The 132,023-nt window shown below is 65.0% G+C and overlaps 11 protein-coding genes across 31 annotated transcripts; 5 read left to right on the top strand and 6 right to left on the bottom strand.

Moving 5' to 3' along the window:
* Positions 1-7,111: 7,111 nt before the first annotated feature.
* Positions 7,112-25,071, top strand: TRAF2 (TNF receptor associated factor 2). Its single transcript, XM_005652719.2, has 11 exons — positions 7,112-7,183; positions 14,254-14,470; positions 14,834-14,912; positions 15,112-15,210; positions 18,728-18,889; positions 19,471-19,545; positions 20,961-21,035; positions 21,741-22,079; positions 22,537-22,714; positions 22,877-23,025; positions 23,909-25,071. The coding sequence occupies exons 2-11, from the start codon at positions 14,283-14,285 to the stop codon at positions 24,125-24,127; spliced, it is 1,563 nt and encodes a 520-aa protein (XP_005652776.1). The 5' UTR covers positions 7,112-7,183; positions 14,254-14,282; the 3' UTR covers positions 24,128-25,071.
* Positions 25,072-32,528: 7,457 nt separating this feature from the next.
* FBXW5 (F-box and WD repeat domain containing 5) lies at positions 32,529-36,176 on the bottom strand. Its single transcript, XM_021081035.1, is given in 10 exon segments — positions 32,529-33,261; positions 33,351-33,563; positions 33,631-33,778; positions 33,955-34,032; positions 34,035-34,380; positions 34,457-34,605; positions 34,744-34,918; positions 35,193-35,350; positions 35,510-35,725; positions 36,155-36,176. Coding segments are annotated over 9 exon segments (1,704 nt in total). The 5' UTR covers positions 35,703-35,725; positions 36,155-36,176; the 3' UTR covers positions 32,529-33,017.
* Positions 36,177-37,015: 839 nt separating this feature from the next.
* Positions 37,016-38,872, top strand: C8G (complement C8 gamma chain). 5 transcript variants are annotated; one of them, XM_013989048.2, is made up of 7 exons: positions 37,045-37,595; positions 37,680-37,816; positions 37,954-38,024; positions 38,096-38,203; positions 38,388-38,513; positions 38,588-38,626; positions 38,708-38,872. In XM_013989048.2, exons 1-7 carry the CDS (start codon positions 37,458-37,460, stop codon positions 38,719-38,721), a joined length of 633 nt encoding a protein of 210 aa, XP_013844502.1. In that variant the 5' UTR covers positions 37,045-37,457; the 3' UTR covers positions 38,722-38,872.
* A 2,429-nt stretch (positions 38,873-41,301) lies between these two features.
* On the top strand, positions 41,302-46,389 carry LCN12 (lipocalin 12; the record flags this gene model as incomplete). Its single annotated transcript, XM_021081249.1, has 7 exons — positions 41,302-41,451; positions 41,788-41,883; positions 43,577-43,713; positions 45,069-45,148; positions 45,220-45,336; positions 45,471-45,572; positions 46,272-46,389. Coding segments are annotated over 7 exons (711 nt in total), but the record flags the coding sequence as incomplete, so codon positions are not given.
* Positions 46,390-62,368: 15,979 nt separating this feature from the next.
* On the top strand, positions 62,369-65,174 carry PTGDS (prostaglandin D2 synthase). The gene is given in 7 exon segments (NM_214228.1): positions 62,369-62,527; positions 63,132-63,271; positions 63,378-63,454; positions 63,812-63,928; positions 64,057-64,158; positions 64,779-64,804; positions 65,073-65,174. Coding segments are annotated over 6 exon segments (570 nt in total). The 5' UTR covers positions 62,369-62,419; the 3' UTR covers positions 65,073-65,174.
* Positions 65,175-75,574: 10,400 nt separating this feature from the next.
* CLIC3 (chloride intracellular channel 3) lies at positions 75,575-80,134 on the bottom strand. Its single transcript, XM_021081244.1, has 6 exons — positions 80,032-80,134; positions 79,154-79,263; positions 78,946-79,071; positions 78,746-78,852; positions 78,492-78,667; positions 75,575-78,415 (listed from the first exon to the last, which is right to left on the bottom strand). The coding sequence occupies exons 1-6, from the start codon at positions 80,065-80,067 to the stop codon at positions 78,257-78,259; spliced, it is 714 nt and encodes a 237-aa protein (XP_020936903.1). The 5' UTR covers positions 80,068-80,134; the 3' UTR covers positions 75,575-78,256.
* Positions 76,075-77,622, top strand: CUNH9orf142 (chromosome unknown C9orf142 homolog). 13 transcript variants are annotated; one of them, XM_021081237.1, is made up of 7 exons: positions 76,075-76,259; positions 76,337-76,397; positions 76,639-76,688; positions 76,768-76,958; positions 77,051-77,122; positions 77,257-77,341; positions 77,420-77,622. In XM_021081237.1, the coding sequence occupies exons 1-7, from the start codon at positions 76,132-76,134 to the stop codon at positions 77,457-77,459; spliced, it is 627 nt and encodes a 208-aa protein (XP_020936896.1). In that variant the 5' UTR covers positions 76,075-76,131; the 3' UTR covers positions 77,460-77,622. The 13 variants fall into 13 exon arrangements, with proteins under 13 accessions (XP_020936896.1, XP_020936900.1, XP_020936897.1 ...); XM_021081233.1 differs by having other exon boundaries at positions 76,098-76,259; positions 76,337-76,475; XM_021081234.1 differs by having other exon boundaries at positions 76,107-76,259; positions 76,337-76,475; positions 77,424-77,622.
* Positions 80,135-83,352: 3,218 nt separating the features above from the next.
* ABCA2 (ATP binding cassette subfamily A member 2) lies at positions 83,353-102,761 on the bottom strand. The gene is given in 51 exon segments (XM_021081228.1): positions 83,353-84,069; positions 84,446-84,652; positions 84,724-84,861; positions 84,991-85,093; positions 85,198-85,290; positions 85,372-85,475; positions 85,850-85,984; positions 86,058-86,199; positions 86,271-86,449; positions 86,563-86,680; positions 86,812-86,944; positions 87,055-87,178; positions 87,261-87,408; positions 87,491-87,606; positions 87,711-87,885; positions 87,963-88,023; positions 88,100-88,211; positions 88,309-88,414; positions 88,499-88,712; positions 88,800-89,119; positions 89,223-89,325; positions 89,621-89,740; positions 89,743-89,826; positions 89,914-90,150; positions 90,399-90,519; positions 90,768-90,952; positions 91,045-91,227; positions 91,311-91,451; positions 91,454-91,506; positions 91,626-91,838; positions 91,924-92,104; positions 92,203-92,367; positions 92,459-92,663; positions 92,740-92,890; positions 92,990-93,180; positions 93,356-93,470; positions 93,556-93,658; positions 93,726-93,899; positions 94,035-94,131; positions 94,200-94,367; positions 94,471-94,599; positions 95,416-95,575; positions 95,783-96,150; positions 96,533-96,751; positions 96,992-97,102; positions 97,241-97,368; positions 97,529-97,692; positions 97,773-97,884; positions 98,594-98,596; positions 98,897-98,990; positions 102,619-102,761. Coding segments are annotated over 51 exon segments (7,308 nt in total). The 5' UTR covers positions 102,685-102,761; the 3' UTR covers positions 83,353-84,033.
* FUT7 (fucosyltransferase 7) lies at positions 98,897-109,116 on the bottom strand. Of its 2 annotated transcripts, none has more exons than XM_021081229.1 (4): positions 106,816-109,116; positions 106,278-106,417; positions 104,025-106,191; positions 98,897-98,990 (listed from the first exon to the last, which is right to left on the bottom strand). In XM_021081229.1, exons 2-3 carry the CDS (start codon positions 106,288-106,290, stop codon positions 105,176-105,178), a joined length of 1,029 nt encoding a protein of 342 aa, XP_020936888.1. In that variant the 5' UTR covers positions 106,291-106,417; positions 106,816-109,116; the 3' UTR covers positions 98,897-98,990; positions 104,025-105,175. The 2 variants fall into 2 exon arrangements, with proteins under 2 accessions (XP_020936888.1, XP_020936889.1); XM_021081230.1 differs by having other exon boundaries at positions 107,020-109,116.
* Positions 109,117-111,705: 2,589 nt separating this feature from the next.
* NPDC1 (neural proliferation, differentiation and control 1) lies at positions 111,706-117,176 on the bottom strand. 3 transcript variants are annotated; one of them, XM_021081227.1, is made up of 9 exons: positions 116,859-117,171; positions 114,143-114,289; positions 112,909-113,053; positions 112,658-112,827; positions 112,522-112,588; positions 112,356-112,440; positions 112,185-112,264; positions 111,959-112,055; positions 111,707-111,859 (listed from the first exon to the last, which is right to left on the bottom strand). In XM_021081227.1, the coding sequence occupies exons 1-9, from the start codon at positions 116,968-116,970 to the stop codon at positions 111,791-111,793; spliced, it is 972 nt and encodes a 323-aa protein (XP_020936886.1). In that variant the 5' UTR covers positions 116,971-117,171; the 3' UTR covers positions 111,707-111,790. The 3 variants fall into 3 exon arrangements, 2 of the variants coding, with proteins under 2 accessions (XP_020936886.1, XP_020936885.1); XM_021081226.1 differs by lacking the exon at positions 112,658-112,827 and having other exon boundaries at positions 112,185-112,267; positions 112,919-113,053; positions 116,859-117,176; XR_002340979.1 differs by lacking the exon at positions 116,859-117,171 and having other exon boundaries at positions 111,706-111,859; positions 111,959-112,264; positions 112,522-113,053; positions 114,143-116,797.
* A 1,517-nt stretch (positions 117,177-118,693) lies between these two features.
* On the bottom strand, positions 118,694-124,459 carry ENTPD2 (ectonucleoside triphosphate diphosphohydrolase 2). 2 transcript variants are annotated; one of them, XM_021081224.1, is made up of 9 exons: positions 124,236-124,459; positions 122,773-122,890; positions 122,022-122,172; positions 121,670-121,829; positions 121,353-121,580; positions 120,642-120,896; positions 120,430-120,549; positions 119,384-119,518; positions 118,694-119,287 (listed from the first exon to the last, which is right to left on the bottom strand). In XM_021081224.1, the coding sequence occupies exons 1-9, from the start codon at positions 124,350-124,352 to the stop codon at positions 119,084-119,086; spliced, it is 1,488 nt and encodes a 495-aa protein (XP_020936883.1). In that variant the 5' UTR covers positions 124,353-124,459; the 3' UTR covers positions 118,694-119,083. The 2 variants fall into 2 exon arrangements, with proteins under 2 accessions (XP_020936883.1, XP_020936884.1); XM_021081225.1 differs by having other exon boundaries at positions 121,353-121,502.
* Between the last annotated feature and the right edge of the window lie 7,564 nt (positions 124,460-132,023).

Genomic DNA, 132,023 nt, shown 5'->3' with positions numbered 1-132,023 from the left:
CCATGGTGGTTGTTCCAATTTCCATTCCCACCAACAGTGCAGGAAGGTGCCCTTTTCTCCACACCCCCTCCAGCATTTGTTATTTGTGGACTTATTAATGATGGCCATTCTGACTGGTGTGAGGTGGTACCATGTGCTTGTTGGCCATCTGTGTATCTTCTTTGGAGAAATGCCTATCAGGCCTTTTGCCTATTTTTCAATTGGGTTGTTTCTCTTAGAGTTTTAAAGGCCTGCTCCATTGTCTTCTAGTTTCCATATTACACCTGAGAAGTCCCATGTCTTTCTTGTTGTCCATGCTGACACCTGCCTGGCTTTGAGTGCCCTCGTGCCGCTCCCCCCCCCCACAGTCTCTGTCTCTCCCTCCCTCTCCCTGCCCCCACTCCTGCCTGGAAGTTTGAGGATCTTCTACTTGCCCCCCTTTCTCTGCCACATCAGGGTAACAGCCTTGGTGTGGTTTCCTACCATGTCCTCTGCACTCTAGAAGCCCTGAACTTGGATAATAGGGCCCTCCGTTTGGGAACGTTTTCTTGTGCTATTTCCTCAAGCATCTCCTCCCTTCCTTTCTCGTTTCCACTGTTTGGAATTCCTATCAATAAAATCTTAGAATCCCTCCTGGGGCTGTGAATGTCCTTATCTTTTTAATGGAAGTACAGTGAATTTACAATGTTGTATTAATTTCTGCTGTGTAGGAGTTCTCTTCTGGTGCAGCAGCTTAAGGATCTTGATTTGTCACTCCTGTGGCTCACGCTGCTGCTGTGGCTTGAGTTTGAACCCTGGCCCTGGAACTTGCAAATGCTGCGGGTGCTGCCAAAAAATTTTTCTTCCATCTGTACAGCAAACTGATTCAGTTAAACATATATACACACTCTTTTTAATATATTCTTTGCCATTATGTTTTATCATAGGACATTGAATATAGTTCTCTGTGTACAGAGAGGCCCTTGCTGTTTATTCTCTCCGTGTGTGATACCTTACTGCCTGCTGACTCCAACCTCCCACGCTGTCCCTCCCCCAACCCGCTCCCACTTGGCAACCACAAGTCTGTTCCCCTTGTCTGTGAGGAAAGACCACTGTTTCTGTTTCATAGATAGATTCATTTGGGTTATATATTTTTTCTTTTTTCTTCTTTTTTTTTTTTTGTGGCTGCATGTGAGGCATGTGGAAATTCCTGGGGCAGGGGTTGAACCCACACCACAGCAGTGACCTGAGCTGCTACAGTGATGATGCTGGATCCTTAGCCTGCTGCACCACAAGGGAACTCCTGTGTGTGTGTGTGTGTGTGTTATAGTTTATTTTATTTATTGTCTTTTTTTTAGGGCCACACCCACGGCATATGGAGGTTCCCAGGCTAGGGATCAAACTGGAGCTGGAGCCACTGGCCCACACCACAGCCACAGCAACACAGGATCTGAGCCAAGCCTGCAACCTACACTGCAGCTCATGGCAACACAGATTTGTTTCTGCTGAGCCACAATGGGAACTCCTGTGTGTCATATTTTGGATTCCACATGTAAGTAATATCATATGGTATTTGTACTTCTCTTTCTGACCTACTTCACTTAGTGTGATAATCGCTAGATCCATCCATGTTGCTGCAAATGGCCTTATTTCGTTATTTTTTCTGGCTGAGTAGTATTCCCTCGCACACATGTACCACATCTTCTGTATCATTTCTGCTTGTAACTCCTTTTCTTTCTGCTCCACTTTTGGAAGATTTCCTCAACTTAGAAGCCTTTCACTGAAAGGGCCTCTGGGTGTGAGCAGAGCCACTGCAGCTATGGTGACTCTCTCCTTCTGCCACCAAGGGGCAGATCGTACATGACACAGCCAACCAAAGGTTCGTTGAGCACTTGCAACCACTGTCAGTGATACAGAGCCTCCTCCTCCTCCGGATGTCCCCTGTTGGCTGCCGGCAGCGGCCCAGCCTGTGTGGAACTCCCCCCTCAAACTGCAAATCCCTTGCAGAAGTCGGCAGCACGCTGTGTTTTGGGGGGGAATGTTGGGTGCAGTGTGTCCTTCCGACCCTGGCGGGACTCCGCGCCCCTGGCTTAAACAGCAACGCAGGGGACACTGGCACAGCGGCCACTTACTCCGGCTCTGTCGTTCTATGTGGCCACCAGGAGTCTTCATCTGAATTGACGGTTTTCCTGCTGTGATGTCTAAAAGGCGCCAGGATTGGCTTTGGCTGGACACTGACAGAGTCCCACGCTCTGGGATGCACCAGGAAGTGAAGGACCCTCCTCTTTATAAACACGTGGTTAGAGTTGGTTTACAATGTTGTGCCCATCCCTGCTGTCCTTTTTTCCCCCTGGCCACACTCGCAGCATGTAGAAGTTCCCAGCTGCTCTGGCCAGGGCTCAAACCTGTGCCAGAGCAGCAACCTGAGCCACACCAGTGCCAGTGCCAGATCGTGAACCCCCTGAGTCACCAGAGAACTCCACCAAAATTTATTAAGCTTGATAAGAATCTTTCTTTGGTCACGTATGAGGGAAAATAGATGGACAGATACAGCTGGGCTGTGTTGAACATGACAAGAAGAAGAAAGATCAGTTGAGACCAAAGCATTTTTACATTTTGCAGCTATTAGGACTCAAACTAGAAACCGGGAGTTCCCTCGTGGCCCAGGGTATTAAGGATCCAACATTGTCGCTGCTGTGGCTCCGGCTACAAGTGTGGCATGGGTGCAGCCCCTGGCTTGAGAACTTGCACGTGCTCTGAGTGCGGCCGAAAAAAACCACCACCGGAAACTGGTCTCTAAGGTTATTCATTACTGTGAGCAATAGAGGTTGAAGCAAGGATGCCCCTTGTTTTTGAAAAAATTCGTTACTGTCGCGAAAATTCTGATCCATCCTTTTCCCTTTTTCTATCCTTTACTGAAAGTATCTATTTTTACCCGCGCGATTGTGTACGTGAGGTTCAGCAAAAGGACATTTTCACAACTCGCTTTTCTTTTAGGCCGTGGTCGTCATGGAATATGCTCGGTCCTGTGGCGAAGGGGATTTAAGGGGTCCATCAGGCGTCCTCAGCGAGGGCTCGAAGACCAGGTGAGCAGGAGGCTAGGGCAGCCTGTGGTCCAGGAGGGCAAGCGGCCAGCCTGGGCAGGAGGAGGCTGGCCAGCACCCTGCTCCAGCACCCTGGCCGCGATGTCAGCTGCAGAGGAAGGACTGTGTAGACTAAGCCTGGTGCGGGGCTCCTGCGCCTGGCCAGGGGAGGGCCGGGATGGGGGCCAGCTGGAGAGGGTGGGGCTGCCGGGGATGGGCCTGGAGTCTGGGGAAGCAAAAAGGGATGGTTGACAGGTGGCAGCAGCAGGGTCAGAGGCCGCAGCTGGGTCCTGGGCAGGTGGGGCCCCGCTGCGGGAGGGTGGCCATGCAGAGAGCAACGCCTGCTGCCCTGGGGTGCAGGGAGCCTTCCGGACACAGAGCTGTGGACCTTGGCCAGTTGAGTCACTTGCTGGGTCGAGGGTGAGCAGGGCCCTCTTAGGGTTTGTGAGTCCAAAGCAAGGCGGCGGCGCAAAGTCCCCACGGAGACCAGGTGCGCAGCTGTCTCGGCAGGACCTCGGCCCGGAGTCGCGGGCCAGGGCGGCAGTCCCGGACGCGGCCGGCAGGGGGCGCCTGAGGACCCGCCAGGCTCCGCATTGGGGTGGAGGGAACCGCGGCCCCCTGCCCGGGAGCAGCACCCGGGGGACGACACAAGCACGCAAACGGGGCGTGGGCGAGGGGACGCACCTAACGCGGGGCCACCCGGAGAGAGACCTTCTCCACTCAATCTTGAGACCCTAAAACCTGCAGAGGGCGCAGGCTGTGCCCAGCGCCTGGGGGGCAGGGAGCGGGTCTGGTGGAGGGACTGGCGGTTGGGGTTGCAAAGGCCCTGGGGCCAGGTCAGCTGGCGATGGGAGGCGGGACGCCAGGGCGGCCCGGGCACCTGTAATCCTGCTGGTGAGATTGTCCCCCAGGCCTTCCGCTCTGGGTGTGGGGTGGCATCTGTTTTCTGACATTGGCTGAAGTGAGGCGGCTGTTTAGCGGGGAAGCTTGGCAGAGCTTGTCTCAGGGCGGGGGCATCTGAGCTGATCTTCTCCCTCTTCTTGGTATTTTTCTGTGTTTTCCAGAGCCTCCAAAGTGACTTTCTGTTGCTTAAAACCCAAACGTTCTTGAATCGGTGGATTAAGACCTGTGGGTGGCGCACAGCGAACAAGCCCCGCTCCCTCGCCCCCCGGTTTGGTTACCTTCCTCTGCATCCTTCCTAAGGCTCCAGGGGATACCGAGGGACGTGGAAACCATTCCTCCCAGCCTCCCTTGCTTACGGAGCCTGCAGCGCTGTGCACCTGCCACGCTCTCGCCACCTTCTGTGGTCTCTGTTAGGGCCACGCGTGGCTGGCTGAGGCCAGCTCTGGTCCCAGAGCGCTGGCTGCTGTGAGGTCAACCTAGAGGCCTCGCCAGCATCGCGTCGTCTTTCTCCTTTTCTTGGGGGTGGCCCTGCTGTGCTCTTCCAGGAGGGGGAGCGGGGGAGCCCCTTGTGGCTGGCGTGGGTCCAGGGGAATTCTGGGCCGAGCTGGAGGCCGGCCTTTCTGGAAATGTGTCCATCAGGTGACTGTGCAGTAAGTGTGAAACTGGCTTCTTTCAGAAGCCGCAGGCCAGTTGACCTTCAAATGTCTGAAAAACGAGAAAAGAGGCAGGGCCGAGCTCTCAGGGCAGGAAGTAGATCGTATTGGGAGGCTGGCTCTGCCCAGTGCCAGCCTGTGCCCTACGGGCTGCGCCGGGCACAGGAGGGCCCTCTGTGGGCGCCTGCATCAGCCTCCCTGCCTCCTGGCCCGTGTGCTGGTCTCCCAAAGGCCTGAGTGAGTAAAGGGAGGAAGGGACCAGTCACGCCAGATGGGTGTGGAGGTGGCACCAGTGGTGGGGTGCAGATGAGGGCAGGCCGGAGGAAGGAGAGTAAAGGCGTGGGGTGGGTAGGTGCCAGTGGTGTGCCTGGTTTTCTTTGCTCTGTCCTTGGGCTGGGGGCAGCATGGGTGGCAGCGACAGCATCCGCTGCAGGCGTAGGGAGCAGCTAATGGGGCCTCTCCCGCCTGGCCGAGTCATGAGCAGCCCGCGTCCACATGGATCCAGATCTGTAGGCAGGCCTGTGCCTCTGTCTGGGGGGCACTGCGGCACAGGATAGAGGCCCCAGCCCCCAGGGAGCCGCAGGCAGATGATGCAGGCCCCTCCAGGGTCTCCTGGGGGCTGTCCCTGCCAGGCCACCTCCCAGCTCCTCTCCGCATGGCTGCCTCAGCAGGCTGAGTTTTGCTTTCTTTTTGGCAGGAAGGAACCTGCGTGGGAATCCCCTGAGTTGCCCTGCAACCAGTGAGTCATCCTTTTCCAGCCCGCCAGGACGGAGGTGTCACCCTGCTGAGCTGGCGGCCGGGTGGCCACTCTTCAGTCAGCAGCCCTTCCTTGCCAAGCTCCCTGTCCCCAGCGCTCCGCCCCCAAAATGTGTGCATGACAATCCTCTGAAAGCGGCAGTCCCTAACGCGAGAGCGTTTTCATGCTGGGAGATCGGCAGGTACTTCCAGGCTGGATCAGCCCCAGCAGTGCCAAGGGCTGTAGGCAGCCGCCTTCCTGGGAAGCAAGACTTTGTCCGGGAAACCTCCTCTGGACGCAGGGTGGGGCCCCGAGCCCAGGGCTTCTGCGTTGTCCCCAATGCGGGAAGGGGGAGTGGGCTCTGACCCTCCCGGGGGAGTCACCGCAGAAGGCGACTTCCTCATTTTACCCTGAAGAAAGAGGGGTGCAGTGCTGCAGGTGAAGCTCCCCTCGGCAGCAGGAACCCTGCGGAGGCGTCACAGGACGGCCCCGGCCTCCCAGCGCCGGGAGGAGATCCGTTTAGGTCCGTTAGAGCTGGCTTAGCTGTGGGGTTAGAGAGAAACCCCATGGAACTTGCGGGGGGAGGACTGGGAGACGTTTCCGCAGCTGCTTGTGGCAAACTCAGCCTCCAAGTTCATGGAGCTTGTGTTGGAGGCAGGGTGGCCTCACGGCTGGGTCCCAGGCCTGTGGCGTTTGGGGAATTCCAACTCCAAGCCCAGTGATGATTTATGCAGTGAGATGTGTGCACTTCTGGACTCAGCATAGACAGTTTAAATCACAGAACTTCAAAGCCTGCCTGGTTTCTCTACTCTGTCCTTGAACAGTTTGCACGGTTTCTCCTGATCCCCCGGGAGCAAGGGTGCCCTTGTGCTGTGTGACCTGGGTAAGGAATGGTGCCTCTCTGAGCCTTTCCTTTTCTGAAAAGTGGGGAGTTCTGTCCCCATGTGCAGATGCTGGTATCCGATGCTGTTCTCAGATATGGAGAAAGCCCGTGTTCCCCATTAGAGGATCCAGATGGTCCTAGCTGCCCTTTAGCGATAAAGAAACGGCCCGGCCCCGGGTCACACACAGCGGCAGTGGTGGGGTCAACACTCGGCTCTCTCCGTGCTGCCTCTTTTTTTCCCGCCAAGCCCACCCCGTTTCTAAATGTTTCCACCTGTGTATTTCCACGGGCCGTGGTTTCCACGTTTTCAGTTTTGTTTGGTGTAAAATTCACATAGTATAAAATTCACCGTTTCAACTAGAAACGTACAACTCGGTGTCGTTTGGTGACTTCGGGCAATCAGCAGCAGTATCTCGTTCTAGAACATTTCACTACCTGGAAAATAGCCCTCGCACGCCTTCAGACCCTTTAGGTTTGTACTTTTTGTCATAATCTTAACCCACACTGAGGCTGACCCTCCTCCGAGGCGAGCGAGAGTCCGGGCCAAGCCGGCGAGAGAGCCCCGCACACGGAGCCGCGCCTACTCTGGCGGACTTCACTGAGCGCCAGCCAGGGGCGGCTTAAATACCAGAGCGGCGGCAGCCCCGCCCAATCGGCGCCTGCTGCGGCTCCCTGCTCGCTTCTGGTAGGTTCTTGCCTTAGTCCGTCAGTGTGCGGGCCCGGGAGGGGCGGGGGAGAAAGCTGACCAATCGAGGCCCGCTACGGCTCTCTGCAGGCACTTGGTAGGCTTTTGTGTCGATCTGTCAGGCAGGGGGCGGGGGAGAGAGCTGGCCAATCGGCGCCCGCTGCGGCTCCCTGCGCGCTCCTGGTAGGCCCCCGCAGCAGTCCGTCAGGCAGGCCCGGGGGCGGGTCGGCGGCCGCGGCGGCTACGGGCGGGCAGGCGGTTCCGGGCGCGCGGCGACCGTTGGTGAGTCTGAACGCTGGGGTTTGGTCCGAGTCGGGTCGGGTCGGGGTCGCGGTGGGGTTGGGGTTAGGGGTCGAGGGGCGGAGGCGGGGGCGGCGGGGCGCGCGGCACCGGGAGACGGGGCGGGAGGCACCGAGCCGCCGCCCGCGGGCCTGAGGGGATTTCTCGGAGCCGGAAACTGAAAGTCGGCGCGGGGCCGGCGCAGGAAAGTTCGCGAACGCCCGGGGCGTCCACGGCGGGCGGTCCGGGTCCCTGCGGGGTCCCCGCCCCGCTGCCCGCGAGTCTCGGCCGCAGCTCGCGGTGCCGCGCCTCTTCCTGCCCGCGAGGGCTTCCGGACCCGCTCGGGGCTCGGACCCCGGGGGTCGCCGCTTGTCCCTCTGCTGCCCGGGCTCCCTCCCCGCCGCGCTCGGGGACTCGCCGCCGCCCCGACGTCCCGGGTCCGCGGCGTGGACGTCGGGGTGCCTGCCCCGGCCTTCGGGTCGGCCTCCTGCGACCGGCTTTCGCGGCGGGGACCGCCGCTCCTGGTGTCCGTGGGAGCCTGGCGCGTGGCCCATGGTGACCCCGACCCCCGGGGACGATGTGGACGGAGCAGCCAGGTCCTTGGGCGCTGGGACCCAGAGAGGAGGCAGCCGCCGGGAGGAACGGAGCGTGGCCGGGCCGCCGCGAAAAACCCGTGTGCCCGGGGCCAGAGGCGCGTCGTGACCCCGGACCGTGGCGAGCTCAGGACAGCTGCGCTGTGGCAGCAGCCTCGGGGCCGGCCTTGAATCTGGCCGAGCAGGGGGCGTGCCAGGCAGAGGCGCAGCAGGGCCAGGTCCCTGGTGAGGTGGCAGTGATTAGCAACTCGTTGCTGGCTTTAGGCAGAGGTCAGGTCACAACCCACCCAGCGTCGCTGGTTGAGTTTTGTCTTGTTCTAAACAGCTTGATTGCAGCCTGCCTTACGCACCATGCAGTTCACTGGGGCTTGAGTCGCAAAGAAGCAAGATCTTAAGAATTGCTTTTCTTGGAGCTTCTCTGGGAGTGGCAGCTGTCCCTGCTGGGAGCAGTAGTGCCCTGGCACGCCTGAGCGTCCTGGCCTCCCCCCCACCCCAGCCCCCACGCCGAAGGGCAGAGCCCAGACAGACACCCAGGCTGTGCCGTGAGCCCTTCTGGTGTCCCCCTGTGTCCCTGACCTCTGCCACCTGAGGCCGCCTTGTGCTCTGGCCCTGGCCCCTTGACTTTGTCCCGAGGCCTGCCTGTCTCCCTGGCCCTGTGTGTGGTCCGTGGCCGCAGAGGGGCACCTCCCACGTGTGCGTCTCTGGCTGGCTCACTGTGGGGAGCCACCAGTGTCTTTCTTCCCGGGACCTGCAGGAATGAGTTGCTTCAACAGTGGTGGTCACCCGTGGACTAGAAGGCCAGCTTTACGGCTGCCACTTGCTGCTGGAGAAAGTGTTTTCTCCAGGAAGAAAAGGGCTTCCGACGTTGTTTTTCAGAGTTGGGTTTGGGCCCCTTTCTGGCAGTGGACATGCCAGCAGGCTCAGCGCACCATTAGGGGCTGGCTGCTGCCTGGCAGGTGGGGTTCCATAGCATGCGCACAGGCAAGGGGCGGAAGGTCCGGAGAAGAAAATCCAGAAAACGTTACCGCCAGGCTCCACAGGTCCCGCGGAGGGCAGGGTGCACACCTACCTGTCCTCGAGTTCAGACCTGTGCCTGATGCCCAGCCTCCCGGGGTCCTGGCCTGCTCCTGCACGGACACGGGTGAGGACTGCCCCTGATGCCCGCGCTGTGCCTGTCACTGTCTCCAGGAGGGGCTGGGCCCTGGGGGGAGGGGCGGAGGCAGGCACAGCAGAGGCTGACCCCTGGGTCTGAGCTGAGGGCTGAGCCCGCGTTCCCTGCAGGGCACAGCAGGCCATGGAGGTGGCATTTGGGGCAGGTGTTCTTGTAGCCTGGTTGTGATCTAGGGGGTGACTGCATAGCTGGGGTGGGGGCAGGGGTGAGTAGAGGGAGTGACTGCAGTGCAGGGTCCAGGATTGGGGGGCCCCCGCTTTGGAGTGGGGTGGGGCACAGCTGGGCCAGTGGTGCAGCGTGGAGAGAAGACTCGGCTAAGGGGTATGGGGCCGGGAGGTGGGGGCAGGAGGGTGCTCAGGCACCCCTCCCCCTGGGCACAGGCCTGTGTCCCTTCTCCCTGCCACCAAGCCCGAGATGCCCGGTACCCACAGGGGAGCAGGTGAGACACTGACCCTAGCCATCGCAGGCAGGGGGCTGGCACAGCACAGGTTCGGCAAGGGTTGCTAGGGAAGGGCTCGCCAGAGCAGGGACCCCAGGTGAGGTTAGGGAGGGCGGAGCAGCCCAGAAGCCTTGGGGTCTGAGGAAGGAGCTGGGCCCCAGGAGGCTCCTGTGGGGCGTCAGGTCCCAGTGGACAGTGGCCTGGTGGTAGCAGTGTGGTCAGCTTCGGGCTGTTTGTAGAAGGGAGAGCCCGTGGCTTTACCACTGTGTTGGGTGTGAGCTGATGAGGCTGGGCCCTCGAAGGGGCAGGATTACGGCATCGTAATTAGCTTTCCTGAGGCTGGCCTTGCGTTTCAGAAGAGGAACGGTGCACTGACTGCACGGGCAGCTGTGAGCGGGCGCTGCCAGGACGGGGACAGCGGCAACATTTGCTTGCAGTGCTTTGGTACAGACAGTTGTTGGTCATGAGTTGGTGCCAGACTCTTTGGCATCACACTGAGCTTGGAAAAAAGGTGGGCCTGAGTCCTAACTGTCCTGTGCGGGGGATCTCTGGTCCCGGGGCCTCAGGCGCGCTGCGGGGCTGTGCGGACGCGGGCTCTGGACGCTGCTGAAGGAGGCTTGTTGCACCAGCGGCTGAGACCTGGGAGGCGCCCAGGGAAGCCGGACCTGGAAGCAGGAGCGGCTGCCAGTGGGAACGTGGATTTGGGGAGTTCGTCCCTGTGTCTGGGGCACTCCCGGCTGAGCCTGTGTCTCGCCGGTGACACGGTGGCCCCCCCAGCAGCTGAGTGCTCCAGAGTCTGATGTGACGTCGGTCTGGCAGCTCTTACCCTCTGGGAGTTATCCACTGCCGCCCACTCAGGTTGAGGGCGGTGGGGTCCTGCTGCTCGGCACCCAGGCAGGACCAGGACTTGGGAAGGGACTGCATCCAGACCCCCCCTGCAGGGAAGGAAATAGCAGAAGAGCATTGGGGTGCTAGATGCCCCCCACTCTCCTGGGGGTGGGCTGCAGCCCCACCTGGAGGGGACTTGTGTGTAAAAACCTGTTTTTGAGGTTGCTCTGCCGTGGTTAATATCATGAGACAGGGTCATTCTGGGAAAGCGTGCGTGCCTGGACCATAATTAGGGATGTCACCCCCTTTTTGACTCTCGGGGAATAGACACTGTCTTTTTCTTTCCAAAATGAGCTGCTTGTACCCCACATGCCCAGATCCTGAGTGCCCAGCTAGATGCACTGCATCCCCTCGGGCAGTCGCTCTGGAGGCCCCTCACGGGCACCGTCGGCACTCCTGCATGGCAGTGTCGCGGTGTCTCTCAGTGCACCTGTCTGGGGGTTTCCACACCAAGCGATTCTCCGTGGACGCTGACCGCTGTCCTGCCGTTTGACTCCATTCTGACACTGGCCACCTGGAGTTGGCGCCGACTCCTCTTGTTAGGGGCTTGGTCCCACAGACGCCCCCCGCCACTGCCCACTTTAGGTGGCCTCTCCAGTGGAAAGCGGGGCCTCCCAAACTTTTTTTTGTGTGTGTGTGTGTTTTTGCCTTTTTTCTTGGGCCGCTCCTGCGGCATATGGAGGTTCCCAGGCTAGGGATGGAATCAGAGCTGTAGCCGCCCGCCTCCGCCAGAGCCACAGCAACGCGGGATCCGAGCCGCGTCTGCGACCCACACCACATCTCACGGCAACGCCGGATTCTTAACCCACTGCGCAAGGCCAGGGATCGAACCTGCAACCTCATGGTTCCTAGTCAGATTCATTAACCACTGAGCCACGACGGGAACTCCCCAACTTCTGACCTCAGGCTGGTTATAAATCGAGGGTTCCTGTGACCCCTTCTTGGGTTTAACCTGCTTAGAAGGCCTCCCAGAGCTCAGAGGACCACGAGGGCCAGCAGGTGGCAGAGAAGCCCAGGGCCGTGTGCCCTCCCAGCGGAAGCTCCAGACCCGTCCAGGGGTTTCGTTGGACTCCGTCCAGAAGGCTGATTCCGCCACGGCGACGAGATCAGCCTGCTTCTGAGCAGCTGCGGGTGCCCCTCTTCCCGTTCCCCACCACCCGAAGCCCCAGAGGGGTCAGCGCTTTGGGCCAGGAGCCGAGAAGACCAGACTTCCGTCATCAGGGGTTGGTTCTGCCAGTGTTCTGGCAGAAATGCCGTTTTAACCAAATGTAAATGGATGGATGAGGTCGTGCCCTCGGCCTGGAGCCTCTTGCGGGAGCGAGTTCAGGGCGAGCTCCGGGCCGGCTCTGCGGCTTCGGGTTCATGTCCGGTGGGTTCATGTCCGGTGCGTCATCTGGATGGAGGCCGTTCTTGGTTTTGCCACCGCGCCTGAGGGCTGGGTTTGCAAAACAGACCTAAAGCTTGGAGGGGCCAGTCGGAGACGCGTGACATTCAACCCTTGAGGTGTGCGGCCCCAAGTGCCCAGGCCCCGTGCAATTTCAGGGGCTGGACCGGTGCGCCCAGGGGGCCGCGAGAGGGCCAGGCGGCAGGATGGCGGTCAGGGCCGAGGTCGGCTCGAGGCATTCGAGCCCTTACGTCTTCCTTCACTTCTTAAGGGTTCTGGCGTATTTGTAAACGCCTCTTGAGGCAATTGGCTGAGGGCTGAAGCCCTGAGGCCTCTCCAGCGGCCCCAGGGCTGCTTCTGGAGCAGGAATGTGCTGCCTGCTCACCTCCCCCCCCGGGGGGGGGGCCTTTTCCCCTCTTATCGCCCGAAAAGGAGCCTGTTTTGTGCTCTTTTACTTCCGGCGGGGTGGAGGGTCACAAGGGGGCTCAGTCTGCTGCGGAAGCTGTGGCCAGTCCCCCAGGACAGGGCCCTGCAGGCTGGCCGTGCTGGGGCGGAGGAGGCAGTCTCCCCGTCGGGCGCTGGAAGCGTTGTTTGACGTTGTTCGGAGACAGTGTTGCTCCAGGTTCATTTTCTATGTTGCCTTCTGGTCCCACCCCCATGAAACATGGCCTCACCTTTGCCTTTGACCTTTCGTTTTATTTAATGTAATGAATAAGATTTTCAAGCTAAAAAAGAAGGTGTTTTTTTTTGTTACTACTGATATTTAAAAATAAAAGCTTCTCTGTCTCATACAGTTTAGAGCTGTGATCTTTATTTTTACTTTTTATTTATTTATTCTTTATTCTTTTTACAGCCGCATCCGCGGCAAATAACATTTGCCAATTTGGTATCTGACCAACTTTCGAAGGGTGCAGCGTTACCTTCTTGTTATGTTATTTCAAAGATGTTTTATCCACAGCATGTTATTGCAGTATCTCCCGAGATAGCGTGTTAAAATATGGCTACTAGGTAGTGTGAGCGCTGTTGAGCTGGGGTTTTCCATACACCATCTGATTCATCCTCACGACAGCTTTCTTTCCTTTTTTTTTTCCTGCGTTTTAGAGCTGTACCTGCAGCGTATGGCGGTTCCCAGGCTAGGAGTCTAATTGGAGCTACAACTGCTAGCCTGTATCACAGCCACAGCAACACAGGATCTGAGCTTCGTCTGCGACCTTCACCGCAGGTCATGGCAACGCCGGATCCTTAACCCACTGCGTGAGGCCAGGGATCGAACCCGCGTCCTCATGGATCCTAGTCGGGTTCGTTACTGCTGAGCCTCAGAGGGAACTCCCTAGAGCCGTGACCTGTAAACCATTATGGGTCGTGACATCAGTTCAGCAGTGTGATCACAGAAAGAGGTGAGACAGGAACGAGGTGCCCCTGGCACAGGAGGGCGTGCCTGCATCCTGGCCCACGCCGCCCTGGCCGTGCCGGGGGCCCACCTGGAGCTTCCAGGACTCTGTCCTTCTGGTGCTTGCAGCCTGCATCGTGTGGGTTGCGAGAACACAAGCCTGGTTGTCCAGTGTCTGACCGGATGGTGGTCCAGGGGCTGGGCAGGCGTGTGAGAGGCGGAGGTGTGCCCTCTCGTGTCCCCAGGGCTGCATCCCTCTGTGGGGTGGTTGGAGGCCAGATGTGGGTTATAAAACGCCCCGTGAGCTGTTCGGAGGCCTCCGATACGGCCTCACACTGCGACCCTCGGCCGATGGAGAGCCCCCCAGTGTTCCCTCAGGCTCAGACCAGCTCGGGACAGCACGTGCAACCTCCTGCACGTGGCTGCTGCCCAAGCAGACGAGTGGAGTGTGTTCTGGGGGCGTGTGGGGGCAGGGAGAGCTCTTTGGGTGTTTGCCCACGGGGCTGGGGTGGCCTGCTGGGTCTCAGGTCTGGCTGTTTCCTGTTGGGGGCTCCTGGGCACTCGCCCTTTTTCTAGGCTTAGTGGGTTCCGTTTCCCTCGCTTCTTGAGATTGTGGGCGCTGCCCAGGACTCTGAGCTGTGCGGCCCTCCCCGCATGGCCCATCCCACTTGCTTTGTATTGCGGGCCTGGCCAGGGCCTGGTGGCCAGCAGAGCGTGGCTCTGAAGCAAGAGGGACGTGGGCGCAGGGATGGGAGCGGAGCAGCGGCACCAAGCGGGCCACACCCCTGGTCTCCGCAGGGCTGTGTGGCCCCCTCCTGGGCCTGCCTGGTATGTGACTCCTGCTGGGCGGGTCTGTAAGACCTGTCGTGAGCGTCGTCTGGTGCGCTAAGACCACACGCGCTGCAGGATGGCAGGGGGACAGCCAGGCGCAGGGATGGCAGGTGTGATCGCGACACAGTCACGGCAAGCTGGCCCGGGAGCAGAGGCCAGGGTGCGGGCCTTGGGGACAGCCCGCCAGGCTCAGGGCTGCAGTGGGCGTGCGGGTGCCGCCACCTTGGCCGAGCTGTGGCTCTCAGGTCTGCAGCAGGTGGGGCTAGCCTGTCCCCAGGCTCCAGAGGGCACTGAGAGCCCGCGCTCCCTTTCCTGAGCCCCTCGTCCTGAGTGCGCAGACCCTGGTGGCCGCCGTGACGCCCTGTGCTCTTCCTTAGGGCTTGGCCTTGGCGGGGCCGTGGCGCCCATGGCTGCAGCCAGCGTGACCCCTCCCGGCTCCCTGGACTTGCTGCAGCCTGGCTTCTCCAAGACGCTGCTGGGGACCAAGCTGGAGGACAAGTACCTGTGCTCGGCCTGCAGGAACGTTCTCCGCAGGCCCTTCCAGGCCCAGTGCGGCCACCGCTACTGCTCCTACTGCCTGAGCAACATCCTGAGGTAGGGGGCCCGAGGCGTTCCCACGAAATGCCGCCTGCCAGCGGGGCGCAGCCCCGGGCCGGACCCAAGGGCACGTAGATCTGGGGCTGAGAGAACGCGCCTGCTTAGACCTTTACCATGGAAACTGCCGGAGGCCCCCGCTCCCCCGAAGGGCCTGCCAGGGAGTGTGGTCCCCGTGGGGTTCGGAGGTGGGGGCGGTGGCCCATCAGCAGGCAGACGGTGGCACCGGGTCCCAGGTGCTTGACGGCACCGGGCACCTTCAGCTGCCGGGGCTCCGGGCCCTTGCTGCCCGCCCGCTGAGGTCCGAGAGCCCAGCTACCCTCCGCGGCCGGTTTCACAACGGACACCCCCCAACCCCCCCAGCTCCGGGCCCCAGAACTGTGCGGCCTGCGTTCACGAGGGCATTTATGAAGAAGGCGTTTCTATCCTGGAGAGCAGCTCGGTAAGCGAGGTGTCTGCGCTGGCGGTGCTGCCATGGGCGGACCGTGCTGGCCTTTCCTGCGGGAGCAGCCGGGACCACCCAAGTCTGGGACCGTCTCTGGAGGGGCGCCGGGTCCTGAGCCGCCTGCCTGAGGGCTCGCAGCGGGGGGCACGGGGTGGGCTGCGGGCCGGAGCTTTACCGCAGGGCCCTCTCTCCCCAGGCTTTCCCGGACAATGCCGCCCGCAGGGAGGTGGAGAGCCTGCCGGCCGTCTGTCCCAGTGACGGCTGCACCTGGAAGGGGACCCTGAAAGAGTACGAGGTGGGCCGCCCTGCCTGGCCTCCGGGCCCCCAGAGCAGCTCCGAGCCCGTCCAGTGTCCCTGGAAGCGGCCGAGGCTGCTGCCTGGGATGGGGCTGGCCCTCTGCCTTGCCCCGCGCGCCCTCTCGCCGGCGGGGTTTGTTGTCTTCACACACGGGCTTCCCTCCTTTGAGTGGTGTTGATGCGGGAGCTGCAGCAGTGGCTGGCATGTCTGTTCTGCGGGCACCGGAAGGCGTCTGGCCAGCGATGAGGGCCCTGGCTGGCATGCGCGTCCTGCCACCTGTCCATCTGCCAGGGGGTGTTGGCCGCCTCCCTGTGTTGGCACTTAGGGGTCTCCGAGTGACAGGCCCCGCGGCTGCACCCCCAGGGCCGGAGCTCGTGGCCGCCGCATGGCTCTCTGGGAGCGGGCCATCCGCTCCTGCCCCTAGACGAGCCACCGCGCTTTAAAAGCCCACCTTCCTACATGGCTTGAGTGCAAGCGTCCCCAGCAGCTGAGGGCGGGTAAGCAACACAGGGGCTGGTCAGGCCGTGGAACGGTGCCCAGCTAGGAAGAGAAGGGCACGCGGACCCACAGCAGGCGCGGGCCTTGAGGCGTTGCTCCGTCGTCTGTGGTCAGAGTGCCAGCCCAGCCCCGAGGCCCGGAGCCAGGGGGGGCCAGGGCTGCGGGCCTTGCTCAGTGGGCCCTCAAGGTGGGGAGGCCTCGGGGTGTCCAGCGCAGCCCTGGTTGGCGAGGCTGTGGGACCCAGGCTCTCCTACGCGCGGGGGGGTGGGGTGGGGGGCGCCGGGCTGTGACTGAGTGCCAACGCCAGGGGAGGGCCCATCGGTTCTGGAACTGGGTTCCTGGGTTCCTGGGCTCCTGGCAGGCTTCTCTCTTCCTGCTCCCGGCCCCGGGCACCGAGTCCACTTTCGGGGTCTCAGGCTCTCAGCGGGGCTTTGCTAGAAGAACAGCTTGGCCGTGTCCGGGCCGAGCCTCTGCTCGGTGGCCGTGGAGCTGTGCTTTCCTCCTCCAGGCACCGGGGCCCTGGAAGGGGAGCTCGGGCCTTCTCCGCGCCCTTCCTGGAAGGAAGTGAGACTTCTGGTCCCCGGACAGAGCCCCCCCATGGCTCAGGGGCCCCTGTGCCACTCGGCCGCACCCCGGGCCCTGCTCAGCCGAGGAGGTGGCGCTGCTTCTGCTGCTGCTGCTGCTCGGGGCTGCCCGGAGAGCAGACCTCGGGGCAGGCGCTCTCTCGGGAGGGCGAGGCTCTGGGGGTCGGCGGGTGCCAGAATGGGGGGCTCTGCCGTCGTGCCTGTGAGGGTGTGGAAGACCCTTGGGGGCCGGTGGGATGACCCCCCAGCTCTGCGTCCTCGGGGTGCCTTCCTCCTCCAGGCTGGTAGGCGCGGGTGGCCGCTTCGTGGGCCTCTGGCTCCGGGCCAGGGAGCGCAGCCAGCCCACAGGCTCCGGCCGCGGCCTGGCAGGCATGCAGGCTGGAAAGTCCCTGGCTGCGCCCTGCCGCCTCAGGAAAGTCCCCGGCCCGGCCTGGCCTCGCCGTCGGGCCGGCCGCGGGGGCGGGAGGCCGCGGGGGCGGGAGGCGGGCGCTGCTCTGGGGCTCTGAGCGCCGCCTTTGATGTGCGGATAAGCCTCCCGCCGGATCCAGCCTCAGCTGGGACCGGCCTCCATGCTGCGCCGACACGGGTGCCCTTCAGGCTGCTCTGAACCGCTGGGGTTGAGCTGCTGCCCGCCTGCCAGGATGGGGGGTTCTGTTCCGCCTTCGAGTAAGTGTCTCTTTTGCAGGGACAGCCCATGTTTTATTTTCTAAGAACCCAGTGCTTGAAAGCTCCAGTTCAGTTAGAAGAAGTTGCGGCCTGCCTGCCGGGTACACTTGGCAGCCTGGGGGCCATGGAGGGACCGGGAGGAAGGGCCGTGGCTGCAGAGGAGAGAGGACAGGTCTTGGGAGCTGTAGCCGGAAGGGGAGCAGTGTCGGGCCTGCCCCGGGCCCCCACACCTCCCAGGGCATCCAGGGCTGGACCGCTCAGACTCACAGCGGGAGCTCTGCCTGAGTGGCTCCTGGTTCCTCTGCAGCGGTGCCGCCTGGCGGGCGTGGGAGCTGACGGAGCTCATCACGGCCCCAGGAGCAGGTTGGCGCATCTGCTCTGGGTATGGCCCCGGGGATGCCGGGACCCAGGCTCCTGGGCGAGGCCCGGGGTGTGGGGCCGGTGGTCAGGGCCGGCCCGCGGGCTTCACTTCGCGGGTGTGTCCAGGGGGCCCGGGGGGGGGGGGCTCCCTGCAGGGCTTTGCTTTTGCTTTAATCCTGTTCCAGCGCCCTCGGGGCTGTGGGGTCTGCTTCGCTGTGAGGTGCCTGGCTCCTCTCTGGCTCAGTTTGATTGTTATTTGCGCAGCGCGGCCGGGTAGACGCGAGCCCTGGGGGTTCAGGAAAGGGGCGCTTGGGCTGAGTGCTGGAGGAGGTTGGCTCCGGGGTGCTGGGCCGCGTGCCCTGTGGGGACCTCTGAGGACGGAGCGGCTGCTGGGGGGCTGCTCCCTGCGCGGGGCGGACGCGAGCCCTCGCGAGTCTCCACGCCCCTCCGCTCTGCTCTGCGCGGCTGGCGGCCGGTCTGTGTCCCCGGCCAGGACGTCCGCAGCAGCGCCCCCGGTGCTCCGGGGGGCTGCGTGGGGGCCCCCAGGGAGGTCTTCCGGGAACGCGGCATTCCATCTGCCGAGCGTCCCCGAGGTCAGAGGTCAGGACTGTGGGTGCGCCGGGCGCCATACACGCCGCGCCCACAGGTCACCTGTCGCTTCTGCTCAGCCTCCAAGCGGTGAGCTTGGCCCCAGCAGCCGAGCCCGCTGCATGGGCTGGACAGCGTGTTGGCGGGTCCTGGGCCGAGGCCCCGTGGAGACAGCACGGGTGTGGCCTGCCCTCCGGGTTGCTGCCTCCGCGGCCTGCAGGGGCCCAGCCTGAGCCTTTGCGGGGCTGCTGACCCCGCGGCGTGAGGTGCTTTATGCGGCACGTGCACCTAGAAGCGGTCAAGTTCACGTGTGTGACCGCATTTGAAAAACACACGGCGAACAAACCGCCCTCGCCTCTTCTCTGGTTCCTGCTGCGCCCTCTGCTCCCTTCGCTGCGTCAGCCCGCCCCCTCGGCTCCTGCTTGGCGCCCGGCCGCCCAGGTCACCCCTTTTAGGCTGCCGCGTCCCGCCTCCCCCCTCGGTCTCTGGCCCAGTCACCGACACTGTCCGTGTCGCTCTGCGCAGTGAGGTGGCAGCAGCGGGGCAGGTGGCAGCGGGGTCTGACCTGGGCACCATGGTCGTGGCCCGGAGGAGACAGCCATGCCCGCCCTCCTCGCGCTGCAGCCTTTCTCTGGGACACGCCCGGCCCCTCTGGACGCTTCTGGAACCCATCCCGGAGGGCCCCGGCGGGGCCCCTGCCTGCCCAGGCTTGTTCCCCACGGGGGCCTCGGCCTGGGTGGCAGGGCCGGTGCTCCGGAGTCTCCCCCTGCAGCCCGAGGCCCAGCCGAGAGTGACCCGCTTTGCTCCCTGTGTTGCCAGAGCTGCCACGAAGGACACTGCCCGTTCGTGCTGACCGAGTGCCCGGCGTGTAAAGGCCTGGTCCGCCTGGGCGAGAAGGAGCGCCACCTGGGGCAGGAGTGCCCGGAGCGCAGCCTCAGCTGCCGCCACTGCCGGGCGCCCTGCTGCTCGGCCAACATGAAGGTGAGGCGCGGGCGGCCCCAGCCCCGAGCGCCAGGCCGCCTCTGCCTGAGACACCGTGTCGCTCCCTCTGAAAACGCTGCAGACGGCGCATTGGGGGAGGGGGGGCGCCTTCGCGGCTGCAGCGCTGTCGCGTCACTGGCACGTCGGGGGCTTGGCCTGGTTCCTGAGACCGCAAGTGAGCGCGGTGCCCGCGTGCCGCCCGTCGGCGGGTGGCGTCATGTGGGTTTGCGAGATGGGGGCCCGGACGGCGCTGCTCCCCTGCTGTCTGTGCGGCTCCGGCTGCGGCCATTGCCTGCGGCAGCCTGTTTTCTGTGTGGTTCACGTGTCGGAGAAGCTGGCTTTTCCGCACTCGGCCGACCAGGGCTGTGGGTATTTCTGACGTCCGTTCCGAAAGCCTGAGCTCTAGAGGCAGAGCTGCCCCCCACCCCAGCCCCGCATCTCCCGGGGCGCCCCGCCGGGCCTGCTGCGTCAGGCGGGGATGGCCTTACTGCGGGGCCCTCAGCCCCGAGAAGGACCCCGTGTCAGCGCCGCCTCGGGGCCGCGGGAGCCTCGGAGGCCTGACGCTGACCTGTTCCTTCCAGGCTCACCTCCAGGTCTGCCCCAAGTTCCCTCTGACCTGCGACGGCTGCGGCAAGAAGAAGATCTCCCGCGAGAAGGTAAGTGGCGCCTGGCGCCGTGCGGACGGACGGACGGGACAGGCGCGAGGGGCGCCGGTGAGGGCCTGGCTCTCGGGGACTGTGTTTGGAAGGGTGGCCCGTGGCCCGATTTCCGGTTAAACCCCCAGTGACAGAGGTGGCGGGGCCGGGGTGGGTCACGGGCGCTGCCTCCTCCTGCCCCGAGCTCGCCTGGCGCTGGCTGAGTGGGGACCCGGCTGTTGGCGTTGCCCTCGTGTGTGCTGGTGACTCTGCTCTGAGGACTCCGTGGCCTGTCTGCTCTCCCGCTGGCGGGACACGTCCGTCCTGGGGCTGCTGGCCTTAGTTCTCTGGGGACCGGTTCTCTCTCCAGCTCCTTGTGCCCCTGGAGGCCGAGCAGCCTGTTGGCAGCGAGGCAGCTGCAGCTGCTCTCCTCCTCTCTCGAGCTGAATTCGAAGGCCGCTCCTTGACCACAAGTTGTCTTGGAGGCTCGTCCAGGGGTGGGGGCTCCAGAGTGCGAGCTGGCAGGAGGGCCAGTGCTGTCGCGGGTGGCACCGGGCTGGTTCTCGTGGCACCGCTCGGCTTGTGTGCGGACCAGAGCGTTCTGGCCTCAATTCCCCCCAAGCCTCCTCCTGTCCGCATCGTGTCCCTGTCCCGTGCCCTGCAGGGCCCTCGGCCTCCGCTCTCTTCTCCGTGCCCTTGGTGCGTCAGGGACGACGGCTGTCACAGTCACTTGTCTTTTCGTTTTACTTAATGGTGTTGCTGGTTTGTTTTTGTTGGGGGCCACCGTTCAGGGCTTTTTCATTGATTCTGGCTTTTGATCCCGCTGTGGGACTGATAACCGCTCCCAGGCACAGGGAACCCGGTGTTCCTGCAGGGACGGGTCTCATTTTCTCACGTGGTGGGTCCCCGGCGGGTGGAGGCTGGTGGCTGCTCCTCCTGAACCAGCCCCCCCGGGACAGCGTCAGTCTGTCTGTCTGCGCTGGCTGAGGTGCTGCCAGTCCCGGGCGTCTGAGTGGCCCTGGCCGGTGTCTGATGCTGGAGCCACCGGGTCAGGCTGCTGCTCCTCATTCCTGACTCGGTTTAGAACCCCCGCTGCTGGCGCCAGGGCCCCAGGGCCTCAGACTGGCCCTGAGGGCAGAGGGGCGTGGAGGCCCACACCCGGGACGGGGTCTCCGCAGGTGTTCCGAAAGGGCCCTTGCGTCTGAGGCCCTCGGCCTGCACCCACCTCGGCTTTCAGCCCAGCTTGAACACACGTGTGTGCGCGTTGGCAGGTGTGCGCATATCACGGCCTTGGGGGGCGGGTGGTTGGGTTGTGTCGGGCCTGAGGGTGAAGAGGCGGGGGCGGCCAGGGACCCTTGCTGGGACTCTGACCTGGCGGGTGCGGGAGGGCCGGGCGGCTGAGCGGAGGAGTAACGGTTTTGAGGCCAGGCCTTTAGTTTCAGGACCACGTCAGGACGTGTGGCAGGTGCCGCGTCCCGTGCAGGTTCCACGCGGTCGGCTGTCCCGAGATGGTGAGTCTGCGCTGGGGCTGGGGCTGCGCCAGCTTCACTCCTCCAGGCCGGCCCTTGGGTGTCCCGGTTCTGTCTGCTTGTCCTCTGGGGCATCTCTGGTGCCAGGCCCCGCCCAGGGCCTTGACCTCCCAGAGGTCTAATGGCGCCCCCGCTGCCCCGTCTCCCACTTTGCCCCAAAAGCGCACCTTGTTCTGCCTGTGAATGGGTCCCGGACCCCCGCCTCCCCGCCTCCCCCTGTGGCTTGTATGGCGTTGCCCTGGTCATCTCTGTCCTCGTCCTTCTGCCTGGTCACTGGCCTGGCTGGCATCCAGCGCACTGACTTTCCCCAGACCCCGGCCTTCCTCCTATGTGCACGCCAGCTCCTGGGCAGCTCTGTCTGCGGGCCCCTCCCTGCCCAGCTGGTTCTGTGCCCGAGGGCCAGGCGTGCACAGCCTGGGAGCAGAGGGCCTGGCCTCAGGGAGACGGGCACACCAGCCCTCTGCTCTCGCAAGCCCCCAGCACCATGTCTGGTGGGGCCCCTCTGGCGCTGTTGTCCCTTGGTGACTTGACACACTTGGTCTTGGTATTTTGCTTGTTTTTTCTGACACGGTGAACGGAGGCAGCACCTTCTGTCCCTCGGGCTCTGTTTGACCTGCTTCTGGCTTGGTTCCTGCCCGGGCTTGGGGGCCCCAGGGCAGGGCTGAGCGCGGCCTCTTGCCCCGGCAGGTGGAGAGTGAGAAGCAGCAGGAGCACGAGGCGCAGCGGCTCCGGGAACACCTGGGCCTGCTGCTGGGCGTCTTCCTGGAGGCCAGGCCCTCCCCCGGCGGCGGCCAGCCCTTCCTCGGCCAGAGCGAGGGGTCCTGGGAGGGGGGCGGGCCAGGCCTGGGGCCCTCCAAGGCCGCCGAGCTGCTGCAGAGGTGCGAGGCCCTGGAGCGCAAGACGGCGACCTTCGAGAACATCGTCTGCGTGCTGAACCGGGAGGTGGAGCGCGTGGCCATGACCGCCGAGGCCTGCGGCCGGCAGCACCGGCTGGACCAGGACAGGATCGAAGCCCTGAGCAACAAGGTTCGTGCCCCGGAGGCGAGGGGCACTTGCCCGCGCTGCCCAGGCCGTGTCCGGCAAGGGGTCGCGAGCCAGAAGATTGGGCGGTGCCTGGCTCTCCGGCAGGCTCCCCGCTTCCGTGTGCGCCCCGTTCCCCCGGGGCCCCCACTCGGGGCTCAGAGAGGCCGCCCGGCGGAGCCGCTCCTCTCCAGCCGGGGGTGGAGGTCGCCGGGGGCGCGTGCCTTGTGTCTGCAGGGTCCCTTGAGCGCCTTTCCTCCTGGGGAGGGGTCTCGTGGGTGCGGAGCCCGTGTCAGAGCGCCTGCGGCCCTGGGAGAGGGGTCCCCCTGGGCTCTGGAGGTCGTTTTACCAGTGCGCCCCTGTGCGACGGCAGGCGGTCTCCGGTCTCCGTGGAGGCAGGGGTGGGCGAGCCCCCAGCGCTGTGCCCCGCGGGCGCGTCCTCACAGGCCCCGCCCGTCCCCAGGTGCAGCAGCTGGAGAGGAGCATCGGCCTGAAGGACCTGGCCGTGGCCGACCTGGAGCAGAAGGTCCAGGAGCTGCAGGCCTCCACCTTCGATGGCGTCTTCATCTGGAAGATCTCCGACTTCGCCAGGAAGCGCCAGGAGGCCGTGGCCGGCCGCGCGCCCGCCATCTTCTCCCCAGGTGCCCCCTGGGGCGCGCCCCCTCCCCGGCCCCGAGCTGCTGCTGGCCCGGGGCCCCTTGTCCGCAGGGCTGCCATCTGCAGCCCCTCTCCCCTGGCCCGGGGTTGGGTGGGGCCGGGGCCGCCTCGCGCTCCCGCCCGGCTCACCGGCGCCTGCCCCGCAGCCTTCTACACGAGCAGGTACGGCTACAAGATGTGTCTGCGCGCCTACCTGAACGGGGACGGCACGGGCCGCGGGACGCACCTGTCTCTCTTCTTCGTGCTGATGAAGGGCCCCAACGACGCCCTCCTGCGGTGGCCCTTCAACCAGAAGGTGCGGGGGCGCCCAGGGGCCCCGGGGGTGCGGGCGTCCCGCGGTGGGGTCCCGGGCAGCATCCCCTAGACCGCCCCATGGTCAGGCCACCAGCTTCATGGCCGCTCAGGACCCGCAGCTAGACGTGCTTCCTTGAAGCAGTTCCCTGGCGGTTTAAAGGACTTGGCATTGCCATTGCTGTGGCACGGGTTCCGTCCCTGGCCCCAGAACTGCTGCATGCTTCAGACGCGGCAAAAAACCCTGCCGCCTCGGAGAAGACGGGCGGTTAAGGGGCCTTCGTCTGAGGCTGCAGCCTGGTCCTTTGGAAGCCAGAACGGAGTTTGGGGGAAGAATTGGAGGTTGGGGACCGGGTCAGGACAGACGGTGTGACGATGCCGGGCAGTGCCGTGGCGCTCACAGCGGTGGAGGTGGCGTCACAGAGCCTGGGGCAGGGCGTGCTTCTCCCGCAAAGTGCCGTTGCTGGGGGTGGGGAGGTTCTTTGCTGAGAAAACGTCCGTTAGCCGAGTGTTATCACGAAAAAGCAGAAACGGAGTTTCTTTCGTGGCTCAGAAGTAATGAACCCACCTGGCATCCATGAGGACGCGGGTTCCATCCCTGGCCTCGCTCTGTGGGTTAAGGATCCAGCGTTGCCCTGAGCTGGGGTGTAGGTCGCAGACGTGGCTGGATCCCACATTGCTGTGGCTGTGGTGCAGGCTGGCAGCTGCAGCTCCGATTGGACCCCTAGGCTGGGGTGCCGTGGGGGCGGCCCTAACAAATCGGAAAAAGAGCAGAAATGGATGCAGGGCTGTGCTCCCGGGCTTCAGCCTCAGGTTCCCGGCGTCGGGCCGGGAACGCGGGCCAGCAGACCCCGGGCTGCGGCTCAGCAGCCCCGGCCTCTCCCCAGGTGACCCTGATGCTGCTGGACCAGAACAACCGGGAGCACGTGATCGATGCCTTCAGACCCGACGTGAGCTCGTCCTCCTTCCAGAGGCCGGTGGGGGACATGAACATCGCCAGCGGCTGCCCGCTCTTCTGCCCCGTCTCCAGGATGGAGGCCAGGAGCTCCTACGTGCGCGACGACGCCATCTTCATCAAGGCCATCGTGGACCTGACGGGGCTCTAGCCGCTTCCGCCGGGAGCCGCCACGCTCCTCCTCCTGGGAGAGGGCTCAGCCCGAGGCCACCCGCGGGCCCGCGTGCACCCCAGGCGGGCAGCCAGCCCGGAGCGGAGCTCGGGGCCTGCGGCAGCGGGAGGCGGGCCCCGAGAGAAGGGCCTGCGCCGGGCCTGGCTGCCGGGCCGGGGAGCCCCTGTGGGCCGGGCCGGCCAGGCCAGTGGGCCTGGGGGTGGGGAGGGCACCCCTTGTCCTCCACCCTGCGGCGCGTGAGGGGAGCACGTCCAGCCGCATCACGAGGCGCGTCGGCCTCCCCGTCAGGCACAGAGCGGTGCTTGTCAGACCCTCAAATCTCCAGGGCGAGTGGTGTCTGCTTGGCCCTGGCCTTGCAGCTGGAGTGGCCTCTTGCCCTCCGGGCCTGGCCGTGTGTGACCCCCGCTCCTTGAGCAGTGCCGGCCCCCCGACACGCCGAGCTCGCTCCTGCAGCTGCGGGCTGCCGCCACCTCTCTTCTGGAGTAGCGTCTGCCGGGCGGCTCCTTCTCGGCCCCTGCCCCTGAGAGCAGGGCCGCGTGGGGTCCCCATCCTGGCTGGGCCCCAGGTCTGGAAGAATGGCCGTTGGCTTCGTCTCTGTCTGGGGCTCTGACCAGGGCGTTGTCCCTGGGCCCGGCACCTGTCCAACGGCAGCAGCGCCCTGGACCCTGAGCCTTGGCTCACACGGCTCAGGGGACCTCGGCTGGCTGGGCGGGGCCGTGCTGGCGCCCCTTTGGGCCACCAGCCGCACGAGTGACCAGGACCGGGTGGTCCTGGAGGGCCGGGGTCTTCACAGCCGCTGCCTGGGCCGTCGTTTCTCCTCTGCTCTGAGGGGCTCAGCGACGGAACCGCACAGAGATGGCACATGTGCGCTTGTCGCGTTATGTATGTATTTTAATTAAAGAAACGTCGCAGGGACATCCGAAGTGCGTTTGCTCACCTTCCTTCTCGCTGCCGCCTCAGCGGCCCAGGGCGCTGTCCTCGCGGTTTTGAGGCTTTTCTGTTTCGCTTTTTGTTTCTGTGTTTTGCCATCTGCACACCACGCACACCCAGTCGCCTGCGGATCACGCCTCTTCTGCGCCGCCCCTTGGTACAGCCTGGCATGCTGGTGCACCGCCCTGCCCTGGCACCCGTCTGTCCCCTCCCTTCTCCACGTCCCGGGGCGCACACCACCCTGCCCTGGGCCCCTGACCTGGAAGGAGCGTCCCCGGGGCCACCCGGCCCATCCAGCCCTTGGTGCCTGCAGGTGGGCTCTCTGCCTGCCCCCCCCACTGCCGCCGCCTCCAGGAGGGCGCCTGCTTTCCTCCCGTCGGAGAGGGCTCCCTGTGTCCCCAGAGCCGGGCTTGGGCGAGCCTTTGAGCCGGGCGAGGGGCCCTGTGCCGAGCCACGCTGGGGTCCGCCCAGGGGCCGACACCCAAACCACAGCCTGGCACGCGCTCTTTTCTTCTGAGGGCCTTTAAGTTCTGCTTTTAGCGTCCTGGGTTTTGCCAGTTGGAACTTGCCTCTGTATCGTGTCTGCGTGCATTTTCCCACTAGGTCAGTTCAGGGTCAACCGAGTCGGTGAGTTTGTGTCCTTTGCCTTAGGATGGACGAGAAGAAGGAAGGCCTCCCGGGGTCAGGGGGGGCCGGGGCCGAGGGAGGCGGCGGCAGCGGCAGGGTGCGCTCTCTGGGAGGTGGGATTTGGGCACAGGAGGGGCAGCAGAGGACACAGGCGGGCAGCTGGGTGCCCCTGCCCTCGCCGGCCCAGACTTGCCGGAGGAGCTGGGGGTGGAGGACCCACTCCGCGGTGCACTGAGCAAGGCCAGGGTCCGCACCCAGGGCTGCGGACGGGCTGCCACGGGGAACCAGGGACCCCTGGAGAAACGACACCCTCCAGAGAAGCCCCGCGAGCAGCCCCGGCCCCTTGGCACCTCCCTGGGAGGCAGTGAGCTGTGTCCACCCGAGGGCGGCCTTTGCAGAGCGGCCTTCACAACCCTGCCTCTGGGACACGGCCGCCCCTCCCCTGCACCGGCCGCCCCCCGTGTCTGCCTGTTCTGAACGGTGTCATAGGTGGGGTCACACAAGCCCCAGGCCTCTCAGCTCTGGCTTCTCGGCGCTTGAGCGATCCTCCCCGGACGATGGGCCGCGTCCCGTCTGTTCACGGGCCCCGGACTCGAGGGGTGTCTGGCTCCAGGCTGCCGTGAGCATTGCGTGGAAGGCTCAGCGTGCATGTGGGCTTTCCTGCCCCCTGGAAGTGGAGCTGCGGGGCGTGGGTTTGTCCTGGAACCGCCAGGTTGTCTTCCCAGGTGGCCACACACCCGCCACTCCCCTGGGGTGCGGTCCTCAAAGAGTTCTGCCTTTATCCGACCTCCACGCCTTGTCTTCGGCGTCATCTAAAACGCGATTCCACCTTATTTTTTTTTAATACAAAGTTGTTTGCAAGCATCCAGTAGAGGTCACGGCATCGCGTGTGCATTTGCTCACGGCTGACTCGCGTGACCTTGTCTTGAGGAAGGAAGGACGCCAGCCGGCTTCCTGGTCAGTGGATGCCTTTCCCCGTGGCTGCGCCTGCAGTGTGTGCAGTTCCTGGGCCAGGTCCAACCTATACCACAGGAGCCACAAGGACAGGTCCTTGACCCACTGAGGCGCAAGGGAACTCCTTGCAGACACTTTTTTTTGCTTCCTAGGGCCACACCCGCAGCATATGGACGTTCCCAAGCGAGGGGTCAAATCGGAGGTGTAGCTGCCGACCTTCACCACAGCTCACAGCAACGCCGGGTCCTTAACCCACTGAGCGAGGCCAGGGATGGACCCCACATCCTCACAGATACCAGTCAGGTTCGTTACCCCTGAGCCATGACGGGGGTTCCCTCCTTGCTTTCGCTTTGATGCTGATTATCTGGGTGTAGAATCCCCGGTGCTTGGAAGCTACGAGTCCACTGTCACCTGGGCCTGCTGCAGGTGAAAAGTCAGCTGCTCGTTTGTTAATCCTTTTTACATTTAAAATGTATTTTCTCCCTAACATCTTTTAAATCTGTCCCACAGTCAGACCAATTTATGGTGCTGCTGGGTGCAGCTCTGTGCGTCTTAATTCGGAGAGGTGGGTGGGCGCCGCCCCTGGGGGATGGAGGGCCTCCATTGTGTCTTCATCCCTTGGCTGGTCCCGACCCCGGACCCCGGCAGCTGACCTGTCCTCTGTGACTGAAGTTTTGTCTTCTCAAGAGTGTCACGGAGGAGTTGGCGTTGCGGCTCAGTGGAAATGAATGACTGGTATCCATGAGGGCACAGGTTTGATCCCTGGCCTCGCTCGGAGGGTTAAGGATCCAGCGTTGCCGTGACCTGTGGTGTACGTCGCAGTCAAGGCTCGGATCTGACATTGCTGTGGCTGTGGTGTAGGCTGGTGGCTATAACACCAATTGGACCCCTAGCCTGGGAGTCTCCAAATGCCGCGAAGGCGGCCCTAAAAAGGCAAAAAAAAAAAAAAAAGGCGAGAATATCCCAGAGATGGAGTCATATGGAGCAAAACCTGAGAGGGCTTCTTTGACTTAGCAGGTGCTTTTGAGACTCAACATGTCAGGATCAGAACTCAGGGGCGTGCCACTCTGCAGACGAAGCACAGTCGGCTGTGCCCTGCAGGGGGCGTTGTGTGGCCTCCAGGTTTCTGCAGTTGCCAGCCGAGCTGCCGTGACCCTCTAAGCAGTTGTTTTCATTTCTCGGCAGCGGCCTTGCCAGGCCACACGGTGCAGCTCAAATTCCTAAGAACCTGGAGTTCCCATCGTCGCTCAGTGGTTAACGAACCCGACCAGGGACCATGAGGTTGTGGGTTCGATCCCTGGCCGTGCTCAGTGGGTTAAGGATCCGGCGTTGCTGTGAGCTGTGGTGAAGTTGCAGACATAGCTTGGATCCCGCATTGCTGTGGCTCTGGCGTAGGCCGGTGGCTACAGCTTCGATTCGACCCCTAGCCTGGGAACCTCCATGTGCCGCGGGAGCAGCCCTAGAAAAGGCAAAAAGACAGAAAACAAACAAACAACAAATTCCCAAGAAAGCGTCAAAACACTTTCCAGTAGCTGCCGAGGTCTGACTTCATTGAACCAAACCCACCAGGGGTGGTGTGAGGAGGGCCCCAGGAGCTCCCCCGCTTTTCCCCGGGAGGACTGGGCGACCCGTCTGCACCCCAGCAGGCTGGCACCAGCCTCAGGCTGGGAGCAGTAAACGCCTGTTGTTTCTAAGCTGCTGGGTCTGCGGTCCTGAGCTGCCTGGGAGCAGAGCTGCACCCCCAGTGTCCCCACCAGCAGGTCAGGTCCCAGCTGCCCCAGGTCACAGCGTCCTGGTTTTTATCTTGCCTGTCCTAACAGGCATGGGGTGGTTCTGGTTGGCATTTTCCTGACCATCAAATGAACGTAGTTGTAACGCGTCTGTGTCTTCTGCTCATTTTTTAATGGGTTGTTCTTTCCTTACTGTTGAGGCTTGAGACTTGTTTGTACATCTGCTGGACACAGAGTTCCGTCAGATGGGTAATTTGTTCTCCTAGGCTGTAGCTTATCTCTTCGTCCTCTTACCAGTGTTTTTCCGAACAAAGTTGCAGGTTTTGAGGAACTCCCATTTGTCAACTTTTTCTCCTGGGGATTGTGCTTCACCAGATTCTGGAGGTCGTCTAAGCTTTCATAGGGCAGTGAACATTTTTTGGCACTTACTGGAGATCTGTGACCATTTTATGTTAATTTTGTATAAAGTGTGAGGTTGGGGTCTGGTTGGTGTTTTTTTCATGCAGATGCACAGCGTAGCCTCTCTTTTCTCCACTGCCTCGTTTCCGTACTTTTGGAAACTTCATTTGCCGCAGTCGTGTGCTCTGTCAGGCTCCCTGAATCCTTGTGCTTTCGGCAGCGACCCCGGCTTGATGGGTGTGCGTCCTGGTCAGGGTTAACTCGAGCGGTTGAGTCCTCCGGCTTTAGTCTTGACTTTCAGAACCGTTTTAGCTACTTCTGCTGCTCTGCCAGTAGGTATAACTGTTAGAATCACTCTGTGTGTATCTACTAGGATTTTCTTTTTCCTTTTTGGCCGCCCCGAGGCACATGGAGTTTGCAGGCCAGGGATCAGATCTGAGCCACAGTTGTGCCAAGGCCGGATCCTTAACCCACTGAGCCGGGCCAAGGATCGAGCCCACGTCCCAGCACTCTCAAGATGCTGCCAATTCTGCTTTGCCACCGTGGGAGCACCTCTGGTTCCATCTTTGTCCCTCAGTTTCCTCTTTCCTGCCGATGGTGTGGTACACTTATGTGAACATTCTTCGATTTCAGATGGAGTTTTTCTGTTGTGGTTCTGACTCTCTCTCTTTAAAGTTTTAGTGGTTGTTCTGAGGATCACAACACACATAACAGTTTACTTGGAATCAGTATTTTGTTCTTTAACTGAGCTGTAGAAACCTCACCTCTCCATAGGCTCCTTTATTGTTCCCCATGTAACATCAGTGTGTGCTAGAAGCTTCCACCCCTAGCCTGGGAACCTCCATATGCCATGGGTGGGGCCCTAAAAAGACAAAAGACCAAAACAACAACAGCAAAAAGATGTTTTTTGGTCTTCAGTTTATCGCTTGCTTGGATGTTGTCTGGGTGTGGATGTTTTTGAGTTCGTCCTGTATTGGATTTTTTCAGCTTCTTGAATCTGTAGGTTTATATCTTTCACCATATTTGGGGGAGTTTTTAGCGATTATTCCTTCAAATCACTTTCTCTTCTCCTTTTGAGCTTCCAGCGCTACAACCCTTAGACTCCTTACCATCGCACAGATCCGGCAGGCTCTGAGTTTCCTTTACCTGATCTTTTGTCTCTCTGTTCAGGTTGGACAATCTCTGTTTTATCTTCAGTCAAGGTCACTGACTTTTTCCTCTGACTGCTCCATTCTGCTATTGAGTCTGTCTTGTGAGTTTTAAAACTTTGGTTACTTTACTTTTTTATAGTTGCTGAGATGTTTATATCATACTATCTGTTGCAAAATGTGTGTGACAGCTTGTTCAAGCATTTTATAATAACTACTGGAGGCCATCAGGCAGCTTCACCATCCTTGGCATCTGCTGAATGTCTTCTCCCTTGAGCTGAATTTTTCATGGTTCTCCATGTGCTAAGTAGCCATGGATTCTATTCTGGCTGTTCTGAGTGTGACTTTATCAGATTTGGGGCTGGTTTAATCCCATGGAAAAGAGTGATGTCTTTGTTTTTCCCAGACCCTTATTGGGTCCAGGCTCACGTTCCCTCTGCCATGTGTGGACTGGACCCAGTGTTAGCCCAGGCCCCAAAGCCATGCTCTTTGGGCCTGTCCTGCACATGCACATGTTCAGTCTGGGACTCAGAAGTGACTCTGTGAGCTCTCAGAGCTGGTGGCTTTGTCCTTAGGAGCAGGTCTGCCACCTGAGGGGTGCCCTGGGCGCTCACGACTGCTTTGTGGACTGTTTCAAGCTGCTTCCTCTGGTCTGGCTGCTGGCCCTCCATCTGGTCCTCAGTGCAAAACCTGGAGCTCTTGCCACATTGTTCTGTCATGCCCTTCCGTGGGCTGGCCACACCTGGGTCCACGCAGCAGGAGAGCAAGGAGAAAAGTAGCAGGGGCTCTTGCAACCATACCTGCCCGCACTGCTAGCAAGGTCCCTGCTTCAGAGTGTGGCTCTTATAGGTTTCCATGGGCCCCAGTCCCACTTCCACCGGGGCATCCCCTGCCCTGAAGAACAGAGCAGAGCCCCCTTTCCCAGCCCCCACATCCAGCCGCTCTCATGCACCCACTCCAGAGCTGACAGCTGGGCCAAGCTCAGGCCCAGTAAACCAGGTGAGTGCTTGGTAAGAGGTGCTGGCTCTGAGGGACTCTGATTCTGCCGCTGCCCCAACTCACCTGCTTCAGTGCCCCTTGCCTCTGCCCAGATTTTCAGGCTGTACTGCAGGAGGGGCAGGGCCTTCGGCTTGCTCCCTGTCACCTGCACCCAGAGCCTCGCCCTCAGAGCTTTGCTGGGCTGCAGGCTCACATGGTGCCAGGAGTGTTGTTACTCTCCTCAGGCAGGCTGGGCACCCACACTCTGGGCATGAGTCTCCCTCTGCTTGGCCTTCTTCTCTTCAAGTCTGTCTCCACATCTGCCCACTCTCTGCCCACTTCCCATGCCTCCTTGATCCTCTGACACGTTTTTAGACCACCTCTCTTTTTGTCCTCTGCGTCCCAGCTCTCACATGGGGTGGATCTGGTCTGGCCTTATTTCCAAGTGTCAAGCATTTCCCTTGAATCACTCCACCCATCCTCCAATTTGTCCATTTTCGTGGGTTCCTGATTCCTATCTGGCTGCTTGTGTTTTGTGGGTTTTCTAAGTGTCCTTGATGGCTTTAAATTAGATGTATCTTAAGTCGTTTCCAGAAATCGCCTCAACAGCAGAAGCTCAGTAACAGCTATGTCTGTGGGGTCTGCTGGCTCCTGTCCTGGCCGAGCCTGTGGGCTCCGGGCTGTGGCTCCAAGTGCATCCTGGGCATAGTGCTCGGGCTGCTACTCTCCTGTCCCCCACTTCCCGCTGCCCTGTGCTCACCCATCAGGTGGTTCTAAGACAAACCCAGGGGCCCAGGTCCTCCTCACTCTGCCTTCAGTGTGTGGCCTGTGCTGATGGCTGGCTCCTCTGGGTGCTTCACCCTCTTGGCCGAACTCCTCCCAGGCCAGCTTCTCTGACCTTGGGTCTGTGCTCGGAGCCCTGCCCAGCCCAGCTCCCTGGCCAGGTTGGCTCTGACCCCACAGGCAGCCTGGGCAGCCTCTGCTCACCACTGCCCAGGCCCTGCCATCTCCGAGGGCCTGTCCACGTCTGTCTTCTCAACTGCCATGTGGACAGTGCCACGTGAGCCGAGGGCAGCCCCTCACCGTGAGCTCCATGTGCAGCTGGGCTGCTCATCAGACCTGCTGCCCATGTGGCTGTCCCCACCACCAGGATGTCCTGAGACAGACAGGCAGGGCAGGTGAGCCCCCAAGATGGGCCTGGGCCAAGCCTGAGGGAACAGTGGGAGCCGCCCCTGCCCCTCTGCTGTGTCTGTGTTGTCACATGCCTGCCCCCAGCAGCCAGGGCACCCCCTCCAGGACACAAACCCCTGCAACGGGCTAGCTCCCAGGACACTGAGGCAGATGCAGCTCCTCCTGCTCCCCATGCCCAGCCCTGCCCAGCCCCCACCTGCCACCCCATATCTCTGCAGCCCTTGCCAGGTCCCAGGTCCTGTGCCTCCCCCTGCTCATGGGGGGTGCGCAGCGTTGGCGGGTACACTCGGGGCCTCGTCCACAGAGGTGGTGGGGGCAGCGGCTGGTCGCACAGCCTGGGGCACGAAGCCTCCTGTCCAGCAGGCAGGACGGGAGCGCACACAGACGGCACGGCCCTCCCCACACAGACGCAGGACGGTGCCGCACTGTTGCCGAACGTTTATTCAGACCCTGAACAGGTGACCAGTGACACGCAGCTTCCCCGGGCTCATGGCAGCCCGGCCTGCACTGTGACCCTGCTGCCCAGCAGCTCCCAGGGGAGAGAGCTGGGGTGCCCTGGGCAAGGCTGGGCCCCCCCAGGGCTGGCTGGGCACCATGTCCTGCTGACTGTCCCAGGGCCCAGGCCCAGGGAAGCGAGTGGGTGAGGAGGCGGGGCCCCCAGTGTCCTGTGCCCCCTAAGCCAGCCAGGAGATGCCCCTGGCGGCCTAGCGCTGAGTCCCAGCCGTGGGAGGCGGTGCGCGTGTGCGAGTGTGGGGTGGGGGTCAGGCCAGTCCCCCCGCTGTGGCCTCGCTGGACCCCCCTCCTAAGGCATGGCTGTGGCGAGCTTCTCTGTCCCCCAGTGCTGTCCAGGCAGCGCCAACCCGGACACAAAACGAAGGGCCTCTGCGGCGCGCTCGGTGGGTCCCACCGCCTTCAGCGCCTCTGGTTGGCAAACCAGGAAAAGAGGGGGCGCGGGCGTGGGCGTGAGGCCTGATGCACGCGCACCGTGCGCGGCGAGCGCCAGGCTTTGATGGTGGCGTCGTCGCTGGCTGTCAGCAGGAGCTCCTGCTCCTGGGGGCTGAAGACCACCGAGTTGACCACGTCCTGGTGCCGCAGCTTGGCCAGGCAGATGTTGTAGTGGCGGTCCCAGATGTAGCCGTGCCGATCCTCCGCCCCGCTGGGGAGAGTCCAGGGTGAGCCCCAGGGGCCCCGCCCGGCCGCCCGTGCGCCCCGCCCCCCCCGCCCGGCCCCCCCCCCCCCCCTGACCTGGCCACGAAGTCCCTGCTGACGTCCAGGAAGATGAAGAAGCACTCGTCGTTGGGCGTGTAGGCGCGGTGGGCGCGCAGGGCCCGCTTCACCTCCCGCATGGTCTTGAGGTCGAACACCAGCAGGTCGATCTCCTCCGCGATGGGAGGCGGCTGCATGGGGTCCGCCACCACCGAGCCGCGGGGCCAGGCACGGCTGTTCACGTACAGGTACCTGCGCGGGGCACGCTGCTCAGTACGCGCCTGGGGGCGCCCCGCCCAGGACGCCCGTGGGGGCCCACCTGTTGTCGGGGGACAGGCCCATGCCGATGATGTGGCCGTGCACGTCGATGACGTGGTCCAGCGCATCGAAGAAGGCGTCGGAGCCCCGGCCCTCGCCCAGCACCGGCCCCGCCGTGGTCATCTGGTGCGGCAGGATCTGCTTGATGCCTGCGGGACGGCGGGTGAGGGCGAGCCTGCAGCCCTGGGGCGGCACCTGGTGCCGGGGAGCTGCCTGCCGGCGCGCCCCGGGGCCGGGCTGGCGCGGGGCCCCCAGGACCAACGGCGGGACCCTGCCACCCAGGGACTCTGCCCCGCCCCGGGCAGCCGCGCCTCAGGCCCCTTACCGATCTGGTGCGGCGAGTAGGTGAGGCAGCCGGTGGTGAAGACGAGGAGTTTGTTGCCCACGAAGGCCGAGCCGCGCTCGGGGGCTTCGTGCGGCCCTGGGCCAGCAGCTCGGCCACCTTGGTCTCCAGCGCTCGCTCGGACAGCGGGGGCTGCGCCTGGCCCTCCAGGAGGCCATCCAGGAGGCGCCGCAAGCCCTTGGTGCGGGCCGGGCCCGGGCTGGCCGCCTCGTCCTCGCCGTCGTCGCTGCTGCCGCCCAGGTCAAAGACGCGGCTGGGGGCTGCGCCGGGGGCGTCGGCGTCCAGCAGGAGGTCGGGGCTGTCAAAACGGCTGCAGTCGGCCACCATGACGGTGCGGATGGTGCTGGCGTTGAGATTCTGGATCTTGAAAAGCCGCTTCACCACGTTCACGTTCTCCGACTCCACGTCCTGGGGGCGGGAACGCGGCGGTGGGCACGGGCTGCGGGGGCGCAGCCAACAGGCCACAGGGCCCGCCCGCCCGCACCTGGAAGGCGTTGTTGAGCCAGAGCACCGAGCACGACGTGATGTCGCCGATGCGGTGCAGGTTCCCCGAGATCAAGCTCGTGTCCGTGAGCCAGCAGCCAAACACGTCGTAGGGCTTGTTGCGCACGCGGGACAGCAGCGCGAAGTTGTCTGAGAGGGAGCAGCGGGATGGGGTAGGGCTGGCGGGGCGGGGCCTCCGGGAGGGCAAGGGGCGGAGCCTCCGGGAGGGCAAGGGCGGGGCGGGGCGGGGCGGGGCCGGGAGGGCCGACCACCCCCGCCCGCTCTCACCTAGGCTGATGACCGCGATCTCCCCCGAGGAGGAGTTGTGGGGCCCCAGGAACACCCCCGACGCCAGCAGCAGCGAGTCGTCCTGGTTGAACTGGGAGAACTGGGTGTAGCTCCAGTTGTAGGGCCGCATGTCCGCGCTGTGCAGCAGCGAGATGGTCAGGTCGTTGTTCCAGATCTGCGTGGAGGGCCGAGTCGGTGGGCCTCGTGGACCCCCGCCCTGCCTGGGGCCCCCGGGGCCCCTCCCCCGGCCGGCTGAGCCGCCATCGGGTTAGGGCTCCGTCTTCGTGCTGGCTCTGTCTGGAGTGGCTTCGGCCAGGACCCTCCCTCTGCTGGCATATGGGCAGTCCAACCCCAGCCTCCGAGCCTGGGTGGTCCAGGTCCCCGCCCTCCCCATGCGGATGCGGCCCACTGGGCCACCTGTCACCTCTGGCCTGGCGTTCTCTTCCCACCTTCACGGTGCAGTCCTTGGAGCAGGAGGCAAACTGATAGCCCGAGTGGGAGAAGCTGAGGTGCAGGACCTGGTCCGTGTGCTCGGTGAGCGTCTGCACCTCCACGCAGGGCACCCTGTCATAGAGCCGCCGGAACTCCTCGTACCAGGACGTGGCCGCTGTGGGGGGGTCACACTGGAGCCCCAAGCCTCGGAGGCCAGGGCGCCCACCCTGCCCACCCTTTGGCCTCCCTACCAGGCCCTACGCTTTGAGGCGTGGTCCGGCTGCCCCTGACCACGGAAGGACCAGTGGGCTTCCGGGCCAGCGCAGGTGCTGACCTGGGTGTCGGGGCACGTCGCGGGCCACCTGGTAGTAGCGGTAGAACTGCTCCCTCCATAGGAACTCGTCCCGGGACACGGCCTGCCATTGGCGGCACACCAGCCCGGCGGCCAGCACGTCGGCTGGGCCCAAGCTCAGGAAGATCTGGTAAACGAGGCTGTCGGGGAGCAGGGGTGTGCCCCCCTCGTCCATCGTGACATTCTGCCCAGGCGGCCCTGAAACCAACGTACAGTCCCCTTAGCCACCAGTTGGAGGGCACAGGCCTCTCTCCCACCAACTGCCCTGCTGGGAATTCCATTGGACTGAGCGTGTGCGGAGGGCTGGCTGGCACCGCCCGGCTCTGGCCAAAGATCCAAGAGGTTCACTAAGCCCCCCGGGACGGACATGCTCCTGGGCCTCTCACGCTCCTGAGGGCCTCCTGCGAGGCCCAGTGATGCGCTGGCGCAGGCACCTTCCAGGTGGGCAGCAGACACCCTCCAGGCCTGGTCCAGCAAGTTCCCCTCCTCAGGGCACAGGCCTTCTGGGCACGGCCCTCTGACCTCCCCGGCAGGATCCCAGGGAACTATCTGGTTGTTACGGCTGGTGACCGCTCCAAGGCCAAGAAACAAAGGGTCAGTGACCGCCACGCACCCTGTCACTCTGACCTTGCCACCCCAGACTTTGGAGCTGTCAGCATGGGACAGAGGTCCTCTGGAGAAAAGACTTGGGGCCGGCAGGGCAAGGGCCAGCCCGCCCGCCACAGATGCGCCCAGGGACACCCGCCGGCCCTGACCTCTGCCCTGTGGCCTAGGGGAGCCCTGCCTGGCCGGCAGCCGGCCGCTGTGACCACCGCCTGGCGATTTGGGGGCGGGGCGGGGGCGGGGCCGCCTAGCACCCCCTCCCACCCTCCTTCCGAGGGGCTGCAGGGGCGGGGCCTCGGCTCGGCCCACAGTCCCGGCGCCCACGGACTACCTCGGCAACTCATTCATTGGCCGAGGGCGCGGCTGGGGCCGGGGCCCGGGGGTGCGGGCCTGGGATCAGGGCCCAGTGGGTGACGCTCCCCTAGGCCGAGGGGCTGGGGTCCGGGCCGGGGTCCGGACACAGCCGGCGATGATGCTTCCCGGGCCGGGCGCACTCACCGCGGCCGCCTCCGCCCGGCTGCGCTGCCCCCGCCCCGGTGCCCAGTCTCGACCGGTGGACCCTCTTCCGCCCCCCGTCGCCTCTCTGGCCGCCGAGTCTCTATGATGGAGCCCGCCAGTCCGACGCCCCGAGCCCCGAGGCATCGATGGCAGCGGAGGCCTGAGCTGGGAACCCGCGTCCCCTGCTCCTGCGCTTGCGCGTCAGGCCCCGCGCGCTGGGCGGAGCTGCTTCGGGCGCCTCTGCGTTCTCGGTCTCGCCCGAAACAACGCCCCTGGCGGCCGGGAGGGGCGGCGGCCGCGCGCCGGGGCCCGTGGGCGGGGCTGTGCACGAGGCTCACGGGCTTGGGTTCGAGCCCCGGCTCTGGCCCCGGCCCTCCCCGATGTCCCCCCCACCCCGAGTAAACGGCGTCAGGAACTGTGTTCTTGGCCAGGGGATAAGACCAGTTCCTACTTCCGGGAGCTGCTGGCACTTTAAGGGAGATCAGTGTGCACATGGATGACACCAGCCACAGTGGAAATCAGGCGGGGACTTGGGGACAGGGAGCGCGAGGTCAACTCGGACTTTGCACACAGGGCATGGTGACACGGCCCTGCCGGGAAGTGCAGGGTCGAGGTCAGATGTCCAGGGCGAGGCTGAGTTCATGAGGAGCCTGGGGCGGGGGTGGGGGTGGGGGACCCTGTCCCAGGGCAGGGGTTTGGGGAGGCAGAAGGACACACGAGGACTTCCTGGGCTGGGCTGCTGGGCAGCACTGGCCGGTGGACTCTGACCTGGGACTCGATCGTCCTGCTCTCTGTCTCCACCGGTCCTGTCGCCGTTGCCGCCGTGGCCATGCTGGTCCCCAGGGCTGCACCCCTCTTGACGCTGCTCCTGGCCACGGGCTCCTTGGGCCAGAGGGCTCAGAGACCCCCTCGACGCCCATCCCCCATCAGCACCATCCAGCCCAAGGCCAGCTTTGATGCCCAGCAGGTGGAGTTGGGAGGAGGTGGGGGTAGCAGCTCACCCAGCTTTGCAGCCCCCTTCCCATGTGCCCTCATGTGGTCTCTTCCCCAGTTTGCAGGGACGTGGCTCCTGGTGGCCGTGGCTTCCTCCTGCCGCTTCCTGCAAGAGCAGGGCCACCGGGCTGAGGCCACTTCACTGCACGTGGCTCCTCAGGGTGCAGCCATGGCCGTCAGCACCTTCCGAAAGCTGTGAGTTCCGGCACAGACCCCCGCCCCCACCCCTGCCCCTCCCTCACCCCTGCAGTGGCCTGGACCAGTATCCTGAGAGGCCCCGTCCGGTTTGGGGTCCCCAAGCCTTCTGTGCCTTCCTCCGCCTCCACCCCCAGGGATGGGATCTGCTGGCAGGTGCGGCAGCTCTTCAGAGACACGGGGCTCCCAGGTCGCTTCCTGCTCCAGGGTGAGGCAAGGGCACCCGGGAGGGGTGCAGGGCTGGGGTAGGGGGTGCGCGGCTGACCTGGCTCTGCCCAGCCCGAGGCGCCCGAGGCGCGGTGGATGTGGTCGTTGGGGAGACGGACTACCGGAGCTTTGCCATCCTGTACCTGGAGAGGGCCCGGCAGCTGTCGGTGAAGCTGTACGGTAAAGGCACACGGGGCTGTCCAGGCGAGCCGGGCGACCCCGGATGGACGCAGACCCGTCCCTCTTGCTCCCGCTCTTGTAGATGGGCCCAAATGTGGGGACGGGGAGGGGACCAGGAGGGCCGGGGGCCAGGGGTCAGACTGCAACCCCAGGCACACAGCCCACCCCACCCGCGGGTGCCCAGGAGCCCCATGTGTCCTGCACGCAGCCCGCTCGCTCCCCGTGAGCGAATCAGCCCTGAGTGTCTTTGAGCAGCGGGTCCAGGGGGCCAACCTGACCGAGGACCACATCCTGTTCTTCCCCAAGTACGGTGAGTGTCTCCCAGCGGTCTGCCCTGGCCCCGGGCCCGCCCCTGCCACCCCTGACCCCTGCCTCTGCCCCCAGGCTTCTGCGACGCTGCAGACCAGTTCCACGTCCTGGACGGTGAGTGGGCAGCGCCAGCCGGGCGGTGGGGGGCAGGCGCTCCCCGGCTCCCTCCCTGGCTGAGTCTCACCCGTGCCGCAGAAGCAAAGCAGTGAGGCCGGGGCCTTGCCGCCGAGAGAGAGCCACAAGCTGGAAGTGTGGGCACCCGCCACTCCTGGCCGAGCGGGGGCCTCTCCCATCTGCCCTGGATGCTGCCACCCCCCCACGAGCTCGGGGCGCCACCTTCATTAAACACTGTCGGTCTCAGCCCTGACTTCTTCCTTCCACGCTGGACCCTCAGGGGGCTTGGCCCACCTGTCATCTCGTGGACACGTGGGACTGATTCCTGGGGACAAGACTGATCCCCTGGGGCTGAGTCCACCTTGCCATCTGGCAGCCTGGTGACCCTGAGGGGAGATCATGGGGCGCAGAAAGAGCTGGGGGTCCAGTGCCCCAGCCTGGGGGAAGCAGGCCTGCGGGGGCTGGGGTGAGCACAGCACTCTGGGCGCACAGGGGATGGTCCCCTGGACAGATCGGGTGGCCCCCAGGAGCGCACCCCTAGCATCTGTCCAGAGTCCCCAGCCCCGAGGAACCTCAAGATGGCCTCTGGCCTGGAGAGCAGCCCCTTCTGGGGTGTAGGAGCTCCGAGGTGTGGGGAGAGGCAGGTGGGGCTGAAACCTGTGTCCTCGCCACAACCGCTGCCTGGAGGAGCTTCCGAGACTGTCGGGAAGAGGCCGGGTGACCAGGCAGGGCCACCCCGGCAGACTGTGCCGCCCTTCCGCACACCTGGGTCCCTGCCACCCTGACTGTCCCTCGCCAAGGGCCCCCTGACAGCGGAGAAAACGCCAAAGATCCACAACTGCAGACACCTGGTGTCTGAGACCGAAGGGCGGGGAGCACAAAGCAGACCCCCGTGGGACCCAGCTGTCCCCTCCCCATCTCTGGTCCGGGTCTGCCCAGGGGGTCCCACAAGCGGGAACAGCTGCCTGTGGCTGTGGGAGGGAGGTGCCAGGGTCCCAGTGGCCTTAGCCCCGCCTGCCACCCGCCCAGTTAAAGCGCTGAGAGCATCGTTGGCCAGTCCGACAGCCCTGGGGACGCGGGAGGTGCCGTGCCTGCGCCCTGATGGATCCAAGGACCCCTCACCGCTCCTGAGGGAAGCCGGCTTCCCCCCATCCCTCCCCTGCGGGCCTCCCCCCAGCCCACAGGGCGGCTGCTGGTCAGCCAGTCAGTGCTTCCCCTGGGCCTTGCAGGCCACTGTGCCTGGCACACACTGCCCGGCCAGAGCACAAGGTCCGTGTCCGCCCCACCCCACCCCCCGCATCAGGAGGAGGGCATCCTTCCCGGGAGAACTTGGGGAGGGTTTGTGTGCACGTGGCCCCATGCTGGGCACAGGCTGGGGCTGGAGGCCCAGCTGGCCATCGGCTGGACCAAAGCTGAGCCAGGGAAGGGGCCCAGCCGCCCTGTCTCAGGACCCTCAGCATCTGTCTGATGAGTGTTTCCTGAGGTGCCCACTGCATGCCGGGCTCTGGGCACACAAGTTGGCAGGTCCCTGTCTCTGGGCTTGAGATCCAGGACCCACCACTCCCGACTGTCCGTGAGGCGGAGGGGCACCTGGGAGCCAGACCCCAACCCCAGTCCCCCTGGGTTGCACAGCGGACTGGGCCACCCCAGGTGGACTGTAGGCCACTGAATGGAGGGCCCACTGCCTGGCCCCCCTCCGCAGGCCCACCCACCCCTTGCCACTGGCCCAGTCCAGGCAGGGAGGGGGCATGGGGCTGTCCCTTGGTGCTGGACTCCCAGGAGGGCAGGCAGACAGGCCTGGGGCAGGAGGGGAAGGCAGGGCCCCCGCAGGGCAGAGCTGGCCGCGGAGAGGCCCCCCCCACCCGCCCTGCCTGTGTGCCCCAAACTGAAAGGAGGACGGCTGTTCTGGGGTGCGGGTGGATTCGGGCGGCCGGCCGGGGTCCTCGGATCCCCCCCCTCAGGGCTCCTGGAGAAGGAAGGATCCATCCCGCAGGGCCGAGCGTCGAGGGGCTGCGCCAGAGGCCCCCCGAGTGGTCACCAGCCGCAGAGGAGCCAGCCTCCGCGCCCAACTAGTCCTCCCAGTTGGCTCCTTACACGGGGGTGGGAGGTGCTCGCAGAGGGCTGCTATCGTGATACGTTTTATTTTTGCAAAAATATTTAATGAGCCCTCGTTAAATGTTCAACAACTATGTGAAACAGTTGTAGCTCTGGGTGAGTCATTTTACATAATCAATGTATGGATTATAAATTGGGCTTTGCGGAGTTTCCACTGTGGCTCCCCAGGTGAAGAACCAGCTAGAATCCGAGAGGACTCAGTTTGATCCTTGGCCTTGCTCAGTGGGTTAAGGATCCAGTGTGGCCACAAGCTGTGGTGTAGGTTGCAGATGAGGCTCAGATCTGGTGTTGCTGGGCGTGCGGTGCAGGCCGGCGGCTACAGCCCTGATTCGACCTCTAGCCTGGGAACCTCCATATGCCGCAGGCGTGGCCCTACAAAGACAAATAAATGAATAAATAAAAATAATAAGTTGGGTTTTCCTTTTAATTATAATAGGTGGTTTTTAAATACCTTAGAAGAAAAAAAAAAAAGCCTTTAAAAATCTACGGAAACTAGACTGGCAGTCTAACTCTGTAACTGGCAGTCCTGTTGGATGCCTGCCGGGGCCAAGGACCTCTGACCTGGAGTCCTCTGGCTTCACCCAGATACAGGGCTGTTGTGTCCCAGGCCCCCAAGCCTGTTGTCCCAGACGCAGTCCCATCTCTGGCCCCGGTGCAGGACACCAGGCGCTGGGCACACTCCCTGCCCACACGGGAGCTCCAGGGGACAGGTGGGCCTGGCCCCTGCAAGGGGGGTCAGGGCGGGACATCGCTCACTGCAGAGGGGCCCTCAGCTCGTGGTCATCCTCTGTCTCCAGCTCCCACTTAGCGCTGCTGCTGCACCATAGGGTGGATCAAATGGGGCTGGGCGGGCGGGGGCACAGTGCCAGCGGTGGGGAAGCCCCGGGCCTAGGCCCCTGCTCAGGCCCTGCCCCGCCTCCGCTGCCGCAGGACGTTTGCCTGCCTGTGCTGAGGCGGGAAGGCTGCGTGGCCAGAGGGCCCTGGGGTACCTGTGAGGGGCTGGCTCCCACTCTGACAGCTGCCACTGCTGCCCCGGGGCTCCCCAGCGCACCCTGAGCCAAGGCAGCGCCCGGAAGGAGCTGTCACCAAGCGAGGCTGGGTCTCCCCCAGCAGGGAGTCCAGGCGCCTGGGGGCTGATTCAGGTGAGTCCTCAGGTGGGGTTGGGATCAGACGGATGGTCAGGGCACGGTTGGCGCCTGCGGCAGGAACAGGGAGGCCAGGCGCTTGGGGGGTCTGGGAGCCACTGCCCCAGCTGCCGGCCGAGACGGATGGGTCCTTTGGGAAGTTCAGGGAGACCCAGCAGGTCCTTTGTGACTCCTCTCGCTGCAGCCGGAGCCTCTGGAAATGGGGGAGCTGGGCTGACGAGCTGGGCACAGGGAGTTCAAGGCACTGGGGCTCAGGTTCCCAGACTCCCGGCCCTCCTCCTGCCCTGGGGCTGCCGCTGAGCAGAGGGGCCTTGGTGACCAGGCATCTGGCAGCGGGAGACGCTCCTGGGGGAGGGAGGGCCCCGGTGAAGGCCAGGCCCCTCCCAGAGGAGAGGGAGGCCTGGCACAGAGCCAGGCTCTGAGGCCCTTGGCCTTGGAGGGCCAGAGCTCCTGGTCAGGACAGGCTGCCCCAGGCCAAGGGCGGGAGGAGGTGGCCCAGGACAGCTCTCAGGTCAGGTACAGGCGCTTCTCTCTGTCAGGGGAGCTCAGCATCCACGCTTTCTCCCCTCCCGCCCCCGGGGCTCGCACCCTCCCCGACTGTCCTCCAGCCCCCAGGCCCATGTGTGGGTGCCCCACCCCTGCTAGGCTGCGCTTCCCTGTCCCGCCCTCCCTCTGGCAGGACCCACCCCCGTGGGTTTTGACCGCAGATCCCCGCCCCCCCCTCCACCCTTCGGCTCCAGGGACTTGGGGGTCAGCGTGGGGGCTGGCAGGCCCAGGCTCTGCACGGTGTTCCCGCGGTGGGAACACCGGGGCCCCGGCCCCTGGGGGCTGGGAAAATCACGCTCTCTGCCTGGAGCAGAGTGTTCTGTCTTGCAGGGGTGCAGCCGGGGCAGGGCTGATGGGGAGGTACCCCAGGCTTCTGCCCTCAGCGCGGGGCCCCTGGGAGGGGGGCCAGAGGGGTGCAGAGCCCAGGCCTCAGGAATCAGAAGGGCCCAGCAGGCCCCACCTGCCCCCCTTCCCACCCTCCCCGGGCTGGGTCCCAGCATCCCCCATCTGGGGAGGGCCCCGCCCCTGCCCAGCCCACCCTCAGGCCCTCTGCACCCACCTGTCCTCCTGCCCGCCCTGAGGAGGAGGGCGCCGGGGGCACGCCCCAGGGAGGGCACCTGCCAGGAAGGTGCATAAAGGGGTGAACCTCTGAGTCAGAAGCGCCAGTGGCTGCTTCCCGCTCTGTCCCCGGCCGGATGGGGCCTTGGTGGGCCCTGTGGGTGCTGCTCTCCCTGCCGAAAGCCCTGAGGGGCCAGGTGACCCCCCAGACAGCCCTCAGCTCGGTTTTGCAGACCTTCCAGAAAGATCAGGTCAGGGGCTGGGAGGGCGGGGGCGGCCGGGTGAGGGAGAGCGGAGAGCCGTGCCAGCCGGCTTGGCATCCTCACCACGGAGACGCCGCCCTCCAGCGGAAGAGGCCCCATTCCGTCTATGGTCCCTGCCGGTCCCTGTGAAGGGACACAGCCCTGGCTCCTCTGCACAGAGGCTGAGGCCCAGAGAAGCCGGCCCCGAGCCAGAATCTCCGCTCCTGCCGGACGCTGGGTGGCGGCCAGGGGGACTGAGGCAGGGGCATCTCAGAGCACTTGCCTGCCGTGGGGGCTGGGGGTCCCGGGCCGTCCTGGACTCTGCCACCCCCAATCCCTTGCAGTTCCAGGGGGAGTGGATTGTCCTGGCTCTGGCAGGCAGCACCCACAAGACGGCAGACAGGTCTCTGCTGAGCCCTTTCACGGCAACGTTTGTCCAAAATCAGAACGACCGCTGGGAGGTGTCGTACGCTATGATCCGGTGAGTAAGGACCCGGGCCGGTAACCCCTGGAAGCCAGTGGCTTTGTGACCCTCGCGTACCCTGGGTCCGGGCCCCGCTCTCCCAAGGCCTTACTCTTAATGTGACGCTCAGCACAGGCTGCTAATGACCCAACCCAGGCACATCCACAAAAGAGAGGAAGCACTGACTAGATCCCGGCCGCCTTGGAAGAGCCCAAGGCTGGTGGATTTCAGGTACAGCTAGATCCAGGAGCTGAAATACTGTGATCAAGGCCCCATCACAGAGGGCCTTCCTTCTCCTTCTCTCAGCTCTGCCCCCCCAGACTTCTGTTCAGGCAGGTTCTCATCTCATAGGGATACCGATATCCTTCTCGGGGTCCCAATTCTGGAAAAGAGGAACGATCCAGGCTGCATCGGCAATGACGTTCGATTGGCTCCTCCTGAGTTGTGTGCTCCCCTTGGAGCAGTCACTGCCTCCAGGGTGACACGCACTCTGGTGTGGGCTGGGGGACTGGTTGGGGAGAAGTGGGGAGCCTGGATGGGCTTCCCTGGGGCCCCCTGGGGTGCCACAGCCTCTTTGGGGTGCGAATGCCCCCCGAGGGTCCTTCCCCGCCTGTCGCCTCCCGCAGGCTCTGTGGCCTCCTCGCCACCCTCCAGAGACCCCTTTGCTTAGGCTCTTCAATTCCTAGTAAAACGAGTCAGGAATTTCAAGGAAGGTGGCTTGTGGACCAGGGCAGCTTCTGGAGACCAAGCAGGACATAGTCCAGCCTCTGTGCGATGACACTCAGTGCCCCACTGGGGCCGCCAAGCCGCCTGTGCAGGCTCGGCTACAGGGTGCCTGGGGCCTGGGAAGCCTGGGGGCATCTGACTGCCCCCTCCTGCTCCCTCTGTGGGCTGGTTAACCGGGGGCAGGGACCCAGGGCAGAGGTAGCCACCAGACACCTTGCAGGCCTCTCCCGCCCCCGCCCCTGACCTACGGGGCAGGCTGCACGTCTTCTGGAACAAGTGAGTTCACTGGGGTCTGAGGAGCTACCCTCTGCTCCCCCGGCCACGTCCGGGCGTTGGTGGCGTGCTGGCCGCCTAGCACCCCTGCTGGGGACATCACGGCCCAGGAAAGGCTCTTCTTGCACATCGGGGTGCATTTGGGGTCTGGCTCCAGGCTGAGGAGTGGTCGGCGGAGGGGGCGCTGCGCAGGGGGAGCTCGCAGGCGTGCCTCTGAGGGCCGCAGGGCACAGACGCCCCTTCTTGGGGAGGCCAACCCCCCAGCCCACCTGCCTCTCCCTGCGGGCTCTCCTGGCGATGGCCCCCATAAAAGGCCACCAAGGCTGAGACCCAGCAGGTTCCGGAACCTTCCTCTCCTGCCCCGCCCCCAACAGGAGCAAGCGCTGTGTCACCTGGTCTTACGTGCTGATTTCTGAGACCCAGGTTGGGAAATTCTCGGTGGTCCACAGTGGAGGTGAGAGGCGCGAGGAGGGGAGGCTGCTGGGGTGCCGGCAGGAGGCCCTGACGCGGTGGCCGCCTCCCCAGGGTCCCAGGCAGACCAGGAGGAGGTCCGGGTGTACGACACGGACTACGCCTCCTTCGCCCTCCTGCTCTCCAGGAGAAATTCAGGCAGCCAGAGCATCCTCAGGGTCAGCCTGCTCTGTGAGTGCACCCCCCCCGGGGGGGGCCGCGCTCAGGTCGGGGGTGGGGCCGGGAGAAGGGCCTCCGGGGCACCCGTCGCTCGCCACCCGCCCCAGCCGGCGGCTGAAGGCCCCGCCGTGTCCCTTGGGCTCCAGGCAGAGCGTGGGCCATAAAGCCCCAGGTGCTCCGTAGATTTGTCTGCCTGGTCCAAGCCCAGGGCCTCGCGGACCACCACATCGTCTTCCCAGACCTGTCAGGTAAGGCGCTCGGCTGGCCTGGGGACGGGACCCAGGGTGGGACCTGCCGCTGGGCCTCAGGAGTCCTGCGGAAGCCCTGTGGGTGGCTCAGCCCGTGCTCAGGGCCCAAGCGGGGGGTCCCAGCATCCCCAAGTGTTCGGCCCGAGCCCAAACTAGGGTTCTCGCAGCTCCTTGACCCCCTCCCCCTCCTGGGTCCCCTGCTTGCGGCCACCCCCTCCCACGCCCAGGTCCCCCCGCCCGGGCCACCCCCTCCCTTTCCTCCAGGAGCGTTTCTTTCCCGCTTCTGTCCCGCACACATGCACAACCACGCAGATGCCCAGAGCTCACACACCAGCATTTTTCACTTACACAGCCGTGCACACACACGTGTGCACAGGGAGGATACACTCAGGTGCACAACACTCATGAGGACATGCACATTTGCACACCTGCACACCCTCGCACTTCCACCCTGCCCGGCCATCTGGGTCTGCAGTGGGTCTGGGAGCTGCTGCGGCGCCTCCCGAGGAGCCCGGGCGAGGGCAGGGCAGCGCCCAGAGTCCAGGTCCCTCCGCTGAGCCCCTGGAGCGGCTGCAAAGCCCCCTCCTTCTCCTGCTGCCCCTCCTCCCGTGTGCATGCACATGTGCGTGTGCGTGTGCGCACAATCTCCCTCCTGCTCCGTCTCCATCCTCCATCCCACGGCTCCGGCTCTCTCACCAGACTTCCTCATCCGTCCAGATTCCTGCTGATGGACGGACTCGCTCTCCCGAGCCGGGCCCTGCCTCGCTGCCCCCTTCTCCCTCCGCTCTCAGCATAAAATAAACGCACTGTTGGGATCCAGGGGTGTGAGCAACCATGACCTTGGGGAGGCAGGGCACACAGAGTGGGGGACCCATTGGCCCCATGGGGCCAGGACCGCCCTCTGAGCACCCACGCCCATCCCCAGCCCACCAGGCCTGGCCTCACGCTCGTCCTGGGTGTGCGCACCTGTGTGTCTTTGCATGTTGTTGTGGGTTTTACACAAGGTCGTTACCAGAACAAGGCCCCTCGCGCCACTCCCCCTGGGCCATCTGCCGGGTGACTTTGCAGACCCCCCCACCCCCCAGAACACGAGGAGGAGCCAACGCAGATGCCCCAGCCTGGGGAGGGGAGAGGGGCTTACCGCCAGTGGGGAAGCGGCGACAAGGGGCCCATGTCTGACCCCGCGACCCCGCCGGTGAAAGGACACCTCAGATACTGACAGCTGCGAGCTGCAACACCAAGCCCAATGGAAGCACGCGGACGCCACACCACCCGCCGGCAGGAGCGGCTTCCCGACTGCCCTCCCCTCCTGCGCCTCCGCCGACCTCGGCCCCATGGAGCTCCCGGCAGGGAGGGCTAGGGTGCGCCCACGTGGGACAACGGGCATCCAGGGTCCCTGCTCCGCTCTCGGTCTCCCTAGGAGGGCGTTGGGCTGGGGCCTCGTTAGGATCTCTCTGAGGGCAGCCCTCCCCGAGTCCCCTGGCCCTGGTCCACCGAGCAGGTGGCAGCAGAAACCAGGCAGATGCTGGACGTGGAGACTTCCCTGTTGATCCCAATAGGACTGACCCCGTAACAGACCCAAGCGGTACTGTGCGCAGCGCCTGCTGCCGTCACCGTTCACGGTTCCGTCGTGTATCTGACTCTCCAACAGCACAAGCTGCCAAAGCACAGGGCTGCTCTGATCACTACTTAGTCTCAAACTCCAGAGGCACCTGTCGCCTCTGTGGACGCCTATCTGCTGAATGAGGAAAGGGTGGACAGTGGGTGGACGTGTGGATGACGGATGGAGGGATGGATGGAGGGGTGGATGGAGAGATGGTTGGAGGGATGATGGATGGATGGATGGCGGGATGGCGGGATGATGGATGGAGGGATGGAGAGAGGGATGATGGATGGATGGAGGGGTGGATGGAGAGATGAAAGGATGGATGGATGGTGGGTGGAAGGATGGATGGATGGAGGGAGGGATGGATGAAGAGATGGCGGGATGATGGATAGAGGGATGGAGGAGGGAGGGATGGATGAAGAATGGCGGGATGATGGATGGAGGGAGGGAGGGATGGAGGAGGGCGGGATGATGGACGGAGGGTGGAGGATGGAAGAATGGAGGATGGGTGGATGGTGAGGGGACAGAGATGCAGGCAGGGGTGAAGGTGGCTGTGTCTTTGTGGCACGGGGGCCAGGCAGAGCAGGAGCAGGAAGGGTTTCCCATCACGGAGGCTCAGCCCAGAGGCCGATGGCTGGAGAAAGAGCGTGGGTGGGGGTGGCCCTGCCCACTCTCCTCCTGTCCACCCGTGGGCCTTCGGGGGCCCTGCTGGCCTGGATCCAGCAGCCAGAGTGGGTCCCTTACCTTGGCCGCAGTGGAGCCCTGTCAGGGCCTCGCCTCCCTCAGGGCAGGGTCAGGGGAGGGATCGTCCATGGCCCCGGGCTGGCTTTGTCCCTTTGGTGCCCACCGGACTTCCAGGGGGTGGGGCTGTCCCCAAAGACTGCCCGCCGCTGTCCAGCTCTGCCCTGGCCACACGGAACCCTGTGTCTGTGACAGTGATATTGGTGGGCCAGCCGCCTGGGACAGAGGCCAAGGTGGCTCGCACATCTGAGAGCTGGGCCATGTGGAAGCGGCCCGAGCCCCTGGTGTGTGTGTCCTCTTTGGCTCTTATTTAGCCACACCCCTTCCCACCCGTGCCCTGCCCTGGGCACCCTCTCCAGGCAAGAACAGCTGAGGTGGGCAGGGGACAGGGGCTCAGTTCCTGAGGGGCCGGAGCTGGGGCTGGGCAGAGAGGGACACCCTATGTGGCACCGGGGGATGGACAGAGGTGCCCGACTCTGAGCTGCCCAGGCCTGCAGGCACAGGGACGAGGTCCCCACCCCCAGGATAGGCAGCACCTGGGACCCTGCCCCCGGCCCCTGACCACCGGCCCTCCTATCTGGCCCTGTCCTCGAGGGCAGGGGCCACTGCCTTTCCCAGTTGGGGGGGCGGGCCCCGGCCCAGCAGGTCCAGGTGGTTTCGTCTTGACCAAAGTCAGTGTCAGTACAGCCCCGCGCTCCACCCCTCCTGGCCCAAGTGGTGTTTTGTCCCTTGCGGTTGTATTTATTTTTTTAAAGTGTTAACTTTGTTTTTAGTTTCTTAGGATTTTGTTGTTAATGTATGGCCTGAGTGTTGCCACAGCTGTCCTGCGGCCTGCTGCCCAGGACACTGCCTCGCCCGGCCCACTGGCAGCCTCTCTCTGAGCCTGGCTGGACAGCGGCCCTCCCCCGCTCTGGGCAGCCAGTTACCCGCTGGCCCCCAGGATGAAACCTGAAACCCCACCTTCTGCCCACCCACGGACAGATAGAAACCCTGCAGTCAAAACGGTGGGGGCCCTGGGGCCAAGGACACGGGCGGGATCTGCTGAGACACCAGGAGCCCCCACCCCTGGTGGGCTCAGCCCCTGAGGTCAAGTGTGGCCGCTGTGTGACAGGAGGGATGGGCGTGGTGAGGGCCCCAGACCGTGTCCCCCCGCGGTGCTAACCCAGCTGGCCTGGGCCAGGGAACGAGGGGGGCCCTGCCCGAGCTGTGGCTGCGGCCTTGGTGGGGACAGAGTTCAGGAGACCTCTGGCCAGCGCAGTTCTGTGTTCATCCTGGTCTCTGGGGCCCCTGACGATGGTGACATGGACGGGAGGACAGAGCTGGTCTGGTGGACGCGGTGACCGTCCAGGGCCGGAGAGACGGCCCCAGCCCTTGGGACCATTTCGGGGAGAGGCCGTACCCAAGGGATGGCCCTGAGGTCTCGGGACCTTTGGGGCCCAGTCTGTCGGCGTTGCTGGGGTTGGACACTGCGTGGTGGGGACCAGCAGGGCAGCCGGAGGGGCACTGCAGACCTGTGGGAGTGGAGACAGAGGGCCCCTGGGCTCTGGTCTCCGTGGGGCCAGGCCTGGGCAGCCGCGGGACCCCAGGGGGGGTCTGACCAGCCCCTTCCTTCCCTGGTGAGACGCTAGGGTTCCCTGGGGCTGTCGTGGGGTGGGGGGTGCTGAGACATGGTCCTGCCGCCTCGGCTTTGCCGGGGCCTCCTGCACACGTGTCACACGCCCACCACACGCAGAGACACCAGGGGCACGCGCAGCCACCGCACATGTGCCCACACGGCCTGTGTCCTGGGTAACTTGGAGCCCCCGCTGTGAGGGACACAGCCGCTGTCCCCCTCCCGCCCGCCCCCCACCCCTTCGGCCCCAGAGCTGCTTCAAGGACGCAGCGCAGATGCCGTGGTGGGTGCCTGGCTCTGCGGCTCCAGACGAGCCTCGGCTCCAGACGAGACTTGCGAGGAAGTCCCCCTGCTTGTGAAGCCTGCTGACCTGGAGGGCCTGGCCCCTGGGCTGCGGGCCAGTGTCGGGTTTCACCGTCCAGGCCTGTGAACGGCCCCGGGCCGCCGCATCGCCCGGCGCAGAAGTGAAGGAGCGTCGGACCCACGCTGCCACGTGGGTGAACCTCGAGGATGGTGGGTGACAGAAGCCAGCTGCAGAAGGCCACATGCTGAACGGCTCCATTTGTAGGAAACGTCCAGAGCAGGCAGGGCCACAGACACAGAGCGCAGAGCCGGGGGTGGGGGGTTAGGAACCCCAAAATAGCTTCACGGGGGCCCTGGTCTCAGCAAGAGCGAGGCTGGATTCGAGGGAGCGCTCAGTGATGCAGCCACCGCGCCTGCGCCTGTTGAGGACGCCTGCAGAGAGGGGTCCAGAGGTCTCGGAGGTCCAGGATGGGGAGCGCGCCGAGGGGCTGGGAAGGCGGTGCCCGGGGAGGAGGGCGCCCGCCCCCGCGCCACCTCCCCTGGGCTGTTTCTGCCTCTACGGGAAACTGGAAGCGGCAAGGAAGCCGTTTTCCTCGGGTCTTGCTGTGCACTCTTCCAGCAAATACCCAGCCTGGCGTTCCTGCTTGATGCAACAGCATGTGCGGTGTATGCAGAGCACGGCGGCAAGGTTCCATCCCTGGCCCAGAACAGCGGGCTAAGGGTCCGCGTGGCCACAGCTACGGTGTCAGAGCTGCGGTGTGGGTGGCAGCTGCGGCTCAGATCTGATATCTGGCCCTGGGGAATCGGCGGTGGGTGGGCCGAAAAAGAGGAAAAGATTCTGAGCCTGAGAAGGGGGCCTCGGGAGCCCTCGACTCCTAGTTGGTTGGAGAAGCAGTGGCGTCGGATGCAAGAGCTGAAGTGGGACCGGGGCCTCAACCCGACGGTCGGCTCTGACTCCAGGTGGTTCGCGTCAGATTTTGTTGCTGAGCCATGACGGGAACTCCTTATAAGTCCAATATTAAAGAAATAAGGAGTTCCCGTCGTGGCGCAGTGGTTAACGAATCCGACTAGGAACCATGAGGTTGCGGGTTCGATCCCTGCCCTTGCTCAGTGGGTTAACGATCCGGCGTTGCCGTGAGCTGTGGTGTAGGTTGCAGACACGGCTCGGATCCCGCGTTGCTGTGGCTCTGGCGTAGGCTGATGGCTACAGCTCCGATTGGACCCCTAGCCTGGGAATCTCCATATGCTGCGGAAGCGGCCCAATAAATAGCAAAAAGACAGAAAAAAAATAAAATAAAAAAATAAATAAAGAAATATAAAATCCCTGCAGGTCTGGCAATTAAGAAATGCTCTCCCTGAGTTCCCTGGTGGCTCAGTGGACTAAGGACCCTGTACTGTCCCTGCTGTGGCACAGGTTTGACCCCTGGCCTGGGAACTTCCCACACTGTGGGTGTGGCCCAAAGATGCTTCTTCAATAACAACACTGGAAATTAACTGTACTTCATTTGGGGGAAAAAAGGAAAAGACAGCTGATGAGCCAGAGAGCAAATCTCGATGGAAATCGGAGAATGTTCAGAACGAACCAAATTAAACTCCACGTCAGAGCGAAGAAACCTCCCTGAACCTGGAGCGGGAGGAGCCCCGGCCTTGCCGGTGGGTGGGCAGAGCGCACGGGCGCCCAGGAAGGGTCAGGGCGTTTCGCGACAACGGCGGCAAAACCCAGCGGCGTCCCTGGAGGACACAGGGCACAGGGGCCTCGGCTGAAACAGCGAGACAACCGAAGCCACAAGCAACGTCCCCGGGGGGTTCTGAAAAGACTGATAAAGAGGACAGAGCCCTGCCGAGGCGGCTTAGGGGAAGAAATGAGAAAGGAAGCAAGAAGGAAGTGAAGAAGGACGAGGAGAGAGAAGTTACACCACGGCCGGCGGAAGACGCGGCTTCACAACCGGCCGATTTTACGGCTCATAAGGGGAGGTCATCCTGCGATAAACCATAAAGGAAAAAGATAGGAAAAAGAATAGACAGACAGACAGACAGACACCCACATGTAGAACTGAGTCACTCTGCTGAACGGCAGAAATGAACCCAGCGTTTGCAGATCACGCTGCTCCGCAGAAGGCAACAACAACAACAGCAAGACCAAGGGGGTGTCACGGACACTTTACACGCCCACGTGGAATATGCAGAAGACCTGGGAAAATTCTAAAATAAACTAAGCAGTTCCTGTTGCGGCTCAGCCGACACGAACCTAACTAGTATCCATGAGGACGCAGGTTCGATCTCAGGCCTCGCTCAGTGGGTTAAGGATCCAGTGTTGCCGTGAGCTCTGGTGTAGGTCGCAGAGGCAGCTCAGATCTGGTGTTGCTGTGACTGAGGTGCAGGCCGGCAGCTGTAGCTCTGATTTGACCCCTCGCCCAGGAAGTTTCATGGGCCTCGGGTTCAGCCCTAAAAAGCAAAACAAACAAACAAACCAAAAAAAAACCTACTAAACTGTCACAGAAAATAGCAAGTTGGGAAGGCAGAGAAGCCGAGGTGGTGCTGGACCCGACCATAGACAGGACAGGAGGCTGCCCACTGCCGCTGAGCCCCAGGGCTTGGCAGGAAGGGGAGCGGGAGGGCGTGGGAGCCGAGAGGGAAGCCCCTGGCCGGGTCTCCAGCCCCCACTGGCGCCTTTCAGGGAGGGGCTGGGGAGGGACCGGGGAGGGACCGCCTGCGGGGCGCAGCTCCTGTGGAAGGAAGGGCCCCCCGCCCCCCCACGAAAGGCAGATTTGGGCGGAAAGGCACCAAACGGATGACAGGTGTGCCTGCCCCTTGGGCACAGGTGCCCTTCCCGACCAGAGTGGAACACGGCGATTCGCCGTAGGGAGATCCAGGGATCCCGGAACAGAGGGGCCCCCGCTTCACGTGCAGCCACAGCCCCCCTGAATGTTCTGCTTCCAAAAACCAACACTGTGGCGTTAATCTCCCACATCGCGGGATGCGAGAGAGCAGCGGAAGAAGGGAAGCTGGTGAGAGTGGCTGGGAGACGCGGCCGCAGAGAGGCCGGGCCCTGCGCCGGTCCGATCTGGGGCGGGTCTCCTCACGCTGCCCTCGGCCGGCGGCCGGGTCTCACCGGACGGAGCCACAGCACAGCTCCCCAGGCCGCCGAGGCTTGGGTGGCTTCCGTCTTGGTGGCCGTGGTTCCGGCCGGTGTGGAAGTCCCGGGCACCCCCACGCCGCCCCCTGCGCGGAACCCCACGTTGCCCTCCTGATTGGGACCCACCCCCCTAGCCGGTCGGATCACCCGTCTCTGCCGGTCGGTCGGGGGCGAGTGGCCCATGCTTGCGGGGACAGTCACACCCTCTGAGGCGGTTACTGTGTCCCCTGGTCGGGGTGGAGCTGGAAGCCGCCCGGACAGGAGGCGAGCACAGGATGTAAGAGCAACCAAGCCCGCCCTGCACCCCGTTCCTGTCCCCCACAGGCATGGGGTTCTGGGTTGAAAGCAGCCACTGCAGCCTTCGAGGCTGAAGCCGGCCTTCCCGGGGCTGCCCAGGTGTCATTGAAATTCGTCCCAAGAAGCCAGTCGGTGGTTCCAGGGGCCGGGCCTGTGCGAGGCTGGGGACACACTTCCTTTCCACGCGGGATGCCAGGGCTGGGTAAGGCGCCCCGCGGCCACAATGTGGACGTGGACTCACCCCACTGTCCTGACCTCAGGCTCCAGTGGGGTCAGGAACGGGCCCCATGTTCGAAGGGCCCCAGACGTGAGTGGGCACGCAGGTGCAGGGTGGGGGGCACGGCTGGCAGAGGGGCCTGGGCGATGGGGACGGGGGACTTGTGGGAAGCCCCGCCCTCGCGCCCCTCTCAGGCTCCGCGGGGACAGGGCTGGGCTGGACCGTGGGGCGTGCAGACCAGGCAGGGCTCCTCCTGGGATGCGGCCCCTGAGGGGTGGCCGCGGGGCCGGGGAGGCTGCCGGAGGAGCCCCGTGGTTCACCTCCTCTGCACCGAGCCGAATCCAGCCTTTATCCTGGTCGGAGAGCCTCATCACCTCCTGGGCCCTCGGGCCCAGCCCAGCCCCTGGGGCTTCCAGAGCTGCTGTTTGCTGAGGGAGGAAGCGGGCAGCCGGTGCGCTGGGGTGGGGTCCCGAGCGATGGGCTGGGGGGCGGCTCTGTGGGTACAAGAACAGAGCCCGCGTCTCCCCCGACCCCACTTCTGGTCCTGAGGCCTAGCGCTCTTTTTCCCGGAAGCCCCCTCCGGAGGCAGCTCGGGCCTGGCTGTCCAATTTCCCAGACTCATCCCACGGCCCCGCCAGCACACGAGGAGGATGCCACGTGGCAGCGGTCCCACGCAGTCCCGTGTGACAGGGTGGCTGTGGGCAAGTGCCCCTGCTCACCCTGGGACGTGGGGAGGAGCGGGAGATCCATCTGCCCAGCCGTCCAGGAGTTCTGTGCATCAGACGCCTCTGCTGGGCAGGGGGAGGGCAGCCTGCGGGGCTTTGGGCCCTGGCGCTCTGGGAACAGGGGCCGGGGCGGCCTCCGGGGCAGCCTTGGCCTGGGAAGGGGGACCCCGCCACGCTGCCTTCGCCTCCAGGCCCCAGACCTGGACCCAGCACGGAGGGGAAGTGTGGCAGCTGACGGGCCCGGCTCCCCCACCGCTGCCTCAACAAGCCGGCCAGCTCCCAGGAGCTGGATGGAGGTGCAGTCCCGGGGCGTGAGCAGGCCCTCACAACCCCAGCTCCCCGCCACCCCAGAGCCATCACGCCCTTCTTTCCTCGCTGGCGGGCTTGCGGGAGGCTTGTGAGGCCTGGACAACTGGGGCCCAGAGCTCAGCCTGCGGTGTCCCAGGCCAGACTTCAGACTGTCAGCATCACGTACACCCCCACCCCGTGCCTGAGACCAGGGGCACCGGTAGGGGCTCCTCCCCTGGGGCCATCCCGGGACCATGTCTGGTGGCCAGGCAGACGGGGCGGGCTTGCCGGGAGGGGCTGGGGAGGGAAGGTCATGGGCTCTGGCCACTGGAACCAGCCCAGGGCCAAGAGGCCTGGGCACCTGCAGGACCACGGGGACGGGCTGACCCCCCACCTCCCTTCCCTGGGGAGGAAGCCGCAGCCCCCCGGGCTGGTGGGAGGGGGCGGCTGAAATTGTCCCCACCATTGTTCATGCACGTGCACACAGGCACACACACACACACACAGGCACACACACAGGCACACACACAGGCCCACACTCACAGGCACGCACACACACAGGCATACACGCTCACAGGCACACACAGGCACACACTCACAGGCACCACAGGCACTCACAGGCACACACACAAACAGGCACACGTGCACACACAGGCACACAGGCACAGGTGCACACCGCGTGCCTCTGTTCCCGGTTGTACGGTCACGTCTCCTCACAAAGGTCCCCCCGCGGGGCGGGGCGGGGCGCGGTGCCCAGGCACATCCGGGAAGAATGCTCTGGCAGAAAGCTGTTTGTTTTGCAGGAAGTCACTGTGTTTCTTAGGTCTGCGGGAATGAACTGGGAGCTGGCTTTGTTCCGCCGGAGGAGCCGCAGGCAGGGGAGGCCCCCGGGTCCGGGGACGGAGACCTTGGCCGAGGCCAGCGCCCCCCCACCCCCAGCAGCGCTGGCCCTGCAGCCATAGAAACAGACAGTGGCGCCCGCCGCCCGCTGCCCGGCCCTTCCAGGAGCCTCGTGCAGCCCCTCCCTGGGCCCCGCCAGCTCCGTCCCGTCCAAGTCTGGCTGTGGACGCGGTTACAGGCCTGGACCTGGGTCTTCAGAGCCCTCAGCACAGTCAGCCCCACCACAGGGCCCCGGGGCCCCAGGCCCCGGTCCCCGGCCCGTGAGGAGGCGCTGGAGGCCGGCTTGCAGACCCCACGTGTGAGCCCTTGCTGTGTGGACCTGACAGCTGTGCACACAGCGAGGCCGACTCATCCTCTGCCAAGTGGAGGGGGAGCCGGTGGCCTGCCCGCTCCACCTCCTGGCAGAGCTTCTGCCCTGCGACCCAGCTCAGCAGCACAGCCACCCGCGGGCCCCCGGCCCCCGGCTCCCTGCCCGCTGCCCACGCCACCTTCCAGCCGGGACCCTGGTCTGCGGCCCTGCCAAGCTCAGCCCTGGCCGATGCCCAGAGGACCTCAGGGCCGAGGGGCCAGCTGTGGCCGCGCTGGATGGAGCTCAGAGCCCACGTGTCCCCTGTGTGACCCCAGGCCCAGCCCACCTCTCAGCCCCTCCCCTCCTGAGCCCCGACCCCACCTTCTGGTCCAGCCTCCTTTAGGGCCAAGATGCTGCCTCCAGGACAAGAGGAAGCCCCGATTCCGGGACAGGGGTGGGGGTGACCAGGTTCTCCCACAGGAAGGACGGGCCTCTGCGAAGGTCTGGGCAGAGCCTGCATCCTGCCAGCCCGCAAGCCCCATCCAGGCGTGGCCTCTGTGACCTCCCTTGGGCTCCGATCCTCCCCAGGCCCGCCCCCCTCCGGGGCTCCGGGACCCCAGCCCTCCTGGCACCTGCCTCGCCTCCCTGCAGCCTCAGAAGAATCTGTGTCCTCTGCGTCGGCTGTGCCCCTGGCATGGGCCCCCGTCACCCCTCCCTTCCCTGACTCTGAGCTCGGCCCTCTCCCAACTCCAAGCCCGGGTACGAGCACCCCGGGGACCCCGCCCGCCCTTCCCACTGCACCTCCTCCCTCCTGCCTTCCCCTTCCCCAGATCTGTGGCTCGTCCCCTCGAACCTCGGGCCCCCCGAGTGCCCCGTCTGTCCTTTCCAGGTGCTCCCACGTGGCCTGCCACTCACCCCGGCCCCACCCAGAGTGGGGGCCCAGCTGCCACTGGCCAGGGGGGCGCCTGCATGGCCCAGGCCTCCAGCAGGGACCGGCCAGGGGCCAGGATGTGGCTTGGAGGGCCTGACACGTGGGAGCCACAGACCGTGGTCCTCACGGGGGAGGGCAGGGAGGGGCACCTGCTGAGCAAGCGCCTGGCTCCTGCTTGACCGCGAGGCCTGTGCTGTGGCTGGACTGTGGTGCCCGGGAGAGGGCCACTGGAGAGGGTGGGCAGGGAGTGACCCCTCCTCCGCCTGGAGCGGGGGGAGCGCTGGCCCTTGGTGTGCCAGGGCTCCGTCCTCACTGCCCCGTCCCGGGCAGCCCGCCTGACCCGCACGCACCACCTCTCACCCACGGATGTTCAGGCCGGAGTATCGGCCGCTGTCGGGAGGAGACTGTGTTTCAGGCTTCAGGCCTCAGACCATAGGAAGCTCATCCAGGCCCGGAGGGCAGGACACCCAGGGGTGGGCAGGCCTGTGGCCCCGTCCTGGGGAGGGACGCACACGTCCTCCCTTCTGGTCCACCGTGGAGCCTCGGTGTCACCAGCAGCGGCCACGTGGCAGGCAGGCAGCCTTCCACTTCCAGCTTTCGGGGTAGCTGGTCGCAGCCCCGTGGCTAAGTCTGGATGAGAGACGCGCAGTGACATCCGCGTCCTCCCGGAAGCCTTCTGAGAGAGGGCACTCTGGCCGCCGGCCTCGGGGCTGGCAGGGACGGACAGAGCCAGCAACGCGGGGCAGAGGCCAGTCCACGGGCGACGCGGCCAGGAGGGTCCGTGAGCTCCCACCTCTGGTCGTTTACCTCCAAGAGGAACCAACCCCCGTCTCAGCTAAGCCTCAGTCTTGGGGTTTCTGCCAGGTCCCCGCCCATCCCCGCCGTCGAGCGTGGGTGACCCTGCCACGGCCGGCGTGTCAGAGGAGCCGAGGGGCCGGCCCGGCGTGCAGCTCCCGGCTGGGGCCCTGGGTCAGGAAAGGGCACCGGGAAAGCTGAGGGGACGCGGCAAAGCGCGGACGTCACATCCTAGTGGGTTAACACGGGTTCCTTAACTGCAGCAAATGCCCCAGGCTGATGTCGCGGGACAGGGCGGGGTGTGGGAGCCTCTCGGCTTTTCTCTAGATCCGAAACGATCCTAACACTTAGGAGTTCCCACCGTGGCGCAGCGGAATCGAATCTGACTAGGAACCATGAGGTTGCGGGTTCGATCCCTGGCCTTGCTCTGTGGGTTAAGGATCTGGTGTTGCCGTGAGCTGTGGTGTAGTTTGCAGACTTGGGCTTGGATCCTGCATGGTGGCTGTGGTGTAGGCCGGCCGCTGTAGCTCCGATTGGACCCCTAGCCTGGGAACCTCCTTATGCTGAGAGAGTAGCCCTAAAAAGACCAAAAAAAAAAAAAAAATTAAAGTTTATCTTTAAAAATCTTCTCATTCAGGCACTTTGAACACATGCAGGAGCTGGCGAGGCCGCGGCTCCCGGTAAAACTGCCGCCTTGCGGTCTGTCTCTGGGAGCTGCTGTCCAGCCCTCCCCGACTTCCCTTTTTTTCCTGAATCCACGCCGCTGGAGTTGCTGGGAAATGTGTGTAGATTTTCTCTCATTACTCCTTGCGTGTCTGCAGAGATTCTTTTTGTCTTTTTAGGGCCATGCCCGCGGCCTGTGGAGGCTCCCAGGCTAGGGGTCGAATGGGAGCTGCAGCTGCCGGCCTCCGCCACAGCCACAGCAACGCCAGATCGGAGCCACGTCTGCGACCTACCTTGCAGCTGGCGGCGATGCTGGATCCTTAACCCCCTGAGAGAGGCCAGGGATGGAAACTAACTCCTCATGGACACTATGTCAGGTTCCCAACTCACTGAGCCGCAAGGGAAAGTCCATCTGTGGACATTCTTTTCTCAGTCCTGCCGTTCGGACGAAGATGAGCTCGGCCTGGCGTGGGGCCAGCAGTGAACCCATTAACAGTAGCCCCCAGGCCAGCGCTCCACCCAGCCCCCTGGGTCCACCTCCTGCCAGGCCAACTGCCACCCAGGCCTCCCGCCCCCTCTGCCCCAGCGGGAGCCCCCAGGACCCCTGTGGGTGGCATCACCCTGCTGGGAGTGCCCAGGGCCCCACACTGCCCCGGGGGTTCCAGCTACCCCCAGGCCCAAACTTGCCTTCCCACAGGGTCTGTTCCCGGCTCTGCCTTGGGAGGACAGGGCGAGTGGGCATCTGGCAGGGAGGGCCCCAGACCAGCCTGGACAGGTGGAACGAGGGGGCGCTCAGCCAGGCCCAGGCCTGACTCCTGCCCTGCTCGAGCCACAGCCCTCGGAGACCCCAGGAGGTGGGAGTGTCTCTGTGCAGATGGAGAAGCAGAGGCTCAGGAAGGCCTCGTTGGAGCTCCTGTTGTGGCTCAGCAGGTAAAGAACCCGACTAGTATCCATAAGGATGCAGGTTCGATCCCCGGCCTCACTCAGTGGGTTAAGGATCCGGCATTGCCGCAAGCTGTGGTGTAGGTCCCAGACGCGGCTCAGATCCCGCGTTGTGATCTACACAGCTGTGGTATAGACCGGCAGCTGCAGCTCTGATTTGACCCCTAGCCTGGGAACTTCCACATGCCGCAGGTATAGCCTTTAAAAAAAAAAAAAAGACCTGGTCTCTCTGTCCCTGCCAGACCCAGGAGAGCCTCTGGCCCCGGCCTGTGCATGGGTGGCAGCCCAGCACGCCGAGATGGTCCCTGGCTCTAGGGCTCCTGGGCCCTGTGCCGCCCCTCCCCCCACACCTCCAGGGGCAGTGCTCCTTCCTTGGCCTGGCGGCACCTTAGGAGGACAGGTCCTGATTCAGGGCGACCTCGACAGTCTTCGATTCAGGGGTGACTATCACTCTGCTGCTACCTCTCTCGGCTCAGGTGAGGCTGGACCCTCAGAGCGCCTGGGGAGAACCCACGGGCAGAGAGGGGGCAGGCAGGTGCCCGGCTGGGCAAAGGGTGAGGCATCTGCTCCCTCTCCCTGCGGTGGGGGAGGAGCCAGGCAGGTGCAGCCAGAGCTCAGCCGGGGAGGTGGAAGGAAGAAGGGACCCAGGTGACATGGGGACTCCATCTGGCACACCCTGACTTCAGCATCCTCCGAGCCCCCTCGAGGATGAGCTGCCTCTGGAAATGTGTGGGAGCAGAACTCTTCCAGAGGACCCAAGCCTCCCTCGCCACCTTCCCCCTGTCCCCAGAGCCCCTCCAACCAGGGGCCTTCGCCCCCTCCCCCGCACCACCTCTCCCCAGCCCTCCATGGCCTCTCACTCCCCCTGCTCCCCCCTTGCTCCAGCCCCACCCGGTTTCTGCCTGTCCCCCCACAGATGGCCTGGGTCAGCCCCTCCTGAAATGCTGGACACACCCTGCTGGAGCCCAGCCTGGCCCCTGGCTGACCCCATCCCTGCAGCCCAGCAATGCTGTGCCTGTGCCCCGTCCCCTGAGGCCACATCTGTCCCCACACCCCTCCCCCACCAGAAAGGAGCACTTGATGCCGGGAGGAGCCGGCGTGACCGCCAGATGGCCCGTGGGCGGCCAGGGGCTGCAGGGCAGGCTGTGGGTGCAGCCAGAGCAGCCGGGTCACCGACTGGGGCAGCCAGAGTGCCCTCTCTGATGTGTGTCCCCAAGCCCTAGATGGGCTCTCTCCTGGCCTGGCCTGTGCTCTCAGGACCAACGGAGCCGGACCCGTCCTCACACACGGCCAGCTTTGCCAGCGCCCAGAAGAGGCCCGGGGAGCGGGGGGAGCGGGTGACACAGATGGGGGCTGTGGCAACGTGCCCCCTGCCCAACACTCTGACCCCCGACCCCGCTGGGTGCCCACCTTGCTGCCTGTCCTGCTCAGAACTGTGGTCCGCCTCCAGGGTCACCTCGGCCCCGAGGGAAAGGCAGGAGCTCCCACCTGCAGGACCCACCACCTGCAGGGCAGAGATGGCCCAGCCAGGGGGCTGCCCACACACGGGGCCAAGTGCAGGGCAGAGGGCCCGGGTCCGGAGACTGCAGAGGGAGTCCTGAGGCCGTGGATGCCGCCCCCCACCTGCTCCATCTCGCAGAAGAGAAGAAAGGGACAGAAATCTTGCTGGTGTCTCAGGGGAGACTCTACCTAGACCTGGCAAACGCCGAGCCCCAGGCCTTCCCCCCGCAGTCCCCATCCCTCTGAAAGGGCCCCCCAGGTCTGCAGCCTGGGGCGGCCTGGGGCAGCCCCCTGCTCCACCTGCTCTGACGGACTGTCCCCCGACAGCCTAGAGCGTGAATGGCTGAGCCTGAGCCTCAGCCTGAGGCGGCTGAGGGGAGGCTGGGGCGGAAGGGTGGGGTCTCAGCCTGCCTCTGCCCCTCCCCTGCACCGCTGCCCACTTACATCCCCCCCCCCCGTCCCTCCCTCCCCAATTAGGCACCTCCTGCCTCCGCCCCGCCCCCTCATGTTGACCTCTGCCTGGGACACCCACAGTGCCCCACCCCCGCCAGCCCCAGCGCCAGTGACAAAGCGGGGGACCCTAGCGCAGCACTGCCCACCCAGTGGCTCCCCCGGGTGCCTCCTAAAGAAACCCCAGTCTGTGCTCCCAGACCCCTGGGCCAGCGGCGGGGAGACAAAGGGCCATGCAGACCCCAGCGAGGGGTGGAGGCCACTGCCCCTCAGCAGGGGTCCAGCCATGCCAAGAAGCCCGTACCAACCTCCCCAGCACCCCTGTGGGCCTGATGCCCACCCTTCTACCCCCACTAGGTGGGTGGCAGGGCCCAAGCTGCCCCCATTCAGGGAGCCAGCCTGAGCCCACGCCGCCCCCTTGATTATTTCCGGGCAGCCTTGGGGCTACTCCAAAGCCAGAGGCCAGGGCTGCCAAGAATCCAGCTTCCGGGCAGAATGTGCCAGGCACTGGGACAAGAGCCCGCACCCTGCGAGGCATGACAGCCTGTCACCGCACTGGCCCCGGCCCCATGCCCCTTGGGCCTCCACCCCCACCCCATTCAGTCCTGTGCTGAAGCCCTGGCTGGTCTGGGGGGGCCCTGGACAGGACCAGAGGACAGGTGACCCTTGACAGATTCTAACAGGGCCCAGGACCTCAGAGACAGCCCGTCAACCCAAGGAGGCCTCTGCAGGGAGGCGGCCCTGGCTGTAAGGCGGACAGGTTCCCTGGCGTCCTGTCCTATGGGGAGACAGCAGCCTCAGCAGCCAGGTAACCGGACAGGCAGCCCCACAGGTGCCGCCAGCCAGACTCCGGGCATAGATGCTCCGGGGCCCAAGGCCGGAGCCCCGACCTGGCTGTGGGGGAGGTTGTGCCCACTGTGGGAGCAGATTTGGCGTCCTCACCTTGGCCCAAGTGTCCCACCACCCCCAGGGCCAAACCCACACAGTGCGAATGTGGCCTCGTGTCCCCTCCAAGGGTCAGCAGACTTGGAGAGAGGACAGTGGTATACAGTGGTCGGGGTCGTGAGGGGGCTCCCAGCCCCCGTGGGAAGTGACCAGAGGCCCCAGAGCGCTTGGCCCCTGTCCCCATCTGGGCTGCAGGGGCAGGTCTCCCTGGGGCGGGAGAAGGGACCAGCCCCGCCTGGCCCCCATCCTCGCTCAGCCGGGGGTGGCAGCCCCCCGGCCTGTAATAGGCCGTGCCTGTAGCTTACATAAGCAGCCCTGCGGGGGGCGAGGCTGCCGCCTTGCTCAGTGGCCCTGTCCTCCCCCCCCGCATCACGAGGCTCCAGTGGGCTGTCCTTGTGCCCTGGATGGAGGCCAAGCCAGGCCCATAAATAGGGGTCTCCCCCGCGGCCTCGGATGCTCCTGCCCGCCTCGCTCACTCTGCCTGCACTGCCACTCCGCTCTGGGAGAATGGCCACTCCGAGCTCGCTGTGGCTAGGGCTGGCCCTGCTGGGGACACTGGGGGTCCTGCAAACCCCAGCCCAGGCCTCCCTGCAGCCCAACTTCCAGGAGGACAAGGTGAGGGCCCCTTGCCTGGTCCCCAAAGTGTGACAGGCCCTGTGGGGAGCGGAAGGGAAGGAGGGCTGGATGGGCAGGAGGAGGCGGACCCCCAGAGCCCCCCAGGCCCCTGCTCCTGGCGAGAGCAGAGCCAAGGATCCCCGACTGACAGGGGAGCCCCCGTGTTGTGAGTGCGCGCGTGCGCACGCGCGCGCGCGCACACACACACACACACACACACACACACACACACACACACACACGGCACATGAAGACACGGGTCACCGTGTGCCCGCCATCCCTGACCCGATGCGGCTATAGCCCAACGAGCTCACACCACCCCGGGAACGAGGCCGGCGCTCCACGCCCAGGTCCGAGGACACACCTCCTGGCGGCGGGCAGGCGCGCCCCCCCCCCGCGCGCGCACAAGGCGGGGGCGCGCTCCCGCTCGGGAACGTCCAGCCCCGCCCCGCCCCGCCCTCTGCTGCCCGCGCCCCCGCCCCCGCCTGGCACCGCCGCCGGCGCCCCCTCCTGGCACGGTCGCCCCCGGGGCCTGGGGCCGAGGGCGCGGGGCGGGGCGCGTCCCGAGGGTCCTGGCCGACAGGGGCGGGGGCGTTCGCCGCAGTTCCTGGGGCGCTGGTTCACCTCGGGCCTCGCCTCCAACTCGAGCTGGTTCCTGGAGAAGAAGAAGGTGCTGTCCATGTGCAAATCGCTGGTGGCCCCGGCGCCGGACGGCGGCTTCAACCTGACCTCCACCTTCCTCAGGTGGGCAGCAGGCCAGGCTCCTGGGGCCAAGAGCTCCCCGCCCACGGTCGTGGTCTCGGGACACCCCTGGCCTGACCCCTGACCCCAAGGGTGACCTGCCCCACAGGAAAGACCAGTGTGTGACCCGAACTCTGATGCTGCGTCCTGCGGGCCCCCCGGGCTGCTACAGCTACACCAGCCCCCGTGAGTGGGGCCCTCCCCAGACCCCGGGTCCAGCGGGGAGTGACCCTTGCTGACCCTCTGCCTGGCCGTACATGGGGTGGGCTGATGGCTGTGCGGCCAGGGTCCCCCTGGACTGCCCCAGGCTCTTCCTGTCGGGCCCCTCCCTGCCCTGTGATGCCACTTCCCGAATCTGCGGCCCGTCCTGCTGGCCCATCCGCAGCCATCGGGCAGCCCCCCCCCCCCCCCGCCGTGCTCCCCTCACACCCCACAGTTCTCCGTCCCAGGAGCGCCGTGCGGGCAGGAAGCAGGGGTGGGGAGGCCACAGCCAGGGCGCGCCCTCCCACGCCAGCCCGAGGGTCCTGTCTCTCGGGTTCCCAGACGGGGGCAGCAACCTCGAGGTGTCGGTGGTGGAGACTGACTACAAGAACTACGCCCTGCTCCACACCGAGAGCGGCCCGAGCCCAGGCCCGGCCTTCCGCATGGCCACGCTCTACAGTACGTGCGCCTCGCCAGGGCCCGCAGCCTGGCCCGCCCCCACGTCGAGGGCCGAGGGCCGTCGGGGGACGGGGGGAGTGGGGATCCCCACCCCCGCCCCAGGCCAGCGGCTCCTCCTTCCCGCGCAGGCCGCAGCCAGGCCCCGGGGGCCGCGGTCAGGGAGAAGTTCACCGCCTTCGCCAAGGCGCGGGGCTTCACAGAGGACGGCATTGTCTTCCTGCCGCGCAACGGTGAGGGGCCGCCAGTCCGGCTGGGAGGGGATTAGGAGGCAGACAGACCGTCTCCAGATCCCAGGGAGGCCGCGGGCGGCGGTTTTGTCCGGCCAGACCGCCCACTGGCCGGAACATGGCCTCCGGAGGGGGGGCAGCGAGTCCTTGCCCGGTGCCCACGGCCTGCAGCCCCCAGGCCGGGCACAGGAAGACACACCTCCAGGAGACATCCCTCCTGGCTCACCCAGCACGTGCCGGCCCCGGGTCAGCACCCAGGATACCTGGGTCCTTGGCCTGGAGGGAGCAGGCACTAGAAACAGGACCCATGGGGCGGGGTGCCCAAGGGGACACAGGGACACCAGCCACACTGGGGTTCAGACACGGCCCACGGCCATGACCTCCCTGGGGCAGGGGGTCTGCTCTGGGCCCAGGTGGGGACAGGACCCCCTTTCTGTTGGGAGGAGCAGGGCCTGGACGAGGGGTGGGAGTGATGGGCTGTGGTGGCAGTTTTCAGATCAACCAAGGCGCTCTCCAGGGCTCTGAGAGCTGGGGGGGCAGGGAGCCGGGGGGGGGGGGGCATGGGCCGTGGGCCGTGGCCTGTGGCCTGGACACCGACCGTGTCCTGGGCTCCTTTCTTGCAGAGAAGTGCCTCGAGGAGCATGAGTAGGTGAGTGCGGGGCTGCGGCTGGCCCGCCGCTCATTCGTTCCCGCAGAGCCACCCACCGGCCTGCGAGGGTGGACCGGGCAGACGGGCGCTGGTCCAGGGCGAGGGATCAGAGAGGTGGCTGGGGGAGGAGGAGATGGACTTGAGGGGAGACGCAGGGAGGTGACAGGAGGCTGGCTCCCTTCACTGAGAGCTGTGGGGGGATGGGGCACCCAGCGGGGCGGGGGGGCAGCGCCACCTGCCCCCACACAGGCCCTGCTCTCTCGGCCAGGTGACCCCCCCACTCTCAGGACCTGGCCATCCTGCACTGCTCAGCTTTTCCTCCAACACCCCGAGACCTGAGACCCAGCGGGGCTCCTCCTGGCCCCGCCTCTGCCCCCAGGGCCTTTCTCTGCCCTGAGAATAAACTCCAGAAGCAAGTCAGCAGCCCGGCTCCTGCCTGTCTGTCCTGCAGCTGTCGCCCCCCCAGGCCTGGCTCTGGCCAGCTCCCTGGCACCTGGTCACCCCGCTCTTGCTTTGGGCCTGGCTGTCCCTTCATCGTCTGTAAAATTCCGAGGCTGGCTCTGCAGGACACCACCCCCCTGCCCCAAGGGGGGCCAGGACCCGCTGGCTCAGCTCCTGGTGGGATGGGTGGCCACGGGCTGCGTCAGCAGCCAGGACAGCTAAGGGGATTGCCAGCGGGTCCCCTCAGGGCTCTGAGCTGACGACAGCCCCTCCAGCCACACCCCCTCAAGCGGCCACCCTAGCAGGGCAGGTGCGAGGGCCGAGGCGGGGGTTGGCATGGGGAGTGGAAGGTGTGGGATTAGAGCGCCCCCACTGGGCAGAGATAAGGTTGGGGGCACAGAGATGGAGGCAGCTGCAGAGTCCACCCCCCGCAACAGGCACAGACTGACCGAGGGGCTGGGGACCCACCACCCTCACACCCCCTCCGGCTACCTGTGAGCCCCAGTCCCCAGGCCTCTGGCCTGGGCCTCAAGCGCGCGCAAGGGCCTGGCCCCTGCACCAAAGCAGACCAAGAGCCAGCATCCCCCTCCCCACCAGAGTCCCAGCCGGGTGGCATTCTCAGGGCCCTGTCCTGGGCTCTCTGGGCTCACAGTGTGCGGGGCCCACCAGTGCCCCCCCCCACCCCCCAGGCAAACCTCAGCCAGGCCCTGCATAGGCCCCAAGGGTTATGAGGCTCAGAGGTCAGGGTGAGCTTCTGGGAGGGCTTCCTGGAGGAGGGGGCCTCGGACTGTGCCTGGGCCCAGGGCTGGGGGCCACATCCCACAGGGCCTGCCAGGACTACCCCTTCCCTTGCTGCGGGGCATCGGCCCCCTTCCCAGGAGGAGACGCCAGGGGTGGGCGGGGTTGGCTGGAGGCAGCTGGGCCAGGGTGCTCTGGGGCGCAACCTGATCGGAGCCTATCGCAGTGGGCTGTGTCTCAGGCCAGCGCCCCAGGGCATCTTAGGGGCATAAAAACACAGCGGGAGAGGCCCCCAGCACGCCTGCCCTGCTCCCGAGCCCGCGCCCTGGTCATCGAGGGCGGCTCCGCCATGCTGCACACGCTGCTCATCGGCTCGACCCTCGCCCTGCTTGGGGCAGCCCCAGGCCAGGCCCAGGTCCCCATCCAGGCCGACTTCGATGCCAGCCAGGTGTGCCCGGTCGGCCCCAGGCCTGCCTTCCTCCTAGAGCGCCCAGCCCGGCCCTGTCCATACCCTCTGATCTGGGCTTGGCTCCAGCCTGGGGGTGGAGGGAGGACGCCCATGTGCATCTGCCCATCTGACTCGGGGCGGGCGGGCGTCTGGGCTGTGCCCACCACGCTCCTGAGGCCTCACGCCGCATGCCTTGCAGCGGTCCCCGCCCCGGCAGGGTTGAGGCGGGGAGGGGCTGCCTCCAGCTGCCCCTGCCGCCCCTGCAGTTCCAGGGCACCTGGTACATGGTGGGGGTCGTGTCGGACGACCAGGCCTTCCTGGACTCCAGGGACCACCTGAAGATGCCTGTCGTCCTGGTGACCCCCTTGGCCAATGGCGACCTGGCCCTCAAGTTCGGGTACTCCACGTAAGTGATCCCACGGGCCAACCTCGGGCAGGGCCTTGGCCCGGCCAGCGTGAGGTCGGATGCGAGCCCGCAGGCACCAGAGGCGTCCCGACACATCCGGGGGCAGGGCTGGGCCCCAGCCCGGGCCAGGCTGCCAGCCTCGAAAGCAGCAGCAGCTCCCTGCTCCCCGGGGGCCCTGCCCGAGGCCTGGACCCGGAGGAGCCGCGACCTTGCGTCTCCGTGGGCGTGTGCATGTGTGTGCGTGTGTGACGCGCAGCCCTGGCTGTCCCTTGGCTCGCTCTTTCTCCTCACCCGCGAGGGCTCTGTAAAGCACCTGTGTGCTGCAGGCACGGATGCGACGGGGATGAGGGGGCGCTGGGGCAGGCTGGTCACCGCCCCCTGCACGCGGGGATGGCCGCGTCCCCAGGATCCGAGCAGGGCCGGGCCGCCTGGGCGGGGGCCGCTGCTCAGGCCGCCGGGGGTCCTCCTCCCCAGGCCGGACGGCGGGTGCCAGAAGGCAGACGTGACCTTCACCAAGGGTGCCGTGGACGGGCAGTTCAGCAACGCGGGTGAGGTGGGGCGGCCCGGGAGGGGCTGGGGGGCGCTGTAGGGCGCGGGGCAAGGCCATCGGGGCGGGAACTGGCGTCCGGGGCCGGCGCCCGGCTCAGCGGGCTCTGCTCTCAGCCTTGGCCCAGACAGACATCCGGGTGGCGGCCACGGACTACAAGCACTTCGCCGTGTTGTACGTCGAGACGCAGAAGGGAGGCGTGAGGAGCGTCTGGCTGCAGCTCTTCGGTGGGTGGTGGGTGGTGGGTGGGGTGGAGAGGCCCGAGGGGCGGCTCTCCTGACACCCCCTCACCCCTCCCGGCACCAGCCTTCCTCGGGGGGCCTCTGCGAGCTGGAGGTGGGGTCTGGAGTGTGGGGGGTGCTTTCCAGCAAGTCCCACTTGGTGGCAGGTGGAACCACCGTCTCCAGGGACCCCTCCCTCCCCTTCCCTCCCCTTCCCTCCCCCTCTTCCCCTCCTCCCCCTCCTCCCCTCCCAGCCTGGCCCCTCTGCTCACTGGCCCTCCCTGCCCTCAGCCCGGGCCCCAGAGCTGTTTCCTGAAGGTGCCCAGAAGATGCAGCAGATGGCACTCCAAGTGGGCCTGAACCCCAGCCAGGGCGCCCTGCTGCCCAAGTCAGGTGAGCCCCATCCCCGCGTCGGCTCAGGGTGCAGGACCCGGAAGACCCCAGACCCTTGAGGCCAGGCCCCAAGGCCCACTCTGAGGAGCCCAGGGCCAGGCCCTGGCGGCTGGGCTGCGCCTGGAGCCGGGGCCCCTTGGGAGGGGTCACCGGCAAGCCGGAGGCGGGCGGCTCAGAGGAGGGTGGGTGCTCTGCCCCTGGGGGGCGCAGGGCAGGTCCTCAGGCCTTCTCTCTTCCACAGACCAGTGTGCGGGTGCCTTCTCCTAGGTGGGTGCACGGGGCTGCCCGGACATCCCGCCCAGACCACTCGGGGCCAGGGACGCCCTCCTGCCCAGAGGCCTGCGCTGCAGGGGCCCTCGCTTGGGCTGGGGTGGGGGTGGTGCCACAGAATGGGGGTGGCAGCGCTGGGGAGGGACAGCCGCCCCGGGGCCGGGCCCAGGGAGGGCAGGAGGGGATGCCAGGATGCCGCCCACCCCCACAGGCGCTGTCGAGCTTGCAGAGAGGGATCCGGCCGGGAGTCCCTGCCCTCCTCAAAGAGCACCGGCTCTCCCACCCCCGCCCCCAGCACAATAAACAGGCTCTAACAGCCAGCGCTGTGTGTTCCTTTTGGTGGCAGCAGAGGAACCAGGTGGCCCTCGCTGGGGGGCCTCCTGAGCCCTGGGACCTGCCTGGAGAAAGACAGCGTGGCGGGGTTCCAGGGCTGGGAGGGGCGGGCGCTAGGCCGCATGGGGCCGAGGCTTGGCTCTGCCAGGGGCCATCGCGGGGGCTTCCCTGGGCTCCCATGCCGTGGCCCAGACCCGCGCGGTGCCCAATCTTGCGAGCCACCACGTGTGCACCTGGGTCCCACCGGAGGCTCACCGCTGGGCCCCGGGGCCCCTCCCAAACCGCAGCCCAGTCTCCCGGCGCCCCCTTCTCCCCTGAACTCACCCGCAAGGCAGAGCTCTGTCCTGCTGCAGTGTCTGAGGCTATATCGCTGTCTTGTAACGAAAGGTCCTGAAGAATTTGAGGGTAAAATGGCACAATATCTGTAATGGAACTAGTTCAAAAAACAAAACAAAACAAAACAAAACACAATACCAGGAGTTCCCGTCATGGCTCAGCAGTCAGTGAACCCAACTAGCATCCATGAGGACACGGGTTCCATCCCTGGCCTCACTCAGTGGGTTAAGGATCCGGCGTTGCCTGAGCTGTGGTGTAGGCTGGCGGCTACAACTCCGATTCAACCCCTAGCCGGGAACCTCCATATGTCATGGGCGCAGCCCTAAAAAGACAAAAAGACAAAAAAAAAAAAGTAAATATGTCAAAATATTCATCATTGTTCTATCTGGGTAATGGCTTGTTATACTATTACTTCTGCTCTTCAATTAGCCATTTTTCACTAAAAACACAGTCTGGGAGTTCCCTGTGGTGCAGTGGGTTAAGGATCCAGTGTTGTCCCTGCAGGAGCTTGGGTCTCTATTATGGCTCAAAGTCCATCCCTGGCCTGGGAACTTCCACATGCCTCAGTGTGGCTGGAAAAAAAAAACCAAAAACCAGAAAAACCCCACAGCCCTGTCCTGCCAGCCTTGCTTCCTTGATCTGGGCCCTGCTGGGCGGGGAGGCCCTCCAGCACCCAACACCTGGAGGCCTGGTCCACCTGCCAGCCTCTGGCCTGGAGACTGCAGGGCAGGGACCTGGCCCGTGTCCCCCCTGCCTGCAGCCTGACGACCGTCCCACTGGGTGGGGGAGCCCGAGGGAAGGCCCAGAGAGCCAGCCCCTCCCACCCTCCCTCCCACCTAGAGAGGTGTCTGCAGAGACTGGTGATAAAGCCTTTGATCTATTGCTCCTGAGCTGTCAGTTGTCACTCGGCCTCCACAGGAGAAGGAGTAGAAAGTGCCCCAGAGCAGGGATTCAAGGTGGGGGTGGGCTGTCGGCAGGGGGGTGGTCAACCCTCCAGCGGGCCCCGGTCTCTCCCTACTGAGTGTCCCCGCCCCCGCCCCGGTCCCCTGGGGAGGATCTGGAATGAAGAGGGGCTGGTTTGCCCTTCATGGCCTCATGGACACCCTTCCTTCCCAGGGAGGCTCCCCCGGGGCAGGGCAGCCCCCCAGGGCCCCTCTGGACCCAGAAAGGCTCCTCCCCCAGCACCTGCACAGCAGCCCTGGCTCTTCCTGTCCCGCAATCCCCTCTCTGGCCACACGGGGGCAGCCCTCAGCCCGTTCTCCACCGGGGAGCCCAGGGCAGGGGTGCACATCTAAGATCCGCGGGTTCCGGCCCTCGTCTGCGCACCACTGCTTCCGCAGGCCCCGTCTCACTGAGAGGACAGGCCAAAGTCCTTAGGTGGCCAGCAAAGGCCCCCGGATCGGCCCTCCTCTGGCCCCACGGCTATTATTGCAAAGAGCCAGGACACTGGGAAAAGGACTGTGACAAGCTTGAGCACTGGGGCGCCTTGCGCCCTCTAACCAGGCTTCCCCGCGTCCTCCGAGTCCCAGGCCCTGCTCTGAGGAGCTGCAGGGGCTCTCCTCCCCCTCCCTCTTTTTTTTCTTTGCTTGTGCAAGTTTTGTTTCGGCCACAATCCTTAACTGCTAGGCCACTGGGGAACTTGTCTTTTTTTTTTTTCCTAATCAATGTCGTTTTTTCCCCAACCCTCTTTCAATCAACTCAGATTGGTTTTTGATTATTCTCATCGACAGTAGGAATAGAAAACTTTTCTTTGAGTTAAACTGAGGATTGCAGCCCAGGAAACAGATCTAAGAAGCCCTTGACCTGTGTGTGTCCCAGGCTACAAAATGCGAGAGGCTTATACAGGCAAAATTGCAAAGTTATACAAGCTGTTTGTCAAGAATTAGGATTGGAGCTGGCAAGATGTACGGATGCTTGTTAAGCAGGGCTGGGTTAGGTCTCGAATGCACAGTTACCTGGGAGAACTTGAGACCGTAAGTCTGCAGCTGGTGGCGGCTGGCAGATACTGTTTTGAGAGCAGCTGGTGATGTCCCTGAGTCTGATACAGCTCAGAAAATCCAAGGCCCCGGGGGAGGCAGGAACTGTCGGAAACCATATCCACAACAGCCACCCGGCTCCATGCTGGGTGCCCGAACCACGGTTTTATATGTTGTCAGAACAACGAGTAAACATCAAACTCGACAGGGGTAGGTGTCCTTCTTTGATGATTCCTAACGGATTAGCAGATACACGGCAGGTGAGCACGACCTTGGAGTCTGAGCGGGAATCTCATCTTTGAAGGAATTCTAGCGTTGGTGTCATGGGAGAGGGGAGTGGGCAGCAGGGGGCATTTATTCCTGTCCTCAAAGCGGACATTCTAAGCAGTCGGGTAATGCGCTCTCCTCCCCCTTCTTCCTCCTGCTCCTCCTTTAAAAAATATATATAGCATTTTTTATTACTCAATTACATTTATAGGTGTACAACCATCATCACAACCCAATTTTATTGCATTTCCTTCCCAAACCCCCAGCGCATCCCGCCACCCCCGGAACTGTCTCCTTCGGAAACCATAAGTTTTTCAAGGTCTGCGAGTCTGTATCTGTTCTGCAAAGAAGTTCATGGTGTCCTTGTTGTAGAGTCCACCTGTGAGTGAGAGCATATGATGTTGGTGTCTCACTGCCTGACTGACTTCACTTGGCATGAGAATTTCTAGGTCCATCCCTGTTGCTGCAAATGCTGGTATTTCGTTCCTTTTAATGGCTGAGTCATATTCCGTGGCGTATATGTACCACATCTTCTGGATCCACTCCTCTGTCGATGGACATTGAGGTTGTTTCCATGTCTTGGCCATTGCAAATAGTGCTGCAATGAACACTGGAGTACATGTGTCTTTGCGAGTCGTGGTTTTCTCTGGGTAGATGCCCAGGAGTGGGATTGCTGGATCAAAATGGTAGTTAGTTCTATGTTTAGTTTTCTGAGGACTCTCCATACTGCTTTCCACAGGTGGTTGCACCAATTTACATTCCCACCCACAGTGTAACGGGGTTCCTTTTTCTCCACACCCTCTCTGGCACTCATTGTTTGTAGACTTTTGGATGATGGCCATTCTGGCTGGTGTAAGATGGTACCTCAGAGTGGTTTTAATCTGCATTTCTCTAATGATGAGTGATGCTGAGCATCTTCCCATAGCTTTCTTGGCCATCTGCATGGCGTCTTTGGAGAACTGTCTGTTTAGATGGGGTTTTTTGTTTTTTTGGTCTGGAGCTGCAGAAGGTGTTGGTACATTTTAGAGATTAATCCCTTGTCAATCGCTTCATTTACAAATATTTTCTCCCTTTCTGTGGGTTGTCTTTTTGTTTTCTTTAGGATTTCCTTGGTGTGCAGAAACTTTTAAGCTGGATTAAGTCCTATTATTTATTTATTTTTGCCATTACTCTAAGAAGTGGATCTGAGAAGATATTGCTCTGGTTTATGTCAGAGAGTGTTCGGCCTATGTTTTCCTCTAGGAGTTTGATAGTGTCTGGTCTTCTGTCTAGGTCTTTGATCCATTTGGAGTTGATTTTCGTGTCTGGTGTTAGGGAGTGTTCTCATTTCATTCTTTTCCCTGTGGCTGTCCCGTTTTCCCAGCACCACTTATTGAACAAGCTGTCCTTTCTCCCTTGTATATTCTTGCCTCCTTTGTCGCAGAGGAGTTGGCTGTAGGTGCGTGGGTTGAATTCTGGGCTTTCTGTCCTGTTCCACGATCTATATTTCTGTCTTTGTGCCAGTGCCTTACAGTTCTGATGACCGTAGCTTTGTAGTATAGCCTGAAGTCAGGGAGCCCGATTCCTCCAGCTCCATTTTTCTTTCTCAGAATATCTGACTATTCTGGGTCTTTCGTACTTCCAAACACTTCGTTCCAGTTCTGCAGAAAATGTCCTTGGTACTTGGACAGGGGTTCCTCCTCCTCCCTTTTCTGTGGTTAAAGCAGATGTACAGCTGATGTTTGACAGGCGGCAGGACTGTCTGCTCTAATTAGCATAAAGTTCAAACCAAACAATGTATACCCCAGAAGGACTTCCCGAGCGCTCAATATGTGGACGAAGACAGGCCCTGAAGGGAAACCCTGAGAGCGCCCCCCTCCTCCTCCTCGGTACTCGAATTCCACCTCCATAGGTTTCCAACCTGTGGGCTTTCTTTTCCACGCGGGACACAACACCCAGGAAAAATCCTTCCTGGCATCAAGGGACAATAAGTCACCAAATACAGGAAAAAAACCCAAGAGCCTGTGCTGATCAGCAGTGCTTCTAGAGAAAGCTGTCCATCAAAGAGGAGAAACCTAAGCACTCCCTGTGGTCCAGTGGTTAGAAATAGGCACTTTCACTGCTGCAGCCTGGGTTCAGTCCCTGGTCTGGGAATTGAGATCCCCCATCGAGCTGCTGCATGCTGTGGCAAAAGGCAGAATAAATAAATAACATAACATAAAATTAATGAAGAAAGGAGGTGGGAAATGTAAAGATTGATGAACAGAAACCTCATTTAAAACGGAGTCGGAGGAACCGTGAGGTTGCGGGTTCGGTCCCTGCCCCTGCTCAGTGGGTTAACGATCCGGCGTTGCCGTGAGCTGTGGTGTAGGTTGCAGACATGGCTCGGATCCCGCGTTGCTGTGGCTCTGGCGTAGGCCGGTGGCAACAGCTCCGATTCGACCCCTAACCTGGGAACCTCCATATGCCGTGGGAGCGGCCCAAAGAAATAGCAAAAAGACAAAAAAAAAAAAAATAAAATAAAATAAAACGGAGTCGGGGAGTTCCCATCGTGGCTGGTGATGCCACACTCGCATCTCTGGATGGACCCTCCTCTGGACGAGAGTCTGTGTCCACGGCAGCTTCTACTCATCTCCAGCAGAAGCCACATGACGGAGGGTGCACACGCCCTGGCCCCCTCGTCTTGCGAGGGGCGCTTCCACCCCCCGCAAAGGCAGGGATCCGCCTTGGTCCCTCCCTCCCCACCTCTCTCCCCTCCACTCTGAGCCCCTGGCCCTGCCTTCATCGGCTCTGCCCCGAGGACCTCAGCAGCCCTCGGTCCCCTCTCCTCAAGGCACTCAACGTGGGCTCCAAAGCATGAGGCAGAAGGGCCACTCCCCACCCCACCCCCGCTTAAATCCTCCCCAGCTCTGCGTTCATTCTTTTGCAATAGTTATGAGTTAGGCACTGAGGCCACCCTGAAGATACGGTGGCAAATGACACAGACAGAAAGTCCTGCCATGTGGACCTCCTGGGGGAAATGGGAATAAAGAAGAAAAACAACCGCATTCGTGCCCTGCGGCTGACAAGCAGAATGTCCCCAAACTCAGGGGCTTAAAACAACAAGCACGTGCGGCCCCCAGGTTCTGAGCATCAGGACTCTGGTGCTGGGCGCTCTGGCCAAGATCTTGCAAGGCTGCCGTCAAGCCACTGGCTGGGGCTGCGTTCACATCCGAAGGCTGGGCTGGGAGGGGACCTGTGTCCCACCGGTTGTTGGCCAGGCCGCGGTCCTTTGCCACATGGATTCTCCACAGAGCGGCCGCATGTCATGGTGAGCAATTCCAGAGGAAGAAAGCAGTGACAGCCCATATTCCGCCGTGTTCCATCGGCTAGAAGCCAGTTACTCAGTCCAGGGGAGCTGCACAAAGGTGAGAACACGGCGGCAGGCAGGGTTGGGCCATCTTAGAGTCCGCCGCCACAATCCGTCAATCAGAATGCACTTTATATAGCAATTCACTTGGAAAGCAAGTAAATCAATGAGGAGAGAGGACATGAGATGCAGGATAGCGTGTCGAAATTGTATATAAAAAGGCAGGGAGGCGTTGCCATTGTGGCGCAGTGGAAACGAATCCGACTAGGAACTGTGAGGTTGCCGGTTCGATCCCTGGCCTCGCTCAGTGGGTTAAGGACCCGGCACTGCTGTGAGCTGTGGTGTAGGTCGTAGATGCAGCTTGGATCTGGTGTTGCAGTGGCTGCAGTGTAGGCCGGCAGCGGCAGCTCCAATTCAGCACCTAGCCTGGGAACTTCCATATGCTGCAGGTGCAGCCCTCAAAAGCAAAACAAAAAACAAAACAAAACAAAACAAAACAAAAACTACAGGGAGAGCCTCACTGAGCAGGTGACTTTTGAGTAAAGACCTGAAGGGAGCAGGTGCCTCTGGGAAAGAGTGAGCCCGGCAGAGGCAGCAGCATATGCAAAGATCCTGAGGCACCAGGTAGAGTGGGGTGGGGGTGGCTGAGGGCTGTGTAACAGGAGAAGGTGGCCCGTGGGGCAGGCTTGGCTGCAGGCATACTTGAAGTGCAGGTTAGCATAGCCTACAAACCCATCTGCCACTCTCCCTATGGCCACGGAGTGGTCACCCTGGCCTTCTTGCCAAGCCCGGAGCACAAATGCTGTGTCCACTGTGGGGCTTCTTTAGTAGCTGCCCCCTGCCTGGCACCCCCTTGCCTGGCACGCTCCATGCTCCATCCCTCTCTTCTTCCAGGTCTCAGCTCAAAGAGGCACTTGTGAGGGCCTGAGAATTTCATGTTTCGTTTATGAGTTCTCGAAAGCCCCAGGAGATCAGAGCCCTTGTCTGTGGATGAAGGGGTCCCGCGCGGCAAAGAGGAGGAGCTGGGTAAACACGGTGGAATGGATGAACGAGTGGGGAGGCCTTCTGCACTTGCGCCATGCTTTATTCACTTTCGTGTTCTGACCTGTTACAGGTGACCATGGGAAGCAGAGGCCAGGGGGAAGCCGCAGGGACCAGCAAAGGGGTCAAAGCAATCTGAGGCCTGAGCGGTGGCTGCTGGGGCCTGCGCCCGGCCAGGGTTTACGTGAAGGAGGGAACCCAGGACTCAGCCGTGGATAAGGCTCCAGGGGCACCCAAGGGGACCGCGCTGCGCAGCCCCTGTCATGGGGGAAAGGCGCTCAGGACAGGTCAGCCCGGGAGCCCCGCCCCGAGCGCGAAGCCCCGCCTCAACCGGCTCAGGCACCGCCTCATAACTAAGCCCCTCCTGGTGAGCCCCGCCCACGCCCTAAGCCCCGCCCACCCCGCGAGTCCGGGACCCTAAGCCCCGCCCCGTGCAGACCCGGTGGGCCACGCTCGCCTCTGCCCCACCCCCAAGCCCGCCCTCCGGCGCAGGCCCCGCCCCCGCGCCGGAAGACGTCCACCCGCGCAGGCGCCCTAGGCCCACGGCGGTGCCCGCCGGGTCCCTCCGTCCGCCTAGGTGCCATGGTGCCGCCGCCCCTGCCGCCGCCGCCGCTCTGCACGCTGCCGCCGGGCCCTGGACCCCCGCGCTTCGTGTGCTACTGCGAGGGGGAGGGAAGTGGGGCCGGGGGACGTGGCGGTTTCAACCTCTAGTGAGTAGCGGGGCCTGCGGGGCGGTGAGGGGTGCCCGCAGCTGTGCGGGCCGCCTGACAGCCCGTCTCTCTCGCAGTGTGACGGACGCCGCGGAGCTTTGGAGCACCTGCTTCACGCCGGACAGCCTGGCGGCCCTCGTGGGTAACGGGGCTTCCGGACGGCCGGTCGCCCCCAGCACCCCACACGGCAGCGCTGCCCGCCTATGGGATCGAAGGGTCTGGGACCCCCCCCCCCCGGAAGGGTCTGAGCGCCCTTCCCACAGCTCTGTAGCTCTAGTCCCAAAATCGGTCCCGCGCGGCTCTGGGTCGGGCAGATTTGGGGTGTCCCCAGTGGTTCTAGGGTCCCAGGCACCTGGTGACCAGTCCCTGTGCCCCGTAGAAAGCCCGTTTTGGCCTGAGTGCGGCTGAAGACATCACCCCCCGCTTCAGGTGAGCCCCTGAGCAGGGAGGAAGGGTCGGGGGGAGCGAGTGGGTCTGCCCACGGCACTCAGGCCCCCTCCTTTCGTAGGGCAGCCTGTGAGCAGCAAGCTGTGACTCTCACCTTCCAGGACGACAGGGCATCCCTGACCCTCTCTGGGGGGCCCTCACCGCTGGACTTTGACCTCTCCAAGGTGCCTGGCCCGGAGGCAGCCTCCAGGTTGCGGGCACTGACACTGGGCCTGGCAGAGCGCCTGTGCAGCTTGGAGCGGCAGCTGGCAGGTAAGCGGGGGTGGCGGTGGGGGGGGGTGGGGGGGGTCTCACATCTTCTCTCAGGTCCCCCTACCCGCGCCTCCATTTCTGCTTTCCCCCAGCTGCGGAGGAGGAGACATCCACCAGCCCCCGCAAGAGCCCCTGGCAGGTGGGCTCTCAGCACTTCTTGCCAGGTAAGGCCTGTTACCAGGACTTGGATTGGGGCTCGGTTTCCCCAGAGCAAGGCTCAGCCTCCAGAGGAAGGATCTATGTGTGTGGCCCTCGGATCCCGCTGGATTCAGGAGCCCCCCCTTCCTGTTTCCCCCAGACCTGGATCCTCAGAGAGGTGGCCCTGGACCTGGGGTCAAGAGATGGTGCCCAGGAGAGTCTCTCATCAACCCCGGCTTCAAGAGGTGCCCCGCCACCCTTGCCTCCTGTGCCCAGGGTTTAGCCCCTCCACCCCCATAATGCCACCCCCTCTTCTCTCCCAGGAAGAAACCCGCTGGTGGTGTAGACTTCGATGACCCCTGAAAGTGCAGCAAAGAGTGCGGTCATGGCCCTCAGGAGTCTGTCCATGAGAGGAGGGGCAGCCCCTGAGGCCCTGCCACGGGCGCCTGCCCATCCTGCTGCCCAGCACGAAAACACCTGCTCCCCCAGCCCCTTCCCCAGCAAATAAACATCTTTATCTGGCCGAGGTCATGGCTGGGCTCCGGCTCCGGGAGAGGGCTCAGGGATTCCCCCGCCTGCCATCACGGGCTGCAGCACCTAAACAGGTGCCCGAGGCTCTGCTCCCTGGTGGCCTGCTCCTGCCTGGCCAGCCCAGAAGCTGGGGGGGGGCTGTGCCGGGCGGGGCGGGGGCAGGGCGGGGCGGGGCTGCCGAGGGGCTGGAGCCCTGCCTCGCTGATGTAGGCCCCACACAGATGAACTCAGGAGGTCCTGTGGGAGATGGGGGTGGCCTGCCTGCCTGCCTGCCTGCCACCTGGGGCAGAACTGAGGAATGGAGGCCCGCCCTTGCCCAGCCGGGGCCCAGCTCCCACCCTCCTCGGCCGTCCTGCCGCCCCGCCCTGGCCTGACTGGTTTGGGAGCCCAATCCAGTCCCTGCATCCCTGACGCCATCCCTGACCGCGCCCGCTCTCTGGGCAGGCGGACCGCAGACCGGGCGCTCTGCCTGTCCTTCTGGGCTGTGGTGTGAGGCGGCGCGGCTCACAGTGGCAGTTGGGGGTGGCAGACCTTGCGGGCCTGGGGGCCGGGACGTCCCTACACACACACGGAGGCGATGCCTGTATGGGGCTGCGGGGGAGTGGGCGCCGTGGCGGCGGAGGCGGGCGCTAGCGGGGGCGCACGGCGGGCCGGTAGGCCGCCAGGATCTCGGCGCTGTGCGGGCACGTGTACTTGAACTCTTTCTCCTGCAGGGCGCTGTCCAGGTAGCGGCAGACGCCACGCAGCTCCGCGGGGATGGGCGCCTGGCGGAAGTGCGAGCACACCGTCTGCGGGCGGAGGGCGCGGTCAGGGTCTCCTCGGGGGTCCGACCCGCCCGTCCCGTCCCGTCCCTCCGGCGCTCACGTTCACGACGTGCAGCTTGGGCAGCAGGCCGCAGTCCGCCAGCGTGAGCTGGTCGCCGTCCAGAAAGCGGCGGCGGGACTCGCGCAGCTGCGGCTCCCGTGCCAGCTCGTGCTCCAGGGGCGCGCGCAGGTAGCCATCCAGCTTGGCGAGGGCGCGCAGCAGCTGCTGGTACAGGGCTGGGGCGGGGGACGGTGAGGTCAGGGCCTGGGGCGCCACCCCCCCCCCGGCCTCCCGGGGCTCCAGACCCTCCTCACCATCGTCCTGCGCGGGCAGCGGGTTCTTGATGAAGGCAGAGAATTTGTGGAAGACATCGTTGCCCGCGGCCGTGGACTCTCGGTATCTGGGGGCCAGGCTGGGGAATCTGGGGAGAAGGGTTCCAGTCAGACCCATGCTACCCTTCCGGGGACACCCATCTTTGTGCCTCCCGCTCCCCCCCCCTCCCCCCGCCCCTCACTCTGGGGGGCCCAGCGTCTCCTCCAGAAACTCCTCAATCTGCAGTGTGTCTGTTTTGGCTTCACCATCGTAGAGCAGGATGGGCAGCTGTGAGCCCGGGGCAAAGTCCTTCAGCACATCTGGGCACCTGTGGGCACAAGGCGGGAGGGAAGCGGCTGGCCAGCCTGAGGAGGGCAGAGGCCGGGGGGCTTCCTGGGGCAGGGGCCCACCTGCGGGTGTCCACGGTGGTGAGGGTGAAGGGCACGCCCTTGAGAAGCAGGATCATGAAGAGCCTCTGACACGAAGGACAGTGACCCACGCTCTCGCCGTCCTCACTCGCCTGGCAGGGGAGTGGAGGGGTGTCAGGGCAGGGAGCCAGCCCAGGAATGCTGCTGCCAGGCTGGGGGAAACTTGGCCTCCCACTGCCAAGAAGCTGAAGCGAGGCCAGGGCTGCACCTCCGTTGGGCACGGTCTGACAAGTGGCTGCTGGGGCCCTTGACTTGGTCCCTGAGAGGTGGCAGGGCTGCTGAGCTGCTGAGAGCCTGGAGGCTGCCAGCGCAAGGGTTTGGGGTGGGAGGAAACCCTGGCTCCGGGGCTCGGCCCCTCAACCCTTATCTTCAGAGCCTGAGCAGAGGCCAGGCCCCTGGGCACCAGGCCCCGAAGACTGTGAGCTGTTTTCTGAGTGATTCACCCTGCCAGGCTGGGCATCTCACTGCCCTGGGCTCCCCAGGACCTGGCAGCCCCCACTCAGGGATCACAGGTCTTGGCACCGAGGGGGCTGCCAGGCACAGCCCCCCTCTCCTGCTGCATTGATCCCGACCGCCACTGGGCCTCGGCCTCTGGCAACCTGCTTGGCGCACCCCCTCTGAGGGGCTTTGGCCCAGATGGAGGCTGGGAATCAGGATGGGGCCACCCCTGACCCTTTTGGGAATGGCTCCCTGCACTTCTCCCCCCTGCCTCACCCCCACTGCACCCACCTTCCCCAGCCTGGGGAGGACAGCCTGTGCCTACTGCAGGCACGGGTGCAGAGACTTGCCCCTCAGCCTGCCCCGGGAGCAGCGCCCCGCACAGCCCCCTCCCGAGACCTCCCCCCAGCCCGGCCCAGCACCTTGACAAACAGCTGGAGCTTGGCGGTCTCGGCCATGGTGGGGAGCCGGGGCAGCAGGGCCTGGGTGGGACCTGGAGCTCTTTAAAGCTCCCTGAGCGCCCCGCCCTCCCCAGCCCAGGGCCCGCCCTGTGGAGTCACCTAGGCTTTGACGAGGCTGCCAGGGCTCAGTGCCCAGCGCGAGGGTGTGACCGCGGGGGTGGAGTGGGGGGGACCTGAGTGCCTCCACGGGGGGACTGGGCGGCGGTGTGACAGAGGTAGTCAGGAAAGAGGGGTGCCAGCCTAGGAGGGGTAGCTCTGAGCTAGGATCATCCCCACCGGAGCCCCGACAGCCCTCCCTGCCGCGTACCCGCCCAGAAAGCCGAGGAGCAGGAGGGAGACGCGAACCGCCTGGCCCTGGCCTGTTTCCTCGCCGCCTCCCAGGGCGCTGATGAGCCTCTTGAAGCCCCCCCCCGCGCCCCCGCCCCCGCCCCCGCCGCCCCTGCCCACCTACCGAGCTGTCAGGTGGAGGGCGCGCCCGCGTTCCAGACCTGCCCAAGGGGGCGGGCCAGGCCCGGGCGTCCTTCCCCCGCCGACCCCACGCCCTGCCCCGCCCCGGTGGGCTCGGGCGGGTTTCCCTCTGCTCTTAACCTGGTGGAAGGGGAAGAACCCTTCCAGGGCGCGCTGGGGTGGTTAGAAGCCACAACCTTCTGACCCCCCGCCCCCGCTCCCTGGACTGGAAGGAAAAGGGCAGGGGAGGTCAGAGGAGTTGGCAGCCCCAAAACTGCACCTGCCTGCCCCAGAAGGGGCCCCTCGCCGCATCCACCCCCCCTCTCCCCGGGGCCGGCACCTGGGGGAGGGGCTCCTCGGGAAGGGCCGTGGGTGCGCGGCGCCGCCTGGTGGCGGTAAGTGGGATCTACCCAGCGCCTTCCTCTGTCAGCCCAGGGCCTGGTCCTGCCACCCCCCACCTCCCTCCCGACTCCCGCCACCCCTTCGCTCGGGCCCCTCCCGGTCAGGGCTCCTGGCACAGGCCACCCTGCGAGCCTGGGCCTGACCTCAACAGACTGTGGAGCTGGGCACCCCGCTCCCCTCTGGGGCCTGGGCCTCCCCTCCCCCGCCTCCCTTCCGCCACCGTGGGGCTGCTTCTCAACCAGGGGGTGGGGGGCGGGGGTGTCACCCAGCTCATCTCTTCCTTCCCTGGCACACAGACTGCCGCCCTGGGGAAGGCCCGATGCCCCCCGCATCTCCCAGCGGATGTCTGGGTCCAGGCACCCTTACACGTCCGTTAGGAAACGAAACGGGTAAATGCACGAAGGGACGGGTGGCTCAGAAAGAAGGAAATGAAACACCACCAGAATGCACGAGTGTGTGTTTCGCTGAACACTTATTTCTAGACCAAATCAGAACAAGACACGGTTTGTGGTTGCAACGGGCAGAAATGTGGCGACCACATTCCCAGCAAGGCGGTGGGGATGTGCTCCTGGGGGCTGCTGTCGCTGGTAAACAGCAGGAGCCATCGAGACGTCCCCATGTACCCAAGGGACAGATAATGGGGAGTGCTGTCCCTTCCACGGAGGAGGCGGGTCTGAGGTTTAGAGGGGGCAGGGGTGAACTGGGTCCCCTCCGAATTGCTGTGGCGCGGTCCTGGCCAGCCCCCAGCCCCTCGGAACACGACCATGTTTGAAGATGGGGTCTTTACAGAGAAGCCACATTAAGAGGAGGTCACAGGATGGGCCCTAACCCAACACAACCATGTCCTCATTGAAAGGGAGACTTGGGAGTTCCCACTGTGGTGCACGGGGATCGGCGGTGTCTCTGGAGCCCCAGGACACAGGTTCAATCCCTGGCCCGGCACAGAGGGTTAAGGATCCAGTGTTGCCGCAGCTGCAGCTCAGATCTGATCCCTGGCCTGGGATTTCTACGTGCCAAGGGGGCAGCCAAACAGATAAATAAAGAAAAGGGAGCTGTGAGTGCAGACACATGCACAGAGGGAGACCCTGCAGGCAGGTGGAGGCAGAGAGGGGTGATGCTTCTACAAGCCAAGGACTCCGACGAGGGCCAGCAAGGCGCCAGCAGCCCCCAGAGACCAGATCCTCCCGCACAGCCTCGGAGGAACCAACCTGCCGACACCTCGCGCTTGGACTTCTGGCCCCCGACAGATGTTGGGGAAGTAAATGCCTGGTGTTCAGGCAGCCCCGTTGTGGTACTTCGTCATGGTGGGGTCCAGGCAAACAGGTTCCAAGCGGGAGGGAGAAACCCAGCAAGTTGAAGAAACTACGCATCGGAGTTTCCGTTGTGGCTCAGCAGTCACGAACCCAACTTGTATCCGTGAGGACTCGGGTTCAATCCCTGGCCTTCTTCCCTGAGTTAAGGATCCGGCCTTGCTGTGCGCTGTAGTGTAGGTGGAAGATGTGGTTCAGATCCCATGTGGCTGTGGCTGTGGTGTAGGCCAGCAGCTGTAGCTCTGATTCAGCCCCTGGCCTGGGAACGTCCATGTGCCACGGGTGTGGCCCTAGAAAGAAAAAAGAAAACAAAAGAAAAAAATACCCTCTGGGTTAGTGTAGGTCACCCAGCTTATGTGTATCTGAAAAAAGGCCACCACCTCCGACACGTAAAACACGGGCGTCCAATCTCAATCTGTGCTTTCCATCCACCGGCACCAGCTGAAATGTTATTTTTGGCTGAACCGGCAGCATATGGAGGTTCCCAGGCTAGGGGTAGAATGGGAGCTCCAAAAACCAGCCTACACCACAGCCACCGCAATGCAGGATCCAAGCCGTGTCTGCGACCTACACCACAGCTCACAGCAGCACCAGGTCCTGGACCCACTGAGTGAGGCCAGGGACTGAACTCATGTCTTCATGGATCCTAGTTGGGTTCATTCCCACTGAGCCACAACGGGAACTCCCTCCTCCACTGCATTTTCAAAATGTTTTTAAAAGATGTGAGAAGGTCGTGGTCACCAGCTGTAACTGGACCACAACTCACCTGGCCACTTGGGCGGTGCTTAACCCTCCCGCCACCCCCACCCCGTCCACAGAGCAGTCCCAGGGTGGGGGTGGGGGAGGCACTTGGGGGCTGCCCACCCTGCTCGCCTCCGGGTCGCTGCGGGGCAGGCTCGGCCGAGGTCCCGGGGCTGCTGGCCTCGGCCTTATTCCCGTGCTGGAAACCTCTTTCCTGAGCCCCTCCCAGCAACGTCGCAGTGGCTCTGTTCTAGACGGAGCGGAGGACCGTGAGGGGAGAGGAGGCCACCCCTCCTCCAGGCCCCCCCGCCCCCGAGCCTGCTGCCTGCGGAGCCGGGGCTGTGCCATCGCCCCACAGCCCACCCCTCACATGCAGGCTCACAGGCTTTTTGTTTATTTATTGAAAACAAACATCTGTGCGCTCTGTACAGGTCCGGCTCCCGGGCGGTCGGGCAGGGGGCCAAGCTGGGCGGGAGGGCAACCGTAGCTGGAGGGGTGGGGAGGGGGTCTGGCCAGGGGGGCCAGCTTCTCCAGTCCTGCGACCCGGCCCGCAGCCTCGGGGCAGCCCCCTCCCCGTCCCGGACGGCGGCCTCCCTGCGGGAAAGCAGAGGGTGAGGGAGCCTCTTCCTCAAGCAAAATAAATAGGCGCCTTGGGGGGGCCCTAACCCACCCCCCTCAGCCCCGGGCCGGCGCCGCCACCGTCCAAACTCTGTGTGAGAGGGGAACCGGTTCCAGAGGCCAGGCCCTGTTCGGAGAGGGCTGGGCGGCACCTAGGGGTGGTGGCAGAGCTGGGCAGGGGCAGAGGCGAGGGGCCGGCCAGACCCCAAGGCTTTAAGGCAGAGCAGGGCGAGGGTGCGTGCAGCCCGGGGCCGGGCCGCCTTTGGCACAATGAGGGAGGGCGGCGCAGAGGCCGAGAGCGGGTGGGGGCTGGTGGAGCGTTAAGCCCCTGGTCCTGGACCTCCCACTCCAGGGCCTGGCAGGGGGGCACTGGGGGCACAGGGTGGGACCTCGGCCGCCGCCCGGCTTCCGTTCCCACGGCCTGTCCTCGATCCGGCTCCTGCGCTCAGCACAGCGTGTCCGTGTTGAAGGAGAGCTGGGCCTGGAGGACAGCGGAGAGGCCTCGCTCGGGCGCCCACCGCCCGCCCCGCGACCCCCACCCCAGGACGGGGGCTGCACGCCGGCTCCACGAGTTCTGCGCGTGGTGAGGCCCCCACCCCCCTGGCCTCTCTGCTGGTCTGGTGGCTGCTGTCCCCAGGCTCTGCTCCCCCACCTGCCCGTCTCTGAACCCAGGGTCGGCTGCGGCTCTGTCTCCTCGGCCTGTGCCCTGGCCTCCCACGTCCTTTCTAATCCTGAGCCTCCAGTGGGCCCTCTGTCCCCGTGAGCTCAGGATCCGGGGTCCCCAGGCCACATGCTCCAGCCCCTCCCCGGCCTGCAGCCTGCAGCCACCTGGCTGTCCTGCCCCTCAGGCCCCTCACCCGCTCCTCCTCGAAGCTGATGAGACCCTCATCCTCCGTGTCCAGGTCCTCGGGCTCATCGGCCACGAGCGCGCGCAGCTCGGTGGGGGTGGGCCGCGGCCGGAACAGGCTGAGCAGGCGGCCCAGGGGGGACTGCAGGGCCGAGGGCGGCTCTGTCTCCTGCTGCTCCAGGTTGTCGCTCTGTTTCTTGGCAAAGTTCACGAACACCTGGTGGGCAGGGGCAGGTGGGTGGGCGGGCCGGCCCAGGGGGCCTGGCGGCCGCCGCCCAGGGCACTCACGTTGTCCAGGGTGGTCTGGCTGACCGAGTAGTCCTCGATGCCCAGCACGCCCACCACCTGCTCCATCTTGCTGAACACCTGCGCCAGCGAGATGTGCTCCGACTTGAGCTGGTACTGCACCTTCGTGTGGTGCCGCTCCTGGGGGCGGGCGTCGAGGTCAGAGGCCGCTCCGGGCGCGCCCCGCCCCCCGCCCCAGCGCCCGGCGCCCCGCCCCAGGGCCCCGCCCCCGCCCCCAGGGCCCGCCCCCAGCCCCAAGGACCCGCCCACCTTGAGCACGGCCTCCGGGAAGTTCCTGTTGAAGAACCGCACCACGTCCTTCACGTTCTGGCTGCTCTTGGTCCTCACCGTGATCATGTAGCCGTCCCCGAACCTGTGCGACAGGCCCATGGCCCCGGCCCCAGCCGCAGGGGGGCGCAGCCTCCTCCTGCTGCAGCCCCAGCCCCCCGCCCCCCGCCGCCGCCCCCCGCCGCTCACCGGTTCTTCAGGTGCTGGATGCTGCCCAGACAGCGCAGGCGCCCGTTCACCATGATGGCCAGGCGCGTGCACAGCGCCTCACACTCCTCCATGCTGCCAGGGAGATGCACAGGCTGGCACGGGGCGGGGTGGAGTGGGGTGGCTGCCAGGGCGGCGGGGGGGGGGGGGGCAGACCTGTGCGATGTCAGCACCACTGAACGCCCGGTCTTGATGAGGTCCAAGATGAGGTTCCAGAGGAAGCGCCGGGCCTTGGGGTCCATGCCCGTGGTGGGCTCGTCCTGGGGGTGGCGCCAGGCTCAGCTGCTGCGCCCCAGTCACCCTAGCTGGTGCCACCAGCTGCTTCCTGCCCCAGGCTCACCCAGAAGATGAAGGTGGGGTACCCGACCCCGTCTCGCCCCCCAGCTCACCGGGAAGATGAAGGCGGGGTACCCGACCCCGTCTCGCCCCCCAGCTCACCCGGAAGATGAAGGCGGGGTACCCGACCCCGTCTCGCCCCCCAGCTCACCCAGAAGATGAAGGCGGGGTACCCGACCCCGTCTCGCCCCCCAGCTCACCCGGAAGATGAAGGCGGGGTACCCGACCCCGTCTCGCCCCCCAGCTCACCCGGAAGATGAAGGCGGGGTACCCGACCCCGTCTCGCCCCCCAGCTCACCAGGAAGATGAAGGCGGGGTACCCGATGAGAGCAATAGCTGTCGACAGCTTTCGCTTGTTGCCCCCGCTGTAGGTCCCGGCGGGCTTGTCGGCGTACTTGGTCAGCTCCAGCTTCTCCAGGGCCCACTTCACCACCTGGGAGCCAGAGCGGACGTCAGGGGCACACCCTCCTCACCGGCCCCTCCCCCATCCCCTGGGCGACCCTCACCCGGGCCTCGTCCTTCCAGGGGATACCACGCAGCCGTGTGTACAGCTGCAGGTGCTCCCGGGCCGTGAGCTCGTCAAACAGGGCGTCGAACTGCGGGCAGTACCCGAGGCTCTGCTGCACCTGAAGCAGCTCCTTGAGCACGCTGGGGACACAGGGCCATCAGCACCGGTCCCCGCAGCGGCCCTGCTCTCCCAGGCACCCGCCTGCCCGCACCTGTGCCCGTTGACGAAGGCCTCGCCCCCCGTCGTGCTCTCGTCACCCGTCAGCATCTTGAAGGTGCTGGTCTTGCCCGCGCCGTTGACGCCCAGGAGGCCGAAGCACTCGCCGGGGCGCACGCCCAGGCACAGACGGTCCACGGCCAGGATGCGGCCGATCTTCCGCGACTTGTACACCTGGCGGAAGCGCGGGGGCTGCCGCTCAGGCTCGGTGGGGCAGGCAGGCTGGCTGTCCTGTCGGGCTCCCATCTGGGCGCCACCCCCAATGCCCCAACCTGCCAAGGGCCCACCTTGGTCAAGTTCTCAATCTTGACCATGTCATTATCGGCATCCCCCCGCAGCACACGCTGCCGCTCGCTGGCCACGTCCACGTCGTCCTCCACGGGCTTCGTCGACACTGGCAGGCGCCTGGGGGACAGGGCGAGCAACGCCCGGCCGGGCCCCGCCCGTCACCCAGCGCCCCCCATCTGGCCCCGGCGGGAAGGTGGGCGGCGGCCGGCCTTGACCCCCGCCCCGTGCTGCCCGGGCTCCCCACTCACTGCGGCTGCCGCAGGAAGTTGTACTGGCACATGATGGTGAGGAGGAAGCCCACGAAGCCCTCGACGGTCATGGCCACCAGCCCCCTGGTGACAATGTCCCACTCGAACGGGGACTTCATCTTGTCAAACTGGCCTGCGGGGCAGCGGGCCCGGGGCTCAGCCTGGGCCTCCCAGGGTTCCGGAGCCGGGCACGCCCACCGCCCCCACCCAGGGCTCGGGCCGCGCCGCGCCGGCCGGCCTCACCGATCTTGGCGTAGTACTCGTTGATGTACTCGTTGTAGGCCATCTCCATCAGCCCGTGGCCCAGGTTGTAGTTGGGGAAGATGAGGAAGCAGCTTTTCAGGTAGCTGTTGACGACCTTCAGGTCCTGGGGAGGCCACCGGGGTCACCACACAGCCTGCGCCCCGCCGCCGCGGCACCCCGGCCCGCCGCCCCGGCACCTCCCCGACCTTGTCGTGCTCAAAGAGCTGCAGCAGGAAGGTGGCCACGGTGGCCGTGATGCCAATGAAGAGGTTGATGACGATGAGAAACACATAGGCCGAGCTGGGGACCTCGAACCAGAAGGAGGCCGGGTACATGATGGGGGTGATGGACCACCTGCAGGCGGCAGCGGCGGCGGCGGCGGTCACGGGGCAGCCCGCGCTGCCCCGCGCCCACCCCCAGCCCCCACTCCCCTTACCCGTAGAGCAGGAAGAGGGACAGCACGGCGGGGAAGTTGGTGGGTGACGTGTAGGCCGGCAAGTCAAACACGAACAGGATGATGACGCAGCAGGTGGCCGGGACCAGGTAGTTGAGCTACCAGAGCAGGGGGGCCGGTGAGGGGCCTGGGCAGGGACGAGGCCGGGGGTGGGTGGGGGGACGACTGAGGGCCGGGGGGGGCAGGGGGCGGGGGGGCACACCATGTCCCACACGTAGTTGGCCAGCCAGTAGATGACGGGGTTGCAGCCGCTGACGAACTGCAGGTGCTTGGCCTTGGTGGACTTCTCGGCCACCAGGAAGACCACGAAGCTGGCCGGCACGAAGGACATGGCCACGATGATGAAGATGGCAATGACCACGTCCGTGCCCTGCAGCCTGGGGGCGAGGTGGCGCTCAGCCCCACCCGCACGCCGTCCACGGCCTTACCCTCCCCTCCCGCCCCCACCACCTACAGGTAATCCAGGGAGAGGCTGGCACTTGTCTTGTTCATGGGGTGGTTGGTGACGGTGATGCCTGCGGCACAGGGACAGCAGCCTCAGGGGCTTGCTCTGCGCCCGCCCCGCCCGCCCCGCCTGGCCGCCCAGCTCACCATAGGCCGCGGGGTTGCCCTTGCTCTTGGGCAGGTTGGCGCGCAGGATGGCGTTGTTGAGTCTGTTGAGGTAGGTGGGCATGCTGTGGTAGCCCTTGTTGTTGTAGTGAACCTGCAGCGGGGCAGAGAGAGGCCCAGGGGCCCGTGGGCCTGCAGACCCCGGGCAGGGGCCGGACACGCGGCTGGGCCCGGGGCCGAGCGGCGCTCACCTGGGCGGCCCGGCGCACCGCGATCTTCCGCACCATGGCCGGGGCCCGGGCGCCAAACGAGGCTGGGATGGACTTCAGGACGTTCCCGAAGGTGATGGCCCCGTACCTGGGAGGCGAGGCGAGGAGCGGTGAGGCAGGGTCGCGGTGCTGGCCCCTGGCCCTGGGCCGCTGCGCCCCCCGCCTGGCTCACCGGTGCAGCCGGAAGCGGTCGGAGGTGAAGAGCAAGTACTCGGACACGTTGTGGCCGGTGATGTCGGTCAGGATGTCGCCCGTGACCACCCGCATCTGGGGCGGGTGCCCGCCCACGCCGCCCGGGCAGGAGAAGCCAGTGCCCTGTCCGGAGCAGGTGCAGCGGACGGGTTCCCGCACCAGGCGCGGCAGGGAGGGTGCCGACGTCCAATTCTCTGTGGGCACAGCGGGCATAGCGGGCACAGTCAGCTGGCCCGTGCCACCCAAGTCCCAGGCTGTCCCAGGAATCCAGGAGCCAGTACCTGGTCCAGAGGTGGGCGGCAAGGAGGCGTTCCAGGCCTGCAGCGGGTCCTCGTCCAGGGACATGGGAGAGTCAGACGGGGCGGGCGAGGGTGGGGGTGGCACGAAGTTGGACAGCGGCAGCCCCTGCGTGAAGGACTCCAGGCACATGCCGTCAAAGTACCGCGCAGCCAGCAGGCGCGACTCACCGCTGCTCAGGTTCAGCGTGGGCCCCAGCGAGCCATTGGCGGGAGACTTGAGCACGCAGGTGGCGCCCACGCCCGATGGCAGCCGGAACGTGCTCACCAGCTGCTGGGGGCTGGCGTCGGGGGACAGCCGCAATCTGGGAACGCACAGCAGGAGTCCGGGTTTGGGGGCAGGGCCCACCCCTCCCAGCTCTCACCCCAGCACCCGCCCCGCCGCGGCTACCCCACCAACAGCCTCACCGGTACTCCCGGCGCTCCTCATTGGCATAAGGGATGAAGTTGCCGCGGGGCTGGGTGTAGTTGTGGTACTGAGAGGGTGACAGGACCAGTGGGGGCAGGTCACCTGGCCAGATGCACAGGGAAGCCTGAGCAGGTTCTGATGGCCCTCCCGCATCCCTCAGGCCGAGGTCCCCTCCTCCCAACACCCATAGGGCCCAAGCTTGGGGTCCACCCCAGAATCCATGAATCCCAGCGGAGCCCTAGAATGTGCCCAGCAGTCTCGGGCACAGCGCCCAGGGCAGGTGGGGTCCCCCAAGCAACTCAGGAGCTGGGCGGAGCCCCAGAACCACTGGGCGCGGGGGGGGGCGGGGGATGCTGGCCTGTGATGGCGTCCCCAGGCCCTGGCCAGGCAGCCATACCGATCTCTGGGACAGAGAGAGCTACGGTCATAGCCACGCAGACAAAGAAAGCAGGGAGCAGGATCTGAGAAGACAGCGCCTTGGAGTTGCGCCGGGCACAGTGGAAGCGCTTCACCAAGAGCCGTGGAACTGACGCATCTTCAGCCACCAGCCCTCCAGCTTGCGGCTGCCCTGGCCGACCTGCGTGAGGGCTTCCGCCTCGGCCTCTGCGCAGGGAGGTGGGGGCTGAGCAGGTGCTCACCCCACCCTCCGAGGCAGACCCTCCGCGGCCCTACCCAGCCGCCGCCGCCCACCTTGCAAGCTGACATTGTCAGGGTCCTGCGAGTTGTCAAAGAGGGGCCGATAGTCGCCGTAGATGTCCGTGTAGCCAGCTCCCTCGTCACCACGGGCAGAGCCCACGGAGGACGCAGACTGCAGTGATGCCTGGGACTGGGTCAGCTCTGCGCACCGGGCCAGGTTGCCAGCATGAGCCTCCCTCGGCAAGGAGTCCTCGGCCCCGGGCAGCACGTCCTTCCTGGACTCTTTCACGTCTGCGGAGGGAGAGGGCCAGGGAAGGGGGCGGGAGCTCGGGGCTGCCTGCCACCTGCAGGCCTGTCGGGAACCCCAGCCCCCACACCCACGCACCCCCCGGGCCCCAGCCCCAGACTGACACTGGGGGGTCCAGGCTTCTTGTTCCCACCCCCAGAGACTGGGGAGGAGAGAGCAGCCCCAAGGCCAAGTTCAGACCTGGTGGAGAAGGGGTGGGGCAGGGCCGGTCAGCAGCTCCAGGGCCACTCACCTGCCTCACTGTTCTCCAGCGACGGGTCCTCCTCCGACACCTTAAGGAACACCTCCTCCAGGGTCGAGTCCATCAGCCCGAAGCTGCTCAGGTGCAGAGCGTCCAGACTGCGCTCCAGGTGCTACGAACATGCCTCGTGAGGTCCCCCTGAGCTTGGGCCAAAGCATGGGTCCCCCAACCCACCCCCGCCCCGCCTCCTCCACGGGCCCCGCCCCTGCGTCCTACCCGAGTCCTGCCTCCCCCGCCAGCCCCACCTCCTGTGCTGAACACACCTCCTTGGGGCCCCACCTCCTACGCTGACCTCTCCCCCCGAGCGCCACCGCCTCCTCTGGTCCCAGCGCGTTCCCAGGCCCCGCCGCACCCCCTCACCTGAAAGAGGCGCTCGAAGGCCCCCTTCTTGGCGGCCTCGCTGGGCAGCACGTAGGAGAGCTCCGTGCTAGTGTCCGAGACCAGCAGGCAGGAGGCCACGTGCTTGCGGATGAACTGGGACACCTGGGGCTCCGAGCAGCTGCTCAGCTGGGCCCGAGCTGGGGGGCTGGACGTCAGCCCTGGCTCTAGGAGGGAAGGGGACCAGGGGGGCTTCACTCGGGGACCGCACCTCACGGGTCTGGGGAAGCGCTACCGGGCAGGCAGCCTCAGCACAGACCTTGGGGCTCCCCGGGCTCGGCGGGCCGCTTGACCAGCGTGAGGCGGTAGCCGTCCCCGTAGGCGCCCTTGAGAAAAAGCGGGGAGCCGCAGCACTTGAGCTTCCCGTGGGAGATGATGGCGATGCGGTCGCCCAGCAGGTCAGCCTCGTCCATGTGGTGGGTGGACAGGAGGATGGTGCGGCCTGGGGGAGCCGAGGCCGGAGTCAGGGGGCGGCCGCGGGGGGCCGGGCAGGGGCCGCTCACACCCAGCCCGCGCCCCTCGCACCTTGCTTGTACTTCAGGATGAGGTCCCAAATGGCGCGGCGCGCGTAGGGGTCCACGCCGGCCGTGGGCTCGTCCAGGATGATGGCGCGGGAGCCGCCCACAAAGGCGATGGCCACGGACAGCTTGCGCTTCATGCCCCCGACAGCGTCTGCACCAGCGAGTGCCTCTTGTTGGACAGTTCCAGGTCCTCGATCATCCTGACGTGGGGCGGAGGCTGGGACCCGGCCTGCGCCTGCGCCTGCGGGAGCGCGCGTGCCACCCCGCCCCCGGCCCCGCCCCTCGCCGCCCCGCCCCGGCCCGGCCCCGCCCCACCCACTTGTCCATCTCCTTGCGGATCTCCTCCTGGGCCCCGCTCTTGAGCCGCGAGTAGAACCAGAGGTGCTCCTCCACCGTGAGCCGGTCAAAGAGCACGTTGTGCTGGGGACACATGCCCAGGTTCTGGCGGATGGCGTCCATCTCCGTGCGGATGTCGTGCCCGTAGATGGTGGCGGAGCCCGACGTCGGCGGGAACAGGCCAGTGAGGATGGACCTGGGTGGGGAGGCGGGGTCAGGCTCCGGCTGACCACAGGGAGCCCTCCCAACCGCCCGGCCCAGGCCGGGGCGCCGACGCTCACATGGTGGTGGTCTTGCCGGCCCCGTTGTGGCCCAGGAAGGACACCACCTGGTTCTCGTAGAGGTTCAGGCTCAGCTTGTTCAAGGCCAGCTTCTTGTCGTTCTTATAGACCTTGGTAAGCTTGTCCACGCAAACCACCAGCGGCAGGTGGGTGGGCTCCTCCTCCATGCCCCGCGTCTCCTCTGCACCGGGGCCAAGGGCAGCACCGGGCTTCCTCAGGCCCCCGAAGCGCAGCGACCGGCCCCCCCCGCCCCCGCCCCCGCCCTGGCACCCGCCTCACCCAAGCGGCGGCTCTCCATGGCACAGGCCTGGTCCTCCTCCATGACGCTGAGGCGGGGGGCGCGAGCCCACGGCCAGCTCCACTCCCACGCCTCCGTCCGCCCACTGCCCAGCCAGTAGGACTTCTGCAGTGGGAAGTACCAGGGCCGGGGCAGCCCGTACATGCCTGCCGGGGAGAGGGGCAGGCTGACCCAGGGCCCGGGGTCGCCATCCGGAGACAGCATTCCCCGCGCTTGTCCCTCCAAAGGGCCTGGTACCTGGGTGCACGGCCTCGATGTACCACGTAAGCACGCCGTAGACGGCTGCGTCCACCACCAGCATGGTGACGGCCAGGAGCAGGTTGAAGTCGTCCCCTTCCACGGGCGACTGGCTGAACGTGTGCCACTGGATGCCCACGCCCGCCACCTCGTACAGGGCGAAGTACTTGGAGCCCAGGCCGAAGGCTGTCGTGGACATCAGGGACTGGGGAGGCAGCGGGGTCAGCGGGGAGAGGAGGCTGGACACCCCCCAAGCCCGGCCGGCCCCCCGGGACCCTCACCGCGATGCACTTCTCGAAGGCGGTGATCTTATCGTGGGCCACCTCCTCGCGGATGGCCACGTACATGTAGGGCACGTAGCTCAGGAAGTAGATGATGCCGCCGCAGGCCGAGGCCAGCTTGGCCTTGGAGTACAGCACGGACACCAGGAAGCTGGGGGGGGGGACAGCACGGTGGGCCACCCGCCGCACAGAAGCTCGGCCCCATGCACCCGCCCTCCAGCCTGCCGCCGGCCACACGGCACTCGCTCACCAGAACATGATGGTGGCCACGGCGTAGACGGCCAGGAAGAGCCAGATGATGAGCACGTGGCTGTGCATGAGGACCTGGCCGTACTTGAGGATGGCGGTGAGGGCCGTCACGGAGATGGAGAGCTGCACGAAGCCCGTGATGAACCAGGCCACCCAGTGCACCGCATTGTTCAGGCCCATCGTCTTCATCACCTGCGGGCAGGCAGGCGGGCGGGCCCCAGGCCTCGGGACAGGGGCCCCGGGAAGGAACGTCCAGCCCCGGCGCTGCCAGCCCAGGCCCAGGGAGGGAGGGTGCCCACAGCTGCCTCCGTCCCTTCCCCCGCGCCCCCCTCCAGCCCTCCGGCCCTCTCCTGGGTTCCGATCCCACCTCCTTCAGCCGGTGCTCCTTCTCGGCCACAATGTGCTGGATGGTCATGGCCACGGTGTAGACCCAGGAGATCACCATGCAGAGCGGCATCATGTGCTCGATGACAAACAGGAAGCTGGGGGCGGGGCGGGGCGGGGCTTGAGGGCGGGGCTCGGGCTGCCCGCCCCCGGCGCCCCGCCCCCGGCCGGGCCCCCACTCACTCGTCCCGCGTGTAGCAGGGGTAGGGGAACATCTGCACGTAGTTGCCCGGCTCCACCACGTCGTGGCCCACGAAGGTGTCGATGATGGCCCGCTCCATCATGTCTGCGGAGCGGGCAGCGGTCAGCGCAGGCCGCGCCCGGCCCCCCGCGGCCCCAGGGCCGGCCCTCACCCTGGATCCAGACGAAGCCGTACAGAAAGTAGAAGCGGCCGCCGGTGTTGGGCCCCGGCCGCCAATAGGCCCGGCGGATCTCGTTGGTTTTCTCGGTGAAGCTGGAGTTCTGACGGATCTTGTAGTGCACGTGGGGCGGCAGGGAGCCGTCCTTACGGGTCTGGAAGATCACGCCTGGAACAGGACCAGGGTCAGGGCGGCAGAAGGGCGGGGCGGGGGCGGGGCCGAGGGCGGGCCGGTGAAAGGGGGTGGGGCCTGGAGGGACTCGGGGCAGGAGCGGGGCGGGGACCTGCCCAGGGGGCTGCTCACTGGCGAACACGGTGACGTTGTCCTGGTAGGCCTGGTTGAGGGTGTAGTTGACGATGCTCTCCTCGTCGGGAAAACCCTTGAAGATGTCCACACTCACCTGGGGGAGGGCAGTCCTCAGAGCCCACTCTGGGCCCCAGCTGGGCCCCAAGGGGCCCGCCCACCCACCTTGGACATGAACTGGATCCAGCCGCAGGCCGCGTTGTCGATGGTGTCTAGCTGCTGCAGGAGGGCCGAGCCGTTGGGCAGTGAGAAGTTGTCCTGGCGCAGGGCCGGCGGCAGCTCCTCCGGCGAGAGGCTCAGGGCCTCGGGGTGCAGCCGAAGCTCCGCCACATACTGCGGGAGGGGGCCAGCTCCAGAGGGAGGCCTGGGCCAGCCTCGCCCAGGCCTGAGGGGGCCCTGCGCCACGACCGCCCTCCCAGCCCCGCACCCCCAGCACCTGCTGCAGCCAGTGCAGGTGTTGCTGCAGCCGGCCCTGCTCCAGGTAGCCACGGATCTCCGCCGAGATGTTGAGCCAGACCTGGGCGTAGTGCGTCACGTTGCCTACGAGCGCAAAGGTCTCATTGGCCTGCAGAGGGTGAGGGCAGAGCATGGGGCTCATGGAGGGATGCCCACCAGCCCGCGGACTCTCTCACTCCTTGCCTCTCCCCGTGGCTGGGTGCCCGCCACCCGCCAGTCCCCACCAACAACGAAGCCAGATCCCAGCTGGAAGCGCCAGGCCCTCCCTGTTCAGGCCTCCCTGGAAAACCCCGTGCCCCAGCTCCAGGGCAACACGGCCTCCCGTTCCCCCCACCCCCACCTCACCAGCTGTGCCTCGCCCGCTCCTATGTGGGAGCCCCCTCTGCTCATCCCTTGAGCAGCCCTGACACATGGCCCTTGTTCCCCCTGCTCATCCTAGAACCCCCTCCATAGCCTCTCCCCTTCCTGGGCCATTTCCAGTCTCGGTTTCTACTCGCTCCATCTACCCTGGGACGGCCAGGGGCAGCCTGGCCTGCACAGGCCCCAATCTTGCCCTCGGGCTGCTACTCTGAGCAGTTTCCAGAGCATCTTGCCCAACGGCTCTGCCCCTCCTCTATTCTCACCAGCGCTGCCCAGCCCTGGCCATGCCCAGCCGGGCCAGGTTCCGGCACCACACCAGCCGTCCAGGGCAACCCCAAGGCAGCTCCCACAGTGCACCTGCACCCTGAACCAGGCCACAGGTTCCCCCCACCCCCAGAGCTGAGTCGAGCTTGAGGGCCAGGGCTGCAGCCCTCCCATGACAATTCTACCGAGCCCGCCCCCTGTTCAGGGGTCCCGGGGCTGCAGAACCCTCTGCCCAGCTCCTCCAGGTCCTGCCCCAAAGGACACGTGCAGCCTTAGCGCTCCACGCAGCGGATTTGCGCACCTTGAGAATGACGCGATCCGCCTCAGAGCCCGCTGGCGCATAGAGGATCTTGGGGTTGCTGGTCATGAGGTGCACGAGCAGACCCAGGTTCCGCTGCTCCTTGCTCGTGAAGCCCAGGGAGCTCATGTTGCCCCTCCGCAGCGCCTCCGGCTCGATGGTGCTGGGGCAGGCGGGGCGAGACCTCAGGGAGGGGCGGGGCATCGGCGGGGCGGGGCATCGGCGGGGCGGGGCGGGGGCTTCAGAGGCGGGGCGGGCATCGATTGGAGTGGGGTGCACCATGACCAGGGAGAGGGTGGCAGGACCAGGCCTCGGGTCAGGCCCCGCCCCATCTGTCTCCCTCCCCGCCCTTACCTTGCCACCCACCTACCGGTTGTTGCCGCACAGGATGGGCTGCAGGCCGGCCCAGAGCTGCACGAAGGCAGAGCACTGGCCCTGCAGCGCGTCCGAGGAGGCTGGGGCTGCAGCGGATGGGGCACCCTCTTCGGCCGTGGTGTTGGAGCCTGTGCCCCCTCCAGCCCCTGTGCCATTGGCCGCCCCGCCAGGGCCGCTGCCTGGGGGCCCAGGAGCCCGGCCGGCGCAGGCGCCCTGAGGCAGCAGCAGGGCCAGGGCCGAAAGAACATCCACGTCCTGGAGAACCTTTTGGGCGTCCAGCAGGTCCTCCAGGAGCGCCTGCAACCGCTGTGGGGGTGGCGGCCGCGGCTGGGGGGCGGAGCCGTTGGCAGCATCCAGGCCCAGCTGAGGGGAAACGGGGCAAGTGGGGAAACGCTGATCCAGGGAAGGGAACAGGGTCGGGCGGCTGGCCTGCAGGTGCGTGACTGAGGTCAGGGGTGGCATGGGGAGGACACTGGCAAGGGACACAGGACACAGGCTGGGAGGAGGGGAGCAGCCCGGGGTGTGGAGAGGGAGCACTGGCGGGGCTGGGAGCACAGACTGGAGCGAGGGCTGTGGACAGAGCAGGGGGCACAAGGCGTGGCCCTGGTGGGAGCTGAAGGACATCTAACCCCAGGCACACCAAGCACAGCCTCGGGCCCAGGAGTCCCCTGTGATGCCACGGAGCCTGGCACCTCCTCCAGCCCAGGCAGCAGCTCTGTGGGCCAGCTGGCAGGCAGGGCCTCACCTGCCGGGTGATCTTGGCCACATCCAGTTGGTTCCGGAGTTCAGCAGCCAGCCCTGCAAAGCGCTGGGCACGCGCTGCGGCCTGCCCTCTGCAGACGGCGTCCCGGTAGCCCTGCAGCGCTATCTGCTGACCCTGGGGCACCCTGAGGATCTGGCCCAGCTCCCTGGAGCCTGGCGTGCACGTGAGCTGCTCCAGGAGGGTAGGGGCCAACAGCAGCTCCTGGGGACAGGGTGCAGGGGATGCAGTGAGAAGGAGCCCCAAGCAAGAGGAAACCAAGGGCTTGGCCCGGGATGGCCTCCGGCCGTACCCTGCTCCACCCACTGTGCCAGGTTCTGCGGTGGGGGGGTACAGTGGAACACACCTGCCTCCCCCTCCCCATCCCAGCCACAAATGCCTAGAGACCCTCCCTCACCCCGGAAACGCCTGCCCAGGAGCCGGCAGCACCAGAAGTCCCCTCACCTCCGTCCGGAACAGGGGATTGCTACCCAAGCGGCTCCAGGGCCCCTGATCCCTGGGCAGGCCTGCGCCGGCATCCAGGGCAGGTGAAGGGCCAAAAAGCAGGCGATAGACCTGGAGCACAAGGGGGTCAGGGCTGAGGCCGGGGCTCCAGAGCCCTGCATCGCCCTCACCCCAACCCAAAATGCGGGGAGGCAGAGCAGAGGGGCCAGGGCAGACGCTCGCTCACCACCGACACGCGGCCCGCCTCACCTCGGGCAGGTCCACCTGGGCAGCCAGGAGCGCCTGGGCTGCACTGTCAGGCAGCGACAGGTTCTGTGTCAGGAAACGCCAGAGCTCTCGTGGGTCCCTGGCCCCCGAGTTCAGAGAGAAGGAGGACGCTGCAGAGGCAGAGGGATGGGGCTGAAGGGCGGGTGCCCCGAACCGCCCCAGAGCCGAGCCCAGCCGCAGAGCCCCCCCAAGGCCCAGAGGCAGGCCCCCGGCAAGAAGTGACCGAGCCACTGCCCGCCAGCCCAGGGACCCCCTCCCCCGGAGACACACCTGCAGGTCTGTCCGAGTGGCCCTCCCAGGCGTCCGGGCCCGAGCCGAGGGCCTCCAGGTGCTGGCGCAGCGCCTCCAGCTCCGAGCCCAGGCTGGGCCTCGCCGGGTCAAACAGGTTGCCTTCACCCACCACGCGGTTGAGGCGCTCCAGCAGCTGAGTGACCCTGCACCATCACCGGACGTCACCCGCAGGTCGCCAGGCCCCGGGACAGGGAGGGGTGGCGGGATCCCCGGGGGCACTCACGTGGAGTTGGCATACTGCAGGAAGCCGAACTCGTCCCGCTGGCCGTCGGGGCACAGCGACTGCATGACTGGCAGGATGCCGGCGGAGGTGAGGGGCGCAGCCGTGTAGAAGGCTGGGGGGACAGGGCCGGTGAGAGGGCCCAGAGCGGGGTGGGGGACAGACAGGGGGGGGAGTCAAGAAGGGGGAGGGAGACAGAGGCCGAGAAGAGAGATTTAAAGAAAGTCAGGAAGGAAAAGCAGCCTCAGGCAGCAGACAGGAAACAGAGCCAAGAGGTCTAGTGCAAATGATCCCAGCAGGTCAGAGGTCAAAGGGCATCTCACCATCCCTTCCCCACAACCCCCAGAACGTCCCTCTTCCCTCAGCCAGTCCAGACCAAGGTGCTCTGCCACCTTCCCCAAGAGCTGCGATGCAGCCTGGCCCGCAGAGCCCGGGGGAGCTCGTGGGGTGCCCCAGGATGGCGACCTCTGACCTTCGGCCAGCTGGTTAGTGGAGTGACTGCAGGAGCCCACAAGGGCCTGGGTGGAGAGCAGCTGGGCGCCCCAGCCTTGCCAGGCAACCCCGAGAGGGTGACACCTGGGCGCTGGCCCGGGAGCCACCGTGTTCCAGGAGGTTCCACCCTCCCACCCGCCACCCATCCCCCGCCGAGAGCCCGCCGTTCCCCACGGCGGGCAGGGGCCCTGCAGGACCCAGCGGGCCAGGAAAGACTGTTAAGGCAAGCGGGGGGGGGGGGGTGGGGGGGGGGCTCAGGCCGCACCACGTGGCCCTGCAGGGCCATCCTGTGGCTGCCGCCCGGGCCAGCAAGGAGGCGGCCGCTCACTTACAGACTGCATGCAGGCCGGGAGGACAAGAGCCCATGCGGGGGAGGGCAAAACAGAACAGAGGAGAACAGTGAGAAACGGGGCCGCGGCCACTCACGGCCACCACAGCCAGCCATGTCCTCCGGCCCCGCCAGGAGGCGAGGCCGGGGACCACGCGGGGGAGCGGGCGCGCGGTCTGCGCCCAGAGGAGCCCGGAGAGCTGGTGCGCCATGCGCGCACAGGTCGCGCGTGCGTGACGCCGTGAGGGCTGCCTGTCCCGGTCCCGCCCCGCCCGCCCCGCGGCGCCCCGCCCCAGAGGACCCTCACCTTCCTTCACGGAGATGGTGGGTTTCTTCTGCCGAAGCCCCAGCAGGATGAAGAAGAGCACCAGAGGGATGCAAATCTCAAAGGCCAGGACCCACTGGAAAGGGCGGACGGGGTGAGGCCACCTGCCCGGGGCAGCGTGGCCTCCCACCCATGGCCCAGGGCTGGGCAGGACCAACCCAAACCCCCTCCTAGCAGACACCCTCCCAGCAGGGCCAGCCCGGCCCAGACGCCAGGCGCTCCCCTGGAGACCTCGGAAGGTCAACCCAGGCCCTCCAAGGCCACAGAGACCCCGGCCTCCTTCTTCCAGGACTTTTGCGAAGCGTGAGAGGGTCAGTGTTATCTGGTTCAAGCGAATCAGGTCTCCCACCCGCCAGCCCAGGGTCCGCTTGCCACACTCAAGGCTGGCAGGGAGAGATGGACCAGCAGGTGGTCCACTCTGAGCCACGCATCTGCCCAGCTCATCTTCTCCACTGCCACCTGCAGGGGGGCCTGGACAAGATCCTGGAGGCAGTCTCTGGACGGGCTGCCGCTCCCACGCCGCCCCAGGGTCAGCCCTTCTCCCACCGCTGTGGTGCCATGACACCCCCACGCGAGGGCCTAGGGACCTGAGGCCTGGTGGCGAGAGAGGCCTGGCTTTCGCTCAGGGTCCTGAGCCAACAGAAAGACCTGGTCAGGGCTCTGACAGCCCCTGGTCCCCGGGGCACCAGCACCTCCTTCTGCCGTGGCCCCCCCTCCCCTCCCCCCAGGGGGCTCAGGTGTGCACGGCAGCCCCCCTGCCTGGGGCCTCGGCTCAGTGTTCCCAGGACAGCTCCTGCCACTCAGGCTGGACATCGAGGTGAGTCCCGGGGGGACCTGCTCGGAGTGGGACCCAGGGCCCGGGCCTCCCTGTCTCCCCTGGACAGCAGAAGGACTCACCATTCGCACCCCACCTCCCGGCTCAGGCAGGGAGGAGCGAGACGAGGACCTCAGGCCAGCTGCTCCTCAGGGGAGCTGCCTGCCCAAGCCGGGGGCGCCCTGACTCCCACCCCCACCCAGCTCTTCTTGGAGTCCCCCGGTTCCCTCAGCCTCATCCCACCCCAAAGCAGACCGCAGAGCCCTCGCCCAGCGGCACTCCCTCTGCCCCCCCCGGGGTGGGGGCAGCTGCTGCTGTGTTGACTGGGCTCTGACAATAGCGTTCTGTGGCCTGGACACCCCGCCGAGTGTCTGCGCTCCATGCCCGCCCCAGCCCGTGCCAGCCTCCACCCCCTCCTGAGAAGGGACACAGCCAGGGCTAGCCAGGGAGGTACCGTGGGCACCAGAGGGCTGGGGCAGGCGCATGCCACACGCACACACAGAGCGAGGACGGCTGCGTGCAAGTGGCGATGCGGGAGGCAGGGGTCAGCGCCACAGTGCCAGCTCCACCCACACCGGCCCTACCACCGGGCACCTCCACCACGTAACTGCAGCAACGGGCCACGCTGCCGCCTCATTGCTATAGCAACAGCCATGCACGAGCTGCCAGGAGAAGAGGCCTGCTTGGCCGGCGGGCGGGAGGCCAGAGGGGCATCTGGTTACGGCGGGCAGAGCAGGTTCAGCCTCACCTGGCTGCCCCACCCGGCAGCCTACGGAGAGGTCAAACCCCTGTCCCTTGAGACCAGCCCAGTGCCCCAGGTTGTCCCACTGCAGGCCCCTTCTGTTGTGTCAGGGGGAGAGGAGGTGAGGCCTGAGGATGGAGGGGCTGCCTCCCTCCCACTCTGGTCACTTGGTGACAAGGATCTGGTCCCCCCACCCCCAGAAGCAGCTTGTGGCCCCAAGGTAGACCCATGTCCAGCTAAGAGGGCACAGGCCACACTCACGGACGGCGACATGGAGGCACAGACCCTGGGTTCCTACTCTCCTCCAGCCCAGGCTTTCCCCGGGGCACCCCGCGCGCAGGGCAAAACCTCTACCAGCCAAGCCCAGGGGTGCAGCTCTGAAGCCTGAGACCCTCCGGGCAAAGCGCGGGTCCGGCCCAGGAGGGCCTGACATCTAGGCAGCCCCAGCCCACAGCCAAGCCCCGCACAGCCTCGGCCATCCTGGAGGAAGAATTTCTGGGGTGTGTGGCCATGGGCCAAGGACTCCACGTGCCTGACCAGCCCTGGCAGCACCGTGGGGCGTGGGCACAGGGAGCTTCGGGAAGGGGGCCTCCGATCTAGCACGCAGGGGCTACTTCCACCTGTAGGTCGGTGGGCATCTGCCACATGCTTGCCAGGTATCTACCAAGCACTGCTCCCCTCCCTAAGCCTTGGGGTCCATTCTCAGGCCTCACCTCCTCTCCCTCTGACACAACAGAAGGGGCCTGCAGTGGGACAACAGAAGGGCATGCTGGGCCGTCACTGGGGCTCCTGCTCCCAGGCCCTGGGCTCCTTCCCGCCAAGAACTCGGACTCCAGCACGTGCCCACCTCCCAGTCCCCCTTCCTCCCCGGAGTCCCACCCTGCTGTCCCCAGTGACCCTGAGGTAGGGGGAGCTGCGCCAGAGGCGGCCTGAGGCTGCAGGCCTGATCCATGGGGCCCAGCAGCAGCTGGCCCCAGGCGCCCTGGGCAGGGAGTGTACCCTACCCTGGCTCCCTGCCAGGGCCAGGTGCCCCGGGGAATCCTGCCAGGCCGTGATGACGACGGCCACCCTGCTCTGCCTGCAAACTCGGGTTTCTCCCCGTGTACTTGGAAGCCCTTCCCGGGGGGGCGCAGGTAGGAGCTGGTCGGCCCCAGGGATCCCAGGGCCAGGTGGGCAAGGGGTGCCTCCACCTCAGGCTCCATCCCCAGACCCCAGCCTGCTCTGGGCCCTATCGTGGAAAAATCACCGGGGCCCATTCAGGAACTGGGGCTCCCGGGCCTCTCGGGTGCGCGTGTGCTGCTGCCAGGCAGGCAGTCAGGCCGGCCGGCAGGCGATGCCCCTGCCCTTACCGGGGCCACAGCCGTGATGGCCAGCAAGATGACATCCAGACCACCCCAGCCCGGCCGCTCCCCAGGGCTTCTGTCCCTGACAGCTGCTGTGTCCTGCACCCTGAGGCCCCGAGCTGCCCCAGGCTCAGGGCGGAGAGCCAGGGAGCCCGGCGGTCACAGGTCCACACAGCAGGACCCAGTCGGCAGAGGTGGGTGGGTGGGCGGTCAAAGAGCGGATCGGCCTCAGGGAGGAAGGGACCCAAAGGACAGAAGGGTGCAGGGACCCGAGCTGGCCGAGGCTGGCACAGCAAGGACATCGCCAGGGCTGAGAAAACCTGAGCGAAGGCCAGTGGGTGTGCAGAGGAGGAGGAGGAGAGGTGCCTGCCCAAGGACAGAGGGGTGGTGCCTTTCCAGAAGGGACATGGTCCCTGCAGGGGCGCCAAGGGGGCTGGGCCCAGCGACCACAGAGCCTCTGAGCAGGATGGGGTCCCCCAGCCGGTCCTCTGCCCGGGGGAGGCTGGACCTCCTGCGACCCCGGCTCCTGGGGCCACCTTCAACCCCGCACCCCGCGGCCGGCCCGGGGAGCGCGATGCGGAGGGCGCCCGCCCCATGACTCAGCCGAGGACCGCGAATGTCAGCGGTCGCGGGCGGCGGCCCGGGCTCTGCCGAGACCCCCTTCCCGGAGGCCGGCGCGCGGGCAGGGGCGGGGGAGGGGCGGGCGGGGAGGGGCTGCGCGCGCCCGGCCGGGCTCGCCGCGCGCGCGCGCGGGACGCGCGCAGCCTCCCGCTCCCGCAGGCCCGCGGCGCGCGAGGTCGCTCACCGGGCTCCGGCGCTTCAGCGTCACGTTCTTCCAGAGCAGCAGCTGCAGCTGGTGCAGGAAGCCCATGGCGGGGCCGCGCTCCGGCCGCCTCCGCGCCGCGGCCGCTGCTCTGCGCGCCCCGCCGCCCGCCGCCCGCCGCGCCGCTCGGCATCGCCCGCGCGGGGCGGGGTCTCGGGCGTCCGGGCCGGTTCGGCGCTGGCTCCGCCCCGGCGGCCGCGGCGACGGGCGCTGGCGCCCGCCCTCCCGTCGGCACCCGGCCTGCGCCGCCCCCGCTTAAAGGGGCCGCCCGGAGCCCGCCCGGACCCCCGTCCCCTCTGTCCCCGCGCTTCCTGGAGCCCCACCCCGCCGTGAGACACTTCCCGGTGGCCCCGTGTCACCAGGCGTGGAAGGGACGCGTACCAGAGCCCACGTCTGAACCGTGACCCTGACTCGCCCCCTTCCGGGGCGCTCTTCTTCCAGGGGCAGCAGACCAGCGCGCCCGCGCCCCATCCCCTTGCAGTTCTTCTCCCGGGGGCGCCCTAAGGGGATGCTGGGCCCCCACAAGCTGGCCAGGCCGGCTCCACCTGACCTCCTCCAAGAGGGGCTGCTGGCAGGAATTACATCTGAACCCAAGAGCCAGGTCCCAGTCCCCAGGGCACTTCCGGGCAGGAGGGGGGTCCCACACTCGAGGGTGGGGGGGAATTCAGTTGTGGGTGGTGATGCCACCTCTGCAATGCGCACTGCTCTCAAGGCTTCAAGAGTCAAATTTCCTGCCCAGCTGGATGCAGCCTGACCTGCACCCCTCAAAGGTTAACAAGGTGCTGGCGAGAAGGGCTGCAGGAGGGCTGTCCTACCCATGAAAGGGTTTCCTGTGTTCCTTGTGAATGAGCCACTTGGTGACCCAAGGGGTACGATGGCCTGACCGGGCTCGGCCAGGGCTGCAGCTCCTAAGGCACCAGAGGAGGGAAAGGGACCCAGGCGACTGCTCCCTGCGGGCTGGGCAGGCCTGGTGCGCAGGGAGACTGAAGCGGCCGCTTTTACGAGTGGCTCCTTTTTCTTATGTGTGAGTTTGGGGTCCAGTGAGTTCCACGGAGGTGGTTTGGTGCCTGTTGGAGCCTCACGGCTGGAGACACTTTGCTAACAAGGTCCATTCCCCCAGGTTCCCAGGGGAGAGCCGCAGAGAGCAGGCCGACCCCTGCAGGGAGCGGAGCCTGGTGGGCAGTTCGGATGGCTCCTCCCAGCTTCAGTTTCCCCACTTGCAAATGGGAAGGGCAGGCCCAGTGGTGTCCAGTGTCTGGGGTCAGTAAAGAGGGCCCACCCTCAGCGGAATGGCAGGCCGCAGCTCGCCACTCCCTCCCAGCCCCTGGCAGTGGGAGGAGGGGCTGCCCCAGGAAAAGGGGCGGGGCGCAATCCCACGGTCACCCTACCCTGCAGCCTGGGGACACTTCCTGCTCCCGGTCAGGATCGGTGTAGCGGGGCTAGGTCAGGGCCGGAAGTCAGTAGTGGGCCTTTCCCACAAGCCACTGCCAAGGGCAGGGCAGCTTCCTGCCTCCACCTGCCACCCACCCAGCCCGGGGCGGGAACAAGTCTGCTGCGGGAGCCCTGTCAGTGCCACCCGGAGGCTCACCACCAGGCTGCAGCCTGCCACAGGGGCTCCCCTGGCTACAGCAGCAATCTTGGTGCCCCTGGATGCCAGGCTGCCACCAGCCACCAGTCAGGGGAATGGCACATCAAAAACCAGACCTTGTCACACCCCAGACACCCCTGCAGCCCAAGCATGAAATCCCAAGGCCTTCGAGACGTGGTGCCTTCCAGCCAGAGGCATTTCTGACCTTTTGGCCATGGTGCACCCACCTCGGCCCTTCAGGGGCCAACCGGGCTCTCAGCTGCGGTGCCCTCGCATGGGTTGGGAGGAGCAGGCAGAGGCCTGGGGTGGAACGGGCCAGATCCAGTCCAGAAAAGGGAAGCAGACTCAGCACGTGCCTTTCTTGTCCTTGTTTCTTTATTGACTCCGCCCCGCCCTGAGGGGACTGCAGGCTACAAAAAGCCCAGCAAGCTGGAAGGCCCGCTCGGGTCTGGGCCCCACGGGTCTGACCCCGGCTCCAGCCTGCCCGTCTCAGACAAGGGGACCTCGGCTACAGAGGCCAGGGGCCCAGGTTCTGCCACCACATGCCCAGGCCGTGTGCCCAGCCCCAAGGGTCCTGCCACCAGCCTCAGCCTCCATCTGAGGACAGCCTTGACCCGCCCAAGGTTTCATCAAGGTCGGGGGGGGTGGTCAGTGGCCTCTCTCATCTTCCATGGGCCTCGGCAACATGCACCCCACATTACTCCCTCCCTGCTCTCACCTCGGCCCCCAAGTACTGGCTCCGGCACCCACCAGACTCCTCCTCCAGGTAACCTGCCCAGACGGGCCCACTCCTCCCTAACCCTTGCTTCCTGGCCTCGACCCCAGCCTCCAGGTCAGCCTGATGGTGTCCTGTGGGGGCCGGATGCCAGTGGCTTGATTTCAACAGCCAGCCTTCTACCCACACCTCCAGCTCCCCAGCCACCCTTCCCTGCCCCCTCCAGCTGGCAGAGTTCAGGCCTGGAACCACCCCTCCAGGTCCTGGTAGACCTGGCCACGGGGCAGGTGGGGGTAGCGGGTGCAGATGGCACAGAAGCGCTCCCGCCAGTCGCCAATCAGCCGCACTTGGAGTCGCTCTCGCCAGGCAAAGTAGCGCCGGTAGTGGCTCTCGTTCATGCTGGTGAGGAAGGCGGCCAGCTCCCGAGCCGAGCCGAAGTCGTCCACGTGCACGAAGGCATCGGGCGGGGCAAAGGCCTCGTAGGTGGCCCTCGGGGGCCCCAGCACCACCGGCAGGGTGCCGGCCGCCAGCGCGTTCTGCCAGAACTTCTCGGTGATGTAGTCTCGGTGCTGGGAGTTCTCGAAGGACAGGTAGAAGAGATACTGGGCCACGGTGGGCAGCAGGCAGTCGGCGCACAGGGGCTGCCGGCTGGCGCGGCCGAACACGTCCACGGGCAGGTGGGGTGCCAGCTGCTGGTACAGCTGTGCGCGCCGCTGCCGCCTCTGGAAGTTGCTGACCACCCAGACGGCCACCCCGCTCTTGGCCGGCAGCGGCGGTGCGGTCCCCTCCCGGGGCTCCAGGCAGCCATAGGGCACGAAGATGTCTGAGTCTCGCCGGTAGCTCAGCACCCAGTTGAAGATGCCTCGGAGGCGGCCGAGGCCACGGGTGTGGCTGGGCGACTCCATGGAGGCCCACACCCAGGGCTGCCCGCGTGGCCGCTGGGCCAGGGGCAGGCGGGCCCGCCGGCTCTGCAGCTCTCGGTGGTGGAAGACCACGGCGTCGGCGCTGGCCAGCAGGCTGCGGTCGGTGGTCAGGCGGCAGCGGACCACGCCATAGCGGGCGCAGGTGTCGCTGGACAGCTCTGGGGGCTGAGTGGCAAAGGGCCAGTGCCAGACGAGGATGGTGATTGTGGGCTGGGGCGCCGGAGCTCCCCGGAGGGCCGACCCAAGCAGCCACAGGAGCCCGAGGGCCACCAGAAGGGCGGCTCCGGCCAGGGCCCCCAAAACACGAAAGCTCCGAGCGGGGCCGAGCACTGCATAGGACACAGGAAGAGAGACTGTCTCCACGGGCTCACGGCGGGCCCCATCCTCCCAGCCCACGCTTCCCAGGACCACTCACCAGCATTGGGCATCTGCAGCCCCCAGGGCAGTCACCCGAGAAGGTTTTCGAATCACAGCTGCAGCTGCACGGCCCGCCCCGAAATCACGGCTGTGCCCTCGCCCTCAGCACCACCTGGCACCGCTCTCCTTTCATCTGCCCTGCACAAAGGAAACTCGGGTACCTTCCCGCTCCTGCCCCGCCCCGCACAGCCCCACCCCTACCCCGAGGTGACCTTTGGCGTCAGTCAGCATCCTCACCCACGCCCCCCCGCCCCCGTCTTCTGGCTGCTGTGGAGAGGCGGCTACAGGAGGGGGTCCCATTACCCAGTCCTCCGCCCCTGCCGGCCTCTGAAAAGGCCTGGAGATGACCCACTGGCAGAAGGAGGGGAGGCCATCCTGAATGGAGGGGGCCCCCTCCCCAGAAGGACCCAGCCACAGCCCACCGCCCAGGCCTGGGGTGCCCGTGGCGAGCGGGCATGCTCCCCTCGGAGGCCACCTGAGCCCAGGCGGGCACCACCTCCACCCGCGCTGTTTCATCACCCACTTCCCCTGCTCACCGCCCGCTGAGTTCTGCTGTGGCTCCCAGACCCTCTTGCCACAGATGCTGCGCTCAGCTCTTTGCCAAGAGGCTGACGTTTCTCCCGCTGCTTCTGATCGGACCACCCGAGCCCGCCTCTAGGACACTCGTCACAGAACTCAGATTCTCAGAGGGGGGTTCTGTTCTTGGGTCTGGGGACACCCCACGAGGCCCCAGTACATACGCAGAGCAGGCAGATGCCAGGCTGGGGCTGGCCGTGGGGTGGGCTGTGGGTTGCTGTGCCATTTTCCCCATCCGAGGACACGTGTCCGTAGGAGCCCCAGGCCGGGGGGGGCGGGGGGCACCGGCCCTGGCCAGCTGGAAGAGCTGCAGGAACTTGGGCGGGAAGGCAGCCCTTGGGGGCTCCAGGTCTCTTTTCCAGGTCTGACAGCACAGGGTGGGGTGGGGGCAGGGAGGGGGCTTTCCAGGCTGGAAAGGGAAGGAGTCGCGGTGTCCCTGACGTGGGCAGGGGCGGGCATCCGCTCCAGGAAGAGGAGGGCTCGGGTCCAGAGCCCCTCTCCTCCCCAGCCGCAGCCAGCCCAGGCGCCCAGGTGCAGAGATCCAGTTCCTTCCCCCTTTGCTCTGGTTCTTCTGAGCTGGACGCGCGGCAGGGCAGCGTGGCCACGTTGCTCCGAGTTCCGGCCCGCACCCCCTCTCAGCCATCAGCTTCTTTTCCGGTGGCCAGACGTAGCCGGGCAAGGCCCAGCCCTTGCGCCAGTGTCCTAGAGACCTCAGGCCAGGCCGGTTCTTGGAGGCCGTGGGCTGGGTGTCCCGGGGGGAAAAGCAGCCGGGATCCACGGGCCAGGTCTGCTGCCTGCGCCGTCCTGGGGGCCTCCCGTCACTCCCTGGACCCCTGCCCTGCTCACCTCCAGCTCAACTGGCTTCCCACCCCTCCCCCAGGGAGGACCAGACTGCCTCTGGGGCAGGACCGAGCAAGCTGGCAGCAGGACCCTGCTGGGGCAGAGGCAGTCCAGCAGAGGGCAGGCGTTGACCCCTCTGAGGCCCCCCACCCCCTGCATAACCTCCGGGCTGTGGCAAGGACTTGTGCAACATGGGGGGGGTGGGATCTGTCGCAAACCATCTGCTGGGCCCCATGCGCGGCTGCAGCAGCTGGGCCTGGCTCCCCATGACCGGCATGAGGCCCTGCCTTTCCAGAACCCCCATGTTTAGGGAGCCCATCACGGTGGCCCTGGGCCTTTGGTCCCACCCTGGCCTCACTTCCCCGGCAGGAGGGCCCTGAGACCAGCACCCCAAGGGCCGAGAGCAGGAAGGAACCCATCCCACCGCAGCCTGCTGACGACCTGGCTCCCGGCTGCCAGGCCTCTGCCTTCCTGTTTGCACTGCCAGGTTGCCAGGGGCCTGCCACAGGCCTCACCCACACCCACAGCCCGCTCCCTTCCTGGGGGACCTTGAAGGAGGGCCCCCCCCAAGCCCCACCTCGGGTCTGCTGCTCCTTGGGCCTCTCACATGCCTGCCACTCAGGTTGGCAGTGGGGGGCCCCCAGTCACGGGAACCTGCTGGCTAGGAGACGTGGCTCTGAGGTTTGGGCCAGAGATGGGTCAGAATGAGAGATTCTCAGAGGAAAAAGAAGGTGGCAAGGGAGTCTGAGTCAAAAGGAGAGTGGGGCCTCCTGGCAGCTCAACCTGAGACCTAGGAGCCTCTGGGACCCAGGCGGGCACCCACCTCCTGCCCAGCAGCTGGGAGAATCTCGGACCCAGGAACGCGCTCCGCTCCCAGGGCTGAGTGCGCCAGCTGTTCCGGGGGCCGCCTCCCAGTGGCACCAGCGGAAGAAGCCGCAACCAGAGGGCCATGCCCGGAGAAAGGGTCCCCAAGCTGTCCCCGTGGTCCCTGCTGTCTACTCCCCGGGCCCGAGAGAGGAAGATCCCCTTGCAGTGGCCTCTGCAGTGAGATGGGGGCTGGCAGCCTGGGCGGGGGAAGGGAGCACAGGGGCGCCGACCCCCAGGCAGTGGGGCACAGGCCCTGCGCGGCTGGGTCCCCGCAACTCATCTGGTTTCTGTGACGTCCATCGGCCCCAGCTGAGCCCAGACAGAGCCAACCCCTGATTTTGGCCCAACTCCTACAATCGCCTTCCCCTCCTAGGCCCTGGGGTGCAGTGTGCTCCCCTGGGGCTGTCCTGCCCTTCCTGTCCCCGCCCCAGGTCCCCACCCATGAACACCCAGCCTGGCTGATCGTGCCTCTGTCCTTGGGCCCAACCCCAGGCAGAGCCCCCAGCCCTCCTGAGACTCCCGCAGGCCTGGCCTCTGGCAGCCCCACCCCAGCTGGTTCTCACTAGAGGAAGACCCCCCCGCCCCCAGACGGTCCTGTGCCTCAGCGCCCAAGGCAGCGTGCCCAGCCCGTGTCCTCTGCCCAGCACAGACCCCAGTGGTAAGGCTGCTCTGAGCACAGACTGTGCAGCACGGCGGCCCCCTAGCCCAGAGCCTGGAAGTGGGAACCCCCAGCCACAGACCCCAGGAGGAGGTGCCAGCTCTCCTGCCAGCCTGGATGGCTGGGCTGGTCCGGGAACCTGAGTCCCCACCGTGCGTGCCACCCTCCCACCCCCGGTGCAGCCCAGAGGCACTGGTTTGGGCACAGAACAGCCAATTGGGTCGTGGCATGCAGGGTCCCGAGGCGCCCTCTGGGCAGGACGCGGCCCTGGGCGGGAGGGTAAGGAGGGTGGGCAGGTCAGGAGGGCGGGAGGGGCTGGCTGGATGTGAGGCTGCGGCTGCGGCCCCGTGTCTGCCTCCTGGCCCTGCCCTCATGCTGCCCCCTCAGGTGCACCCCCAACCTGCAGCCCCTTGGCCCCCTCCAGCCTCTGTGCACCCTCCTTCCCCAAGGGGCGCCCGGAAGCCCCTGCCCCGCCCTCCAGTTGACGGTAAAGCTGGGCCAGCTCCCTCCACCGCCTCACTCCCCTCCCGCAGGAGCAAGGCAACTCGGAGCACGGCCACCAGGGGGCCTTCTGGGCATGTGTATGGACTCGGCTCTGCTCAAGCCAAGCCTCGGGCAGCCGGGTGGGCAGCCAGGCTCTGGGCCTCGCTCCCCTCAGGCCCCTGGGGCTGGGCGCTCGCTGACCCTGCTGCCCAGGCGCTGGTGTCTGGAAGGAGGTGAGGGTCAGCAGGGACATGAGGGGTGGCCGCTCTGCCCAGGTCAAGCCAGCGCGAGGTGGGAAAGGTCAGTGCCAGGACCCCAGGGTCCAGCCCGCAGGCAGACTGGCCTGGGCCAGACCCACCCTGGCGCCTGACAGCCTTTGTTCTCGAGGGAGCCCCCCCCCCGTTTTCTTCCTGGCTGTCCCCCTCGTGACACAGATTAAGAGACAGTGGACACACGATGCCCATCACCCTGGCCTCATCTCCAGCTCCCTCTACCTGCCCCTCCCATCTCGCCACACCAGTGCACCCAAGGGAGACAGACGGAGGCTCTCTGCGGGAGGCCAGCCCAAGACCCGGGCCCAGGGTCAGCCCTAGAAGCCTCTGCTGCAGGCATTAGCCTTCAGCCATTAGGCCTAATCCTACCCCCAGCCCCGCCTGTCTCTCCTCGGGGACCCAATTGTCCCAAACTGGCTTTGTGTTCCCCTTCGGGGCTGCCCCCGTCCATCCAGCAGCCATGGTCCAGCACTGTCCAGACCCCCGCCCCAGAAATCACTGGGAGACTTTTTTTTTTTTTTCTTCCGGCTTTTGTCCTTTTAGGGCTGCACCCACAGCATATGGAGGTTCCCAGGTTGGGGGTCTAATCAGAGCTGTAGCAGCCAGCCTACGCCAGAGCCACAGCAACGTAGGATCCGAGCCGCCTCTGCAACCTACACCACAGCTCACAGCAACCCTGGATCCTTTAACCCACTGAGCGGGGCCAGGGATTGAACTCACCACCTCATGGTTCCTAGTTGGATTTGTTTCCACTGCGCCACGACGGGAACTCCCCTGAGAGGCTTCTGAACCCAAGCCACCCCTCCTCCCCAGCTAGGTCTGATCCCCCCACCCTGTCCACACAGGGCACCACTGCTCCCCGGACCCCAGAAGCCCCTCTCCCCAGCCCAGTCTCGGCATTGTCCACCAGGAATTGCAGCCACTGCTCTGGACCTTTGGCTGAAGGTCACCCTCCCCCTTCACTGGCCTCCTTGCTCCTTGGTGGGGGGTTGCGGTGGCCCAAGACCCCTCTTCTGACACTCAGGGCCCCTGCCACCTCTCCCCTCACCTGGCCCGCCCTGGTCTACCCACGTGTCCCCGCTGCCTGGCCTGCCCCAGAACCGCATGGGCTGCTGGGCTCCGGAGCCTGTGGAATCCCTGTACCAAACCCATAATCAAGCCTGCGTCCTGTTCCTCCCCATCCTCAGCCCAGGCAGGTGTCAGGCAGGAACCCAGGTGTTGGGTGCCCACTGGCAGGTGTCTGCAGGCACGGGTTTCCCCCTTTTTGACACACCAAGGGGGGGGTGTCTTCGGAGGAGGGGCCCCAACTGCAGATGCCTGACCTGGCACCAAACCTTCCCCTCCCCGCGTGGGACAGAAGCTGGGGGGGGGCCCCGGAGGAGGAGTTTCGGGGCCCTCTGGAGTCTGCAAAAACAAAACATCTTCCCCAGCAGACAAGGACAAGGTCTTCCTCAGCAGGGGACAGACGTCCGGCCTCTCTCTGGGGGGGTGGGACCAAGCCGACACCACCTCCACCGTGGCCCCGAGGTGGGGGGGTCCGTCTCCCGCACACGGAGAGCTTCGAAGTGTACTTGAATCGGCTTGCCTCCTGGCCCCCAATCCACGCCTGGTCTCTAGGGTTCTCCTCCCCTCCACTGAGGGGTCCAGACGCGAGGGAGGACAGAGGGTCCTTGGCAGCGGGGGTCATCTCCCCGCCAAGGGTTCGCAGCCCCAGCCATAAGCACGCCAGGGTCAGGACGTGGTCTTTTTAATGGGAAACGCCAGGCCCCGCCCCTCCCCACCCGCGGACGGACGGCGCGTCCTGCGGCCTTCGGGTCACTGCGGCGGGGGCCCAGACAGCGAGGCGTGGTCGAACAGCGGGTTCCGCACCTCCATCTCTCCGGTCTGCGAACGAACGCGGGTGTCAGGAGCGCCGCCCAGGGCAGGGGAGGGCCCCGGGCTGGTTCCTTCCCCCGCCTCCAGCCCCGCGCGCCCTGCACTCACCGGGGCCAGGCCCGGGCACTCGTATACCGTGAAGTCCCCGTCTTCGTTTTCCTCGTCGGAGGAGGCAGAGTCCAGCTCCTTGGGCGGCTCTTTATGCCTGAGTGAGGGGCAGGAGCGCCGGGTCCTCCCACACGCTCCAGGGGCCCGGGTTAGGGGGTACCGCCCGGGGTGGGGTCAGCAGGCCCCGAGGCGGGTGGGTCGGGCTGGGGGCGGGAGGGCTTCTTACCGCTCCAGGCACCGCATCTGCTGCCTCTGGTGCTGGTAGTGGTACATCTCCGCGCTGTGCGCCAGCCGCTGGTCTCCAGGCTGCTGGGGGCGTGGGGAGGGAGGGTCAGGCCCAGGGGAGGCGGGGCGGGGGCCGGGGGCGGGGCCAGGGCGGCGGGGCGGGGCCACGCACCGAGACCCCTGGCGTCGCGGGGGAGCTGCGCGCCTGCTGGGCCATGTAGTCGGCCTTCTGCGTCAGGCGGATGTCTCGCTGCAGCCTGTGCGGGGCGGAGAGACCCACGGCTCGAGTCCCGCGTGGTCACCGCCCACCTGCCCCCCAGCCAGGCCCCCGCGCTCACCTACACCAGCAGAGAGCAGCCACAGCGAGGGCGGCTATGCCGGCCACGGAGCAGGCCACGATCAGCACTGGAGGAGGGGGCGCGGTGAGGGCAGTCCCCCAGGCAGGACCCTGCCTCCCAGCCCGCCCAGACCTACCGAGGGCGAGGCCGTCCCCACGCCCACCCCGCGGCTCCAGGGGGGACATGTGCACAGGCCCGGATGACACAGCGGAGCCCAGGGAGGTGCGGGGTGTGGGCGCTGGGGCTCCCTGAGTGGAGGGGAGGCCCAGGTCTGGGCCCTGGCCACGCTGTGACAGCCCCAGGTGACTGCTGCAGAGAGATGGCAAGTCAGAATGGCAAGGCCAGGCTGGGGTCAGGGTGGTGGGGAGACGGGCAGGGGGAACCGGCAGGGTCTCACCAGCCTCCAGGAGTCGCTGCTGCCCCTCAGGCTGGGGCGGGGCCTGGAGCCTGGCGTGCCCAGCCTCCTGCCGAGCCAGCTCCTGGGCCAGGAAGTCGATCTCCTCTTCCAGTCTGGGCTGGGGCAAGCCCTTCCCTGGGGGTGGTGAGGGGCCATCAGGTGGAGAGACCACCAGCCCCTCCCTGGCAACAGGTGGCTTCCAAGAGGGCGCAAGGGACAGGCCCATCCAGGAGGCGCTCCCCAGGCCTCGGCCTCCTTTTCCTCAGAGCCTCCTCCCAGGCACCCGGAGCCTGGGGACCAGGTACCACTGTGGCTCCTGGCCATCCCAGTTGCCATGGAGACAACCGAGGGCGCTCTGGCGGCCTTCCCAGGAAAGTGGGCGGGATGGAGGTGTTCGAGGGATGGGCAGAGGCCAGGAAGAGACAGGCAAAAGGGTGGGAGAAGCACGGGGACAATGCATCACCCCACCCAGCGAGTGCCTCCCCCGCCAGGAGGGCAGGACTCCCCAAGGAATGGGGCGATGCCCCATTCTGTACCCCCCACCTCTGCCAGGTCATCAGAAGGAAGAGAGGGCAGCCGCTGCACCAGGCTTCTGGCTGGGCCTCCCTTGTCCCTGCCATGGGTGCCACAGTCTAGACAGAAGCTCCAACCAGATGCCCACACTCAGCATCCACAGAGCAGAGCAGGCCCCACTCCACTCGCTGCCAGGAACACACTATGCCAGGAAGCCCCTCCCACCCCACCCCCACCCCCGACTTTAGCCCCCACAGCACCCTCTGTGATGCCCCACCACCCCTGACGTCCCTCAGTGTCTGGCTGGTACCATGCTGACAGACGGGCTCAGGTTGGCAGGCGGGGCACGGCCAGTGCAATCAGCAATGAAGAGCGAGGGGGCGCTGGGCAAAGAGCAGGGGTGCCCGGGGTGGGGGAAGAAGTGGGTGGCTGAGGGTTTGGGTCAGACCCCTCGGGGACCAAGGCCTGGGAAACTCTCTCGGCCTGCCTCTTCCAGGATCGCCCCAGCACTTGGCCCTAGATCCTCCAGCCCTGGGAGTGGCGAAAGGCCCCAGGCTCAGCCTGCCGCCCAGCTCTGGGCTGGTGCCTTCCGGAAAGGGCGACCAGGCCACTTGGAGGTGAGAGTCCCCTCCACCCCCACAAAGCGCAGGAAACCTGGAAGCTGAGGCTGGGGGGCAGGCGGGGGAGAGGAAGGACCCCTGCCCCCCATACCCAGAGGCTGGCGCATCCTGGGCACACAGAGTCCCTGTTGATCCTCCTGGAAGGGCTGAAGACAGGGCCCACAGACGTGTGCGCCCGGGGGGCACCGTGCCCGCCTCTTCAGGGCACAGTCCAGGCTCCCAGGACAGGCGGCTGCATCTGGAAAGGAAGCAGAAGAGAGCAGAGTCATGGCCCAGCCTGGCTCAGCGCCTGCACAGAAGCAGGACTGTTCCAGCCACCCAAGCCCTCCCCAGCACGCAGGCCAAGCCTGGCTCCGGCCATTGTGCAGGGCAGGCCCTTCCGCCCACTGCCAGGAGTCAGAACCAGGAAGACAAACAGTCCTGACGCTCATCGGAACGCCTCGCCCCACCCACTCCCCCGAGTCCACCTTCCAGGCCCGACCAGCTCTCTGCGCAGGAGCTGTCCCCTACTGGCGGCGCAACGCCAAGGTCTCCCGGGCAGGGTCATACAGGCCTCGGAGACCCGCCTCTGCTCTCAGCCTTCCCCAGAGCAAGCCCCGCCCTTGGCCCAGACTGGGAGCCCCAGGGTGGGCGGCTCAGGGCTCTCTCTCGGGCTCAGGGGCAGCAAAGGATACTGGCCACCACCTCGCCCACCTCCCGTTTCAGGGTTCTGCCCCCTCAGAGCTGCTGGGGTCAGGAAACCTAGGATGGAGTCGGCCAGGCTCACTTGCGGGGGTCACTCCCGCAGCCACCACTGCCAGGGACTGGGGGGGTGCCTGGGACTACAGGCCAGGCCCAGTTCCTGATTCAGGGCCCAGCCCTCAGGGTCCTGTACACACAACAGCGGCTCCCACCCTGTCGCTCGGACAGAGGGCCGTGGCCCAGCTGCCTCGGCTTCCTCTCTGGATGCAGAAGGTGAGTTGACTCAAAGGTAGGAAACATCTCGGGGCCCAGGACACTGGCCTCAGCCCCGGGACGGCAGAGCAGTGCAGCCAGGGGGACACCAGCAGACTGTCCCTTCTCTCCGGGGAGCTGGGATGGGGCTGTTTCCGGAGGACCAGGACCAGTCTCCTCAGCCCAGCCCCCACTGCAGGAGGGTGACACAGGGGCTCAGGGAATGCCAGCTCTGTCCTCCAGACCTGCGCTGGCCTGGCTTGGTTTCCCTGGTAACCTGACACTCACAGCCACCTGGCTGTAGGCACCCCTTGAAGAAGTTCCAGCAGCTCCTACAGCAGGTGGGCAGGTGGGCAGAGGCTGCCACCCCAGGGATTCCCCCTCCTGCACAACCAGGGTCGTCAGGCACCAAGATCAGTGAGCAGGGCCCAGGGCCGGTGCCACAGGTCCATCTGGACCCACCTACCAGCTGGGGCACCTGAGGTGGTGAACCCAGAACCCCAGGCCAAGGGTCGGAGCCTGAGGGCCAGAGCGGGCTCTGGGTTCTGGGTTCCAGGGGCCTCCCCCCACTCCCAGTCCCCCAGCCCCGGGGGACGCGGCTGCTGCCCATTTGGTCCTGCGAAGGTGCACACTCCAGCCTCCGGGAGCAAGACGAGGTCCCAGGAACAGCAGCAGCTGGAGAGTGCCTGGCACCCTGCCCTGCCTCTGGGCAGGCGCAGAGCAGCTGGGTGGCACCTGCCCCCGGCAGAGGCTCAGCACTGGGACCACATCCATTTGCTCAGGAGGCCCCACCCTGTACGCCCTGGAGCCAGGATATCAGCAGGCAGCCTCCACCACCCCTGGCCAGCTGTGCTCTGGCCCTCAGGCCTCCCTGGGCACCTCCCCTGCTCCTGCCAGGCCCCGGGCCAGGGGTGCTGTGCCCACGAGGGAGACCACTCTGCTCTGGCCCCTTGTGGCCACGCACTGACCTCATCACCTAGGTTAGCAACCCGGCTGCACCACACACCGGTCACTTAACATCTCTGTGCCTCAGTCTCCTCATCTGTAAGACAGGCTAAGAACACCACCTCTCCCAGGGAAATGGGCGAAGGTGTGACCTCAGAGCCTCCCAAGTCTGCTGCCGAGGCTGCGCGGGGGTGGGGTGGGGGTGTGCAGTCTGGTTCCCAGCTCCTGCAGACCTGTGGAAACTGAGCACCCATCTGGGAAGCCAGGAAGGTCTCCCAGGCCCCGGGGCTCACCTCTCCGCCGGAGTGTGCCCTGGAGGGTGCCCCCCAACTGCTGGCACAGAGCACAGCACGGAGGGGCCCTCCAGGGTGGAGGCTGAGCAAGGAAACAATGAGGCTGTAAGCTCCTCCGGTCCCCACTGGCGCCGGAACTAGACCCTAAGCCTGGGACAAGCTGTCCAATGCCCAGGGAAACCCCAGGCCCCTCCGTGGCAGCAAAGCATGGCCAACATCACCTGAGGCACAGGGACAGACCAGCACTGCGCGACTCCGACTCCAGGACAAACACTGGCGGTGCTGCCCAAGGCGTGTGCACACGCAGAGACGCCCACAGGCCAGGCCCCAGGCCGCGGGCCCACGCACGGCGGCCTCCGGAGACCCTGACCCACGCAGGCTCACGGACCCAGACAAAGACAAGAAGCCAGTGAACTTCAAGTTCGCCGCCAAGAACCCGGGAGAAGCCCCAACCAGAGGAGCCCTCCGGCGCCGCGCCCTCCCCGCCGGGCCTGTTTACCGGACCGGGCCGGGCGAGGCGGGGCCGGCGGGCCCGGGCGAGGAGGAGGGTGACGACGGCGCCGCGCGGCCGGACCCCCGCCCGGCCATCCCCCGCCCGGGGCGCCCCCACGGCGGGCGCCCCGCGCGCTCGCTCACCCGGGCGGCCGGCGGCCGCACCGCGCAAGGCCGCTCCGAGGACGAGGCCCGAGAGCAGCAGCCGCAGCAGCCGCAGGTGCCGCGGGGAGGGCGGAGGGACCGGCGTCGCCATCCTTCAGCGCCGCCGCGGGGGCAGCATGGCACCGCCCGCCCGGGGCTGGGCGCGGGCTCCCGGCGCCGCGTCGGGGGCGGCGGCGGCGGCGGCGGCGGCGGCGGCGGCGGAGGGGGCGGAGGGGGAAGAGGAGGCGGAGGAGGAGGGAAGGAGGCGGCGGCGCTGACGCTGCGGCAAAGGATCCGGGCTGGAGGCGAGGCGGCGGGAGCGGCGCGCGTGCCGGTAGTGCGCCTGCGCGCTCCACCTGCGGGGGCGGGACGGCGCCGTCAGGCTGCGCCCCCGCCCCCCTCCGATTCCGATTCCCCCCCCCCCCACGCGCCCACCCAGGCGTGCAGGAGCCTCGGCCTCTGCGGCCTCTGCGGCCGAGGCCCTTGTTTCGGCTGGGGACTGGCTGGGGCTCGGCCTCTCCGGGCCGCGCTTCCAGCGAGCCCCGTCCCTCTCGGGCCGCTTACTCCCACCCTTCCCCCAGCCCCCCGGAGCGCAGGACCTGCCCGCGCCTGGAGGCGCGAGGGCCCGGGACCACAGGGACACCAGGCGCTCGCAGACGCACAGGCGCACACGGATGCGCAGGTGTGTCCAAAGACCCGCCCGCACAGAACTAGGCCGGTACCGGTGGCCGCGGTGGTTCGAACGGGGCGGCTGCTCTCCGTGAGGCCACCAGGGGGCAAGAGCGACCTGGAGCAGCTGATGACAGCCAGCTGGGAGCTGTCCACGGTCCCAGGTGATAGCCTTTTAGTTCCGGGGTGCCCCACAAGAGCAAGCGCTGTGAGGCACCCCTAAGCCCCCGCCTGCTGCCTCCTGAGAGCACACCCACCCTAACCCACCTGGACACCTCCAGGCTCACGTCATTGAGAGAACAAGGATGGGCCGCCTGCCCTGGTGCTTCCTCTCAGCCCTTTGTGTCTCAAACTTCCAAAGATAGGGCTGCCTGCCCTCAGGTTTGTGAAATGGCTCAGAAACCAGCAGAAGCGTACGTGTGTGTGTGTGTGGGGGGGGGGGTGATGAGCAGAACAAGGACGCCATCCTGCCTCTCCAGGCACTGACCAGACGGAAATAGAGTCTGAGCTCACTTCCCAGAAGGGGGGGTGGAAATGGAGGCACGACCACGCCTTCCCACGCTGGAGAAAACAGTGCTTGGGGAGGGGGCTGGCTGATGTCTCTTGGGGATGCAGAAAACAGCACCCGGGCAGGAGGGGAGCCACATCTGGTGCCACTGCACAGCTTGGCTCTAGAGCCAGGCTCTTTACAAGGGTCATCCCTCTGAGCGATGGGGCCCCGCGTCCTGCCTGGCCGAGATCTCGACATCCCCCAATGATACCTCCTGCTGAGGGTTTGCCCCCTTCCCCAGTGTCTCGAACACTGTCTGCACGCTAGGCAGCCACCCTGCCCCTGGAGTCCCCCGTCTGCTACCCCTGTCCCCACCCCAGTCTAACTCTAGGCCATGGCCCAGCCTCCGGTCTGGCCTACGTCACTGTTGCAGATCTGCTGGTGCTCAGGGACTCTGTTTCTGCCCAGCCAACTGGCAGCTCCCCCCCCCGCCACAGTGGTGGAGCAAAAGGCCTGGTTGGCACCCCCCCAGGTCTGGGCCCAGAGAGGAGGAAAGTAAAAACAGCGGGGGGGGGGGTCCTCCCTTGGGGCCAGGAGGGGCCTGTGCGGCCCACACAGCGGGGTGGGGGTGGTAGGCTGGAGCAGAGAGGCCCCACCCCTTGAGCATTCTCTCCACTGCTTTAGGAAAACCTTTTTATTACAAAATCTTTACAAGTAGGCACTGGGTTGGCTTCCGGCCTGTGGGCTCTGACCCTGCCCCCAGTGCCCAAGACTGGGAGTGGGAGGGGCCTCGGAGGGCACCTGTCAGAATAAAGACCCACCCCTGCAGTCAAAGGCTGAGGGCAGCCCGTGTCTGAAACCTCTGCCCCCAGTAAGAGGATGAACCCAAGGCCTTGAGGTGAAGCTAAGGCTGCAGTGGGCAGGAGTGGGCTAGATTCAGTGCCCTTCACCCATCCCACCCATCCTGCCGCTAGAGTCTTGCTCCCGTGGCTGCATGAGGGGAAAAGACGTGGAGGGGGGCGAGCCACGGGGACGTGGGGCTGGGGTTGCTGTCCCCAGCCCGCCACTAGATGGCGCTCGGCGCCTTAGAAGAGCGCGCCTGGAGCCCCAGAAGGACGACCGCGGCCAGGAGCATGGCGGCGAAGAGCAGGAGGAGGACGACCCAGGAGCCGAAGTCTGCGCCCTTGCGCAGCCCGGGCGGGTCGGCGGGGATCAGGTTGGTCAGGTTCAGCATGTAGCCAAGCGCCCAGCCGACCGCGGTGTCCCCGGCCTGCGGGCGAAAGGCGCGGCCTCAGCCTGGGCCCAACTCAGGAGGCCCCGCCCCGCGCCCCGGCCCCGCCCCCCGCCCCGCCCCGCGGGCTCCCACCTTCTTCTGGAAGGTCACGCCTCCGAAGGCGCGTTCGTCGAAGCCGTAGCCACGGCTTAGCAGCTGCTGCACGAACATGGCCCCGGCGCAGTAGTGGGGCAGGTGGGCCTGCCTGCCTGGCGCTCGAGCCTGCAGCTGGGATGCAAGTGGAGACAGTTGGACCCGCGAGCACAGGGAGGTCTCTGCCCCACCAGACAGGGAAGAGCAATGCGGGGCCAGAGACCCCGTCGCAGGCCCCAGAAAGATCCAGGCTGCGGGGGCCACCTCCCAGACGGGGCTCTTCCCTCGGGGAAGAACAGGGGGCTTCTGGATGGCAGCAAGCACCCGTGCCTGGGAGGCAGACCTCCAGGGGACAGCTGGGGTGGCCTCCAGGAGCAGAGGGCTGCAGCAACCTCGTGCATGATCAGAGGCTGAGCCGCGCCCTGGGCTTGCCTCCCGCTTCCCACCTTCCCCCCACCCCCACATCTGCCCGAGAGGGACCCAGAGAGGACGGGACGGGCCTCCATCACCACCTGAGCCCCGCAGACACTCGCGTGTTTCCCCGAGTCACCTCATCCTCCACATACCCAAACCCTCCATCGGACCTTCCCTGGAACCAGTGTCCCAGTGAGTGGCAGCAGCCAGAAAACTGGGATTGGTTTCTACTCCCCCGCACCCTGCCAAGCCCTATGTGCCAACTCTACCTGCTGAGCCTGCCCTGGGGCCTTCCATTTCTCTCCTGCTCGGCCATTCTCCTCCACATGCTCCCGGCCACACTCTTCCCTGCCCTGTCCACTCCCTGCTCCCACGGCCCCAGGGCCTTTGCACTGGCTGTTGCTCTGCCCTCCAGATCATGGTGCTAGGCTCAGGCCTCAGGGAGCCTTCTGCAGCCCCATCTCGTCTGGCTCCCAGCCTCCCTGCTGTAGCCTGGCCACTGCTCAGCATGATTAGCAGCATGTCCCCTGCAGCGGCCTTCTGAGAAGCCCGGGGCTCCCCTCTCCTGAGAGAGCAAAGGAAGGAACAGGGGGCATGACGCTGGCTGGCCGAGCCCCCCGCGCAGGCCCCACCTCACTCCATGACTGGTTGCAGACGGTGACTGCGGCCGCCTCTAGCTGCTGCAGGGTTGCCACGGGCAGCCCCATCCCCGTTCTCAGGAACTCCACCGTGTAGAAGAAAGCAGAGAAGGCCTGGGGGGACGGAGTACAGTCATTGCGGCCAGACCCGGGCACTTCGGGGCCCAGGCCCCCCGCCCCCGGGCCGCCCCCCCCCCCCGACTCACGATAAAGCTCCCAGTCACAGGGGGCTGGAAGACGCCGTTGAAGGAACACCGAGAGAAGCGGCAGGAGGAGACGTTGAAGAGCTCGGAGACGAGGCCGCGGCACAGGGCGGGGTCGCTTCTGCCCGACACTCTGACCCTGGCGCTGCTGTTGAAGGTCTGGGGCCTCTGGGCTGCGGTGCACGGCGACTCATACACGTCCTGGAGCAGCACGTGAGTGGAATAGCCCCTCGGCCAGCAGGGGTGGAAGCCGTGGCTCTGGGGGAATGACAGTGTCCGTGGACCCACCCCAGGCCAAGCCCTGCCCGCCACCCCTACCGTAGGGCCCTTGGAGCGTCTCCCCCAGGACCAGCCCGATGACTCTCCTGATGACTTGTCCCACTTTGGCAACGTCGCCTCCGAGCTCAGGAGCAAGCCATGGCTCCCCGTGGCTTGCGGGACAGAAACCATCCCCCAGGCACTCCAGCCCCTCTGAGATCTGGCCCTGGCCCTCCTTCCTCCCCAGCCAGGCACACGCCAGGCCCACCCCCAGCCACCGGGCCTTGGCTCGTGCCGCCTCCCTGCCCACCTGTCCTTTCAGCTGGTGAAAGCCCGACTTTGGTTCCTGCCACCTGGAGAAGCCCCTCTCAGTACAGCTGCTGTTCAGGCTCTGCTCCGGGCCCTGAGCCCCCACGCTCTCTGGCCCCTACCTCCGGGAGGACACGGCGAGGGTACCTGGAGTGCACTGGCCAGCAGCCTCCGGAGGACCTGGTCTCGGCCGTAGCAGAGGAAGCTCTGGGTGTAGACGCGGTAGTGGTGGCCGTAGAGCCGCAGCTGGACCTCGTTGGCGGGATCCTCCGCGGGACTGGCCGTCTCGAAGGTGATCTGTGTGGAGGCGCCCCCCAGGTCCATGGCCCCCAGGGTCCCGCTCCTTGGCCGGAACCACCGGCCCACCCAGCCGTACTGTGGGCAGCGGAGGTGGGGTCAGCCAGCGGGCGGGTCCCACCGCGTCCCGCCCCCCCGGCTCAGCGGGCCGTGGCCACCGGGCCCACCTTGATGAAGTTCTCCAGCAGGTAGTTGGCGGTCACCCAGCCAAACACCCCCTCCTCCTGGCCCGAGAGGATGCGGGCACCACGGCAGTCGAAGGGGTACTGGGCCAGCGTCCGCGTCACGGCCGCGAGGACGTTGGCTGAAGCCTCCGGACTGGTCAGGCTGTGACACAGGGAGGACTCTGAGGGGCATCCTCCCCAGGCGGCCATGACCCTGCGGCCGGGGTGCCCAGAGTCTGCCCCGCCAGCCAAGGGAGGCCCAGCCCAGGGCGGCTGCTGGGGACGGGAGGGGCCCGCCCTGCGCTGAGGCTGTCATGGGGCCCTGGGGCCCGGTGTCAGGGGACGGCGCACTCACTTGAGCAGGCGCATGCCCGCCGTGGCTCCCAGGTAGAGGGGCGTGCCCACATGTCTCTCCTTGGGCACGTCCCGAAGTGCCTGGTCCAGGCATGCCACCAGACTCTGGCCGGCACTGGAGGGGTTGTCCGCATAGCTCGAGATGCCCCCACCTAGAGGGAGGCAGTGAGATGGGCCTAAGCCTGGCGGGCAGCCCCCGGGGGGGACCACAGGCCAGCAGGGCTGGGGGCGGGGGGCTTGTGCTTCCAAGCCGGGGGGCAGCTTAGACACACCTTCCCACCTTAAATCCTTGGGGACGCCCAGTTCAGAGACAAAGGGCCCGCCGTGTGCCACCCGCGGTCTCCAAGCTCCCACCCGCCTAGTGGATGTGCACACAGGTGCCAGGACAAAGCCATGGGCATTGTCAACCCAGCCTCGCCTCCCCGGGGCCTGCCTGGGTGTGCCCGGCAGCTCCTCAGAGTCCCTCCGGCTTCATTGGGGATGGACAGGCCAGTCTCGGGCCAGGCAACGCCCAAACCTTCTGTTACCTGGGGCTTCCTTTCCAGGAACCGTAAGGCCCTCCAAGGCTCAGGGGCCCAGCCTCTCGGTAGGGGGGCGGCTCCTGCAGCTCTTGCCCGGAATGGGCCCCACCTGGCATCCAGCAGCGGGGCCTGATGGCTCGGATCTACGAAGGCTAAGGCCAGAGAGGACCCCCAAGGCCTCTAATGAGTGGGTGTCCAGGCGGGGGTGGGGCGGTGCTCAGGAGCGCTTACCGTGCACGTCACAGGAGCTGTGCTGGCTCACGATGCCCGTGTCATTCTCTTTGTCTGCCGGCCACTTGTAGATGAACATGGACGTGTGCGACGAGCCAGCGTCCAGGACGATGCCGTACTGGGGGTGGGGGCGGAGGTCAGCCTCGGGTGTGGGGTGGGGGCCTGAGGGCCTTATGCCTCGGCTCTCTCAGCTCTGCACCCACCCCACCTGTGTCAAGGTTGGATGCTTCAGAATGAGGTTCTGAGCCTCAGAGAAGGCCGGGGACAACCACTGTGACACAGCTTGGCTTGGGGCAGGGGCGGCGCAGATGGGAGCAGAGGCAGATGGCCAGGAGCCTTCCCTGGCAGGGGCGAGCTGCCGGGCTTGGGCAGGGTCAGGGGGTCCCGGGACCACCCTTAGAACCTACTCTGGGGGCACGAGGTCCCCAGGCTGCAGGAGAGAAGCCAGTGGCGGGAAGAACTCTCCCTCCCTCTGACCTCAGCCCCCAGGGACAAAGCGGGAGGGGGGCTGAGCGCAGGCCTGCAGTGGGCAGACGCCTCCACCTGGGCCAAAAGCAGAGCCAGAGAGAGCTGAGGGGCCCTCCACGGGCCTCCTCACAGGTCGGGGGACATCAGCACCCTGCCTGCAAGAGCCCCTTTCCAGCACCTGCTGCCAAGGGCCTGGATTCCAACAAGGGAAGCGGGCTGGAGAGCCTGCCCTCCCGGAGCCCAGAAAGAGGCCGCTCCAGTTGACTCTGGGAATCAGGGACCTCCAGCAGCAGCAGCAGGCCAGCTTGCACACCCCACCCCTACCCTGTGGTGCCCCTTGGCTACGGTCACACGCCCTGCGACCTCCATCCCAGGTCCCTGGGGCATAGCGCACCGGCCACACAGCCACGCGCCCAGCCGGCTCACAAGTCCAGCAGAGGGTTAAGGGAGGGCAGGCGTCTGGAGGCTGAGGCAGGCGGGTGGGTGAGGGGATCAGGCTTCACCCACTCTGGCCCCTTTGGGACCAGGCAGGGCTGCCCCGGCACACTGTCAGAACTACCGCAGAGGTAGGAGCGGGGTCTCCGAGCCCCAGCGCCTGTCGCACCCCATCTGGCCACGCTCCGAGCCCAGGCTCCCTGGAAGCCCAGGCTGCTGGGGGTGCGGCTCGGGCCGCGGCCTGGGGCGCCCCGGGAGAAGCAGAGAGACACCCCTCCGCTGCGCCGTGACGGGCGAAACGCCGAGCCGGGAGTTCCCGGGACTTCGGCCTCCAGCACTGCGTCCCCCGGAAGCGCCGCCGCCGCGCCCTGGACCCGGGCCCAGGGCGCGGTTGGGGGCGCCCAGGATCCCAGCCGCCGGGCTGGGAGCGGAGCGCGCGGGGTCCTGGCGGCCACGCCGCGCGCGCAGCCTAGTCCTGCTCGGTCCGAGCCTCCCCGCCCGGTCCTGGCCCGGCCCGCTGCTCCGCGGACTGCGCCAGATGCCCGCGCGCTCGCGTGCACCTTGAGGGCGGGCGGCTCCCGGACGTCGCGGGTGGGGACGCACAGCAGCAGGAGGCCGGCGAGGCCCGCCGCGGCCAGCAGCAGCGGCAGCAGCAGCGGCAGCACCTTCCTGGCCATGGGGGCGCGGGCGAACTAGGCTGTGGCGCCGGGGAGCCAAGCGGCCGAGGTCCGGGGACCGCAGGGTAGGCGCCCGGGGCGGGGCGCGGCCTGGCCGGGTCCACGGATGCCACGCCCACTGGCGGGACGCCCCGCCCCCCGCCCGCCCCCGCCCGGGAGCGCAGGTGAGACGCGGCGGCTGAGTCACCTGCGCCGCCCCTCCCAGCACCCTGGTCGCAGCCCCGGTGGCCCGAGGTTGTCTCCCACCTGCCTCCTTCCTTCTGCTCAGCCCAAAGCTTCGCCCCTTCCCACCCGCCCGCAAGTGCTTGCGGACCAGGGCTGCCAGGGGCACTGAGGCGTTCCGCTCCAGCGGGACCTCAGAACCCCCAGCCCTCTCCAGGGAAATCCGCCCGCCTTTGGGCACGGAGGCAGGAGGCCTGGACCCGGGGTGGGAGTCGGGGTGGGGAGCTTGAGCTGGCCCCTAGGCAGGCTCCTGGGGAGGGACATGCTGCCGGAGAGCCTGGCTTTTCCCTGGCCTGGTCCTGAAGGTAGAAAGCCCTGCCAGCGGCTGGATCCCGAGGGTCTCTGCCAGGCCCTCCCTGCAAGAAAGGGCCAGCCAGTCTGCAGTGCTGACCCTGCCCTGGGCTGCATGGCACACCACTGGTCCAGCGCCCAGGACACTGCGCTGACCCGGCTGGGTCTGCCCTGGAGGTGCCGAGAGCTCAAAGCTGAGTGCCAAGCAGTTGAAGCCAGACCTGCTTCCCACAGCCCAGGTTCCCAGGTGACAGGTGAGGACAGAGGCAGAGAGGGGAGCAGGATGGCCACAGGCACAGCAAGCCCAGAAACAGGAGAACCCAGGCTCCAGAAGGTCCAGCCCCCTCCTGGCTCAGGGCCTGAGCCAGCCCTGCTGCCCCCTGTGCCCAGGGCCCCGAAGCCTGGACTGGGGAGGCCAGAGGCTTCCTGCGGCGGCACAGGGGCAGGTCCTCTGCAAGCGAGGCAGTCTCCGGAGGTGAGGGAGGGGCCGGGGCTGGGCTTGTCGACACACAGATCTCCACACGCTGGGTTGAGCAATGGCTTGGCTGGCCCCAGACCCCAGCTGTAGCTTCTATGCTGGGAACCCCCATGTACCCTGCGTGCCACCCGAGCATTACCCCTTTCCCTGGCCAGGGGCCACCCCCATTTTGTGCAAAATGGGAAATCCAGCGGCAGGGAGCCATGCGGCAAGACCACCCAGGAGTGCCAGAGACTGCGGATGGGGAGGTGGGGGACCAAGAGGCGGCCTTTGATGAGCACAGGGTCTGGGCGATGCCCGCCGGCTGGAACCGGCGGGGACAATTGGGATCCCTGGGACGGCTGCCCAGGCTGAGGGGCTGGTGTTCCAGGCCCAGCAAAGGGGCCTTTCTTCCAGCTCAGGACCCCGGCGGGAAGGGTGGGAGCCCTGGGAGGTCGCTCAGGCTCCCAGACCCATCTGGCCGGGCCCCAGCAGTCTCTGGGCGTGGCCAGCACAGGGCTCCAGGCCCCAGTTTCCCCCCAGCTCTCCTCCCCCCCCCTCCCCCTCCGCTAGGCCGTTTCCCCAGAAAGTTCGGGGGAGGGCAAGGCCGGCAGCTTGGGCTAATATATGAGGGACAAGGCAGCCCGGAGGGAGCCTGGTGCGTGAAAGGCCTGGCCGGGCCCGCCTCCCCCACCAGACCTGGGAGTGGGGACAGGGGGACCAAGGCCTGGACCCTGCCCTCTGGCTCATGGCCACGGCCCAGATGAGCCTGGGAAAAGAAGAGGGAGGAAGGCAGGAGGCATGGAACAGCCTCGGCGAAGCCTGGGAATGCACCTCCTGGCCCAGAGACTTCCTTTGGCCAGGCTCTGGGGGGCAGGCCAGGGGGCAGGCGCCAGGGAGACCCTGGCAGGAGCCCAGCGGGCAGGAGGGGGCTCGGGCTGGGGCAGCCCAGGCCTCAGGCCTCTGGAAACCCCAGCAGGGTGGGGCTCCAGATGTGCTGACATGGGTGGGCCCTGGCTCCGGCCCGAGGAACATGGCTGCCGAGAGGGTCCAGGAGAGGCCTTCCGAGAACAGGTCCTCAGAGCCCTCCTCCCCCCACAGGATCCAGACCTCCCAGCGAGGCCCGTTAAGGCCCTGGCTGACCCTGTCTCCCTCTCCTCAAGCCGCAGCGTCTTGTCTTGTGGCTGAAACAGCTTGAAGGGTAAAGGGCCTTTGCTCACTGTTCCCTTTATACATGTGCTCAGTAGGTCATTCATCGAACGCTTGCTGAGGCCTCCCGGGGGCCAGAGGCCCACCAAGGCTCCGTGCACGCACACAGAGCGAGTGGTGTGGGTGTGTTCTGTCCTTCCGCAGTCCAGGGGGCAGTAGACTTGTCAAAGCCTCCCTGGGAAGGGGAGGCCAGTGCAGCCTTGTGACATACAAGGGGGGAACCCATGTCCAGGGGAATCCTTAACCCACTGAGCAAGGCCACGGATCGAACCCGCAGACTCATGGATACCAGTTGGATTCACAGCGGGAACTCCCACTCACGTGTATTTTGCGATTCGTCACCTTGACACATGAGGCTGTAGGCGGTGTGGCCTGCTGCTGCGTGGTTTTCTGGTACGAGCGCAGCAAAGCTCACGGGAGCCCGCGTGGGTCCTGGCTGCAGGCCGTTTTCACTAGGATTGCTGCTGGGCACATTGGCACGCGGGCCAGGCTTCCCCTGGGGGCTCCTGGGTGTTCAGTTTCACCAGTGTTCGGGATGGGCTGCCCTCTGGCCACCTCAGGAGCAGGCAGCCCGGTCCCGCTGCTCCTTGTCCACGTGGGCGGGCAGTTGGTGTCGTGCAGATCTTGGATTTGTGAGAATGTCAAGGAAGAAACCTCTTTGAGCGTTTACTGGTGTTTCCCTCTGTTACCAAAGAAATGGAGGCGTTCCTGTCATGGCACAGCCGAAATGAACCTGACCGGCATCCCTGAGGACGCGGGTTCAACCCCTGGCCTTGCTCAGTGGGTCGGGGATCAGGCGTTGCCTGAGCTGTGGTGTAGGTCGCAGGTGCAGCTCAGATCCCACGTAGCTGTGGCTGTGGTGGAGGCCGGCAGCAGTAGCTTCGATTTGACCCCTGGCGTGAGAACTTCCATATGCTGTGGGTGCAGCCCTAAAAAGCCAAAAAAAAAGAAAGAAAAAAGAAAGAAAAAAGAAATGGAGTCTTTCCTGTTTTCTGTGAATCATCTGTTCAAATCTTTAGTTCATTCTCCAGGGAGTTTTTGTTTTTTCCTTATTAATTTGTAGGAATGCCTTTTTTATCTTTTTTTTTTTTTTTTTTTGGCCACGCCTGCGGCATGCGGAAATTCCCAGACCAGGGATTGAACCCAAGACACAGCAGTGACCATGCCGGATGCTTTAACCACTAGGCCGCCAGGGAACTCCTGCAGGAGTCCTTTGTGTATACTCTGCATTTTTTTTTCTTTTTTGCCAATGCAGGTAGTACGCAGAAGTTCCTGGTTCAGGGATGGAACCCACGTGACATAGCAGCAATCGGAGCCATAGTGGTGAGAATGCTGGGTTCAATCGCTGGCCCAGGAATTTTTGTATGTTGTGGAGGCAGCCAAAAGAGGTATGTGTTAAGATTTCTCTCTGTGATGGGGAATGTGTCAATTTTTCTTTATAGTTGTATATTGCATATATAAAGCTATAACCTGTAATACAGTAGCCAGAGCAAGCCATTGACATTGGTACAATCTAAGGAGCTGCTCTTTCACCAGTTTTACATGCACTCATTTTGTGTGTGCGTGTAGTTTTCTGCAATTTTACCACGTGTTGTTGCCTTTTCTCCTCATTGGCTGTGCCAGTGGCATTCAGAAGTTCCTGGGCAGGGACTGAACCCGCACCACAGCAGCCACCAGAACCACAGCAGTGATATGCCAGATCCTTAACCCGCTGAGCCGCCAGGGAACTCTCGATGCCATGGCCTTCTGCAATCACCACCCCAACCGGAAACTCCTCTGACCCATCCCCACGAGACCCCTCGCATGACCCCTTCAGCCACCCATGTCCCTCCGTCACCATCATCACCTCATCCCACCCCCGGTGTGTGAGCGGATCACACATAATGAACCCCTGGGAGGCTGGTTTTCACCACCCGCATAGTTTCCAAGGTTCATCCCCGTTGGTACGGGTGCCCAGAGCTCCCTCCCATCTGTTGCTGAGCTGTGGATGGACCAGGGTTTGTTCAAACAATCACCCACAGGAGGACAGACGCTGAGCGCTTCCCAGTTTGGGGCCGTTACCCATAAAGCAGCGCTGAGAGTCCCTGTACGTGTTCCTGCGTGAAAATACATCTTTGTTTTTCTGGGATAAATGCCCAGGAATGACGTCGTTGTGTGTACGTTGGATTAGTCAGGATATTCCCAAGAAAGGAAAGAGAACCAACAGGCCTGTATATTTGGGGAGGAGGGAGAGAAACGGGCTTATTTGAAGAAAGTGGCTCCGCCCATGTGGGAGCTGCCCGGTCTGAAGTCTACAAAGCAGCTCAGCACGTTAGAACCCAGGGAAGCCTTGACATAGCAAACGTGAGTGCAAAGGCCTCTGCAGACCGGCTTCCTTCCTTTGGGCCTTCGACTGATTAGATCAGGCCCACCCATACCTGGAGGACAGGCTGCTGTGCTCAAAGCCGACTGCCGTCAATGCCAATCACATCAAAAACTTGCCTCCGGGGAGTTCCCACTGTGGCTCAGCAGAACTAGACGAGTACCCATGAGGACGCAGGTTCGGTCCCTGGCCTCGATCAGTGGGTTAAAGACATGGCATTGCCGTGAGCTGTGGTGTAGGCCAGGAGCTACAGCTCTGATTCGACCCCTAGCCTGGGAACTTCCATATGCCACAGGTGCGGCCCTAAAAAGATGAAATAATAATAATAATACCGCATACCTTCACAGCAACATCTGTGTCTGGCCAAACACCTGGGCACCGTCCCCTAGCCAAGCTGACATGAGATGAACTGTCACGTATGTTGAGTCAGTTTTGGTTTTCAAAGGAATTTCCTAATTATTTCCAGAGTAGTGTATCATTTAACATTTCCAAATTTCAGTTTTGTTTCTTTTCGGTCTTTTTTTTTTTTTTTTTTTTTTTTGCTATTTCTTTGGGCCGCTCCTGCGGCATATGGAGGTTCCCAGGCTAGGGGTCGAATCGGAGCTGTAGCTGCCAGCCTACGCCAGAGCCACAGCAACGCAGGATCCAAGCCGCGTCTGCAATCTACACCACAGCTCACGGCAACGCCGGATCGTTAACCCACTGAGCAAGGGCAGGGACCGAACCCACAACCTCATGGTTCCTAGTCGGATTCGTTAACCACTGCGCCACGACGGGAACTCCTGTTTCTTTTCTTTCTTTTTTCTTGGCCTCGCCCATGGCTTGTGGAAATTCCTGGGCCAGGGATCAGACCTGAGCCACAGCAGTGACCCAAGCCACTGCATTGAAAATGCTGGATCCTTAACCCCCTGCACCACAAGACCACAGGAGAACTCCCCCAATTTTATTTTTTAATTGTTTATTTTATTTATGTGTTTATTTATTTTAGGGCTGCACCTGCAGCATATGGGAAGTGCCCAGGCTAGGTGTCGAATCGGAGCTGCAGCTGGCAGCCTACACCACAGCCACCCACAGCCATGCCACATCTGAGCCGCATCTGCAACCTGTGCTGTAGCTTTTGGCAACGCCTGATCCTTGACCCACTGAGCAAGGCCAGGGATCAAACGTGCATCCTTATGGATACAAGTCGGGTTTGTAACCCGCTGAGCCACAATGGGAACGCTCAATTTTTTTTCTTTTCTTTTGTTCCCCCCAGTTTTAGTTTTAAAAGGAATTACCAAATTATTTTCCGGGGGGATCGTACCATTTGACATTCCCACCAGCAGCGTGTGCGGGATCCCGTTTCTGCGCATCCTCGCCAGCATACAGAGTTGCAGTTTCTCACGTCAGCCGTTCTGACTGGGGTGCGGCTATTCTCACTGCAGTTTGTTGTTGTTGCTGTTGTTGTTTTCGTCTTTTGAGCTTTCAGGGCCGCACCCGCAGCCTAAGGATGTTCCCAGACTAGGGGTCGAATCGGAGCTGTTGCTGCCGGCCTACGCCACAGCCCCAGCAACACCAGATCTGAGCCGTGTCTGCAACCTACACCACAGCTCACGGCAACGCCGGATCCTTAACCCTCGGAGCGAGGCCAGGGACCGAACCCTCAACCTCATGGTTCCTCGTCGGATTCGTTCACCACTGCGCCACGACGCGAACTCCCTTTCACTGTAGTTTTAATCAGCATTTTTCTAATGGCTAATAATAGTGAACATTTTTTCATGTGCTTATATGCCATCTGCATGTCTTCCTTCGTGAAATGTCTGCATATCTTCAGGATTTATATTTTGTTATTGGGTGATTACAGCTTTGGGGTTGCTACATCTTACAGGTAAATTCAACTTTTTAGTATTAGGTGCGGGGAGCCGAGAAGATAGAAGGAGCCAAGGAAGGGAGCTTGCCTGGACGGCGCAATTCCGAGGACAGGCCCCAAAAGACAATAAGGCTCGCCCGCTGACCTTGGGGGAGAACCAAATTTTCCAGAAAACAATTTCCATTTTGCGCTGCCAAGTGGGGCTTGTTCCATGGATGACTTAGTCTTTTCTGTTATTCACTTGTTATTCTTATTTTTCATTCTTATTTTCCTGTGGTGATTTGTGATTTAACAAAGTTACAACAATAATATAATAAGGAGTTCCCGTCGTGGCGCAATGGTGAACGAATCCGACTAGGAACCATGACGTTACGGGTTCGGTCCCTGCCCTTGCTCAGTGGGTTGGGGATCCGGCGTTGCCGTGAGCTGTGGTGTAGGTTGCAGACGCGGCTCGGATGCCGTGTTGCTGTGGCTCTGGCGTAGGCCGGTGGCTACAGCTCCGATTGGACCCCTAGCCTGGGAACCTCCCTATGCTGCGAGAGCGGCCCGAGAAATGGCAAAAAGACAAAAAAAAAAAAAAAAAAGTATATATATATATATATATATATATATATATATAATAAAAATTTCATCCTGAAGGACTTTCCCCTATTAAAATCCAACTTAATTAAAACACAGTGTTTATCTACTAACTAGTTACACAGTAAACTTTAGAGTTAGGATTTTAATGAGGTTCATGGACGTTAGACATATGTCATTCAAGACCCAGAGACACCTAGCTATGCGTTATAGAGGCTTTTAAGTGATAGCTAGGTGAGGTGGTTTATATTTCCTTACACTGTCTCCCTGCCATAACGCTTTAAAGATACGCGTCAGTCTAAAAACAGGATTTGTCAATGCCCAGTTCCTGTGTCCGTGGCCTCTTCCACTTGTGGAGCCCGGCTGGCCCTGGGATGATTGGCACTGCGTCTCCTCCTTTCCACAGGGTGTATTGTACCTAATTGCCCTTCAGTTGTACTCACTAAGTTCAGTGAAGAAAAAGATCTTAGAACGTGCTGTGTACTACAGATGTAATCAATTCGTTTGAGTAATAAAAAAAATGGAAAAAAAGGGCGTGATGCAGAGCTGCTGTACCACGTAAAGTTAACCAATGTACTTTCAATACTGCGATGTCATCTGTAGCGAAAACCTGTCTATATCATCAACCACTTATGCCAATAAAGTCTGAGCAGTCCAGCGCCCCGAAAGAAGGGACAAAGGGGCTGGCTCCATATGTACATT

This window comes from Sus scrofa, unplaced genomic scaffold, assembly GCF_000003025.6.
Source record: "Sus scrofa isolate TJ Tabasco breed Duroc unplaced genomic scaffold, Sscrofa11.1 Contig1206, whole genome shotgun sequence".
NCBI classification, from domain to species: domain Eukaryota; kingdom Metazoa; phylum Chordata; class Mammalia; order Artiodactyla; family Suidae; genus Sus; species Sus scrofa.
The sequence above is the reverse complement of the archived record's forward strand: the minus strand, read 5'-3'. Positions and strand labels throughout refer to the sequence as shown.

Bases quoted from the DNA above. Each gene is read 5' to 3' on its own strand.
- TRAF2 (XM_005652719.2), top strand. From the start codon at position 14,283: ATGGCTGCAGCCAGCGTGACCCCTCCCGGCTCCCTGGACTTGCTGCAG. The intron at 14,471-14,833 runs GTAGGGGGCCCG...CAACCCCCCCAG, and splicing joins TGCCTGAGCAACATCCTGAG to CTCCGGGCCCCAGAACTGTG. The intron at 15,211-18,727 runs GTGGGCCGCCCT...CTGTGTTGCCAG, and splicing joins GGACCCTGAAAGAGTACGAG to AGCTGCCACGAAGGACACTG.
- C8G (XM_013989044.2), top strand. From the start codon at position 37,458: ATGCTGGTCCCCAGGGCTGCACCCCTCTTGACGCTGCTCCTGGCCACG. The intron at 37,596-37,679 runs GTGGAGTTGGGA...TCTCTTCCCCAG, and splicing joins CCAGCTTTGATGCCCAGCAG to TTTGCAGGGACGTGGCTCCT. The intron at 38,025-38,095 runs GTGAGGCAAGGG...GGCTCTGCCCAG, and splicing joins AGGTCGCTTCCTGCTCCAGG to CCCGAGGCGCCCGAGGCGCG.
- CUNH9orf142 (XM_021081231.1), top strand. From the start codon at position 76,132: ATGGTGCCGCCGCCCCTGCCGCCGCCGCCGCTCTGCACGCTGCCGCCG. The intron at 76,260-76,336 runs GTGAGTAGCGGG...TCTCTCTCGCAG, and splicing joins CGTGGCGGTTTCAACCTCTA to TGTGACGGACGCCGCGGAGC. The intron at 76,476-76,638 runs GTCTGGGACCCC...TGTGCCCCGTAG, and splicing joins CCCGCCTATGGGATCGAAGG to AAAGCCCGTTTTGGCCTGAG.
- CLIC3 (XM_021081244.1), bottom strand. From the start codon at position 80,067: ATGGCCGAGACCGCCAAGCTCCAGCTGTTTGTCAAG. The intron at 78,853-78,945 runs GTGAGGGGCGGG...CCTTCTCCCCAG, and splicing joins GAGACGCTGGGCCCCCCAGA to ATTCCCCAGCCTGGCCCCCA. The intron at 78,416-78,491 runs GTGAGCGCCGGA...CTCCGCCCGCAG, and splicing joins CCAAGCTGCACGTCGTGAAC to ACGGTGTGCTCGCACTTCCG.
- NPDC1 (XM_021081227.1), bottom strand. From the start codon at position 116,970: ATGGCGACGCCGGTCCCTCCGCCCTCCCCGCGGCACCTGCGGCTGCTG. The intron at 112,828-112,908 runs GCCGGTTCCCCC...TCTCTGCAGCAG, and splicing joins CTGGAGGCTGGTGAGACCCT to TCACCTGGGGCTGTCACAGC. The intron at 112,441-112,521 runs GTGAGCGCGGGG...CGCCCCGCACAG, and splicing joins GCTGCTCTCTGCTGGTGTAG to GCTGCAGCGAGACATCCGCC.
- ENTPD2 (XM_021081224.1), bottom strand. From the start codon at position 124,352: ATGGCCAGGAAGGTGCTGCCGCTGCTGCTGCCGCTGCTGCTGGCCGCG. The intron at 121,581-121,669 runs GTGGGCCCGGTG...CGCTGCCCACAG, and splicing joins TGCTGGAGAACTTCATCAAG to TACGGCTGGGTGGGCCGGTG. The intron at 120,550-120,641 runs GTGAGTCGGGGG...CCGTCCCCCCAG, and splicing joins CTGTGACTGGGAGCTTTATC to GCCTTCTCTGCTTTCTTCTA.